The sequence below is a fragment of the Salvelinus alpinus genome, chromosome 1, assembly GCF_045679555.1.
Source record: "Salvelinus alpinus chromosome 1, SLU_Salpinus.1, whole genome shotgun sequence".
Lineage (NCBI taxonomy): Eukaryota > Metazoa > Chordata > Actinopteri > Salmoniformes > Salmonidae > Salvelinus > Salvelinus alpinus.
In genome coordinates, this window is record NC_092086.1 from 89,189,332 (window position 1) to 89,323,683 (window position 134,352).

Genomic DNA, 134,352 nt, shown 5'->3' on the forward strand with positions numbered 1-134,352 from the left:
AATGTATACGAAATGCTTCAGTTTGGTTTTAGACCCCATCATAGCACTGAGACTGCACTTGTGAATGTGGTAAATGACCTTTTAATGGCGTCAGACCGAGGCTCTGCATCTGTCCTCGTGCTACTAGACCTTAGTGCTGCCTTTGATACCATCGATCACCACATTCTTTTGGAGAGATTGGAAACCCAAATTGGTCTACACGGACAAGTTCTGGCCTGGTTTAGATCTTATCGGGTCGGAAAGATATCAGTTTGTCTCTGTGAATAGTTTGTCCTCTGAGAAATCAACTGTACATTTCGGTGTTCCTCAAGGTTCCGTTTTAGGACCACTATTGTTTTCACTATATATTTTACCTCTTGGGGATGTCATTCCTAAAAATAATGTTAACTTTCACTGCTATGCGGATGACACACAGCTGTACATTTCAATGAAACATGGTGAAACCCCAAAATTGCCCTCGCTAGAAGCCTGTGTTTCAGACATAAGGAAGTGGATGGCTGAAAACGTTCTACTTTTAAACTCGGACAAAACAGAGATGCTTGTTCTAGGTCCCAAGAAACAAAGAGATCTTCTGTTGAATCTGACAATTAATCTTGATGGTTGTAAAGTCGTCTCAAATAAAACTGTGAAGGACCTCGGCGTTACTCTGGACCCTGATCTCTCTTTTGACGAATATATCAACACTGTTTCAAGGACAGCTTTTTTCCATCTACGTAACATTGCAAAAATCTGAAATTTTCTGGCCAGAAATTATGCAGAAAAATTTATCCATGTTTTTGTTACTTCTAGGTTAGACTACTGCAATGCTCTACTTTCCGGCTACCCGGATAAAGCACTAAATACACTTCAATTAGTGCTAAATACGGCTGCTAGAATCCTGACTAGAACCCAAAAAATTGATCATATTACTCCAGTGCTAGCTTCCCTACACTGGCTTCCTGTTAAGGCATGGGCTGATTTCAAGGTTTTACTGTTAACCTACAAAGCGTTAGATGGGATTGCTCCTACCTATCTTTCTGAGTTGGTCCTGCCGTACATACCTACACGTACGCTACGGTCACAAGACGCAGGCCTCCTAATTGTCCCTAGAATTTCTAAGCAAACAGCTGGAGGCAGGGCTTTCTCCTATAGATCTCCATTTTATGGAATGGTCTGCCTACCTATGTAAGAGACGCAGACTCGGTCTCAACCTTTAAGTCTTTACTGAAGACGTATCTCTTCAGTAGGTCATATGATTGAGTGTAGTCTGGCCCAGGAGTGTGAAGGTGAACGGAAAGGCTCTGGAGCAACGAACCGCCCTTGCTGTCTCTGCCTGGCCGGTTCCCCTCTCTCCACTGGGATTCTCTGCCTCTAACCCTATTACAGGGGCTGAGTCACTGGCTTACTGGTGCTCTTTCATGCCGTCCCTAGGAGGGGTGCGTCACTTGAGTGGGTTGAGTCACTGACGTGATCTTCCTGTCTGGGTTGGCGCCCCCCCCTTGGGCTGTGCCGTGGCGGAGATCTTTGTGGGCTATACTCGGCCTTGTCTCAGGATTATAAGTTGGTGGTTGAAGATATCCCTCTAGTTGTGTGGGGGCTGTGCTTTGGCAAGTGGGTGGGGTTATATCCTTCCTGTTTGGCCCTGTCCGGGGGTATCATTGGATGGGGCCACAGTGTCTCCTGACCCCTCCTGTCTCAGTCTCCAGTATTTATGCTGCAGTAGTTTATGTGTCGGGGTGCTACGGTCAGTCTGTTTTATCTGGAGTACTTCTCCTGTCTTATCCGGTGTCCTGTGTGAATTTAAGTATGCTCTCTCTAATTCTCTCCTTCTCTCTTTCTTTCTCTCTCTCGGGGGACCTGAGCCCTAGGACCATGCCTCAGGACTACCTGGCATCAAATCTAATTTTATTTGTCACATACACATGGTTAGCAGATGTTAATGCGAGTGTAGCGAAATGCTTGTACTTCTAGTTCCGACAATGCAGTAATAACCAACGAGTAATCTAACCTAACAATTCCCCAACTACTACCTTATACACACAAGTGTAACGGGATAAAGAATATGTACATAAAGATATATGAATGAGTGATGGTACAGAACGGCATAGGCAGATGCAGTAGATGGTATAGAGTACAGTATGATAACTCCTTGCTGTCCCCAGTCCACCTGGCCTTGCTGCTGTTCCAGGTTCAATTGTTCTGCCTGCGGCTATGGAACCCTGACCTGTCCACCGGACGTGCTACCTGTCCCAGACCTGCTGTTTTCAACTCTCTAGAGACCGCAGGAGCGGTAGTGATACTCTTAATGATCGGCTATGAAAATCCAACTGACATTTACTCCTGAGGTGCTGACTTGCTACACTCTCGATAACTACTGTGATTATTATTATTTGACCATGCTGGTCATTTATGAACATTTGAACATCTTGGCCATGTTCTGTTATAATCTCCACCCGGCACAGCCAGAAGAGGACTGGCCACCCCTCATAGCCTGGTTCCTCTCTAGGTTTCTTCCTAGGTTTTGGCCTTTCTAGGGAGTTTTTCCTAGCCACCGTGCTTCTACACCTGCATTGCTTGCTGTTTGGGGTTTTAGGCTGGGTTTCTGTACAGCACTTTGAGATATTAGCTGATGTACGAAGGGTTATATAAATACATTTGATTTGATTTGATATCTTGGCGGGTCGTATAGGCACGGATGACGGCGCTGGCTGGGATGATTGATCTCACAGCCGATGCATTTTTCTCTTATATATTCTCCAATCACCACGTCTAAAAGTGTCGCTACAGAGGCCTTGATGGTGTCCACAAAAACAGTACTGACTACCCCATCAAACACATCCTCAGGCTGTGTAACTGTAGGGGGTGTCGCGGGTCTTGCCAGGGGGGAGTATAATGTCGGGCTTTGAGGCATAGATTCCTTAGTGTCGGTTCCCCATGTCGTATCGACGTCCTGGTATGTTGTATGAATATCGATGGTATATGATGAAATGAAGAACTTGAGGCTTTTTTCCTTTTATTGTGGAACCAGGCCTTTGGGTATCAGGGCGTGGTTAACGCAGCCGCATACTTAGTTTTCTTCGGAGGCTGTCCCTTCTGACGATGTCCCTTCTTGGGGCTCCTTTGAATCGTAATCTTTAGGATTCATATATTATGCACTTCTTTACATGAACAATGCTCTGACGCTGTTGGCTCTGTACAAAGAGAGCGTCCAACAACTGCAACATGTTCAATTCCATTAGATCCCAACTTTTAAAAGGAATAAGCATTCGCAACCTAAAATCCCCAGTCAGGCCCCCATCACGAAGGTTTTGGTTGCGGGTTTCCTCGTTGCAGATATAAAACTCCACGCAGCCACATGGAGTCCATTCTTTCTTTGTATTTTCACCCTGTGAAATATTCTTCCTGAGGAGTCAGGGGCACCTTCCCAACCGGTCTCGTAGCCCGTGAACACGCTATACCCCTTGGTGATAAGGCTCAGTTTAGGACACACAACCTTGCGAAAAACCAACCAGTCTTCAACCCCGTAGTCCACTCCTAAAGTCTGGTCTGTATATTCTTCTCCTTCAGCTACCGTATAGAGGTTCACTCTACAGGCCAGGTAATCAAACCGATACTCCCATTGATGGCCATTAGACATCAGCACTTGATCTTTCAGCGCAGTTGCGGGCGGTATTTGGGTTCTATACACATTTTGAAACCGCTTTTTTGGCGCATCGTATATTGCAGCTTGATACTTTGCCCTTTCTCTATGTTTCACCCGAGGTCCTGCTTCCGTTGTTACAGTCATCACTGCTTTGCCACTGATCACAAAATCCATGCTGATTTAAAAAAATCTTGTTTAGTCTTCGGCATGTATTGTTCTGGGCTTTATTTATAAGGCGTCTGCCAAGCCCAATACCCCAGGACATTTGTGTCTCATAGACAACAACCCTAAGGGCAATAAAACAGGGGGGTGAGGAGGCCATACTCTTTCAAATGTTCATCCCCCACCTCAGTTCAAAGAGGTCCCTAGACATCAATCATCATGACAACTTCAAAGACATTATATACATATTTTCGCACTCGCTCTAAGGCGTGAGAACAGGAACAGGATGCCCATATATGGGCATAACCACATGGTCACTTTCCCGCCACGATCTCCTGACCGGATGCCCAAATATGGGCATGCACACGTCATCATGACATAGGGTCATAAATCAAACGTTTGACATGTGACATCTACTTTATTCTCGTTCTGCTGTCTCATCATTGTCAGTGATCAGTCCTACCACCATTGTGTCATCGGCAAACCTAATGATGGTGTTGGAGTTTCCCCCTGAGGGGCCCCCGTGTTTTATTTATTTTATTTTATTTCACCTTTATTAAACCAGGTAGGCAAGTTGAGAACAAGTTCTCATTTACAAATGCGACCTGGCCAAGATAAAGCAAAGCAGTTCGACACATACAACAACACAGAGTTACACATGGAGTAAAACAAACATACAGTCAATAATACAGTAGAAAAATAAGTTTTTATAACCAAAACTCGCCATTTGGTTTGCGCGTTATGTTCAGAAAACCACAGGCTCGTTCCGGTCCTGAAAGGCAGACGAAAATTCAAAAAAGTATCCGTAATGTTCGTAGAAACATGTCAAACGTTTTTTATAATCAATCCTCAGGTTGTTTTTAACATATACAATGTGAGCAAGTGAGGTGAGATAAGGGAGGTGATGGCAAAAAAAAAGGCCATGGTGGTGAAGTAAATACAATATAGCTATAAATAATTAATAATACTTATTTTCCACCATAATTTGCAAATAAATTCATTAAAAATCCTACAATGTGATTTTCTGGAATTTTTTTTCTCATTTTGTCTGTCATCGTTGAAATGTACCTATGATGAAAATTACAGGCCTCTTTCATCTTTTTAAGTGGGAGAACTTGCACAATTGGTGGCTGACTAAATACTTTTTTGCCCCACTGTAGATGGGCTGTATGTACAGGTGCAGTAATCTGTGAGCTGCTCTGACAGCTGGTGCTTAAAGCTAGTGAGGGAGATAAGTGTCTCCAGTTTCAGAGATTTTTGTAGTTCGTTCCAGTCATTGGCAGCAGAGAACTGGAAGGAGAGGCGTCCAAAGGAAGAATTGGTTTTGGGGGTGACCATAGAGATATACCTGCTGGAGCGTGTGCTACAGGTGGGTGCTGCTATGGTCACCAGCGAGCTGAGATAAGGGGGACTTTACGTAGCAGGGTCTTGTAGATGACCTGGAGCCAGTGAGTTTGGCGACGAGTATGAAGCGAGGGCCAGCCAACGAGAGCGTACAGGTTGCAGTGGTGGGTAGTATATGGGGCTTTGGTGACAAAACGGATGGCACTGTGATAGACTGCATCCAATTTATTGAGTAGGGTATTGGAGGCTATTTTGTAAATGACATCACCGAAGTCGAGGATTGGTAGGATGGTCAGTTTTACAAGGGTATGTTTGGCAGCATGAGTGAAGGATGCTGTGTTGCGGAATAGGAAGCCAATTCTAGATTTAACTTTGGATTGGAGATGTTTGATGTGAGTCTGGAAGTAGAGTTTACAGTCTACCAGACACCTAGGTATTTGTAGTTGTCCACATATTCTAAGCCAGAGCCGTCCAGAGTAGTGATGTTGGACAGGCGAGCAGGTGCAGGCAGCGAAGTCAGAAAAGCAATAAAATGAATCGCTTACCTTTGATAATCTTCGGATGTTTGTACTCACGTGACTCCCAGTTACACAATAAATGTTATTTTTGTTCGATAAAGATTAGTTTTATAACCAAAAACCGCCATTTGGTTTGCGCGTTATGTTCAGAAAACCACAGGCTCGTTCCGGTCCTGAAAGGCAGACAAAAATTCAAAAAAGTATCCGTAATGTTCGTAGAAACATGTCAAACGTTTTTTATAATCAATCCTCAGGTTGTTTTTAACATACGTAATCGATAATATTTCAAACGGACGATAAAATATTCAATACTACAGAGAAAGAAAATGTCGAGCTACAACTGTCCCGCGCATGAACTAATCAAAGGACACCTGATGCGTTTTGATAAATCTCGCTCATTTGTCAAAATAAAAGCCTGAAACTATGTCTAAAGCCTGGTGACAGCCTGAGGAAGCCATTGGAAAAGGAATCTGGTTGATACCACTTTAAATGGAGGAGGGGCAGGCAATGAAACAGGGATTTTTCCTTATAAAAGGCACTTCCGGGTTGGATTTCCTCAGGTTTTCGCCTGCAAAATCAGTTCTCTTATACTCACAGACAATATTTTGACAGTTATGGAAACTTTGGAGTGTTTTCTATCCTAATCTGTAAATAACATGCATATTCTACGATCTGGGCCTGAGAAATAGTCAGTTTACTTTGGGAACGTTATTTTTCCAAACATAAAAATAGTGCCCCCTAGCTGAAAGAGGTTAACTACTTCGGGATCGGTGTCGCTCCCACGAGACGGTTGAGCTAACGTAGCCTAATGCAATTAGCATGAGGTTGTAAGTAACAAGAACATTTCCCAGGACATAGACATATCTGATATTGGCAGAAAGCTTAAATTATTGTTATCTAACTGCACTGTCCAATTTACAGTAGCTATTACAGTGAAAGAATACCATGCAATTGTTTGAGGAGAGTGCGCAATTTTGAACATGAAAAGTTATTAATAAACAAATTAGGCACATTTGGGCAGTCTTGATACAACATTTTTAACAGAAATGCAATGCTTCATTGGACCAGTCTAAAACTTTACATATACACTTATGCCATCTAGTGTCCAAAATCTAAATTGCACCTGGGCTGTAATAATACATTATGGCCTTTTTCTTCCATTTCAAAGATGATGGTACAAATAATTACAAAATAACATTTTTTTTTTCTTTGTATTATCTTTTACCAGATCTATTGTGTTTTATTCTCCTACATTCCTTTCACATTTACACAACCTTCAAAGTGTTTCCTTTCAAATGGTACCAAAGAATATGCATATCCTTGCTTCAGGGCCTGAGCTAGAGGCAGTTAGATTTGGGTATGTCATTTTAGGCCAAAATTTAAATAAAAGGAGCGGATCCTTAAAGGGAAACATTGAAATGTCTTGGAATGGCCTAGTCAAAACCCAGACCTCAATCCAATTGAGAATCTGTGTTACGACTTAAAGATTGCTGTACACCAGCGGAACCCATCCAACGAAGGAGCTAGAGCAGTTTATCCTTGAAGAATGGGCAAAAATCCCAGTGGCTAGATGTGCCAAGCTTTTGAGACATAGCCCAAGAGACATGCAGCTGTAATTGCTGCAAAAGGTGGCTCTAAAAAGTATTGACTTTGGGGGGGGGTGAATAAATATGCACGCTCAAGTGTTCTGTTTTTTTTGACTTATTTCTTGTTTGTTTCACGATAAAAAATATTTTGCATCTTCAAAGTGGTAGGCATGTTGTGTACATCAAATGATACAAACCCCCCAAAAATCAACATTTTTAGAACGTTCTTGGGACATTGTGTCATGGTCCCCTGGAGGTTTTGTCTGGTTCCCGGTTTGTCCCAGGGACATCCCTGAGGACGTTTTTAGGACGTTCTTGGGACGTTGTAACATGGTTCCATGTAGTTTTATTTTAGTACCCAGCTTGTTTCTGGGAATGTCACCAGATGGTCGCAATGAAATATTCTCCCCCACCAAAAAAGGTCTACCGAGGGCATGCACACCCTAGTTTCATTACACATCACCACTTGTTACGGTTGCCAAGCCCATCAACGATATCATAACCGCCATCGATAAGAGACATTACTGTGCAGCCGTATTCATCGACCTGGCTAAGGCTTTCGACTCTGTCAATCACAACATTCTTATTGGCAGACTCAACAGCCTTGGTTTCTCAAATGATTGCCTTGCCTGGTTCACCAACTACTTCTCTGATAGAGTTCAGTGTGTCAAATCGGAGGGCCTGTTGTCTGGACCTCTGGCAGTCTCTATGGGGGTGCCAGAGGGTTCAATTCTCGGGCCGACTCTCTTCTCTGTATACATCAATGATGTCGCTCTTGCTGCTGGTGATTCTTTGATCCACCTCTACGCAAACGACACCATTCTGTATACCTCTGGCCCTTGTTTGGACACTGTGTTAACCAACCTCCAGAAAAGCTTCAATGCCATACAACTCTCCTTCCGTGGCCTCCAACTGCTCTTAAATGTAAGTAAAACTAAATGCATGCTCTTCAACCGATCTCTGCCCACTCCTGCCCGCCCGTCCAGTATCACCACTCTGGAAAGTTCTGACTTAGAATATGTGGACAACTATACATACCTAGGTGTCTGGCTAGACTGTAAACTCTCCTTTCAGACTCAAATTAAACATCTCAAATCCAAAATTCAATCTAGAATTGGCTTCCTATTTCGCAACAAAGCATCCTTCACTCATGCTGCCAAACATGCCCTCGTAAAACTGACCATCCTACCGATCCTCGACTTCGGCGATGTAATTTACAAAATAGCCTCCAACACTCTACTCAGCAAATTGGATGCAGTCTATCACAGTGCCATCCGTTTTGTCACCAAAGCCCCATATACTACCCACCACTGCGACCTGTACACTCTCGTTGGCTGGCCCTCGCTTCATACTCGTCGCCAAACCCACTGGCTCCAGGTCATCTACAAGTCTCTGCTAGGTAAAGCCCCGCCTTATCTCAGCTCGCTGGTGACCATAGCAGTACCCACCCGTAGCACGTGCTCCAGCAGGTATATCTCACTGGTCACCTCCAAAGCCAATTCTTCCTTTGGCCGCCTCTCCTTCCAGTTCTCTGCTGCCAATGACTGGAATGAACTGCAAAAATCACTAAAGCTGGAGAGTCTTATCTCCCTCACTAGCTTTAAGCACCAGCTGTCAGAGCAGCTCACAGATCACTGCACCTGTACATAGCCCATCTGTAAATAGCCCATCCAACTACCTCATCCCCATACTGTATTTATTTATTTATCTTGCTCCTTTGCACCCCAGTATCTCTACTTGCACATTCATCTTCTGCACATCTACCATTCCAGTGTTTAATTGCTATATTATAATTACTTCGCCACAATGGCCTATTTTTTGCCTTACCTCCCTTATCCTACCTCATTTGCACATGCTGTATATATACTTTTTCTACTGTTGTCATGCCCTGACCTTAGAGATACTTTTTATGTCTCTTTTGGTTTGGTCAGGGTGTGATTTGGGGTGGGCATTCTATGTTCTATCTTCTATGTTTTTGTATTTCTTTGTTTTGGCCGGGTATGGTTCTCAATCAGGAACAGCTGTCTATCGTTGTCTCTGATTGGGAACCATACTTAGGTGGACATTTTCCCTCCTTTCTGTGTGGGAAGTTGTCTTTGTTTGTGGCACTTAGCCCTTAAGCTTCACGGTCGTTTTTGTATTGTTTATTGTTTTTGTCGGCGTCATCTTAATAAAAGGAATATGTACGCTCACCACGCTGCGCTTTGGTCTACTTCCTTTGACCGCCGTGACAACTGTATTTGTTGATTGTATGTTTGTTTAGTCCATGTGTAACTCTGTGTTGTTGTATGTGTCGAACTGCTTTGCTTTATCTTCGCCAGGTCACAGTTGCAAATGAGAACTTGTTCTCAACTAGCCTACCTGGTTAAATAAAGGTGAAATAAAAATAAATTAAATCAAGGCTCTGATTGGTAAGCCAATGATCCATTCACAGCTCTTTGTCTTTTGGCAATGTTAAAGACACACCCACACACAAAGAAACAGTGCTTTTAACATCGTGTGTTCAACTTACATACTTGATATACAGTGCCGTGAAAAAGTAAAATAAATAATGGATACTTATTTTATGTATTTAATTAACAAAGTTATGCAACACCCAATTCCCCTGTGTGAAAAAGTAATTGCCCCATTACACTCAATAACTGGTTGTGCCACCTTTAGCTGCAATGACTACAACCAAATGCTTCCTGTAGTTATGGATCAGTATCTTCCATCACCGTGGAGGAATTTTGGCCCACTCTTGCATGCAGAACTGCTTTAACTTAGCAACATTTGTGGGTTTTCAAGGTTCTTAATGTGGAATGTAGTGTTTGTTTTTCCCTAGACATAATGGGACCCATCTCATCCAAAAAGTTGACTCAAGTTTGCCAAAAAACACCTGGAAGCACCTGGGTGACCAACAAGACTCTTGCAGCTGTAGAAGCACGGTGGCTAGGAAAAACTCCCTAGAAAGGCCAAAACCTAGGAAGAAACCTAAAGAGGAACCAGGCTATGAGGGGTGGCCAGTCCTCTTCTGGCTGTGCCGGGTGGAGATTATAACAGAACATGGCCAAGATGTTCAAATGTTCATAAATGACCAGCATGGTCAAATAATAATAATCACAGTAGTTGTCGAGTGTGCAACAAGTCAGCACCTCAGGAGTAAATGTCAGTTGGCTTTTCATAGCCGATCCTTAAGAGTATCTCTACCGCTCCTGCGGTCTCTAGAGAGTTGAAAACAGCAGGTCTGGGACAGGTAGCACGTCCGGTGAACAGGTCAGGGTTCCATAGCCACAGGCAGAACAGTTGAAACTGGAGCAGCAGCACGGCCAGGTGGACTCGGGACAGCAAGGAGTCATCATGCCAGGTCGTCCTGAGGCATGGTCCTAGGGCTCAGGTCCTCTGAGAGAGAGAAAGAAAGAGAGAAAGAGAGAAAGAGAGAATTAGAGAGAGCATACTTAAATTCACACAGGACACCGGATAAGACAGGAGAAGTACTCCAGATATAACAGACTGACCATAGCCCCCCGACACATAAACTACTGCAGCATAAATACTGGAGGATGAGACAGGAGGGGTCAGGAGACACTGTGGCCCCATCCGATGACAGCCCCGGACAGGGCCAAACAGGCAGGATATAACCCCACCCACTTTGCCAAAGCACAGCCCCCACACCACTTGAGGGATATCTTCAACCACCAACTTACCATCCTGAGACAAGGCCGAGTATAGCCCACAAAGATCTCCGCCACGGCACAACCCAAGGGGGGCGCCAACAATGGCATAGGTAACTAAACTCGCCACAACACCGCTATAGAAAATGCTAAGCATTTTGTCACATACATTATAAGATCTAAGCTTCTTAAAAAGTACAGTCTGGATTGGGCCTTGTTGTAGAACATAGTTCTCCTTACAGTTGCGTTTGTTGTCCACTATTACACCCAAGTACTTACAAAAGTCAACAGTACAAATCTCTTCACCATTAATAGAAATGGGATTAAATACATCTTTCTTTTTCCTAAAATCTACCACTAGCTCCTTGGTCTTCTGTACATTTAGGTCCAAGGAATTGACCTCTCACCATTTCACAAAGGACACAGCTGACTATAGCAGACTCATTAGATAATTTCTGGACGTGGCTCAGTTTATTGTTGTGTGTGTTAAGTAATTTGTGTAAAGGGTAAACAGGAAAGGTGACAGGACTGTCCCCTGCATGTCACGCCTTGACCTTAGAGATCCTTTTAATTCTCTATTTGGTTAGGTCAGGGTGTGACTAGGGTGGGCAATCTATGTTTTCTATTTCTTTGTTGGCCTGGTATGGTTCCCAATCAGAGGCAGCTGTCTATCGTTGTCTCTGATTGGTGATCATACTTAGGCAGCCTTTTTCCACCTTAGTTTGTGGGGTCTTGTTTTTGTACTGTTGCTTTCCAGCCCTTCAGAGCTGTGCGTTTCGTTTAGTTTTTTTTTCTTCCGGTGTCATCAATTAAAGAAAGATGTACGCCTACCACGCTGCACCTTGGTCCAATCCTTCCATCAACAACGAGCGTAACACTGCAGCACCCTAGTGTTTGTACATATCGTATCTAATACTGCCTGGTTCAGTATTACGAACTGTGGTTTATTAGTCATGTAGTTCACAATATATTTGATTGTTTGTGGGTTTACATGAATGCCAAAAATAAATGTAGCAACTGCTGATTGTCCCTTTTAAATCAATTCCAATATATTCCTTTTATATACATAATATTTTATTTAACTTTATTTTTTTTACAATAAACTAAAACATACATATACAAAAACAATTAACATCTACATGCATACATTTCCACAAACATTAATGACATCACGCTTGCTCAGACCCACACGTTCCCACTGTGTCCACACCGTATCCACACCCAATGTTGTTTCTAATGCTCTGCTCCATATAACTTCAAATTGTGTTATGTTGTTTATGTCTGTAGCCAGATTTTTTCAATATGTAAATAATAAAGCATTTGATTCTATCATTCTCTTAACGTTGGAGTATCATTTGACTTCCAGTATTTAAAACTTCTTAAGACTAGGGGGCGACATTTTCACTTTTGGATGAATTGATGCCCAAATTAAACGGCCTCGTACTCTGTCCTAGATCATATGATATGCATATTATTATTACTATTGGATAGAAAACACTCTGAAGTTTCTAAAACTGTTTGAATTATATCTGTGAGTAAAACAGAACTCATATGGCAAGCAAACTTCCAAACAGGAAGTGAAAATTCTGAAATGGGTCGCTGTGAAAGGCATCGCCTATTCAATTGCCTTATATTTATGGATCTGTATGCAATTCATACGCCTTCCACTAGATGTCAACAGACAGTAGAACGTGGAATGAAGCGTCTAGCCTGATGTGGGACCGAATGAGAGCCTTTGGAGTGACAGGTCAGGCATATTAACAGTTCTTGGCCACGCGCATTGGGAATGTCATGTCATTGTCTGCAATGCGTTAGATAGACATGAAGAAATCTCCCGGGTGGCGCAGTGGTCTAGGGCACTGCATCGCAGTGCTAGCTGCGCCACCAGAGTCTCTGGGTTCACGCCCAGGCTCTGTCGCAGCCGGCCGCAACCGGGAGGTCCGTGGGGCGACGCACAATTGGCATAGCGTCGTCCGGGTTAGAGGAGGGTTTGGCCGGTAGGGATATCCTTGTCTCAGTATGTCAGAAATTTAATAAAATGTATGCACTCTACTGTAAGTCGCTCTGGATAAGAGCGTCTGCTAAATGACTAAAATGTAAATGTAAATGTAAAAAATGAAATGCTCCGTCTGGGACGTTATTGGAGATATATGAGAAAAACATCCTGAAGATTGATTCTCAACTGAGTTTGACCAGTTTATTCGATTTGTAATATCACTTTTTGAAGTTTTTGTTCATTAGCGTAAAGTTCTCTGGACACGTGAACGACACATGCTAGCCAAAGTTGCTAATTCGACAGAAGTAATGGACATTATAAAACAAAAAAACGATTTATTGTGGAACTAGGATTCCTGGCACTGCATTCTGATGAAAGTTCATCAAAGGTAAGGGAATATTTATGATGTTATTTTGTATTTCTGTTGACTCTGTTGACTCCAACATGGCGGAGAATGGCTGAGCGCTGTCTCAGATTATTGCATGCTGTACTTTTTACTAAAGTTATTTTTAAATCTAACACAGCGGTTGCATTAAGAACCAGTGTATCTTCAATTATATGTTAAACATGTATCTTTCATCAAAGTTTATGATGAGTATTTCTGTATTTCACGTGGCTATCTGTAATTACTTTCGCTATTTTGGAGCCATTTCTGAACATGGCGCCAATGTAAAACCACGATTTGTGGCTATAAATATGCACATAATCGAACAAAACATAAATGTATTGTATAACATGATGTCATATGACTGTCATCTGATGAAGTTGTTCAAAGGTTAGTGATTAATTTTATCTCTCTTTGTGGGTTTTGTGAAAGCTATCTTTTCTGTGAAAAAATGGCGGTGTGTTTTTGGATATTGTGGTGAGCTAACATAAATATATGTTGTGTTTTCGCTGTAAAACATTTTAAAAATCGGACATGTTGGCTGGATTCACAAGATGTTTATCTTTCATTTGCTGTATTGGACTTGTGATTTCATGAAATTATATTATATCCCTGTGGCGCTAGGCTAGGCTATTCTAGTCAGCGTTTCTGATGACAATGATCCCGGATCCGGGATGGGTGGTCCGTAGAGGTTTTAAGTAATAACTTATTCAATATACAGTAAGTGACTAAAATAATATTGTTCAACCCATTGGGTCTCTCACCGTACACCCATATGCCATGTCATGAAATAATATGCAGATAGACAGATTAAAAGTAAACTTACATTATAAGACTTCTGACAGACAGCTTTCTAACTCTGCCCATAACTTTTTGACTTTATAGCACTCCCAGAAGGCATGAATTATTGAGTCATTGTTAGTTTTACACTTAAGACATGAATGTGCCATTCTGCTGTAGAATTTGGGAACGTTATCTCTTGTATAATACATTCTATACATAAGTTTATACCGGATTAAGCACACATTTTTGTTAACTGTAATTGTGTTTGTTATGTTCCAACATTCCCTCCATCTTGTGGCAATATCAGTTATTTTTATGTCTTGGTTCTAATAGTTTATAGTATAGTAATAATATTTTTTTCTAAGAGATTGTCAGGTGGATAAGCTCTCTGCAAGGTTTTGTATATCTTACCTATCATATGAGTATCTTTTTCTGACTCAAATAGGAGTCCCTCAACATTGCTCCGATGTCCAAAAGCTTTCAGGTCTACATTTTGTGATATAAAATGTTTAAGTTTTAAATATATGCATATTTGAAAATGTCTTCACTGGTCAGTCCAAAATTGCCTTTTAATTCTGTCATGGAAATAATGGTATTTCCTAGTACCACATCCTTTACAGTTTCTGTGCCTTTAGTTTTCCATGTGGGCCAATTTATCGGTGAATTCTGAAAAGCTTTCCAAGGATTGCTCCAGAGGGGTATGTTTTTACGGAGTGATGGTATTGTTTCTTATAGAATCCTCTTCATTTTCTTCCATGTTGTTATAGTGTTTTTAACTATGAAGTTGTTAATGTTCTTAGGTCCATCCTTTGAAAATAGACACGTGAAAAGATTCTGGGGAAGTGCATGTGCGTCTTGTATCAAAGGTTTGGGTGGTGAGTTAATACAATATTCAAATATATTCAAAAAGATAACAATCTCTACATAATAAAATGTACATTACAATTAGGGCTGTCCCCAACAATAACGAAAATCTTGGTTGACCGAAAGTCGTGCGTTCTTTCAACTAATCGTTTGGTCGAATTATTTAAATGTGTATTTTTCCATAGCGCTATATAGACACACCCTATGTGTTTTAAGAAAATAATCTATATGTATTGAGCGTGGCTGATGCTTTAAATCAAATCAAAGTTTATTTGTCACGTGCGCCGAATACAACAGGTGTACAATGAAATGCTTACTTACAGGCTCTAACCAATAGTGCAAAAAAGGTATTAGGTGAACAATAGGTAAGTAAAGAAATAAAAACAACAGTAAAAAGAGTGAAAAACAGTAGCGAGGCTATATACAGTAGCGAGGCTATAAAAGTAGTGAGGCTACATACAGACACTGGTTAGTCAGGCTGATTGAGGTAGTATGTACATGTAGATGGTTGGTTAAAGTGACTATGCATATATGATGAAAAGAGAGTAGCAGTAGCGTAAAGAGGGGTTGGTGGTGGTGGGGGTGGGACACAATGCAGATAGCCCGGTTAGCCAATGTGCGGGAACACTGGTTGGTCGAGCCAATTGAGGGTAGTATGTACAAGAATGTATAGTTAAAGTGACTGTGCATATATGATAAATAGAGAGTAGCAGCAGCGTAAAAGAGGGATTGGGGGGGCACACAATGCAAATAGTCCGGGTAGCCATTTGATTACCTGTTCAGGAGTCTTGTGGCTTGGGGGTAAAAACTGTTGAGAAGACTTTTTGTCCTCGACTTGGCACTCCGGTAACGCTTGACATGTGGTAGTAGAGAGAACAGTCTATGACTGGGGTGGCTGGGGTCGTTGATTTTTAGGGCCTTCCTCTGACACCGCCTGGTGTAGAGGACCTGGATGGCAGGCAAGCTTAGCCCAGTGATGTACTGGGCCGTACGCACTACCCTCTGTAGTGCCTTGCGGTCGGAGGCTGAGCAATTGCCGTACCAGGCAGTGATGCAACCAGTCAGGATGATCTCGATGTTGCAGCTGTAGAACCTTTTGTTGATCTCAGGACCCATGCCAAATCTTTTTCGTTTCCAGAGGGGGAATAGGCATTGTCGTGCCCTCTTCACAACTGTCTTGGTGTGTTTTGACCATTCTAGTTTGTTGGTGATGTGGACAGCTCTCAACCTGCTCCACTACAGCCCCGATGATGAGAATGGGGGCGTACTCGGTCATCTTTTCCTGTAGTCCACAATCATCTCCTTTGTCTTGGTTACGTTGAGGGATATGTTGGTATTCTGGCCCCACCCGGCCAGGTCTCTAACCTCCTCCCTATAGGCTGTCTCGTCGTTTTTGGTGATCAGGCCTACCACTGTTGTGTCGTCTGCAAACTTAATGATGGTGTTGTGTCGATGTGGAGTCGTGCCTGCCATGCAGAAGTGGGTGAAGAAGGAGTAAAAGAGGGGACTGAGCATGCACCCCTAGGGGCTCCAGTGTTGAGGATCAGCATGGCAGCTGTGTTGCTACCTACCCTTGGGTTTCTGGAATAATGGTGTTGATGTGAGCCATTACCAACCTTTCAAAGCACTTCATGGCTACGGATGTGAGTGCTACGGTTCGGTAGTCATTTAGGCAGGTTGCCTTTGTGTTCTTGGACACAGGGACTATGGTGGTCTGCTTGAAACATGTTGGTATTACAGACTCAAGACACCTGCCAGTTGGTCAGCACATGCCCGGAGCACACGTCCTGGTAATCTGTCTGGCCCTGCAGCCTTGTGTATGTTGACCTGTTTAAAGGTCTTACTTACATCGGCTACGGAGAGCGTAATCAGACAGTCGTCCGGAACAGCTGATGCTCTCATGCATGCCTCAGTGTTGCTTGCCTCGAAGCGAGCATAGAAGTGATTTAGCTCATCTGGTAGGCTCGTGTCACTGGGCAGCTCGCGGCTATGCTTCCCTTTGTAGTCTGTAATAGTTTGCAAGCACTGCCACATAAGACGAGCGTCGGAGCCGGTGTAGTATGATTCAATCTTAGCCCTGTATTGACACTTTGCCTGTTTGATGGTTTGTCGCAGGGCATAGCAGGATTTCTTGTAAGCTTCCGGGTTAGAGTCCCGCACTTTGAAAGTGGCAGCTCTGCCCTTTAGCTCAGTGCGAATGTTACCTGTTACCATGGCTTCTGGTTTGGGTATGTACGTACAGTCACTGTGGGGACGACGTCCTCGATGCACTAATTGATAAAGCCAGTGACTGATGTGGTATACTCCTCAATGCCATCGGAAGAATCCCGGAGCATGTTCCAGTCTGTGATAGCAAAATAGTCCTGTAGTTTAGCATCTGCTTCATCTGACCACTTTTTTATAGACTGAGTCACTGGTGCCTCCTGCTTTAATTATTGCTTGTAAGCAGGAATCAGGAGGATAGAGTTGTGGTCGGATTTACCAAATGGAGGGCGAGGGAGAGCTTTGTACGCGTCTCTGTGTGTGGAGTACAGGTGATCTAGAAAAGTTTTCCCTCTGGTTGCACATTTAACATGTTGATAGAAATTTGGAAGAACTGATTTAAAGTCTCCGGCCACTAGGAGCGCTGCCGGTGGATGAGTGGTTTCCTGTTTGCTTATTTCCTTATACAGCTGACTGAGTGCGGTCTTACTGCCAGCATCTGTCTGTGGTGGTAAATAAACAGCCACGAAATGTATAGCTGATAACTCTCTAGGCAAGTAGTGTCGCCTGTACTTTAGCACAATATACTCTACTTCAGGCGAGCGAAATCTAGAGACTTCCTCAGATTTCGTGCACCAGCTGTTGTTTACAAATATGCACAGACCCCCCCTCCCCCTCGTCTTACCAGAGTGTGCTGTTCTGTCTTGCCGGTGCAGTGTATATCCTGCTAGCTGAATATCCATGTCGTCATTCAGCCACGATTCCGTGAAACATAGGATATTACAGTTTTTGATGTCCCGTTGGTAGGATATTCATGATCGTACCTCGTGTAATTTATTGTCCATTGACTGCACGTAATATTGACGGTAACGGCAGCTTACCCACTTCTGCGGGTCCTCACGAGGCATCCCGCTCTGTGTCCCCTGTACCTGCGTTTCTTCCTCTTGCAAATAATGGGGATGTTCGCCCTGTCGGGTGTTTGGCGAATGTCCTGTGCGTCTTGCTTGTTGAAGAAAAAATCTTCATCTAATCCGAGGTGAGTGATCGCTGTCCTGATATCCAGAAGCTCTTTTTTGCTGTAAGGTACGGTTGCAGAAACATTATGTACAAGCGCTCTGCTTGATGTTTAAGCGCTCTGTTTGATGAAATAAGATATAAATGACTCAAGAGGGAGCCAGAGACAAACATAACCAGAAAAAAAGTGACCTGACCATTCTCCCGCTCCTGATGGTTTTGCCGATTCTGTCGTTACTCTCTTGAAGTTGCTGGTAACAGGCTACACAAAGACTCTTCGACCTTTGTGGAATGCCAATGTGGAATGCCAATTCATCTCACCATTTCTACCAATCTGTGTGCCAGTTATGGTTTTCATATGCACATTTTCATGGAACAGTTTCATTTAATTTCTAATAATGTCTTCCTATCTCAAAATCATTGTCATGTGTTTAATCAAAATTCTGTCAATCTAAATAACATTTCCAATGGATCAGACCATGACATTTTTCCCTTCACCCTGAGGGGTTATCGAAAGGGGGAGAGCTGAAAAAAAATAATCAAATACTTTGAGGAATGATTGTCCAAAGAAAAGACAATGACTAAATTGACAAAACTCATAAATTGAATGAAATAAACCAAAACTTGTTTCTCACAAGTGTAGCATAGGTTTTGCATTTTGCAGAGGCCAAATCAAGCTCCATACCGCATCACCTTGTGCCTCTCAAATGAGAGCTCCATATAGCTCCTCATTGATATGATTGGTTGACGGTAGGTGAGGGTGAGCGGTCTTGTATAAACACAAACTCACTTCCTTGACAACTTCCTTTACAACAGCTCTGCTCCGCAAAGCGGAAAAAGTTTGTTTACTCTGACTTCCGCAGAGGCCGCGTCGCAGTAAATGCTGATTGACCAAGCTGCACCTTTTAGACACACTCCCCTTCTTCTTGGACTGTGTCATCCCCGCGGCCTCTGCAATGGATTAGTCTTGGACTCCACAATGGATTCGTTCAATGAAATGGGCGCAAATAAGACAGGTATCTTATGTGCCATAATCCTATATATATATATATACAGTGGGGAGAACAAGTATTTGATACACTGCCGATTTTGCAGGTTTTCCTACTTACAAAGCATGTGGAGGTCTGTAATTTTTATCATAGGTACACTTCAACTGTGAGAGACGGAATCTAAAACAAAAATCCAGAAAATCACATTGTATGATTTTTAAGTAATTAATTTGCATTTTATTGCATGACATAAGTATTTGATACATCAGAAAAGCAGACCTTAATATTTGGTACAGAAACCTTTGTTTGCAATTACAGAGATCATACGTTTCCTGTAGTTCTTGACCAGGTTTGCACACACTGCAGCAGGGATTTTGGCCCACTCCTCCATACAGACCTTCTCTAGATCCTTCAGGTTTCGGGGCTGTCGCTGGGCAATACGGACTTTCAGCTCCCTCCAAAGATTTTCTATTGGGTTCAGGTCTGGAGACTGGCTAGGCCACTCCAGGACCTTGAGATGCTTCTTACGGAGCCACTCCTTAGTTGCCCTGGCTGTGTGTTTCGGGTTGTTGTCATGCTGGAAGACTCAGCCACGACCCATCTTCAATGCTCTTACTGAGGGAAGGAGGTTGTTGGCCAAGATCTCGCGATACATGGCCCCATCCATCCTCCCCTCAATACGGTGAAGTCGCCCTGTCCCCTTTGCAGAAAAGCATCCCCAAAGAATGATGTTTCCACCTCCATGCTTCACGGTTGGGATGGTGTTCTTGGTTGTCCTCATCCTTCTTCTTCCTCCAAACACGGCGAGTGGAGTTTAGACCAAAAGGCTCTATTTTTGTCTCATCAGACCACATGACCTTCTCCCATTCCTCCTCTGGATCATCCAGATGGTCATTGGCAAACTTCAGACAGGCCTGGACATGCGCTGGCTTGAGCAGGGGGACCTTGCGTGCGCTGCAGGATTTTAATCTGTGACGGCGTAGTGTGTTACTAATGGTTTTCTTTGAGACTGTGGTCCCAGCTCTCTTCAGGTCATTGACCAGGTCCTGCAGTGTAGTTCTGGGCTGATCCCTCACCTTCCTCATGATCATTGATGCCCCACGAGGTGAGATCTTGCATGGAGCCCCAGACCGAGGGTGATTGACTGTCATCTTCAACTTCTTCCATTTTCTAATAATTGCGCCAACAGTTGTTGCCTTCTCACCAAGCTGCTTGCCTATTGTCCTGTAGCCCATCCCAGCCTTGTGCAGGTCTACAATTTTATCCCTGATGTCCTTACACAGCTCTCTGGTCTTGGCCATTGTGGAGAGGTTGGAGTCTGTTTGATTGAGTGTGTGGACAGGTGTCTTTTATACAGGTAACGAGTTCAAACAGGTGCAGTTAATACAGGTAATGAGTGGAGAACAGGAGGGCTTCTTAAAGAAAAACTAACAGGTCTGTGAGAGCCGGAATTCGTACTGGTTGGTAGGTGATCAAATACTTATGTCATGCAATAAAATGCAAATTAATTACTTAAAAATCATACAATGTGATTTTCTGGATTTTTGTTTTAGATTCCGTCTCTCACAGTTGAAGTGTACCTATGATAAAAATTACAGACCTCTACATGCTTTGTAAGTAGGAAAACCTGCAAAATCGGCAGTGTATCAAATACTTGTTCTCCCCACTGTATATATATACAGTATATATTTGCTACTGCTCAACTAAAAAAAATCTTGTTTGACCAACAGCCTATTGACCAAACAATCGACCAGTCGACGAATTGGGGTCAGCTCTAATTGCAATCAAGGTGAAACTTTCCTGGAGCAGGACATATTGACTACTACTTTGCGTATCTCTTTGGACTGAAGGCCGTATATGATGGGGTTCAGGCTCCCGGGGATGATATGGAAGAGCAGGGCTGCCACCTTCCTGTAGTCTGAGTACTGAGGAAAACGGTGCAGGATGATGATGATGGAACCACTAATCAGCATGATCATGTACACAGTCAGATGTGTGCTGCAGGTCTTCAGGGCCTTACTGTTCATAGCCTTGTTCTTCCTGGTAAGGCACTCGGCTGCGATCTTCATGTAGGTCAGTGCGATGCTGCCAATTGAGGAGACGAAGAGGACAACGGTGAAGGTGAGGCCATACATGTTGTTGATCAACACACTCTCGCAGGAGAGCTTGAATAACGAGGCGTTATCGCAGAAAGGGTTTAATATCATCGACCTGCAGCGTGACAGGCGGATAGTGAGGCCCAGCAGGATCCCCACTAAGACTATGGCCACCCCCCAGGCAGACACAGACAACCTTATAACCATTTTGTTGGTCATGATGGTGGAATATCGCAGGGGGTTGCAGATGGCCACATACCTATCAAAGGCCATGATCATCAGTATTGTATGAGAGGTCGTCCCAAACATTTGTGTGCAGAAGGCCTGGACCACACACTCTGAGTAGGTAATGTAGCGCTCAGAGGCAGGGACGAGGATGTCTGCCAGCAGACGGGGGAACGTGATGGAGTTGCCGATGATGTCGTTGAAGGACAGGTTACAGAAGAGGATGTACATGGGCTGGTGCAGGCTCTTCTCCATGGAGATGAGGACCACTATTCCCACATTGGTAAACATGATGATGACGTAGGAGAAGAAGAGGATGATAAAGACAGGGTACATGGTCTCCTCCGTTACCTTTAACCCCTCCAGCTGGAGCATGTAGCTGTTGTAGGTCAGGTTAAACATCGAATGTCTGAGAGAGGAGGAGAGGAAAGAGAGAAAAGATGTGAAACACATTGTGTCACACCGAGGCCCAGACAAATGTAAAGGTAAAAGGATAGATAGTGTCGTCTGAAAATATTATATAATAGAAGTTCATTGTACAACAATTGCTAGAATTAAAGCCATGATCATAAAATCAAAGACATATGTCGATTTCCTATTGAAAAGGACTCCTCAAATGACAAACCAAATGGGATTGTAGCCTAGGGAGTCTGCTGTTTCTGCATTAAACAATGAGACCTCCCACTGGGCACAAACTGGTTGAATCAACGTCGTTTCCACATCATTTAAACCCCAAAAATCTATTTGATGATGTTGATTCAACCTGGAAAACTGATTGGATTTGAAAAAAGTAATCAACGTAAGGGCATTTCTTCTTTTTTTCACAGACCTTTTAACCTAAATCCAATGACATGGTTAAATGTTTTCTGGATTTCATGTTGAATTTCATGTTAGTTAATCAAAACTAGTCTTGAACTGACATCTGTGCCCAGTGGGATTGGCTTCAATCTAAGGCGCTATAAATCAGCGCTCTATACCAGACTTTTAAAGGTAATTTACGCTTGAGCGTTTACCATGAATCCAAGCTCTGTGAATGTTGGGGAAAATTCCATTAAGGTGCATTGTCGGCTGTCTAGTGAGCTTCTCTATAACGCTCCTTGCATTGAATCCCAGCCAACATTTTCTTTTTATCAAGATAATGCATGATATAATGGCTGAAGAAGAAACAGACTGGCACCTAGGCTGAAGGTATGGGGAGTGGAAGTTCACTGCATATCAATGATCACGATATCAGCCATAATTGTAACTTCAAGGACATATATGAGGATTTTTTCTGAGTCCTCAGATCAGCTTGTTTATAACTGTAAAACCATCCTCTAACAGAGCTTTAGAGTTATACACATACTCTTACTACCTTATTAATTCCTCAAACTCATCTAAAATACATTTGACTTTACATTTAGCATAAATAAACTTGTATCCAGAGTGGCTTATCATAATTGTATTAAACGTAGGATAATGAAACAACATAGCACCATGATAACAAATAAAACATTCAAAATAGGAAAATCTGAAAATACTTTGAAAACCTCTTAATCGGCACCTTGCTTTTTCCCCGATCCTTCAGTTCTCAATCTGTAGATGAACCTGGTGTCGATATCTCACCTACCTTTATGAGTCTATAACTAAGCAGGTTCTGCTACCTTCTATCATTTTATAGGACTCAACCTCTCTTTTTCTGTCAGGGGAGCCACAGTCAGCACCTCAGATAATGTTGCTATGAGGCATCAACAAAAGTGCCATGGTAATGGTCAGGTCCTTACCCCCATGAATTCATACAGTGCTATAAGTTTTTTTTCTTCTCTTAAACTAGCTGTTTATGATTGATTGAACAACACCCAGAGTCATTGTGAACTAATGGACCCATAATTAAGGCGCTTACACAAGAAGTGAATTTGTCAATATAAAGACTCTAAAGCTCTGCCCGCAAACAGGGGACATCCTAAGGACATTCGGCAAAGTTCCCATTAGGTCCCTTTAAGGGTTTCGGCAAAACATTAAAACATGAAGTTAACCTCCGGACCATCCCTGCAAATAAAAATGAGTCGCTAGGACGTCCCCGGAATGTCACAAAATGGTCGCCTAAAGTTTCCAGGGCCTTGTGTCATGGTTGCTTGGAGGTTTTGTCTAGTTCCCGGTTTGTCCCAAGGACATTTTTAGGATGTTCTTGGTACATAGTGTCATGGTCCCCTGGGGGTTTTGTCTAATTCCCGGTTTGTCCTGGGGACGTTTTTAGAACGTTATTGGGACATTGTGTCATGGTCCCCTGGAGGTTTTTGTCTAATACCTGGCTTGTTCCGGGGAGGTCACCTCGCAATAAAATGTTCAGTCCCCCAACAAAGGTCTACCCAGGGTATGCAAACCCTAGATTCATTACACATCATCCCTTGTTACTGTTGCCAAGCCCATCAAGGCCATGATTGGTAAATCACTGATCCAATCACAGCTCTTTTGGCAATGTTAAGGACACCCACAACAGCACTTTTAACATAGTGTTTTCAATGTACATATTTGACGTACATGATTACAATGTGTATGTTTATTCATACAGAAATTATTATTCCACATGTCCCCACCTCACAGCATTCCAAACTTCCTGCTACGTCACCATATCTGTATCAATGACTGATTTCACCTGTATTCCTACACTTTGCACTTCATAGTAAAACTCAGCTCTGTAAAAAATCAAGAAAAACTATATTTATCATAGTGATTCAGGAGTAACATTAAAACAGAATTATATTTCCCACCAACATTTGACAACTATACTAAAAACCCAAACTCAAATTGCTGAAAGTCTATGAAATCAATGATGAGAGAATAGAAAGATTAACTGAGGACTAAAATAGCACAGAGTTTGGGTTTTTGGCACTATTTTGCTAAGTGCAGAGATGTATTATAGGTAATGAATGTGTTTGGGACTTTAGAAATTCAACAGACTTTGGAGCGCAGCAGAAAGATCAGCATTCCCCAAATCCAAAGGTTGTGTGTTCAAATCCCAAGTGGTCTCATATTGAAAAGTAAGTACCAAGTGATCATGTCAAATTGTAATCATATTGTCATTGATTAAAGGCTTTTACACTATTTTAGCTGAACAGTCTACCACTTATAATTACTTTACTTATAATGGTTTATAAGTAAAGGCACAAAGCCGGGAACTAGATAAAACCTCCAGGGAACCATGACACCACACCCAAAGAACATCCTAAAAACGTCCCCGGGGACATCCGCAGGACAAACAGGAAACTAGACAAAACCTCTAAAGGACCATGACACAACGTCCTGACCACTTTAGGTGACCAATACATAACATTCCGGGGGATGTCCTAATGACTAATTTTGTCTTCAGGGACGTTCCCCTGGGAAGATCACATGACATCCTAATGACTAGTAAAATAAAGTCCTGAGAACATCCTAAAAAGGTACTGGCATGGTCCTCAATGACGTACTGATGACTTACAGGGAAATAGACAAAGGTCCCCCAGAGAACGTTCCCTTGGGAGCATCATACAAAATCCCCTTGACCATCATGAAACGTCCCCTTTTGGTCATTGAATGTCCCATGGATAACGTCCTATCAGAACCAAATAGGAACCTTTTCATAATGTTCCCTAATGGACATCAAAATACCTTATTATAACATTATGCTGCGACCAAATAAGGCCGCTCATTAACCTGGAATTACAAGAACGAAACATATATCACAGAGCGATATATTTTAGCGTGAATGCTGCAGCCGACGCAAACTCTGCAGCGCACTCTTACCCACCATCTCGTGTGAAAATACATTGGCTGGGAAACGGCTACACATTGGCCGGTAAACAGTTGCTGGCTCGGCAGGAAACTCGCTATTTGAAGGCTGATATCAAATCAAATCAAATTGTATTAGTCACATTCGCCGAATACAAAAGGTATTCAGTGAAACAGTGAAATGCCTACTTACGAGCCCCTAAACAACAATGCAGTTAAACAAAATACAGGTAAGAATAAGAGATAAAAGTAACAAGTAATTAAAGAGCAGCAGTGAAATAACAATAGCGAGACTATATACAGGGGGGTACCGAAACAGAGTCAATGTGCGGGGGAACCTGTTATTTGAGGTAGTATGTACATGTAGGTAGAGTTATTAAAGTGACTATGCGTAGATGACAACAGAATAGCAGTGGTGTAAAGCGGGGGGGGGGGGGGGCAGTGCAAATAGTGCAAATAGTTTGGGTAGCCATTTGACTAGATGTTCAGGAGTCTTATGGCTTGGGGGTAGAAGCTGTTTAGATGCCTCTTGGACCTAGACTTGGCGCTCCGGTACCGCTTGCCATGTGGTCGGAGGTCGGTCGGAGGTCGGAGGGCGAGCAGTTGCCATAGCAGGTAGTGATGCAACCAGTCAGGATGCTCTCGATGGTGCAGCTGTAGAACCTTTTGAGGATCTGAGGACCCATGACAAATCTTTTCAGTCTCCTGAGGGGGAATAGGTTTTGTCATGCCCTCTTCACGACTGTCTTGGTGTGCTTGGGCCATGTTAGTTTGTTGGTGATGTGGACCAAGGAACTTGAAGCTCTCAACCTGCTCTACTGCAGCCCCGTCAATGAGAATGGGGGCGTGCTCGGTCGTCTTTTTCCTGTGGTCCACCATCATCTCCTTTGTCTTGATCATGTTGAGGGAGAAGATGATGTCCTGGCACCACACGGCCAGGTTTCTGACCTCCTCCCTATAGGCTGTCTCATCGTTGTCTGTGATCAGGCCTACCACTGTTGTGTCATTGGCAAACTTAATGATGCTGTTGGAGTCGTGCCTGGCCGTGCTATCATGAGTGAACAGGAAGAACACGAGGGGACTGAGTACGCACCCCTGAGGGGCCCCCGTGTTGAGGATCAGCGTGGCTGATGTGTTGTTACCTACCCTTACACCAAGGGGATCCAGTTGCAGAGGGAGGTGTTTAGTCCCAGGATCCTTAGCTTAGTGATGAGCTTTGAGGGTGAACTATGGTGTTGAACGCTGATCTGTAGTCAATGAATAGCATTCTCACATAGCTGTTCCTTTTGTACAGGTGGGACAGGGCAGTGTGGAGTGCAATGGAGATTGCATCATCTGTGGATTTGTTTGGGAGGTATGCAAATTGGAGTGGGTCTAGGGTTTCTGGGATGATGGTGTTAATGTGAGCCATGTCCAGCCTTTCAAAGCACTTCATGGCTACAGACGTGAGTGCTACGGGTCGGTAGTCATTTAGGCAAATTACCTTAGTGTTCTTTTTTTCACACCTTTATTTAACCAGGTAGGCTAGTTGAGAACAAGTTCTCATTTACAACTGCGACCTGGCGAAGATAAAACAAAGCAGTGCGACACAAACAACAACACAGAGTTACACATGGAATAAACAAACGTACAGTCAATAAAAAAAGTATATATACAGTGTGCTAATGAGGTAAGATAAGGGAGGTAAGGAAATAAATAGACCATAGTGGCGAAATAATTACAATTTAGCAATTAAACACTGGAGTGATAGATGTGCAGAAGATGAGTGTGCAAGTAGAGATACTGGGGTGCAAAGGAACAAAAAAAGAATAATAACAGTATGGGGATGAGGTAGTTGGATGGGCTATTTACAGATGGGCTATGTACAGGTGCAGTGATCTGTGAACTGCTCTGACAGCTGGTGCTTAAAGCTAGTGAGGGAGATATGAGTCTCCAGCTTCAGTGATTTTTGCAATTTGTTCCAGTCATTTGCAGCAGAGAACCGGAAGGAAAGGCGGCCAAAACAGGAATTTGCTTTGGAGGTGACCAGTGAAATATACCTGCTGGAGCGCATGCTACGGGTGGGTGCTGCTATGGTGACCAGTGAGCTGAGATAAGGCGGGGCTTTACCGAGCAAGACTTATAGATGACCCGGAGCCAGTGGGTTTGGCAACGAATATGAAGCGAGGGCCAGCCAACGAGAGCATACAGGTCGCAGTGGTGGGTAGTATATGGGGCTTTGGTGACAAAACGGATGGCACTGATAGACTGCATCCAATTTGCTGAGTAGAGTGTTGGAGGCTATTAGTCATGACTCATGACCATCGGTGTGGCGGTAATATGTCACTGTAACAGCCCTAGTAGCACCCTACATCGCTCTGGGTTATCCCATTCCAGCAGAACACTACTCCCCTCCGGGCCTAGGCATGCCCTATCCCAATCCAGCAGCGCCATACACTCCTCCGGACCAGACATCACCCTACCATGCGCCTGCTTTGCCACTTTGCATGGACAGCTGATTGCCTCCTCACATGGCATCCCAAAACCGTTGTTGCCCCATTTTGAGAGTGGCAGAGAGAGTGACTTTGCCCTCCTCCAAATGGTCCTAGACAACCCGATGAGCAAGTTCAGATGTTCAGATGTGGATCCCATGTCGACCGACTCTTAAGCAAGATGCCACGGACCTACTGGAATTCCATCGTAGAGTATTGCTTTACTCACAGCATTCTCTAGACAGGCATGGACCAAACGTACACCTTATCTGACCTGGCAGCCTGGTTGCAGAGGAAGTCCCAGGTTAAGTGGGAGAGCTGCGGCCCTCTACAAATATGACATGCCCGTGCCAGCAAAGAAAACCAGCATTCCTCTTCTTGACCAAAAGAGAGATACACTTCGATCTACTTCAACTCTAGCAAAGACCCCAGCTCTTAGGAGCCTGCATCATCCAATCCCCCTTCCAAGCCATACTCTCCTCACTGTGACATCAAACACTACCTCACCATCTGTCCCGAGTTCAAGAAGTTGAACACAGGACAGATCATTGAGTGGATAAAGGATAGACAACAGTGTTGGAAGTGCGGACTATCCCACAAACTAGAGGCTTGCCACCTCAGACGACCCTACAAGAAATGCAACGAGCTGCACCTAACGGTGCTTCAATATTCCATCCACCAAGACCAGAAGAGTGTTCTCATGATGAGTGTACTTACTACAAATGTGTACCAAGATGGACCAATATTATGAAAATACAATCAAATCAAATGCCATTAGCCATGAAAAAGATTTTTGGTGGTGACAGCTGTTCTTCTCCTTCATCAGAAGAAAATTCTAAATTGCAACGGCTGCTCTGTCAGTTGAAGGCGGGCTGGGGCTATTTTTGAAATACACACAGCTAAACTTACTATGTTTCGTAAGTGACAGGTAGGCTATACCTCAAGAGCTGCACAATTTATTTTAAACTACAACTCAATTATTTAACTTTTGCATTCAAACTCCACTTTGGCGACCTAATGCTAAGGTACGAGAGGTAAAGAAAAGCAAAAAGTATATTAAATTAACAGATATTTTTTAATATATGCCATGTTCTATAATGTGCTCAAGTTTTATATTTCATAAATATATTCTGGACAAATTAGATGGGATGGCGTATCGCTGCAGAATGCTGTGGTTGCCATGCTGGTTAAGTGTGCCTTGAATTCTAAATAAATCACCAACAGTGTCACACCATCACACCTACTCCACGCTTCATGGTGGGAACCACACATGCGGAGATCATCCCATTCACCTACTCTGCGTCTATCAAATACATGGCGGTTGGAACCAAAAATCTCACATTTGGACTTCAGACCAAAGGAAAGGTTAACACCGGTCCAATGTCCATTTCTCGTGTTTCTTGGCCCAAGCAAGTCTCTTCTTATTATTGGTGTCCTTTTGTAGTGTTTTCTTTGAAGCAACTCGACTATGAAGGCCTGATTCACGCAGTCTCCTCTGAACAGTTGATGTTGAGATGTGTCTGTTACTTGAACTCTGTGAAGCTTTTTTTTTGGCTGGAATTTCTGAGGCTGGTAACTCTAATGAACTTGTCCTCTGGAGCAGAAGTAACTCTGGGTCTTCCATTCCTGTGGTGGTCCTCATGAGAGCCAGTTTCATCATAGCGATTGTTGGTTTTTGTGACTGCACTTGAAGAAACTTTCAAAGTTCTTGAAATGTCCTGTATTGACTGACCTTCATGTCTTAAAGTAATGATGGACTGTCGTTTCTCTTTGCTTATTTGACATGTTCTTGCCATAATATGGACTTGGTCTTTTACCAAATAGGACTATCTCTGTATACCACCCTTGTCCCAACACAACTGGTTGGCTCAAATGCATTACAGTTTTTTACGATTGCTTACACACTAAAATGTAACTTTTCCCACAATTAGCAAAACCTTACTCTCAAGGACCAAACCACAAGGCTAGATTTGCACAACTGTAAGCACATTGTCAGCTTCACACTATTTGCAAAACACTAAACACACTTGTATACATCAGACACAGAAGTATATCATGATGTCAGTTCCTTTTCAATTCCAAAGCACTGACTGTCAAATTACCACACCTATGAGCCAATCTGTTAAACACAGCCATCAGGTGCACAAACACATGATTTCTAAATTGTAGACACACCAATCAGCACTATAAAAATGCAGCAGGTAGGTTCACCTGCCTTCAACCAAAATGGAAGGAGTCAGAAGAAGAGTGAGGGTGAGAGGAGGAGTACACAGAGGAGGAGTACACAGAGGAGGAGTACACAGAGGAGGAGTACACAGAGGAGGAGAACACAGAGGAGGAGAAGGAGGTAGAGGCAGAGGCCGAGCCAGAGGTCGAGGAAGACCTGAAGCAGGAGGAGAACGTGCACAAAGAAGAAGAGGACCAAACTTATCAAATGAAATTCGTGCAACACTAGTGGACCATGTTGTGAACCACGGATTGACGCTGAGGGAGGCTGGATTGAGAGTTCAGCCAAATCTTAGCAGATATACAGTGTGAACACTTCAAAAGTGTTCCATTTTGCAAATGATCTGAAGTGTTGTGCTACTTTGGTGTAGGGTTGTGCTAATTGTGTGTAGTGTTTTGACAAACCGGGCCCTGTTTTCAAAATTGTGCTTAAACAATTGAAAAAAACTAAGAATAAAAATAAATTCCACACATTAACTTTTAACAAGGTACACCTGTGAATTCAAATGCATTCCAGGTGACTGACTACCTCATGAAACTGGTTGAGAGAATGCCAAGAGTGTGCAAAGCTGTCATCAAGGCAAAGGGTGGCTACTTTGAAGAAATTCAAAACTAAAATATATTTTGATTTGTTTAGCACTTTTTTGGTTACTACATGATTCCATATGTGTTATTTCATAGTTTTGATGTCTTTACTATTATTCTAGAAATTAGTAAAAATAAAGAAAAATCTTTGAATGAGAGCATGCGTCCAAAGTTTATTAACAATATTTTGACCTGTAAGGGTCTTTGTCAGGTTTACATCATCATACAGCATCCCTGACATGAGATCAAAGCCATGGTCTGATGTTAGTCAGTCAGTTCTAAACTCAGAATGTAAAACTTTAGTTGATTAGTCTAATTGGCTGGACAATGAGTGAGTTTCTGCACAGTGCTGAGTCACTAGTAGCTGTATGGAGGAGGTGAGGAGTCTGTGTCCTTAGAGTCCTCATTAACCCCTTGGTGTTTCATGGTGTGATTAGTGGCTCTATGCCAGTGACTGGGGTACTCATTAGTCAGACTGCAGCAACAAGATGCATGTAAGGAACGTCGTCGGGAGAAGGAGAAGAGGACCAAGGTGCAGCGTGGTAAGTGTTCATATTTTAATCAATCAACTGAACACTGAACAAAAACAACAAAAATGACAAACGAACAGTTCTGTAAGGTGACGACACACAAAACAGAAAACAACTACCCACAAACACAGGTGGGAACAGGCTACCTAAGTATGGTTCTCAATCAGAGACAACGATAGACAGCTGCCTCTGATTGGGAACCATACCAGGCCAAACACATAGAAATACAAAAAAAGGACAACATAGAACACCAGACATAGAATGCCCACCCAAACTCACGCCCTGACCAACCAAAATAGAGACATAAAAAGGATCTCTAAAGTCAGGGCGTGACAGTACCCCCCCCCCCCCCCCAAGGTGCGGACTCCGGCTGCAAAACCTGAACCTATAGGGGAGGGTCTGGGTGGGCAGTTCAACGCGGTGGCGGCCCTGGTGCGGGACGTGGACCCCGCTCCACCTTAGTCTTGGCCCACTTAGATGGCGCCTCTGGAGTGGGGACCCTTACCCGCTCCAGTTGGGTTCTCAGTTCATTGCGCAGACAGGAATAAAGATCTATCCGGGAAGAAGAAGGGTAGGGGTGTATGTTTCATGATTAACTACACATTGTGTGATTGTGATAACATACAGAAACTCAAGTCCTTTTGTTCACCCGACCTAGAATACCATATTATCTCCCAAGAGAATTATCTTCGGTTATAGTCACAGCCGTGTATACTCCCCATCAAGCCGATACAGATGTTCTACCAACACATTTAATGTAGCACTCGCTCTGACAAAACATTGGACCACTGCTACTCAGCTTTTTGAAACGCCTACAAGGCCCTTCCCCGCCGTCCCTTCGACAAACCTGATCATGAGTCCATTTTGCTCCTCCCTTCCTGTAGGCAGAAACTCAAACAGGAAGTACTCGTGCTACGGACTATTCAACGCTGGTCTGACCAATAGTAATCCATGCTTCAAGATTTTTTTGATCAGACAGACTGGGATATGTTCCGGGTAGCCTCTGAGAATAATATCGACGAATACCCGGATTCGGTGACTGAGTTTATCAGGAAATGTGTAGGAGATGTTGTACCCACTGTGACTATTAAAGCCTACCCAAACCAGAAACCATGGATAGAGATGTGCTTAACAAGTCACATAATAAGTTGCATGGACTCACTCTGTGTGCAATAATTGTGTTTAACATAAATGTTCCATAACTACCTAATATCTGTACTCCACACATACAATTATCTGTAAGGTCCCTCAGTTGAAATGTGAATTTCAAACACAGATTCAACCACAAAGACCAGGGAGGTTTTTCAAAGGAGGTTTTCCAACGCCTCGCAGAGAAGGGCACCTATTGGTAAATGGTTAAAAATACAGACATTGGATGGTTTATCAATAGACCCAGTCACTGCAAAGATACAGTTGTCCTTCCTAACTCAGTTTCCAGAGAGGAATCAAAGTACTAAGGGATTTCAAAATGAGGCCAAAGGCGACTTTAAAACAGTTACAGAGTTTAATGCTTGTAACTCTGGAGAAAACTGAGGTTGGACCAACAACATTGTATTCTGAACAAAAATATAAACGCAGCATGTAAAGTGTTGGCCTCATGTTTCATGAGCTGAAATAAAAGATCCCAGAAATGTTCCATATGCACAAAAAGCTTATTTCTCTCAGATATTGTGCACAAATTTGTTTACATCCCTGTTAGTGAGCATTTCTCATTTGCCAAGATAATCCATCTACCTGACAGTTGTGACATATCAAAAAGCTGACTAAACAGCATGATCATTACACAGGTGCACCTTGAACTGGGGACAATAAAAAGCGGTTTGCTGATGTCAATGTTGTGAACATGGTGGTGGGGTCATGTTATGGGCAGGCATAAGCTACGGACGACGAACACAATTGCATTTTATCGATGGCAATTTGAATGCAAAGAGATACCGTGACGAAATCCATTAATCCGCCGCCATCACCTCATGTTTCAGCATGATAATACATGCCCCCATGTTGCAAGGATCTGTACACAATTCCTGGAAGCTGAAAATGTTCCTGTTCTTCCATGGCCTGCATACTCACCAGACATGTCACCCATTGAGCATGTTTGGGATGCTCTGGATATACGTGTACGACAGTGTGTTTAAGATCCCGCCAATATCCAACAACTTCGCACAGTCATTGAAGTTGAGTGGGACAACATTTCACAGGCCACAATCAACTACCTGATCAACTCTATGCTAAGGAGTGTCGCTCTGCAAATGTTGGTCACACCAGATACTGACTATTCTATGCTATTCTAACTGCAGGTACAGTATGTGGCGGTTCACCACTGAGGTACCATGCTATCACGACCATGGCCCACATGGTGTTTGTGTTCATGCTGGCCAGGAGCAATCAGCCTTATAGCTGTGCTCTTCACTTTGAATGTGGGTACCTCCCTATGTGGCAACCTCATCAGGCATGTCTACTGCAGCAACCGCTCCATCCTGAACCTGGCCTGCTTACCCACCCCCATCAACAACATCTACGACAAGTAAGTATATTCTTCATGTCATTCCAGGTTTGTGCATGACTTGTCTTGGACTCTCAGCAGCAGCACCTTTCTTTATCATCGGTTTCTGCTACGCCAAGATCCTGTCAGCCTGACTGATGAGGAGGAGTGACAAGGGCCGTCCACGTAAAACCTTACAGACCTACGCCTCTCACCTGGTCATCTATGATCTATGATCGTCATTCTTATGATCATCATCAGCTACTGCTTTCCACTAGCTCCAATAAATGTCAGGAGGTTCTACAGTACCATAACCCTGAGAAAAATGTAGATAAGGAACACACATTTGATGATGATAGTCATGGATGGTGACACAAATTAGTAATGGATTTTTTTTTAAATGGTATTAGTGCCTTCCATCAGGTCCCAAACACTTTAATTGTAAAAAAAATGTAGGCTAAGCATTGGGTGTGTCGCTGGCTAGCAGGGATATTGGTCAGAAACATTTATTGTTTCAAAATAAATGGGACAATCCGGAGTTGAAAAAATAACAAAGCAGCCATCCAGCCTCTGTTTTGGTAAAAAGCTGAGAGATGGGCCTGAATAAATGTAACCACTCTTAAATTCATAGACGTACTGTAGCTATTGATGCAAGGACTGACCATCTAAGTTATCCAATTTAGAGTTTTAAGCATATTATTAGGTTTAAACAGTGTTTGTCTACATTTACAATGTTTTCAAACATTGGAGTAAAACAATCTTATATTTTCAGTTCTGATGGGGTACCAGTTGAACTAAGCTCATTGAGCTTTTATAAGTTATATTCTGAAGGAATCGATGAGTATATATCATTGGTATGATATATCCTTATTTATACGTTTTTAAAATTATGTAGCAATTGAGTTACAAATACATATCAGAAATGTGTCGGAGTGTGCATCTGCATGTATGTGTTTCTTATTTTGCTTGTTGTTTGAAGCAGGGCTAAGGTCAATTCAAATTAAGGTAACTCAATTCAGAAAGTGATTTGAATTTTTAATTACAAATCTTGAAATAAATAGCTTCTCCTTTTCAGTCTATTGAGAAGTCAGTTAAGATAGATGTAGTGCCAACAGTTTACTTCCTGAATTGACTGATTATATCCAAATTGACCCCAACCCTGGTGTGTAGGCATATCTGTGTGTAAGATTGACTCTGCTATTTCATCACACATGCTTGTTTGTTAGTGTTGCAACTTGTTGCTGCAGTATAGAGCCCATGTCTGACTAATGAGTTCCCCAGTCACTGTCATAGAGCCACTAATCACACCATGTAACACCAGGGGGTTAATGAGGTCTCTGTAGGGACAGCCTCCTCACACCCTCCAAACAGCCACTGGTGAGAAAGCACTGTGCAGACTCACTCAATGTCCATTCAACAAACTAAAGTTTTACTTCAGAAGATCAAAGTTGACTGCACTGTACTCCTTTAGGGACTATGGTTGATGTGGTCAGTGTGAGTGTGTGCTTCTGTATGTATGTGTGTGAAGGAGGTGGTGTGTGTGGTCTTGTAGGTAGTGAACGGTCCCTCTGGCCTCATAGGTGTTGCTGATGACCCAGAGATAATTGAATTAGAGGAGGTGAAGTGATGCACCCTGGGATGGCCCTCCAGGGCAGAAGACAGGGAATAGTTGGGCCCCTTCGGATGGACTGTTCAGTTTGGCCTGTCCCTCTACTCATCTCTCATTCTTCCCCCCCTTTCGCTCCCTTTCTCAGCCAGGTTTTCCACTGGACACTGCAGGGTTATAGAGCATACTTTAGTGAGGAGTGAGGACACAGAAAATAGTGTCACACAGACACCTACAGACAGAAAAGGTCAGCATGAAATTTGTGTAGGCCTATTATTGTCTGAAATAGGAGTGGGATTCATTATGAACACAGACTATATAATACTGACTGAGCAAAATTCAAAGTTTGAACTGTTGTCTAAACTATATCACTCTAGTAGGCAATACAGAAAAACCCAAGGCCCAAAGGCCAAACACCAATCAGTCTTGTGATTATGAGGTAGAGGTGGAGCTGTTGGGCCTCAAATACCAGGAGACAACATTATGGACTTATATCATTAGTATTAACGTAGCCGTCTGATAAACACAATCTCTGGCTCCCAAAGCACTAATTACTATCAGACACTTTTAATAGGTGTTTGTTGAAGTCATCCCACAATGGAGCTTGATAATGACAGTGCAACAGTTCCACTCATCCCTATGGGTGTTAGGCAGAGCCATTAGGTTAGCGTTCATTATGGATCCTCTAGTCGCTCAGAGGTCCATGCTATTCTAACGGGGGCATGTTGACTGGGGGCAGGGGTGATGAAACAGCAGACATTAGGGAGCCAACTTTTCCCTTGAGCTCCTTGTTAATAACAGAGTGTTCCATGGTGCTTGGAGGAGAAAGATACAAACATAACTTTAGTTGTCATAGAAACTCAAGGACATGAGAGTAAGAACTGGCCCTAACTCAAGAATTTGACCATATGAAAATAAGTACATAATGTTACCAATCCAGCTGGAAATCTGTGCTGTTCTGTTACTCTCTCACCAAATATGTTCCCTTTCACTAGTAGGCTACCCCTAGTCCTTGACACATTTAATTACAATGAATTGACCATTGAACAGGCGTCCACTACAACAGCGGAGGTGATGATGATGATAATGATGACTTTATTGTATCCATTAGGCATTTCTTTGAACAGGTGTTTCACTTCTGAAACAAGAGTTGGAAACACATCCAAGGCCTTTATTGTATAAGAAAATGACTGCCAAGGTCAGACTCGGAAAACCTATTACTTTGCTCTGGAAAGATTCACACTATTTGAGAGGCTGTAATTGATTTATTTAACTCTGCAAGTCAGTTCAGAACAAATTCTTATTTACAATAACAGCCTAGGAACAGTGGGTTAACTGCCTTGTTCAGGAGCAGAACGACAGACATTTACCTTGTCAGCTCAGGGATTTGATCTAGCAACCTTTCGGTTACTGGCCCAACGCTCTAACCACTAGGCTACTTGCCACCCCGTTAAATCACGGCTGGTTGTGATACAGCCTGGAATTGAACCAGGGTCTGTAGTGACACCTCTAGCACTGAGAAGCAGTGCCTTAGACTGCTGCGCCTCTCAGGTCGTATTACTCTTGCACAATTAAAAAATCAGTCTAAGCAACATTCAATGAAAAGTAATATAATAGATATGGACCCTGTAGTGTTGTGTCCACTGCAGGGACAATAGGAAACGTGTGGCGAGCAGGCATTTGCCTCAGCACTTTTCAATTACCACCACTTTGATTTGGTTTATTAAATTGAAGCAAAAGCATTGAAAACAGGGACAAAGTAGTCCTACTGTTTTTTAGACTGACTAGCCTTGCCTCATAATTCGTCAACTCGCACTCTATGACCTTCTCATCAGAGTGATGCTGGTTTGTGTGTGTGTGTGTGTGTGTGTGTGTGTGTGTGTGTGTGTGTGTGTGTGTGTGTGTGTGTGTGTGTGTGTGTGTGTGTGTGTGTGTGTGTGTGTGTGTGTGTGTGTGTTGACCAATCAGATTCACTGAAATCACAGGTCGCATGTGTCAAGCATCTATAGAAAGCTCACTCCCATCAGACAAAAGCAAAAACACTTTACAGAAATGTTGTAGCAGCCTACACCTACACATTAACGATCTGACATGCTGTATCAGGCTGATCAACTGTATGCCTGGCCTCTATGCACCCTGTCCCATCTGCCCATGAGAAACAAAGCAGAAAACAGGGAGCGCTGCTCGAACCCTCAACATTCTCCATATCCGCGCTTATAAACCAGGATCCCTACAGTTTTTGTAGCCTAAGCAAATGTATTTGTGTTAAAATGTGAAATGTTGTTCATATTTTGTTTAAAATGTTGTTTATATTCAAACTTTAGTTGGCTGGGGTACCTGGGCCTTTTTTAATTAAAATGTTTTATTAAATCAACAAATAGTGATTACATAGGCTAGACTGTGTTAATGCACATGTAACGGAAACCCCCATTAGTTTACTTTTAAAATACAATTCCTTGAACAAGTACAAGGTTGCTACAGTTTGACAGGGTTTTCATCCTCCCTATAGGGCCAGGAGTTTTTCTTGTTTAAAACTATGTGACCTGGTTAGAAAAACTCTGTCATCATAAAACCGTTTTGCAACTGATTAATCATTATGTCATTATGTCTCTTACACAGAGACTAACTTTAAGGTCTGAAAAGCACTTTCCCATTGGCCAAGTCAGCAGTATTTTTTGGTTGCCCGAAGATTATGGTCACTTGCCTTGAAAATGGGAAAACAGTTGTTTACACAAAGAAATGCCATAATGAATTAAACCACAAAATATGTTTTACTGGCCCGCTACATCGGACTTGTTGTCCAGGTAAGTCAGTTAAGAACAAATTCTTATTTACAATGACCGCCTACCCTAGCCAAACCCGGGCGATACTGGGCCAATTGTGCACCGCCTTATGGGACTCCCAATCACAGCCGCATGTGATACAGCCTGGATCCGAACCATTGACTGTAGTGATGCCTCTTGCACTGAAATGCAGTGCCTTAGACTGGGAGCCAAAATCAGGAGTGGGCTGAACGAGAAATGAAACAATTTTGACAAGTTTGGATTTTGCAGTAAGGACATTTATTAAGGAGTTAACTTGGATAGTCCATCTGTAGATGCTCTACAGACTATCAATAACATTTCAACTAACTATCTACTAACCCTAACCCTTAACCTAAACCTAACACTAACCATAACCCTTACACTAACCCTCATTTTAAACCTAACCCTAACTGTAACCTTAGGAAACAGTTGCTTATCAACATACAGTGTTGATAGTATGACCATCTGTAGAGCATCTGCCGATGGACAATCTGGACTATCCAAATAAAGTGTGGCCAGGAGATAAGTACACTAAGGGGATGTAGAGTAACTCACGTACTAAATAGATGGCAATGCAGCCTGGCGAGGGTGTCATTAGAGCAGTAGGCCTGTGATTCAGATCAAGATATCATTGCTTTTCAAAATGTCCAATTACACGTTTGAAGACTGCTGCAAAATGAGTTTTGTCTTGCAGTTGGTTGTATAGTACAGGTTCTCTGTGATTTTCTGTAGCGTGCTCTTTACGGAAATATCCCATACAAAGCACTGTATATACCACCTCCTGGTGATATGATGCCATTGCAGCCTGATCAGAGTCCTGAGGATATCCAATAAAACCACCAGAGGCCAATATCAGAATAGTGTTATTTACACTGAATAAAAATATAAAGGTAACATGTAAAGTGTTGGTCCAATGTTTCATGAGCTGAAAGAAAAGATCCCAGAAATGTTCCATATTCACAAAAATAAATATATAATCCATCCACCTGACGGGTGTGCAATATCAAGAAGATGATCATTACACAGCATGATCATTACACAGGGGCACCTTGTGCTGGGGACAATAAGATGCCACTAATAAAATTTAGGTTTGTCGCAGAACACAATGCAACAGATGTCTCAAGTTGAGGGAGCGTGCAATTGGCATGCTGACTGCAGGAATGTCCACCAGAGCTGTTGCAGGAGAATTTAATGGTAATTTCTCTTCCATAAGCTGCCTCCAATGTCATTTTAGAGAATTTGGCAGTATGTCCAACCGGCTTCACTAGTGCAAACCACGTTTATGGCGTTGGGCGAGCGGTTTGCTGATGTCAACGTTGTGAACAGATTGCCCCATGGTGGCGGTGGGGTTGTGGTAACGAACACAATTGCAGTTTATCGATGACAATTTGACTGCACAGAGATACCTTGACAAAATCCGGATTCCCATTGTCGTGCCATTCATCCGCCGCAATCACCTCATGTTTCAGCATGATAATGCACTGCGCCATGTCGCAAGGATCTGCACACAATTACAGGAAGCTGAAAATGGCCCAGTTCTTCCATGGCCTGCATACTCACCAGACATGTCACCAATTGAGCATGTTTGGGATGCTCTGGATCGACAAGTACAACAGTGAGTTCCAGTTCCCACCAATATCCAACAACTTCGCACAGCCTTTGGAGAGGAGTGGGACAACATTCCACAGGCCACAATCAACAGCCTAATCAACTCTATGCGAAGGAGGTGTCGCGCTGCGTGAGGCAAATGGTGGTCACACCAGATACTGACTGGTTTTCTGATCCATGCCCCTACCTTTTTTTAAGTATCTGTGACCAACAGATGCATATCTGTATTTCCAGTCATGTGAAATCCATAGATTAGGGCCAAATAAATTTATTTCAATCGATTGATTTCCTTATATGAACTGTAACTCAGTAAAATCTTTGAAATTGTTGCATGCTGCGTTTATTTTTGTTCAGTATAGTTTTTTTAGACTGCGCCGTATATGCCACTCCACAGAGGATTATCTAGAAAAAGCAGCGGAGATGCGCATGGGGTATCTAATAAGAGGCTATTCGTCATAATGTGTGGATGAAGCTCATAATTTGGCATTGGAAAAAACACGAGATGAACTGCTACAAAAAAGACCCGCTAAAGCTAAAGAACACTCCGTAATGTTCACAACTACATATACTTTGAATTCGCGAAAAGTGGGAGGTGTCGTCAAGAAACACTGGCATATTTTATCATCAGACCCAGCTTTGCCGGCTGAATTTAAATATCCACCACGTATTGTGTATAGGAGAGGTCGCAATTTACGCGATAAATTGGTTCATGCCAACTGCCAGCCACAAAATAAAACCAGCCAAGCTCTTTTACGCCCTCTACCAAATGGTAGCTATAAATGCAGAGGATGCGCACAGTGCAACAATATGATGAAATGTGAATATTTCTGCCACCCACACACAGGAAAACGGTTGCTAATAAATGACATTATTACGTGTTCCACCACCCATGTTATTTACATTATTAAATGTCCATGTGGGCTCTGTTATGTCGGTAGTAAAACCACCCGCTCTCTCAAACAGAGAATTAGTGAACATAAAAGTTCAATCAGGAGAAACGACAGGGATTATCCAGTCGCTGTACATTTCAATGACCTGAAGCATGACATTTCCACCTTTAGATTTTGTGGCATAGAGAAAGTTAAGATATCAGACAGGGGAAGAGATATTAATAATACTCTGAGTAAAAGAGAATGTTTTGGGATTTTCACCCTCCAGACATTATTTCCTAAAGGACTTAATGATGAAATGCCTATGTATGTTATGTTGTGAATTTGAACATGAAAATATGTGTCTATTGTAGATTATTCTGACGTTTTTCGTACGATGCACCCAATGACTAATGAAAACTTGCTATGTCCTCATTGAGGTTTTATAGACGTGTTCAATACGCCTTATTTATACACTTTTGTAATATTTATGAAATGCATATTGTTATATTTGGTAGCACTTATTTGTTTTTCCTTTGCCTCCAACCCCCTTCGATGTGTAGAACGGATATGGGTGGGGCCAGGTCTACATGAGAGTGCACATTTTTTTTAAATCACAAAAGCTCTGACGAAGGCCGTGAGGCCAATACTTAAGCTTATTAAATATCGGTGATACTATCAAGAGCAGTGTGCGTTTCCTTTTTCCTTTATCTTGTTCAGTATAGTTAAAAGGATTATTAACGCTAATCAAGATAACATACAGTTGAAGTCAGAAGTTTACATACACCTTAGTCAAATACATTTAAACTCAATTTTTCACAATTCCTGACATTTAATCCTAGTAAAATTTCCCTGTCTTAGGTCAGTTAGGATCACCACTTTATTTTAAGAATGTGAAATGTGAGAATAATAGCAGAGAATGATTTATTTCAGCTTTTATTTCTTTCATCACATTCCCAGTGCGTCAGAAGTTTACATACACTCAATTAGTATTTGGTAGCATTGCCTTTAAATTGTTTAACTTGGGTCAAACGTTTCGGGTAGCCTTCCACAAGCTTCCCACAATAAGTTGGGTGCATTTTGGCCCATTCCTCCTAACAGAGCTGGTGTAACTGAGTCAGGTTTGTAGGCCTCCTTGCTCACACACACTTTTTCAGTTCTGCCCACAAATGTTCTATAGGATGGAGGGCAGGGCTTTGTGATGGCCACTCCAAGACCTTGACGTTGTTGTCCTTAAACCATTTTGCCACAACTTTGGAAGTATGCTTGGGGTCATTGTCCATTTGGAAGACCCATTTGCGACCAAGCTTTAACTTCCTGACTGATGTCTTGAGATGTTGCTTCATTATATCCACATAATTTTCCTACCTCATGATGCCATCTATTTTGTGAAGTGCACCAGTACCTCCTGCAGCAAAGCACCCCCACAACATGATGCTGCCACCCCCGTGCTTCACGGCTGGGATGGTGTTTTTCGGCTTGCAAGCCTCCCCCTTTTTCCTCCAAACATAACGATGGTCATTATGGCCAAACAGTTCCATTTTTGTTTCATCAGACCAGAGGAAATTTCTCCAAAAAGTGTGATCGTTGTCCCCATGTGCAGTTGCAAACCGTAGTCTGGCTTTTTTATGGTCGTTTTGGAGCAGTGACTTCTTCCTTGCTGAGCGGCCTTTCAGGTTATGTCGATATAGGACTTGTTTTACTGTTGATATAGATACATTTGTACCTGTTTCCTCCAGGATCTTCACAAGGTCCTTTGCTGTTGTTCTGGGATCAATTTGCACTTTTCGTGCCAAAGTACGTTCATCTCTAGGAGACAGAACGCGTCTCCTTCCTGAGCGGTATGATGGCTGCGTGGTCTCATGGTGTTTATACTTGCGTACTATTGTTTTCACAGATGAACACGGTACCTTCAGGTGTTTGGAAATTGCTCCCAAGGATGAACCAAACTTGTGGAGGTCTACAAATGTTTTTCTGAGGTCTTGGCTGATTTCTTTTGATTTCCCATGATGTCAAGCAAAGAGGCACAGAGTGTGAAGGTAGGCCTTGAAATACATTCACAGGTACACTTCCAATTGACTCAAATGATGTAAATTAGCCTATCAGCAGCTTCTAAAGCCATGACATCATTTTCTGGAATTTTCCAAGCTGTTGAAAGGCACAGTCAACTTAGTGTATGTAAACTTCTGACCCACTGGAATTGTGATACAGTGAATTACAAATGAAATAATCTGTATGTTAACAATTGTTGGAAAAATGACTTGTGTCATGCACAAAGTATTCGTCCTAACCGACTTGCCAAAACTATAGTTTGTTAACAAGACATTCGTGGAGTGGTTGAAAAACGCGTTTTCATGACTTCAACCTAAGTGTATGTAAACTTCCGACTTCAAGTGTATATCACACCAAATTAACCATCCAATTCAGATCTTTTGCGCTCAGTCTTTACTATAAGCCAAATAAACAATGTGCATAGCTGTCTAACAACCAGTACAGTATGTTATGTTCAGGCATTCTACCCACATGATAGCAGAGTTTATCTCCTTTCTCTTATCCTGTATTCTCTTATAATGTTAACTTACCTCCCTTTTCCTCATTCCCACCCACACCCCCACTCCCACTCCCAGCCCCACTCTCCTCCCCCTTTCTGTTCAGTCACTTGCCCATTTCAAGGAATTCATCAAAGTTGAGCACGCCTTATTTCATCGAGTGAAAGCTACCTCCTGGGGTTCCAACTAAGCTCACTTTCTGTGTGAGTCGACATCTGAGGAGTGGATACAGAACACACCACTAAACCTCAGCTTCATCTACAGAGTAAGTGACCAACTGTACTGTTCTGTACTACTGCTTTTAACTGTGATCCACTATCCACTAACTCTACTAGCTGTAATTCAGACACTGTAATCTAATGTACTGTGCAGTGTGTAGAGATTATGTGTGAGAGGACAGGTTGTTGTGTGCAGCATAAAGTTGAAGTTGGAAGTTTACATACTTCGGTTGGAGTCATTAAAACTTGTTTTTCAACCACTCCACAAATGTCTTGTTAACAAACTATAGTTTTGGCATGTCGGTTAGGACATCTACTTTGTGCATGTGACAAGTAATTCTTTCCAGCAATTGTTTACAGACAGATTATTTCACCTAAAATTCACTGTATCACAATTCCAGTGGGTCAGAAGTTTACATACACTAACTTGACTGTGCCTTTAAAAAGCTTGGAAAAATTCCAGAAAATGATGTCATGGCTTTAGAAGCTTCTGATAGGCTAATTGATATCAATTGAGTCAATTGGAGGTGTACCTGTGGATGTATTTCAACGCCTACCTTCAAACTCAGTGCCTCTTTGCTTGACATCATGGAAAAATCTAAAGAAATCAGCCAAGACCTCAGAAAAGCAATTGTAGACCTCCACAAGTCTGGTTCATCCTTGGGAGCAATTTCCAAATGCCTGAAGGTACCACGTTCATCTGTACAAACAATAGTACGCAAGTATATACCCCATGGGATCATGCAGCCGTCATACCGCTCATGAAGGAGACGCGTTCTGTCTCCTAGAGATGAACGTACTTTGGTGCGAAAAGTGCAAATCAATCCCAGAACAACAGCAAAGGACCTTGTGAAGATGCTGGAGGAAACAGGTACAAATGTATCTATATCCACAGAAAAACGAGTCCTATATCGACATAACCTGAAAGGCCGCTGAGCAAGGAAGAAGCCACTGCTCAAAAACCGCAATTAAAAAAGCCAGACTACGGTTTGCAACTGCACATGGGGACAAAGATTGCACTTTTTGGAGAAACGTCCTCTGGTCTGATGAAACAAAAATAGAACTGTTTGGCCATAATGACCATCGTTATGTTTGGAGGAAAAAGGGGGAGGCTTGCAAGCCGAAGAACACCATCCCATCCGTGAAGCACGGGGGTGGCAGCATCATGTTGTGGGGGTGCTTTGCTGCAGAAGGTACTGGTGCACTTCACAAAATAGATGGCATCATGAGGTAGGACAATTATGTGGATATAATGAAGCAACATCTCAAGACATCAGTCAAGAAGTTAAAGCTTGGTGGCAAATGGGTCTTCCAAATGGACAATGACCACAAGCATACTTCCAAAGTTGTGGCAAAATGGCTTAAGGACAACAAAGTCAAGGTAGAGGAGTGGCCATCACAAAGCCCTGACCTCAATCCTATAGAACATTTGTGGGCAGAACTGAAAAAGCGTGTGTGAGCAAGGAGGCCTACAAACCTGACTCAGTTACACCAGCTCTGTCAGGAGGAATGGCCCAAAATGCACCCAACTTATTGTGGGAAGCTTGTGGAAGGCTACCCGAAATGTTTGACCCAAGTTAAACAATTTAAAGGCAATGCTACCAAATACTAATTGAGTGTATGTAAACTTCTGACCCACTGGGAATGTGATGAAAGAAATAAAAGCTGAAATAAATCATTCTCTCTGCTATTATTCTGACATTTCACATTCTTAAAATAAAGTGGTGATCCTAACTGACCTAAAACAGGGAAATTTTACTGGGATTAAATGTCAGGAATTGTGAAAAACTGAGTTTAAATGTATTTGGCTAAGGTGTATGTAAACGTCCGACTTCAACTGTATTTGTGGTTGAAACTGGCCTTTTGGCATTTAGTGCATGTGCCTAACAATGAACACCAAGGTGTTAGCACTAAAATCTAAAATGTATTGCTTTTGTGTGTATACATTTGAGGAGTCTGAAATGGAGTTTGATATTTCTACGACTGCAGTAATGCCAGTCCCACTGGTGTGGTATTTTATGGTGCAGTGTTTGTTTTTGTTGACATTCCACAACTGATTGGTGCTTGTCTCCTGCCCGTCTTATCTCTCTTGACTGCAGCCACACCAACTCCCATGTTACACAAACATGCTTGGGGGGGAAACGTGGAAAAACACCACAAAAACACTACAATGCCTTCAGAAAGTATTCATACCATTTGACTCCACATTTTGTTATGTTACAGCCTCAATTCAAAATTGCAAATGTATTGAAAAGGAAATGGAGAAATATCTCATTTACATACGTATTCACACGTCAGAGTCAATACTTTGTCGAAGCACCTTTGTCGTCATGGGGATTGTGTGTAGGCCAGTGACAAAAATGTTCACTCCGAAATGTTCACAACTACATATACTTTGAATTCGCGAAAAGTGGGAGGTGTCGTCAAGAAACACTGGCATATTTTATCATCAGACCCAGCTTTGCCGGCTGAATTTAAATATCCACCACGTATTGTGTATAGGAGAGGTCGCAATTTACGCGATAAATTGGTTCATGCCAACTGCCAGCCACAAAATAAAATCAGCCAAGCTCTTTTACGCCCTCTACCAAATGGTAGCTATAAATGCAAAGGATGCGCACAGTGCAACAATATGATGAAATGTGAATATTTCTGCCACCCACACACAGGAAAACGGTTGCTAATAAATGACATTATTACGTGTTCCACCACCCATGTTATTTACATTATTAAATGTCCATGTGGGCTCTGTTATGTCGGTAGTAAAACCACCCGCTCTCTCAAACAGAGAATTAGTGAACATAAAAGTTCAATCAGGAGAAACGACAGGGATTATCCAGTCGCTGTACATTTCAATGACCTGAAGCATGACATTTCCACCTTTAGATTTTGTGGCATAGAGAAAGTTAAGATATCAGACAGGGGAAGAGATATTAATAATACTCTGAGTAAAAGAGAATGTTTTTGGATTTTCACCCTCCAGACATTATTTCCTAAAGGACTTAATGATGAAATGCCTATGTATGTTATGTTGTGAATTTGAACATGAAATATGTGTCTATTGTAGATTATTCTGACGTTTTTCGTACGATGCACCCAATGACTAATGAAAACTTGCTATGTCCTCATTGAGGTTTAAAAGACGTGTTCAATACGCCTTATTTATACACTTTTGTAATATTTATGAAATGCATATTGTTATATTTGGTAGCACTTATTTGTTTTTCCTTTGCCTCCAACCCCCTTCGATGTGTAGAACGGATATGGGTGGGGCCAGGTCTACATGAGAGTGCACTTTTTTTTTTTAATTACAAAAGCTCTGACGAAGGCCGTGAGGCCGATACTTAAGCTTATTAAATATCGGTGATACTATCAAGAGCAGTGTGCGTTTCCTTTTTCCTTTATCTTGTTCAGTATAGTTAAAAGGATTATTAACGCTAATCAAGATAACATACAGTTGAAGTCAGAAGTTTACATACACCTTAGTCAAATACATTTAAACTAAATTTTTCACAATTCCTGACATTTAATCCTAGTAACATTTCCCTGTCTTAGGTCAGTTAGGATCACCACTTTATTTTAAGAATGTGAAATGTGAGAATAATAGCAGAGAATGATTTATTTCAGCTTTTATTTCTTTCATCACATTCCCAGTGGGTCAGAAGTTTACATACACTCAATTAGTATTTGGTAGCATTGCCTTTAAATTGTTTAACTTGGGTCAAACGTTTCGGGTAGCCTTCCACAAGCTTCCCACAATAAGTTGGGTGCATTTTGGCCCATTCCTCCTAACAGAGCTGGTGTAACTGAGTCAGGTTTGTAGGCCTCCTTGCTCACACACACTTTTTCAGTTCTGCCCACAAATGTTCTATAGGATGGAGGGCAGGGCTTTGTGATGGCCACTCCAAGACCTTGACGTTGTTGTCCTTAAGCCATTTTGCCACAACTTTGGAAGTATGCTTGGGGTCATTGTCCATGTGGAAGACCCGTTTGTGACCAATCTTTAACTTCCTGACTGATGTCTTGAGATGTTGCTTCATTATATCCACATAATTTTCCTACCTCATGATGCCATCTATTTTGTGAAGTGCACCAGTACCTCCTGCAGCAAAGCACCCCCACAACATGATGCTGCCACCCCCGTGCTTCACGGCTGGGATGGTGTTTTTCGGCTTGCAAGCCTCCCCCGTTTTCCTCCAAACATAATGATGGCCGTTATGGCCAAACAGTTCTATTTTTGTTCCATCAGACCAGAGGACATTTCTCCAAAAAGTGTGATCGTTGTCCCCATGTGCAGTTGCAAACCGTAGTCTGGCTTTTTTATGGTCGTTTTGGAGCAGTGACTTCTTCCTTGCTGAGCGGCCTTTCAGGTTATGTCGATATAGGACTTGTTTTACTGTTGATATAGATACTTTTGTACCTGTTTCCTCCAGGATCTTCACAAGGTCCTTTGCTGTTGTTCTGGGATCAATTTGCACTTTTCGTGCCAAAGTACGTTCATCTCTAGGAGACAGAACGCGTCTCCTTCCTGAGCGGTATGATGGCTGCGTGGTCCCATGGTGTTTATACTTGCGTACTATTGTTTTCACAGATGAACACGGTACCTTCAGGTGTTTGGAAATTGCTCCCAAGGATGAACCAGACTTGTGGAGGTCTACAAATGTTTTTCTGAGGTCTTGGCTGATTTCTTTTGATTTCCCATGATGTCAAGCAAAGAGGCACAGAGTGTGAAGGTAGGCCTTGAAATACATTCACAGGTACACTTCCAATTGACTCAAATGATGTCAATTAGCCTATCAGCAGCTTCTAAAGCCATGACATCATTTTCTGGAATTTTCCAAGCTGTTGAAAGGCACAGTCAATTTAGTGTATGTAAACTTCTGACCCACTGGAATTGTGATACAGTGAATTACAAATGAAATAATCTGTATGTTAACAATTGTTGGAAAAATGACTTGTGTCATGCACAAAGTATTTGTCCTAACCGACTTGCCAAAACTATAGTTTGTTAACAAGACATTCGTGGAGTGGTTGAAAAACGCGTTTTCATGACTCCAACCTAAGTGTATGTAAACTTCCGACTTCAAGTGTATATCACACCAAATTAACCATCCAATTCAGATCTTTTGCGCTCAGTCTTTACTATAAGCCAAATAAACAATGTGCATAGCTGTCTAACAACCAGTACAGTATGTTATGTTCAGGCATTCTACCCACATGATAGCAGAGTTTATCTCCTTTCTCTTATCCTGTATTCTCTTATAATGTTAACTTACCTCCCTTTTCCTCATTCCCACCCACACCCCCACTCCCACTCCCAGCCCCACTCTCCTCCCCCTTTCTGTTCAGTCACTTGCCCATTTCAAGGAATTCATCAAAGTTGAGCACGCCTTATTTCATCGAGTGAAAGCTACCTCCTGGGGTTCCAACTAAGCTCACTTTCTGTGTGAGTCGACATCTGAGGAGTGGATACAGAACACACCACTAAACCTCAGCTTCATCTACAGAGTAAGTGACCAACTGTACTGTTCTGTACTACTGCTTTTAACTGTGATCCACTATCCACTAACTCTACTAGCTGTAATTCAGACACTGTAATCTAATGTACTGTGCAGTGTGTAGAGATTATGTGTGAGAGGACAGGTTGTTGTGTGCAGCATAAAGTTGAAGTTGGAAGTTTACATACTTCGGTTGGAGTCATTAAAACTTGTTTTTCAACCACTCCACAAATGTCTTGTTAACAAACTATAGTTTTGGCATGTCGGTTAGGACATCTACTTTGTGCATGTGACAAGTAATTCTTTCCAGCAATTGTTTACAGACAGATTATTTCACCTAAAATTCACTGTATCACAATTCCAGTGGGTCAGAAGTTTACATACACTAACTTGACTGTGCCTTTAAAAAGCTTGGAAAAATTCCAGAAAATGATGTCATGGCTTTAGAAGCTTCTGATAGGCTAATTGATATCAATTGAGTCAATTGGAGGTGTACCTGTGGATGTATTTCAACGCCTACCTTCAAACTCAGTGCCTCTTTGCTTGACATCATGGAAAAATCTAAAGAAATCAGCCAAGACCTCAGAAAAGCAATTGTAGACCTCCACAAGTCTGGTTCATCCTTGGGAGCAATTTCCAAATGCCTGAAGGTACCACGTTCATCTGTACAAACAATAGTACGCAAGTATATACCCCATGGGATCATGCAGCCGTCATACCGCTCATGAAGGAGACGCGTTCTGTCTCCTAGAGATGAACGTACTTTGGTGCGAAAAGTGCAAATCAATCCCAGAACAACAGCAAAGGACCTTGTGAAGATGCTGGAGGAAACAGGTACAAATGTATCTATATCCACAGAAAAACGAGTCCTATATCGACATAACCTGAAAGGCCGCTGAGCAAGGAAGAAGCCACTGCTCAAAAACCGCAATTAAAAAAGCCAGACTACGGTTTGCAACTGCACATGGGGACAAAGATTGCACTTTTTGGAGAAACGTCCTCTGGTCTGATGAAACAAAAATAGAACTGTTTGGCCATAATGACCATCGTTATGTTTGGAGGAAAAAGGGGGAGGCTTGCAAGCCGAAGAACACCATCCCATCCGTGAAGCACGGGGGTGGCAGCATCATGTTGTGGGGGTGCTTTGCTGCAGAAGGTACTGGTGCACTTCACAAAATAGATGGCATCATGAGGTAGGACAATTATGTGGATATAATGAAGCAACATCTCAAGACATCAGTCAAGAAGTTAAAGCTTGGTGGCAAATGGGTCTTCCAAATGGACAATGACCACAAGCATACTTCCAAAGTTGTGGCAAAATGGCTTAAGGACAACAAAGTCAAGGTAGAGGAGTGGCCATCACAAAGCCCTGACCTCAATCCTATAGAACATTTGTGGGCAGAACTGAAAAAGCGTGTGTGAGCAAGGAGGCCTACAAACCTGACTCAGTTACACCAGCTCTGTCAGGAGGAATGGCCCAAAATGCACCCAACTTATTGTGGGAAGCTTGTGGAAGGCTACCCGAAATGTTTGACCCAAGTTAAACAATTTAAAGGCAATGCTACCAAATACTAATTGAGTGTATGTAAACTTCTGACCCACTGGGAATGTGATGAAAGAAATAAAAGCTGAAATAAATCATTCTCTCTGCTATTATTCTGACATTTCACATTCTTAAAATAAAGTGGTGATCCTAACTGACCTAAAACAGGGAAATTTTACTGGGATTAAATGTCAGGAATTGTGAAAAACTGAGTTTAAATGTATTTGGCTAAGGTGTATGTAAACGTCCGACTTCAACTGTATTTGTGGTTGAAACTGGCCTTTTGGCATTTAGTGCATGTGCCTAACAATGAACACCAAGGTGTTAGCACTAAAATCTAAAATGTATTGCTTTTGTGTGTATACATTTGAGGAGTCTGAAATGGAGTTTGATATTTCTACGACTGCAGTAATGCCAGTCCCACTGGTGTGGTATTTTATGGTGCAGTGTTTGTTTTTGTTGACATTCCACAACTGATTGGTGCTTGTCTCCTGCCCGTCTTATCTCTCTTGACTGCAGCCACACCAACTCCCATGTTACACAAACATGCTTGGGGGGGAAACGTGGAAAAACACCACAAAAACACTACAATGCCTTCAGAAAGTATTCATACCATTTGACTCCACATTTTGTTATGTTACAGCCTCAATTCAAAATTGCAAATGTATTGAAAAGGAAATGGAGAAATATCTCATTTACATACGTATTCACACGTCAGAGTCAATACTTTGTCGAAGCACCTTTGTCGTCATGGGGATTGTGTGTAGGCCAGTGACAAAAATGTTTTTTATACATTTTCAATTCAGGCTGTAGCACAACAAAATGTGGAAAAAGTCAAGGGGTGTGAATACTTTCTGAAGACACTGTATATTGCAGCATTTTACTGCTTTACAGTAAGAACACACAGTAAGTATATACTGCATGTGGAAATGCTTCTCTAAGGTGTGTTCTAGTGGCCAGTGCCATGCAACCTCTCTTCTGTGTGGTCTTCAGATTTATATCTGCTATTAGTGCCTTGTTTAGTGTGATCTAGTGCATAATGTGCACAGTAATTCACCAAACTGAGGTAAAGTTAATCTTAAAGTCATGATCTCTCCAGCATGTCACCACAACTTGGGATTCTTTATGGGAGGTAATGGAGTAATGCTTACTGACTTTCACATTCACTTTGTAATGAGAAATGGTGGACAACTTGAACCCAGGCATATCCCCCTAAATTTTTCTCCCTACATCTGTCTCTGTTGGTCTCAATTTGTCGATCTCTCTGTCCCCACTCTCTGTCTCTTTCTCTCTTAATCTCTCTCTTTCTCTCTCTCTCAACATTATGATGTGAATGAAGATTGTTTCTCTTCAAACTGAATATAAACTCAGAGCACTGCATCTCAATATGATTTAAATGAATAGCACATCTCCTCTACCTGATTTTAACAATGGCAGTAGATACAGAACACCAGCAGAGATAGAAGTATATATAAGTATAAGTGTTATTGGAGTCCAAATTATAGAGAGACAAAGTGAATATAAAGATTGAAGATACAAAGTAACCAGAGTACAAGGAAAAGAACTTGACTGGAAATCTGTGACATTTATAGATTTTCTACTTCCTGGGTTGGATCACTGAGTCTGACAGGTATGATGGCCAGCGACCTCCAGATGAACTCTGAACAATTGAAGTCGAAGCCTCCTGCCAGATGCAGGAGCCCCTTCAACAGCATCAAGGTAGGTTGCATCACCTCAAAACTACATATAACATTTCCACTTGCAACTAGCGCCAAATGTCAATTACATACCAGTAGTAGCAAAGGAATAGAAATCTATGAGAGTAGCATACTTTTTAGAACGCCACACAACACTGCTGATTAGCATAATAGCATTTTACCGTCCGGCTGTTGCTGTTGTGTGTACAATTTCCAAAATTATAGGTTCTCGTTTATTACATTTTACTCCCAGTGGTATAAAGTACCTCTTAAGGATACGCCCCTTTATTTTCAATTTTCACCTAAAATGACATACCCAAATCTAACTGCCTTTAGCTCAGGACCTAAAGCAAGGATATGCATATTCTTGATACCATTTGAAAGGAAAAACTTTGTAGTTCGTGGAAATGTGAAATGAATGTAGGAGAATATAACACATTAGATCTGGTAAAAGATAATACAAAGAAAAAAAACATACATATTATTCCAGCCCAGGCTCAATTTAGATTTTGGCCACTAGATGGCAGCAGTGTATGTGCAACGTTTTAGACTGATCCAATGAACCATTGCATTTCTGTTCAAATGTTGTATCAAGACTGCCCAAATGTGCCTAATTGGTTTATTAATACATTTTCAAGTTCATAACTATGCACTCTCCTCAAACAATAGCATTGTATTATTTCACTGTAAATTGGACAGTGCAGTTAGATTAACAATAATTTAAGCTTTCTACGAATATCAGATATGTCTATGTCCTGTGAAATGTTCTTGTTACTTACAACCTCATGCTAATCGCATTAGCCTACGTTAGCTCCACCGTCCAGCGTGGGACACACACTTTCCTTTAGAAAGGTTAAGTAAAAATACTTTGAAGTAATACTATTTGTATTTGTACTTTGCTATTCATATTTTTGACTACTTTTACTTTTACTCATTCCTAAAGAAAATAATGTACTTTTTACTCCATACATTTTCCCTGACACCCAAAAGTACTCATTATATTTAGATTGCTCAGGCAGGACAGCAATATGATCCCATTGATGCACCAATCAAAATAACACATTGTCATCCGTACTGCCTCTGATTCACTAAACACAGATATTGCATTTGTAAATTATTGATGTGTGGGAATGTGCCCCTGTCTGTCTGTAAATTTAAAAAACAATTAAATTGTGGCGTCTGGTTTGCTGAATATAATGATTTTGATGTATAGCGTTTACTTTTTACTTTTACTCAGGTATGACAACTGAGTACCTTTTCTACCACTGTGCCTAAGTACATTTTAAACCAGATACTTTTAGACTTTTCCTCAAGTAATATTTTACTGGGTGACTTTCACTTTTACTTGAGTCATTTTCTATTAAGGTATCTTTACTTTTGCTCAAGTATGACAATTTAGTATTTTTTCCACAACTGGTTACTCCTGTCTCTCACCTCTCACATCATTACTCCCAACTCTCACTGAGTGTCAGTGTTCGAGAGCATCAAATCTTTGATGCGTTGTGAGTAAATTGACTGATCTACAAATAATAATTAGTAGTTATTTATGATTCAAGCTGATTTGTAGATAACCTGCAATGTCGAAAAAGCCCAATTAATGTATTGGTCTGCTTTGTGTGTTGTGTTGTCGCAGAACTGAGACAATACCGGGAAGTGAGGTCAAAGGGCAAATCTATGTCTACAGACTGCTGTTCAGGAGTCCAGAAGATTTAGACTTGGATTATGTGATGTTAGGGTCACAGAGACTGCTAGCGTGCTAACATTAAGGAGTTTAACCTACATTAATTGACAGGATATCCTCATGTTATGGACTGGAGCCAAAAAATCTAAGGTCCACCGTCAGAGAGGAAAGGGAGCAAATCTTCCTTGTTTTGCAATCTGAAATGTAGTTTATTTCTTAATGTAGTGAAAACGTTGATGTGTGTCCTGTAGTCTACTGTGATTTTCCTCTGTAGCCCCAGGAGGGGTTGTGTTTCCTGGTGTTTTCAGCACAACCTTGTAGTGTTCCCATGAGTTAGAAACACATAAACTTGGCTTCTGTATGTGTCTTTTAACTACATGAGTCTACTTCCTCGTGAATTCACTTGTAAAACTGTATCTTCAGGAGAGTTAAGATAAGAAACTTGGCAAATAAAGAATTACTTAAAAAATATTAGGGTTAGGCAGTTTGTATTACGTGTAACACATTATGTTCTGGGAGTGAAAATCCTCATAAAGTTACCCATAGGCCTACAGTGGCCATTCTAAAGAGAGAAAACCAGACCCTCTTTAGCCCTCCAGGTAACTACAGTAGCATTACGTTTTGTTACATTACATAATTTCTTTACATAAAGGTGTCATACGTGAAACATGACATGGTTCCACATAAAGTTCTCCTGAATATTTGAATCAGACTTTTGAGCTTTCTGTAGACCATTGATCAGATCTGTTATATTAATTTTGAATGATTCCTACTACACGTATCTATAGTCTGTCAACCTCTCTCTCCACTAGTTCTTCGTGCTATGCCATGGTATGCTCCAGCTGGCCCAACTGTTGGTGTCTGGGTATCTGAAGAGCTCCATCTCCACTATAGAGAGACGCTACGGCTTCTCCAGCCAGAAGTCTGGCATCCTGGCCTCATTCAATGAGGTGAGCATGCCATGTACCCCACCACTCTACTGAGCTGGTTCAGATAACAGGCTGGCTAATTTGTTCCAAATTCATCAGGTTAAGATGATTCTTTTCAGAAGATTTTCAGAAGATTAATTTTCACATGTGAGAGGGTGCACGTGAGTGTGTTAAGGTGTGTGTGTGGATCACAGTGCCATCCGTTTTGTCACCAAAGCCCCATATACAGTGGGGAGAACAAGTATTTGATACACTGACAATTTTGCAGGTTTTCCTACTTACAAAGCATGTAGAGGTCTGTAATGTTTATCATAGGTACACTTCAACTGTGAGAGAAGGAATCTAAAACAAAAATCCAGAAAATCACATTGTATGATTTTTAAGTAATTAATTTGCATTTTATTGCATGACATAAGTATTTGATACATCAGAAAAGCAGAACTGAATATTTGGTACAGAAACCTTAGTTTGCAATTACAGAGATCATACGTTTCCTGTAGTTCTTGACCAGGTTTGCACACACTGCAGCAGGGATTTTGGCCCACTCCTCCATACAGACCTTCTCCAGATCCTTCAGGTTTCGGGGCTGTCGCTGGGCAATACGGACTTTCGGCTCCCTCCAAAGATTTTCTATTGGGTTCAGGTCTGGAGACTGGCTAGGCCACTCCAGGACCTTGAGATGCTTCTTACGGAGCCACTCCTTAGTTGCCCTGGCTGTGTGTTTCGGGTCGTTGTCATGCTGGAAGACCCAGCCACGACCCATCTTCAATGCTCTTACTGAGGGAAGGAGGTTGTTGGTCAAGATCTCGCGATACATGGCCCCATCCATCCTCCCCTCAATACGGTGCAGTCGTCCTGTCCCCTTTGCAGAAAAGCATCCCCAAATAATGATGTTTCCACCTCCATGCTTCACGGTTGGGATGGTGTTCTTGGGGTTGTACTCATCCTTCTATTCCTCCAAACACGGCGAGTGGAGTTTAGAGCAAAAAGCTCTATTTTTGTCTCATCAGACCACATGACCTTCTCCCATTCCTCCTCTGGATCATCCAGATGGTCATTGGCAAACTTCAGACGGGCCTGGACATGCGCTGGCTTGAGCAGGGGGACCTTGCGTGCGCTGCAGGATTTTAATCCATGACGGCGTAGTGTGTTACTAATGGTTTTCTTTGAGACTGTGGTCCCAGCTCTCTTCAGGTCATTGACCAGGTCCTTCCGTGTAGTTCTGGGCTGATCCCTCACATTCCTCATGATCATTGATGCCCCACGAGGTGAGATCTTGCATGGAGCCCCAGACCGAGGGTGATTGACCGTCATCTTGAACTTCTTCCATTTTCTAATAATTGTGCCAACAGTTGTTGCCTTCTCACCAAGCTGCTTGGCTATTGTCCTGTAGCCCATCCCAGCCTTGTACAGGTCTACAATTTATCCCTGATGTCCTTACACAGCTCTCTGGTCTTGGCCATTGTGGAGAGGTTGGAGTCTGTTTGATTGAGTGTGTGGACAGGTGTCTTTTATACAGGTAACGAGTTCAAACAGGTGCAGTTAATACAGGTAATGAGTGGAGAACAGGAGGGCTTCTTAAAGAAAAACTAACAAGTCTGTGAGAGCCGGAATTCTTACTGGTTGGTAGGTGATCAAATACTTATGTCATGCAATAAAATGCAAATTAATTACTTAAAAATCATACAATGTGATTTTCTGGATTTTTGTTTTAGATTCCGTCTCTCACAGTTGAAGTGTACCTATGATAAAAATTACAGACCTCTACATGCTTTGTAAGTAGGAAAACCTGCAAAATCGGCAGTGTATCAAATACTTGTTCTCCCCACTGTACTACCCACCATTGCGACCTGTATGCTCTCGTTGGCTGGCCCTCGCTTCATATTTGTCACCAAACCCACTGGCTCCAGGTCATCTATAAGTCTTTGCTAGGTAAAGCCCTGCCTTATCTCAGCTCACTGGTCACCATAGCAGCACCCACTCGTAGCACATGCTCCAGCAGGTATATTTCACTGGTCACCCCCAAAGCCAATTCCTCATTTGGCTGCCTTTCCTTCCAGTTCTCTGCTGCCAATGACTGGAACGAATTGCAAAAATCACTGAAGCTGGAGACTCATATCTCCCTCTCTAACTTTAAGCACAAGCCGTCAGAGCAGCTCACAGATCACTGCACCTGTACATAGCCCATCTGTAAATAGCCCATCCAACTACCTCATCCCCATACTGTTATTATTTTTTGCTCCTTTGCAACCCAGTATCTCTGCTTGCACATTCATCTTCTGCACATCACTCCAGTGTTTAATTGCTAAATTGAAATATATAGAAATATATAGAATGTATATAGAATTTTCTATTGTGTTATTGACTGTTTGTTTGTTCGCATTGCTTTGCTTAATCTTGGCCAGGTCGCAGTTGTAAATGAGAACTTGTTCACAACTGGCCTACCTGGTTAAATAAAGGTGAAATAATACAAATTTAAAAAAGGTTAGGATTTTCGGTTAAGGTTAGGGTTAAGATTAAGGTTAGGGTAAGAGTACGGTTTAGTGTTAGGTTTAAGGTTAGGGGTTAGGAAAAATAGGATTTTGAAAGGGACTGAATTTTGTGTCCCCACATGGTTAACTGTACAAGACTGTGTGTGTGTGTGTGTGTGTGTGTGTATGTGCGCTTGTGTGTGTGTGTAGGTGGGGAACACGGTCCTGATAGTGTTTGTGAGTTTCTTTGGTAGCCGTGTTCACCGGCCGCGGTTCATCGGTGGAGGGGCACTGGTGGCCAGTCTGGCTGCTTTGATGATGGCCCTGCCTCATTTCATCAGTGGCCCCTACGAGTACACAGTCCACATCAGCCGTAAGTCACACACACACAAATGCAGACACGTACACACATTCAAATACACGCACACACAAACACACATTTGTTTGAATCTCAAAACAAAATAGTTGTTATCACCTAACTTCTAACTCCTTCCTACCTCTACCTTTGTTCCATAGAATCCAAGGATGACAACTCTGGTCTCTGCCAATTAGAGAGCTCCTTCCAAACCCCCTTGTCCAATCACAGCTGCACACAGCAGGAGAGTCATGCTCAGCAGGGCGTATTCCCACTCCTGCTCCTAGGACAGCTACTCCTGGGAATCGGCGGAGTTCCCATCCAACCCTTCGGAATCTCCTACATTGATGACTATGCCAGCAAGAGAAACTCTCCCTTCTACCTAGGTGCGATCACTGGGAATGACTGGGAAACACAGAAAATTCTTGGAATACTGGGAATATACATTCTGATGCAGGACTTTTGGGCCAAAACGTCCGTTTTTTTTAACTACAAATCAGTAGATTATTTTTTATTTTTTTGAAGGGAGCGTTCCACCATACTTCTGTAACGTTCCTGCAACTTTTGCCTGCACTTTATAACCTCCAATACTGGGAATACATGCAGGGATGTTAGAGGGAGTGCTAGATGAGACATTTCACACATAACCCTGGTGCAGAAGCTGAAAAAACTGGCAAAGAAACAAAAGTGAATGTATTGTATCCACTCATTGTTTGCAGCTCTCAAGGCTGTGTTGTGTTTAGTCTAAAAACGATAAGCAGACTTTCATTTTCTTTTCATCAACTTAGAAGTATGATCTGGGGTGAAGCAAATCATGAGCAATCACACTTTATTTTCTGTTTAACTGTATTGACCCCACAACAGGAATGTTATGTTTGACTGTGGTTCCCCCCTGCAGGTATTCTCCTGGCTGTCACGTCTATCGGTCCTGCATTTGGTTTCATGATGGGCTCCTTCATGCTGAGATTTTATGTCGACATCGACAAGATGTCCAAAGGTTAGCACACGCACTTGCTCGCTCACTCACGCATGCACGCACGCACACACACACACACACACAGTCCCAGGCACTCCTCAGATGTTCACAGCATGTCAGAAGTGTTTCATCTGGAGTTGATATGGAGAAGGAAAATCCAGGGGTCATGTTTTCTCTTACCACACTACTGACAATGAGTTTCACCAAAGTTTTATGAGGATTAAGGGTTAGTGTTGAACCAGGATGTGGACATAAAGCTAGGGTTAGGTTTGAACTGGGAGGTTTGAACTGGGATGTGGACATAAAGCTAGGGTTACACAGAACCCAAACCGGCTGTGTGCGCCATCGTGCATACATTTATTTTGTCCCCCCACACCAAACGCTTGCACTTGCTAGCTATTTTGTCCTATTTTGTCCTGGATTAATTTGTCCTGGGATAATAACATTAGGTTGTTATTTTACCTGAAATGCACAAGGTCCTTTACTCCGACAATTAATCCACACATAAAACAGTCAACCGAATCGTTTCTTGTCATCTCTCCTCCTTCCAGGCTTTTTCATCCTTGAACTTATATCGTGATTGGCATCTAAACTTTCATAGTATTACCACAACAACCAGCAACACAGTTCGTCTTTCAATCACCCACGTGGGTATAACCAATGAGGAGATGGCACGTGGGTACCTGCTTCTAAAAACCAATAAGGAGATGGGAGAGGCAGGACTTTCAGTGCGATCTGCGTCAGAAATAGAAAGGACTTCTATTTTAGCCCTTGGCAACGCAGATGCTCGTTAACGTGCGCGAGCAGTGCGGGTGCAATAATTGAATTTCAAAATGTATTTTGCACGCGACGCGAGCAGTGTAGTCAGGGTATTAGGGTTGAACTGGGATGTGGACATAAAGCTAGGGTTAGTGTTGAACTGGGATGTGGACATAAAGCTAGGGTTAGTGTTGAACTGGGATGTGGACATAAAGCTAGGGTTAGTGTTGAACCGGGATGTGAACATAAAGCTAGGGTTAGGGTTGAACCGGGATGTGAACATAAAGCTAGGGTTAGGGTTGAACCGGGATGTGAACATAAAGCTAGGGTTAGGGTTGAACCGGGATGTGAACATAAAGCTAGGGTTAGGGTTGAACCGGGATGTGAACATAAAGCTAGGGTTAGGGTTGAACCGGGATGTGAACATAAAGCTAGGGTTAGGGTTGAACCGGGATGTGGACATAAAGCTAGGGTTAGTGTTGAACCAGGATGTGAACATAAAGCTAGGGTTAGGGTTGAACCAGGATGTGAACATTAAGCTAGGGTTAGTGTTGAACCGGAATGTGAACATAAAGCTAGGGTTAGTGTTGAACCGGGATGTGAACATAAAGCTAGGGTTAGGGTTGAACCGGGATGTAAACATAAAGCTAAGGTTAGGGTTGAACTGGGATGTGGACATAAAGCTAGAGTTAGGGTTAGGGTTGAACTGGGATGTGAACATAAAGCTAGGGTTAGTGTTAGGGTTGAACTGGGATGTTAACATAAAGCTAGGGTTAGGGTTGAACCGGGATGTAAACATAAAGCTAAGGTTAGGGTTGAACTGGGATGTGGACATAAAGCTAGAGTTAGGGTTAGGGTTGAACCGGGATGTGAACATAAAGCTAGGGTTAGTGTTAGGGTTGAACCGGGATGTTAACATAAAGCTAGGGTTAGGGTTGAACCGGGATGTAAACATAAAGCTAGGGTTAGGGGTGAACCGGGATGTAAACATAAAGCTAGGGTTAGGGTTGAACCGGGATGTGAGCATAAAGCTAGGGTTAGGGTTGAACCGGGATGTAAACATAAAGCTAGGGTTAGGGTTGAACCGGGTTGTAAACATAAAGCTAGGGTTAGTGTTGAACCAGGATGTGGACAGAAAGCTAGGGTTAGTGTTGAACCAGGATGTGGACATAAAGCTAGGGTTAGTGTTGAACCGGCATGTGGACATAAAGCTAGGGTTAGTGTTGAACCAGGATGTGGACAGAAAGCTAGGGTTAGTGTTGAACCAGGATGTGGACATAAAGCTAGGGTTAGTGTTGAACCGGCATGTGGACATAAAGCTAGGGTTAGTGTTGAACCAGGATGTGGACATAAAGCTAGGGTTAGGGTTGAACCGGGATGTGGACAGAAAGCTAGGGTTAGTGTTGAACCGGCATGTGGACATAAAGCTAGGGTTAGTGTTGAACTGGGAAGTGGACATAAAGCTAGGGTTAGTCTTGAACCAGGATGTGAACATAAAGCTAAGGTTAGGGTTGAACCGGGATGTGGACATAAAGCTAGGGTTAGTGTTGAACTGGGAAGTGGACAGAAAGCTAGGGTTAGTCTTGAACCAGGATGTGAACATAAAGCTAGGGTTAGTGTTGAACCGGCATGTGGACATAAAGCTAGGGTTAGTGTTGAACCAGGATGTGGACATAAAGCTAGGGTTAGGGTTGAACCAGGATGTGGACAGAAAGCTAGGGTTAGTGTTGAACCGGCATGTGGACATAAAGCTAGGGTTAGTGTTGAACTGGGAAGTGGACATAAAGCTAGGGTTAGTCTTGAACCAGGATGTGAACATAAAGCTAGGGTTAGGGTTGAACCAGGATGTGGACATAAAGCTAGGGTTAGTGTTGAACCAGGATGTGAACATAAAGCTAGGGTTAGTGTTGAACCGGCATGTGGACATAAAGCTAGGGTTAGGGTTGAACCGGGATGTGGACAGAAAGCTAGGGTTAGTGTTGAACCGGCATGTGGACATAAAGCTAGGGTTAGTGTTGAACTGGGAAGTGGACATAAAGCTAGGGTTAGTGTTGAACCTGCATGTGGACATAAAGCTAGGGTTAGTGTTGAACTGTGAAGTGGACATAAAGCTAGGGTTAGGGTTAGAATGCAATATAGGGCGGGTTATGTACTAAGGGTCACGTTAGGGTGTTTTCTTTACATGCCTGAGTTTCAAGCCGTGAATAAAATCAGGTGTTAATGAAGACTAGCTGGAATAATGTTCATGATAGCGACGACCTTGTCTTCACTCCACTCCTGTGAATTCTAAGATCGACCTCCTTCTGTGTGAACCAAAGCCACCACTACAGACATGTTCTCACCCTGCAATGCTTCAGATACCTCTAAAACAGGATTTACAACAATCATGGGCCAGTGTCCTGTATTTGCAGTCTGCTCTCATTGATCTCAGCTTTTTAGTTTAATGCATCTCATTTATCAAGGTGTGATAGCATTGTCTATGATTTGACAAATGTTCAAAACTGTTCAAAGGCCAGCTGAATTCAATTTAGGTAATACTAGATTATTCCCCATTGTTTTGAGGTGTGTGTCTGGGTGTGTGCGTGTGCTCGTGTGTGTGTGTTTCCTCAAGCCTGAACTAGCGCCTTCTACAAGGCACACACAGTGCAGCCTAATGGAACGTGACTTCATTCTTGCAAATATTTAGATAGAACTAATATGGAAGTTATATATAGTGCCTTCTCCTTGACTTTTTCCACATTTTGTTACGTTACAGCCTCATTCTAAAATGGATGTAAAAAAAATCTTCATCAATCTACACATAATGATAAAGCGAAAACCGTTTTTTAGACATTTTTGCAAATGTATAAAAAATTTAAAACAGAAATACCTTACTGACATAAGTATTCAGACCCTTTGCTATGAGACTCGAAATTGAGCTCAGGTGCATCCTGTTTCCATTGATCATCCTTGAGATGTTTCTACAACTTGATTGGAGTTCACCTGTCGTAAATTAAATTGATTGGACATGATTTGGAAAGGCCCACACCTATCTATATAAGGTCCCACAGTTGATATGAGGTTGAAGGAATTGTACGTAGAGCTCAGAGAGGATTGTGTTGAGACACAGATCTGGGGAAGGGTACCAAAAAATGTATGAATCATTGAAGGTCCCCAAGAACATAGTGGCCTCCATCATTCTTAAATGGAAGAAGTTTGGAACCAGCAAGACTCTTCCTAGAGCTGGACGCCCGGCCAAACTGAGCAATCAGGGGAGAAGGGCCTTGGTCAGGGAGATGACCAAAAACCAGATGGTCACGCTGACAGAGCTCTAGAGTTCCTCTGTGGAGATGGGACCTTCCAGAAGGCCTTTGTGGTAGAGTGGCCAGACTGAAGCCACTCCTCAGTAAAAGGCACATGACAGCCTGCTTGGAGTTTGCTAAAAGGCACCTAAAGACTCACAGACCATGAGAAACAAGATTATTTGGTCTGATGAAACCAAGATTGAACTCTTTGGCCTGAATGCCAAGCGTCACGTCTGGAGGAAACCTGGCACCATCCTTATGGTGAAGCATGTTGGTGGTAGCATCATGCTGTCGGGATGTTTTTCAGCGGCAGGGACTGGGAGACTAGTCAGGATTGAGGCAAAGATGAAAACAGAAAAGTACAGAGGGATCCTTGATGAAAACCTGCTCCAGAGCACTCAGAACCTCTGACTGGTACGAAGGTTCACCTTCCAATAGGACAACGACCCTAAGAACACAGCCAAGACAACGCAGGACAATTCTCTGAATGTCCTTGAGTGACCCAGCCAGAGGCCAGACTTGAACCCAATCGAACATCTCTGGAGAGACGTGAAAATAGCTCTGCAGCGATGCTCCTCAGAAGAATGGAAGAAACTCCCCAAATACAGGTGTGCCAAGCTTGTAGTGTCATACCCAAGAAGATTTTTTTTTTTTAATATAAATTAGTTTTTGCTTTGTAATTATGGGCTATTGTGTGTAGATTGAAGAAAAAATGAAAAATGTAATCCATTTTAGAGTAAAATAGATTCTTAGCTGGAATTTGGGTTTCTACAGCCAGTGTGACCTCATTCAACAGAACATTGAATCTCCGTCAAACTGATAGCAGTTTCCAGGAAGAAATCAGTCTTTCACTTTCAGTCATTGAAAATGAATGTGGAGCTTCTCCCAGTGAAAGAGAGTGATTTCTTCCTGGAAACTGCTAGCAGTTTGACGGAGATTCAATGTTCTGTTGCATGATACCAAGGGAAAAAACAACTTTCTCTTAACACTGTCTAAAATTGCTCAAAACGTTACAACATGTTGAAACCAGGAACTGTGCTCAGGGTACACTTCTATACATACAGTGCATTTGATTCAATTTATTATTTTATTTAATAGTTTCATCGAATATTTTTATTTTATTATTGATAATGTACTTTGCAACTAGTACAGTAACATGTCTCTCTCCTGTCTGCAGATGAGATAGGTCTGGAGAGAGGGGACCCTCGCTGGGTGGGAGCCTGGTGGTTGGGCTTTGTCGTGGCAGCCTCCTTCCTCTTTCTCACCTCCCTGCCCTACCTCTTCTTCCCCAAACAGATGCCAAAAGAGGTGATTGTATACCAGCTGAGTCACAGTCATGACATATATTTCTAATGAAAGTTGCACAATCTTCTCTCATAGAAAATATGTGGTTCAGAGCAAGTGAGAGTGATGTGGTTTGACCTTGTTGAATAAGGTTTTGGCTCATATCCATCATTCTGAAATAATGTTTTTATCAGATTTTGGTTCATGTTTCTCTAATCAGTCATCGAGCACAAAGAAGAATACTCATGCCAGTTCTTGCTCAATAGTGAAAGTGGCTGTATATCATATTAACATGGCAGAGCATAACTGGGCGTGCACACACACACACAAACACAAACACAGACACAGACACAGACACACAGTCTCTCTCTCTCTGTCTCTTGAATGCTGGAGCTTTAAAAGCTCTAAAGCTTGGCGTGTAACTTGAGTGCACTGCATTGCACCATACTTAGAATATGTGGACAACTACAAATACCTAGGTGTCTGGTTACACTGTAAACTCTCCTTCCAGACTCACAGTAAGCATTTCCAATCCAAAATTAAATCTAGAATCCTATTTCGCAACAAAGCATCCTTCACTCATGCTGCCAAACATACCCTCGTAAAACTGACTATCCTACCGATCCTTGACTTCGGCGATGTCATTTACAAAATAGCCTCCAACACTCTACTCAGCAAATTGGATGCAGTCTATCACAGTGCCATCCGTTTTGTCACCAAAACCCCATATACTACCCACCACTACGACCTGTATGCTCTCGTTGGCTGGCCCTCGCTTCATATTTTTCGCCAAACCCACTGGCTCCAGGTCATCTATAAGTCTTTGCTAGGTAAAGCCCCACCTTATCTCAGCTCACTGGTCACCATAGCAGCACCCACTCCAGCAGGTATATTTCACTGGTCACCCCCAAAGCCAATTCCTCCTTCGGCCGCCTTTCCTTCCAGTTCTCTGCTGCCAATGACTGGAACGAACTGCAAAATCACTGAAGCTGGAGACTCATATCTCCCCCACTAGCTTTAAGCACCAGTTGTCAGAGCAGCTCACAGATCACTGCACCTGTACATAGCCAATCTGTAAATAGCCCATCCAACTACCTCATCCCCATACTGTTATTTTTTTGCTCCTTTGCACCCCAGTATCTCTACTTGCACACTCATCTTCTGCACATCTATCACTCCAGTGTTCAATTGCTATATTGTAATTATTTCGCCACTATGGCCTATTTATTGCCTTACCTCCGTTATCCTACCTCATTTGCACACACTGTGTATATACTTTTTCTATTGTATTATTGACTGTATGTTTGTTGATTCCATGTGTAACTCTGTGTTGTTGTTTGTGTTGCACTGCTTGCTTTATCTCAGCCAGGTCGCAGTTGTAAATGAAAACTTGTTCTCAACTAGCCTACCTGGTTAAATAAAGGTGGAATAAAATAAAAAATACACTTTACATTTGATCATTTCGCTATCAGACAAACTATCTCTTTGCCACATCGTGTGACCCAGGTCTCTTCAAAGGCTATTAGAGAGAGTTAATGCAATACAGGCAGGATTACATGTTTACTGTACCGTATTCACACTCAAATCTGTTTTAACACGAGTAAAGAGCATCATTGTGGTTCTTCCTCTCCCCTGGTTAGGAAGCTGCAGGCGATGCCAAAAAACCCAGAGCCGAGGAGAAAAAGAAACCGCTGCCAGACCCCGTCCAGGAGCTCACCCTCACACAGTTCCTCAAAAGTTAGACTCTTTTATAAGACCACATCCGTCTGTTTCCTTTCCATTTCCCTTCATTGTGTCTGTGGGTGACTACATGGCGTTGAGGGTGACGGTCACTGATGTCATGATACTGATAGTATATGAAAAGTAGTTGTGGTGGTCTCTCTCTTCCTCTATTGTTGCTTCTCATCCCTTGTTAAATATGGTCTGAAGCAGTTAGGTCATCGGCTTCGTTCGCCTATTTCTTCTCCCTCTCTTCCCCCCCCTTCTCTCTCCCAGGTTTCCCCCGTATCACCCTGCGGACCTTGCAGAACCCCATCTACCTGTTGGTGGTGCTGGCACAGGTCCACCTGGCAGCTATGATAGCCGGCCTTGCCACCTTCATGGCCAAGTTCATAGAGCGCCAGTTTACCCAGACCGCCTCCTTCTCCAACATGATGATCGGTGAGAGACACCATTCGTTATCTCTGTGGAACATCCTGGTTTAGATTAAGGTTAAGGTTAGGGTTTGTCTAAAAAATTTGAATAGAAATAGAACCAATGGACCAAATGAAAATTCCACTCCATGGAGAGTGATTGCTTCAGTCAAATCTGCACACCTCCAGTATTTGACACCTGTGTTTGACATATACACAGTATTAGCTGAGAATAATTATGCTTCAACTTTCCAATGGTCTATGGAAAGCACAGGGCGCATAGAAAACGACCACAAACACTTTTGTGGAAATCTAATTAGCCTAGTAAAAAAATCCCCATAACAATCTGTCAGATTAATGATCAACTGGAGGTAATCATTCACAGATGCTGTCCAGACGATAAAGACTCCATTGTATGTGCAGAGCACAGCCAATCAAACCCCTGCCACCCATGCTTATAGCCTTGGAATACAGTGTGTTCTCTTTGATGAACAGGGTCAAATCTGGATGGGATTTACTTGCCCTTTACCCCAGTGTTGTAGCCAGTTCTTTGGCGGGGTGCAGAATCTCCAGTGTTAGCACCTGAAGCTGCCAATATATCACCATTTTCCATGACAACCAAATAAGGCGGACCATTTTTAGGAGGGTGTTAACAGAGCGAGGCAGAGGGGAACCACCCTGCCTAAGTAATGGGAAACACTGGTTGTGTTCCAGGTTGTCTTTCTCAAAGTCGGGATGCGCACATCTCACAGTGTTTAATGTCTCCGGAACCATAGTAACATAGCTATCGTCTGAGATGTGCAGGGCGACTGCAATTAACATTATCTGGAATGTGCCAACTGCTTTATTCTGAGTAACCTTTAATCTTTGTGTGCCTGAAGGTGGGGTGAACATCCCTCTGGCGGTGCTGGGCATCGTGCTGGGCGGGGCTCTGATGAGGAGGCTGAATATCTCTACTAGAGGCTCCGCCCTCATCTGCACGTCAGCCATCTTGATGTGTATACTCACCGCACTGCCTCTCCTCCTCCTCGGCTGCTCCACACAGAGGGTCACTGGCATCTACCCCACCAAGTAGGTTGCCGTCTCAAAAGGTTACCCTCACCTCTCCACCCTCCTTAAAACAACACTTAAGCCATAAGTTGCCATATTGTACCAGGCACCATTTCTCTTACATCTTCTTCTGTTCTCAGACAGAACAGGTCTTTGGAGTGTAGCTCTGGGTGCTCCTGTCCGACTGAGGACTTTAACCCAGTGTGTGGCTCAGACGGGGTGGAGTTCAGATCACCCTGTCATGCAGGCTGCTTGACCAAAGTACTGGATGACAACACCAGCAAAATCCTGGTAAACCACTACACCTGCCTATCCATAAATGGGCTGAATCCTAACTTCTCCTGGCATTCAATGAATGTTCCATGTATTATATTTGCACATGAGCTTAAAAAAGAAAGCAGAGAGAAAATGAAATCATATAAGATGCAGAATGACTGAAGAAACCCTAGATGATGGGTTTCAAGGTAGTAGACGTGTCAGACAGACTCTAAAGGGGCCTCACTTCTGCTTTACTGTCACAGCCCGGTGCCTACTGCATGGAAAACAGAGTTTAAAGCCAGACTCAGCATTCTTGAACCAACACACACACACTTACACACATGCACGCACACATGCTACCACCACACAAAGCCTGGGAGAAGAATATTCGTTTTGCTTGAAGCCAGAGAGACTGTTTCTTGATAATGTCTTTTCAATGTCTTTGTGAGATTCTCATTCATACCTAATAATGCCAACAGTTACTGCCAGATGCAATGGTGTGAGTCTGATTGGCCAGTCAGTGGTTAACGTCATGTGACTCTCTCTGTCTCTCTGACAGAAATACACCGACTGTGGCTGCATAGGGGTCAGCGGATCCTATGGTTATGCGTTGCCAGGGACATGCGGTAGTGACTGCAAACACCTCCTCCTGCCCTTCATGGTTCTCTCTGCTCTCACCTGCTTCATTGCATCATTCTCACAGACCCCATCCTATATGATGATACTGAGGTAGAACATACACACACGCCTTTCACACACAGGCCTAACATGATACTAACATACTGAACACACACACCAATGAAAGAGAGGGAGAGAGAGAGCATCTGCAAATCAAAGTCACGTACACAGATTTGAAGATGTTATTGCAGATGCAGCGAAATGTTTGTTTCAAGCTCCAATGCCTAGAAAACAATACCCACATAATCCAAAAGTGAAAAGAAATTAAGAATTATCAGAACGAGCAATGTCAGAGTTCAGGAAGATAAATATATATAATGGTGTGTATAGACAGAATATAAGTAGAAAAGTTGTGTACAGCAGTAGTTATAGGTTGAGTCATGACTAAAATACAGTATATACATATAAAGTCGGTAAAACAGTGTGTAAACATTATTAAAGTGACCAGTGTTCAATGATTATATGTACATAGGGCAAAGCAGTCTCTAAGGTGCATGCAACAACAAAGATTTCAAGATAAAGAGGATGGGGGTAGTGTGGCATGTTGATATTTGAGGTGTGTGTGTGTGTGTGTGTGTGTGTGTGTGTGTGTGTGTGTGTGTGTGTGTGTGTGTGTGTGTGTGTGTGTGTGTGTGTGTGTGTGTGTGTGTGTGTGTGTGTGTGTGTGTGTGTGTGTGTGTGTGTGTGTGTGTGTGTGTGAAAAAAGTCTGACATGGTTTACTGCATCCGTTCAGCTGTTGTGATTCACTCTGATTTAAACGCTGTTCTATCCAGCTCTCCATCCCCTCTACCCTCTCCATAATTTTTTCCTTATCTCTCCCACTCTCCTCTGCAGGACAGTGAGACCAGAGGATAAGTCTTTTGCTGTGGGTGTTCAGTACATGCTCTTCAGAGTGCTGGGTGAGTTACAGTCTGAATTAAAAATGGATTAAATTTAGATTTTGTGTCACTGGCCTACACACAGTACCCCATAATGTCAAAGTAGAATTATGATTTTAGAAATTGTTACACATGAATAAAAATGAAAAGCTGAAAATGTTTTGAATCAATAAGTATTCAACCCATTTGTTATGGCAAGCCTAAATAAGTTCAGGAGTAACAAGTCACATAATGCTTAATAAGAAGTCATAAAATAAGTTGCATGGGCTCACACTGTGTGCATTAATAGTGTTTAAAATTATTTATATTTTTGAATGACTCCCTAATCTCTGTACCTCACACATAGTATTATCTGTAAGGCTCCTCAGTTGAGAAGTGAATTTCAAACACTGATTCAACTGCAAAGACCAGGGAGGTCTGGAAAATGGCTGTCTAGCAATAATCAACAACCAACTTGACAGAGCTTGAAGAATTAAAACATTTATAATGTGCAAATATTGTACAATCCAAGTGTGCAAAGCTCTTCGACTTACCCAGAAAGACTCACAGCTGTAATCACTGCCAAATGTGATACTAATGTGTACGTATTGGCTCAGGGGTTTGAATACTTATGTAATCAAGACATTTTAGTGTTTATTTTCATACTTGATTTTTTACAAATGTTCATATTTTTCTTCTACTTTGACATTAGAGTATTTTGTGTAGATCTATTACAATTAAATCCATTTTAATCCCACCTTTTAAAATAACAAAATGTGGAAAAGTCAAGGGGTGTGAATACTATCTGAAGACACTGTATATCAGCATTACACAGCCAGCCACACTCACCTCTTTGCCTTGGATCCCAAGAAATGTAGATAAATGACCTACAGTGATCGACTTTTCTGCTCGAGCAGACATCCATCATTTTAACAGCAAATGTCTGGGAAACTGCCTTTTAAATATTTAACCCTGAATTTGACTCTGTTTGTCCTGTTAGGTGACATTAAAGGTACAGTAGAGTCAGCAATATGACGTAGATGCACAAATCAAACAGCATAGTGGGTCAATTTCCACAACAACTAAAAGCATTGGAGCGCGATGCCAAACGTCTCTGCTGTTTTGGTCCCATGGCTACCACGTTATAAAAGTGTGACGCAAACTTGTGAGCATGCGCAGATACTGTGTGAGAGCGAAGTCTTGCATCTCACTCATCACAATATCTGCATTACTGCTGATGCAATGTAATTTAGCTGACTCTACCTTTAAGCTGGACCATGTACACTATGGAAATAAGACTCGACAGGGATAATTAACACAAAAACACTGCCACTCATAAAGAATCACCTCACAGGCGCTCATCCAAATGTCTGTTTACACAGTGTGTTTATAATTCTGTGTATGTGTGTCTCCAGCGTTCCTGCCAGCCCCAGTCCTGTATGGCACTGCCATAGACACCACCTGTATCATCTGGGGGAAGAAGTGTGGGAGGAACACGTCCTGTCACTACTACAACATGGACCTCTTCAGACAGAGGCAAGCGCCAACATATATGTCAGCCATGTCAGTCATTCTAGAAAGTATTTGAGATGTGCTTGATTTAGCATAGAGCAGTTATGGACCATTTTACCAGGCAAACTAAATCAAACACAGTTCAAGTATTTAAAAGTATGTCCAATACTGTATTTCTTAGACCCAGGCCTGTTATAGAGTAGTGGAATGTCTGATATTCTCCTTTCTCTTCTGTGTGCAGGTTCCTGGGTCTGCAGGCATTCTTTGTCACCGGAGCATTTGTCTGCTTCCTGCTCTCCCTCCTGGTCCTGAGACATAGAGCAGGAAAACAAGGCCAGCAGGCAGGACAGGGATACACTATGATTGACAGAGAGCAGAGTCCAGACAAGAACACTGCCTCCAATGAATTGCAGAGTATGGCAGCATAAGAGAGGCCTGATAGAGAAGGAGAAAAAGGAAGAAAGAAAGAACTGAATTGCGAACTGAGTAGAAAGTCTATTTCTATCCCCCAGAGGGTCATGATGAAAACTACAGAAATGAGAGGTGCTCCTTAGAATTCTCTCTCATTGAGAGTCCATCTCTTACTGTGTGTGTCCTCCATTTTGTCCATGGGAGGACTTGTTACTTTCTCTTCCTGACCCGTTGGCCAATGAGCAGTGCTTCGAAAGTGTTGGTGAAGCTACTCTGAAAATATAGGTTACCAAGCAGGCAATTACTTCACACTGGAAGAAGTTAAGCTACACTAAAGCTACCCTTTAAAAAAATATATAGTTTTATTAAACTAAAGTTACTTTGAAAAAGGAGTTCACTATATCCAAACTACTTGGTGAAAATGTATAAAAATAAAAATTATATCTGAAATGTCATAGACTACCAATTGCAATAACGCATCACTTTGGGGTATCAACAGAATGTGTAATTTTGCCTATTAATCACAAAACCTATGTATCAAGTGAGAATTAAGTAATGTGTGGCTCAATTGGCAGAGCATGGTGCTTGCAATGCCAGGGTTGGGGGTCTGATTCCCATGGGGGACCAGTACAAAAATGAATCCATTCTGAATAAGCGCGTCTGCTAAATGAAAAAAATGAATTAGGCAGGTGTGATGCAGAAAAAATGAAATGATTGACTACACTATGCAAAAAAGTAGGGTGGAGTTCCAGTAGTTAACTACACCCCTACATGGCAAAAAGTAATTAAGTGTGCAACTCTAGATTTCTTACATACTCATATTATTATTATTTGATTTCTTTAGCCCGCTCGAGCTTAAACGATTTAACACGAAACCAACTTCCAAATGCCCAGACTGCCCCAACTGGGGTTGCTTGAGAAAAAGATTTTTGATAACATTTGAACCATATCAATATTTAAATGAGCTCCCAATGCATTTCAATGGAAAAAAGGGTCACAGACTTCAATTGTAAAAAAATTAAAAAAATAAAAAAATAAAAAAGAGATTCTAGAGCAATCTCTATTAAGCTATTAACACCAAACCAACTTAGATTTCTTGTCAAAGGATTTTCTTATACTATGTATACTTTTTTTAACTATAACGATCTTAAATGTGCATAAATTAACATAAGTTTAAATGAGAACCATAGGAATATAAGGGTAGCTTATCAAAATGGACCAGTTCCTTGGCCAGTTAAGCTAAGCTACAAGACCAACTTTAAAACATTCAGGCTATACCTACTTCAAATTCTTTAAAATCTGTATTAACTATAACTACATGAATGTGTCCCACATTTGCATAAATTAAATCACCAACAGCAACTCATAGACCATTCAAACTACAGACACCAAACCAACTTTCACATGTTCAGGCTATCATAACTTCCAATTCTTAAAAACACGTATTAACTAGAACTATTCAAATTTGCATAAAATACCTCACCAACAGTAACTCTTGAACCATTCAAGCTAGAGACACCAAACCAACTGCCACATGTTCAGGCTAGCCTATACCTTTCTAGTTACCTACTAAAAATACTACCATATTTTAATTTAGTTCAAGTAACACCAAGCTACTGCAAAATGTATTTAAATTACTGCTTGAACTACATAGTTCCCTACTCCCAAAACTGTGCTTAGAGAAAGTACACTATTACTGCGCCCAAACTGACTGTAATAATGTGTACAGCAAGTGCTGTATCTGAGCCATGGCACTTTTACTATAGCATGTCATTCTCTGGGACCAGTCTGAGTGGTTCCCTATCCACTGAAACAGGGTCAGATCTTTTTCTATACCTCTTATGGTTAAGGTTAGGACTTGGGGAGTATAAGCTGATCCTAGACCTCTAGAGGATAATCTCTACCTATAGTGAGTATTGCAGGAGACACCTGATCTATGAACTGTAGATCAGCGTTATCAGACCAAAGAGAGCATTAGATAACCACACTTACCAAGCCAATGGTCTTCAGATGTTGGTTGTTTTTATACCATTTTTATATACCATATATTTTTCTACAGATTTAAAAAAAATCTTTTTGTCCTTTGTAAACAATATAAAGTGGTGAACGTATACTTTCAAAGAAAAGTATCATTATAGATTGAGGAAGTGCCTTACATATAAACAACTCCAATAATATATCATGCTTATAATCTTATCCTGTGAAGAAAAAAATGTAAATATTTTCACTACATTATATAAAGTGGAATTTATATTTGATGGACAATTCCACACAAGGCATCTGTTTCTCCATTGCTCTTGTCATGTAATGAGTTATGGTAGGCAAGCATTGTGAGTTCAAATGCCCTTTCCAAACAGGGAAGAAATCATGCACGTAATGAACTAATGTGAACCCATGTGACATGGAAGAGGGCATTGCTCTCCAAGGGGAGCGAGAGGCGGGAGTTGTTGTGAAACCTGAGCCAAGCATTTATAACTGCCATCCTGAGTGATGATACACAAGGTTAATAAACTCTATCAGCAGACATGTTCAGTCCTCATCCTTTCACTGCAGAAAAGGTTGTGTCAAGGAGTCATGCCAGGAGATGGCATGTTTTTACTTCATAGAGCAACTGTGTCTTGCTGACTTACTGTCTTAAACAGGTATGGGGTGACACAAGCTGGTGCATGAACGATTGTGAGTGTGGACCTGCCAAGACCTCCCTAACATTGATATATCTGATATCTGAATCTCAGAATATCAGAGTTAACATCTGGGAGTCCTGCCATGTCCCGCAGAGTCAAAAGGCAAAGAGGCCCAATTCCTGTTGTCATTCCAGAGAGACACATCATTCTTGAATTGTGAGCGTATCTGCTGGCTGGCTCTAACACTGCTGCTTCCAGAACACTATGTTGGGGTATAGGGGAGTGTGAGTGAGTGAGTGAGTGAGTAACTAGGCAGTTAAGTCAGTTAAGAACAAATTCTTATTTACAATGACGGCCTACCCTGGCCAAACCCGGACAACGCTGGGCCAATTGTGCACCGTCCTATGGGACTCCCAATCACGGGCCGGATGTGATACAGCCTGGATTCGAACCAGGGACTGTAATGACCTGATGAAGGCAATTCAATCTCCCGGTTAGTCACCAGTTAAAGTATCCTAGGGTAAGGATTTTTTGGGGATAGGTTCAATTAAATTTGTATACATTTATTACTTCTGCATAAGTAATTGAACATATACAAATTGTATTTTATTTATCTCTGACCCCTTAATGACCAGTCAGCTAGTCACAGAGGTGTGCTGGCGAGCGCGTCTGTCAACTGTCTTCAAATAATTTGTCAGAATTCTCCTCTCTAGTCTATGTACACAGACTAATCTTTACCTCAGCCACATCTCCCCTTATTTTATTCCATTGTGAAACTGCATCCCATGTCTGCACCCTGCTTCCTCTGTCTGTGTGTGTGTGTGTGCGTGCGTGCGCGACTTCCTCTTACAGAAAATCTGACCCATAGTGCTATGAAAACATGAAGTTGTGAAATGCTGAATAGTTTAAAGCCAAAGGTTAACCATGTTCACTGACAGGGATATGAATTAAAGTGCATAGTGACATTAAATAAGGTTGCCACCAATCAGAAATCACACTAGCCAACTGCTGACCTCCATATCTTCACAATGCAGCAGAATGCCAAACATGGCATTTCATGTGGAAAAACACATTGAAGTGTGCTACATGACCTCAGCTCTCCTCTCGGTAAATTAATGTCTCAATCTCAATAGTCTCACCTTGACTCCTCATGTTCTCTCCTCCTGTCTTCTCTCTGCCTCCTCAGTGCCTCCTCAGCGCTATCCCTGATAAAGGGCTCCCTCTAGTGGTCACAATGGGGGCCTGAGAGGGATGGCGTGGAGAGAGAGAGAGTGAGTCATGATTCACGCCTTCAAACTCAACTCTGGATCTCAAAGCCAGTCCCACTGCATTTTTTAATTGTTCCCCTCTAATCAGCGACTGATTTCTTCCAGGCATGGCTTTGGTTGTGTTTGTTCTGGGAAGGGTTACCGTGGCCACAGGAATCTCTTCCCAAACATGGAAAATGTATTTCGAATCAGCTCGTACAAGAAACATGACTTCATGCAAACACACCACACACACACACACTACACATACTCTTCATCTATGTTTAATTTGAAAGATACTCTGATGTACAGAGAAGAATGAGAAGAGTATATGTGACCCGTTCCAGGAAGCTAGGCGTATGTTCCACGTCACTACTTCACAGGAGAGGCATTTGAACGTACATTTCCTTTTATCAAAATGCATTTTTTGGTAGAAATGCCTTCTGGAACATGTGAACTTCCATGTGCCTTAATAACAGACTTGTATGCCATCTGTGAATATGAATACAATTGTTAAATTACGAGCCTAGTTGGTTTAGCCACAGAAAAAGACAGCAACCTCCCGCTATCCATGATTGGTTGAGATAATGAGTGGGCTGGACATGCCGAGAGAGGCGTTTGGATTGGTTTGCCATATAGCTCGCTTCTGTCTATTTGAGCTGGTCAGTATGTGTAGGTAATCCTGTCCAACGTGGATTTTTTTTAATGTATCACGTAGTACAGGTATTCCCAAACTGGGGTACGCGCAATGCCGTCAGGGGTATGCCAAATAAAAAAATTATCTTCACATTTTCAAACAGTACATTTATAATGTCAAATGGGGCTATACATTTGGGTGAGTTTTTTTTCCCGCACCTAAGTTGCCTCGTTTCACTGCCAAAAATAAAAATTAAGCCATCTAGGTGTTCAGCGAAATAACACAATGTCAAATACAGGTAGCCTAGTCAAATAATTAACATCCAATCACATTAACCGATCGCGGGAATTCCACTAACGGTCCGTATGTAGCCAAACGTAGCTGCTGCCATTGTTGGTATCTGTACTGATGGTGCAAAAGCCATGACAGGGAGACATAGTGGCGTGCAAGCAGTTGCTCCCGATCCCACTTGGGTACACTGCAGTATCCACCGAGAGGCTCTTGCTGCCAAGGGAATGCCTGACAGCTGTTTTTTCTCACCTGAATGATCTGAATCTAGGATTACAGGGACTCTCCGCAACAATATTCAATGTGCGGGACAAAATTGAGGCTATGATTAAAAAGTTGGAGCTCTTCTCTGTCTGCATTAACAAGGACAACACACAGGTCTTTCCATCATTGTATGATTTGTGCGCAAAAGTACTCAAGCTTGCGGACAATGTCAAATGTGATATAGCGAAGCACCTGAGTGAGTTGCACAATTATGCAGGTACTTTCCCGAAACGGATGACACAAACAACTGGATTCATTATCCCTTTCATGCACTGCCTCCAGTCCACTTACCGATATCTTAACAAGAGAGCTTCATCAAAATTGTAACAATGGGTTCTATGAAAATTATATTTAATCAGAAGCCACTGCCAGATTTCTGGATTGGGCTGCGCTCAGAGTATCCTGCCTTGGCAAATCGCGCTGTTAAGACACTGATGCCTTTTGCAAACATGTACCTACACTACCGTTCAAAAGTTTGGGATCACTTAGAAATGTCCTTGTTTTCCATGAAAACATACATGAAATGAGTTGCAAAATGAATAGGAAATATAGTCAAGGTTATAAATAATGATTTTTAATTGTGTCCTTCAAACTTTACTTTTGTCAAAGAATCCTCCATTTGCAGCAATTACAGCCTTGCAGACCTTTGGCATTCAAGTTGTCAATTTGTTGAGGTAATCTGAAGAGATTTCACCCCATGCTTCCTGAAGCACCTCCCACATGTTGGATTGGCTTGATGAGCTCTTCTTACGTACCATATGATCAAGCTGCTGCCACAACAGCTCAATAGGGTTAAAATCCGGTGACTGTGCTGGCCACTCCATTATAGACAGAATACCGGCTGACTGCTTCTTCCCTACATAGTTATTACATATTGTGGAGCTGTGAGACACAGTGGAGGAGGAAATTGGCTCCAATTAAGCTCCGTCCACAGTGTATGGCATGGCGTTGCAAAAAAGAGTGATAGCCTTTCTTCTTCAAGATCCCTTTTACAAATCTCCCATTTTATCACCACCAAAGCACCCCCAGATCAACACATTAACTCCACCATGCTTGACTGATGGCGTCAAGCACTCCTACAGCATCTTTTCATTTTTCTGCGTCTCACAAATGTTCTTCTTTGTGATCTGAACACCTCAAACTTAGATTTGTCTGTCCACTTTTTTCCAATCTTCCTCTGTCCAGTGTCTGTGCTCTTTTGAACATCTTAATCTTTTATTTTTATTGGCCAGTCTGAGAGTTGCAAAGAAACAGACATCTCTGCCTAGAAGGCTAGCATCCCGGAGTGTTTTGTGGGTACTATTTAATGAAGCTGCCAGTTGAGGACTTGTGAGGCATCTGTTTCTCAAACTAAACACTCCAATGTACTTGTCCTCTTGCTCAGTTGTGCACCGGAGCCTCCCACTCCTCTTTCTATTCTGGTTAGCGTCAGTTTGCGCTGTTCTGTGAAGGGAGTAGTACACCGCGTTGTACAAGATCTTCCGTTTCTTGGCAATTTCTCGCATGGAATAGCCTTCATTTCTCAGAACAAGAATAGACTGATGAGTTGCAGAAGAAAGGTCTTTGTTTCTGGCCATTTTGAGCCTGTAATCGAACCCACAAATGCTAACGCTCCAGATACTCAACTAGTCTAAAGAAGGCCAGTTTTATTGCTTCTTTAATGAGCACAACAGTTTTCAGCTATGCTAACATAATTGCAAAAGGGTTTTCTAATGATCAATTTGCCTTTTAAAATGATAAACTTGGATTAGCTAACACAACGTGCCATTGGAACACAGGAGTGATGGTTGCTGATAAATGGGCCTCTGTACGCCTACGTAGATATTCCATTTAAAAAATCAGCCGTTTCCAGCTACAATAGTCATTTACAACATTAACAATGTCTACACTGTATTTCTGATCAATATGTTATTTTAATGGACAATTGTTTTTCATTTTTTTCATAAACAAGGACATTTCTAAGTGACTCCAAACTTTTGAACGGTACTGTATGTGAGTGTGGATTCTTGTGCCTCAATAGCATGAAAACTAAATACAGGCACAGACTGTGTGTGGAAAATTATTTAAGACTGAGTCTCTCCGATACAACCCAACATTGCAGAGTTATGTGCATCCTTCAAGCACACCCTTCTCATTAACCTGTGGTGAGTTATTCACAATTTTCGATTAACAAAAAGGCTTTATATGTAAGATGGTTAAATAAAGAGCAAAATGATTGATTATTATTATTTGTGCCCTGGTCTTATAAGAGCTCTTTGTCACGTCCCACGAGCCGGGTTGTGACAAAAACTCACACTCATTCTTATGTTTAAGAAATGTATCGTATAGTGTGTGTGTGTGTGTGTTTGTGTGTGTGTGGCAGGCTTACAATGATGGCAAAAACAACATTTGAGAGTTCGCTGACCCTGGTGCTAGAGGAGGTACGCAGCTGGAGGTTGAATGTTTGAAGAGGTACGGGACTATAAAAAGTTTGGGAACCACTGGCACAGTAGAAGGGCAACCTTGGCATCCATGACAGGGAGAGGCGTCCATCCATCTAGCTAGCTTCATACTGTTAGCTAGCTAGCTAAAGTTAGCTGGCTGGCTCACTCGCTAATGTTATGTGTATGATCTTATTATTTGTATCTCAGAGCCATTTGCTTTGCTAGTTATAGCCCAATGTTAGCTAGCTAACATTGAACCTGGTTGGTTAGCTACCTGCAGATTAATGCTGGGTAATAACATCATGAGTTGGGATTATGGTTCATTGTTTACCTAGCTAACTAGATGTCTTAACAAAAGACTCCACTATGCAAGTATCCATTTCAATAGAAATTCACTGCCACAACCGTTGATAGACATAGGTGGTAAATTCGCTCTGGCTATCTACTTCGAGTGTGCCAGAGTTCAGAATAACTGCTCAACACCCGTTGAATATAGCCGTTGTCAGTAAACGTTGACAAAAAAAGTGTAAATTGTTGCCAACAGCACAGTTGCAGTCACCAACGCTCTGGATAACATGAAAACAGCCTAACCAGCTCTGCAAGGGTGAGAAAATGGTCAGTGAGCTGTTCTCTCATTTGTGTCTGGAAGTAGCTAGCCAACGTTAGCTTGGGTGCCTGACTGTTGTTGTTGTTAGGACAGAACGCTCGGCTAAAGCTTAAGAGTGTGTGAACGATGCTGAATGGGTGTAGACAATGTGCAGCTCTCCAGTAGGTACCAAATATTCAAAGGCCATTTTCTCAAAAGTGAGGTTAAGTTAATCAACTTTCAAAGCAGAATTACTTTCCCATTGTTCCTCAAATGCAGTGCATGATATACAATTTTGTCGCTCTGTGTCTCTGCTTTTATCCAATGTAAAAAACACAATTTCAAATTTTGCTACATAAGACCGAATCAAGGCGGTCGGTCACATATGTTTGTGTTAGTCCTTTAAATTTTGTTTACCAGCACAATAGCTAAGGAAAGAGCATCCAAGAGTCCAATTTCTTTCCAACATAACCCAACCCTTTACTGGAAGCAGCTATAGTATGTCAACTGGATAAAGTTATACAACTCCCTCTATGGAGTCAGACAGACAAACAGAAAGACTTAACTTCAATGTTTATTTCTTGCATCGCAATTGACAATATTATGAAGAGTATGTTTTGGGTTAAAGTATGTGCCTCTATTTAAAAATTATGAGAGGTGTAATTTTCAATCACAAATTATTTTCCCTGAAAACAACTTGAGACTATCAGTTGTGAGTGTTCAGACTTTTGGTCTGAACTTTTAGTCTGAATGGTATGCATGGTTTTCATACATGATTAAGAAACTGTATTATATGATCAATGGTTAAATCTAGCTGCTTATCCACCCTCTCATATTGTGCATTTATGACACAAAGAAGCTTAAGCTTAACGATGGCTGATACCCTCCTAGGACCTGCTTAGGATCCAGTGTGTGTCTGTGTTAATATCCTCAGATTGCGTGGGTTGACCACCTTGCCAATAAAGAGCAGTGCCCCCGAGGCCTCATCCCTCACCAGGAACAGGAAGGGATGGTCCACGCAGTACGAAAGGGGTGTGGAGGCGGGGTGGGAGCTGGCATACTGGGTGCCCTCTGGGGCCATCTCCATGACAACCTTATGATTGAGGCTGCCGAGCTTCGCCGCCTGAGACGTGATCTTAGTCAGGTCCGTGTCTGCCAGAAATTCGTCGAGACCTGGAGAAAGAGGATATGAGAGATGTGAAGGCAGAAGAACAAAATGAAGGCCGAGAGGAAGAGAGAAGGAGGGAGGTGAAGAAACTCACCCAGGTCAGTGAGGAGTGACAGGAGGTCAGTGGAGTAGCTGAATTGTAGGACAGGCAGTGTGAGGGCCGTCTGCATGGGGTGAAGGGTCATGGAGAGGTCCTGAACAAACTCAGCTGTCAGGCTCTCCTCCACCAAGGTCATGTTCTGAGTGACATCATCAGGAAGGAACACAAACATGCTGACGTCATAATGCATCTGAATCTGAGCAATCTGGAGAGAAAGGGAGGGGGGGGGGGGTCATCAATAAATGTTTTCCCTGAGGCAAACTTGATAACTGGCTAGTTAAGAAAGTAATGACCACTGGAAAAAGCATAACTGCTGAATATACTGCATCTGTACTCACTGTACAGCCCAGGTCTGGGTCTACACCCATCTTCACCGGGTAATTGTTCTGCTGCATCATGGAAATGCGGGTGGGAGCCTCTCCAACAAGCTGGAAGTCCTCCATCCCTCCACTCTGACTGAACCGAGTCATCCGCTTCACTACACACACACACAAACAGCATGTTACAAACAGCACCCCATAAACAACTGCACACTTTGGGGAGAAGGGTAGAGAATTGGACTGCAGACAGACTGTCCTTACCTTTGAAATAGGCGGCGCCCAGAGGAACCACACCAGAGTTCCGTCCCAGGGGCTTGGACATGAAGCGGTTGACCTTGCCGCCCGTCTGCTGTTTGACCCAATCATTGATCTCATTCACATCTTTAGCCCCGCCCATCAGAGTCTTGGGCCGCACACCATACTGCTTCTCCACCACGCCGAAGTATTACTGCTTCAGACGCAGTCCTAGAGAGATACACACAGCTCAACAAATAAACACACAATCAAAACACACACAGACTGATCAAAATTATCTGAGACACATGCATGCTTACACACACACACACACACACATTCACTCACTGCGGGCCAGGTAGACACGTGCAGCAATGCTGAGGCCTTAGCCAGGTGCTCTGAGTGAGGCAAGTAGGTCTCTGAGAGTGTCATGGAGCTGAGGGTCCTGCAGTGTGTGATACCTCAGAGCTCTGTATAACCACCTCTCTGAACGATCCGGAGACGCTCCTGAGAGAGAGATCAATATGTAATTACAATTTTGCCAATTAAATACCAGATAAATAGCAGACAGTGATATAAAGTATAACAGTGTTGAGGCTTACTAACCCATGGATAGCTGAGTGAGCACTGCAGAGATGCTGATGGGGGCCAGGAACACGTTAGTCTTGGGGTCGCGACCCGCCAAGGTCCGAAACAGGTTGTAGCATAAGTCAGAGGTGGCAGCGGTCATCTTTGCTCTGGGCGTGGTAAAGAGCTCCACAGCTTCCTCAACCCCTCCCGCCTCCTCTGTCTCCAACTGCATGGGATTGGTCAATCGAAAGACACAGGAAGAGAGAGAGGAGGGTTATTGACATGGCTTGTTCATGGAGAATGAGAAAAATAAGGAGATAGAGAAGTGATGTGACAAAAGGTGATGCTGTTCGGGATTGGCAAGCCAGAATGAAAATTGAGGGACGTAGAGATGGAGAGACTGTGGTGAATCTAGAGGAAGATGAGAGAGATGAAGTGTAGAATAGGAAAGCCAAAGGGACGGAGTGAATAAAAGACATGAGAGCATAAGAAAGAATTGAGAGTGAAAACAGCGATGTTGGTGTATCACCAACTGAGCATAAGAGGGAGAGGAGGAACCCCAAACACAGCAACAGGGTCGTCCGCATCATCCTGCAACACAAACATTATTATTATTATTCAAACATACACTCTCTCCATTGAGAATGCTTTTTAGTCCAGGGCCTAGGCTTAATCTGTGTCAGGGAAACTGGCCCATTGTGTGTGAGTCAGATTTTTTGACTGTGAGTGTGAGGGAGAACGTAGTTTTAACTTATGATAAACCCTGTCAGCATCTCTTCTTTTCGAAAAGAATTAAACATTTATGGCAATTTAGCTAGCTAGCTTGCAGTTGCTAGCTAACTTGTCCTATTTAGCTATTAGCTAGCTTGCAGTTGCTAGCTAATTTGTCCTATTTAGCTAGCTTGCAGTTGCTAGCTAACTTGTCCTATTTAGCTATTAGCTAGCTTGCTGTTGCTAGCTAATTTGTCCTGGGTTGTTATTTTACCTGAAATGCACAAGGTTCACTACTCAGACAATTAATCCACACATAAAAATGTCAACCGAATCGTTTCTAGTCAACTCTCCTCCTTCCAGGCTTTTTCTTCTTTGGACTTTATATGGCATCTAACTTTCATAATAAGGTGTATTACCACAACCGACCATCCGACCTCAGTTCATCTTTCAATCACCCACGTGGGTATAACCAATGAGGAGATGGCATGTGGGTCTATGCTTTTAAAAGACAATGAGGAAATGGGAGAGGCAGGACTTGCATCGCGTTCGACGTCACAAATAGAAGTAAGTTCTAGTTTAGCGCTTGCCAACGCAGACGCTCGTTGGTGCATGCGAGCATTGTGGGTGCATTGATTGAATAACATGTGTGTAAATTTATTTGGAACGCTCGCGCACGCGACGGGTCCGGTTTGGGTAGCGTGTAAACCATGTAATATATCCCAAACTTCTGGCTCTCCACACACACAGTGTGCGAGCATTGTGGGTGCAATGATTGAATAACATGTGTAAATTCATTTTGCAACGCTCGCGCACGCGACGGGTCCGGTTTGGGTAGCGTGTAAACCATGTAATATATCCCAAACTTCTGGCTCTCCACACACACAGTGTAGCTAACGCACAACAGAAGCAGAGGCAGACTGTTCACACCTGTTTACTAGCTAGTAACACAGCTAGTAATGTTAATGAGCTTTGTGGATAGGGTCATACAGAGTCCAGAGAGGTGAGCAGACTCATTGACACAGACAGAGAAGTGACAAAGTGAAAGGTCACAGGAGGTGGAGATCAGAGATTATGGAGAGTTTGAGGATGCTTTTTCAGACCACACACAAACACATAATAGTAGTATAACTCTGCCAGTTCTCATTCAACACCCCCGCTCATTCTTTCCTTCTCCCTCTCACATTCTCTTTTACCCACACACACATACTCTCTTGTTCCCTCAGCACATCTGGTTGTCATTGAGCTTCTCCTGGTTTCCCTGATTAAAAAAAACATCCATCACTGAACCTCAGACCACACACTTCTCTCAATTCCTTTCTTCTTCTCCACCTCTCTCTGCAGGCCTGATGGTTAACCCAGGCACTTCATCTCTTTCCAACATGAAGTAGCCAGCCAAACCCACAGAGAGACCTCTCTGTACCGAGGCTGCCCTCTACCACACAACCGTACACAATCACAAGCATGGTAAATTACCACAATGTTTGGCTAATGGTACTATAGGTCATCTTGTTTTTCCGGGTTTTTTTATGGGGGGGGGGGGCAGTGCACAAAAAGTTTTGTTTGGACACCAAACCACTGCTCTCCTACACATCTATTGACTCCCATACTTTCAGGCCATGAACAATGAATCTCCTGCCATGAGTGTCTATATCTTGCAGGTCCTGAGGTACGGACCACTATGGACACAGCATTCTTCACATCACCTTGCATATGGAGTCTAGACATGTCTTTTCTCTATTAGACAAGTTTGCAGTTGATTCAAACAATCTTGAGTGGTTACTGTGATATAGAACTGACTAAAAACAGGGACAATTAAACAAGTTGTTTGGGCTCTGGGGAAGGTTGGTCTTGGCGTGTTTCCCTTGGCGCCCAGCTCAGCAGCTTGAATGGAAATTCTGAACCAGTGAAAAGTAGCCTACTGGAAATGGGACCAGTGGACCAAATTCACCATAACATTGTGCACGTGTTTAAGTCAAAAGCATGGATTATTCACTCCTGATATGGAAATTAAGTTATCCCATAAAATGAAGGCTTCAAACCACTACAAAGCCTGAATAAAAAGCTTTACAGAAAATCCTGATTACTAATAGGTGTTATTAGGTCTACTCCGTTCTGTAAAGGTTGTTGCACAGGAGGTTCTGACTGGAGAAAAGAAAAATAACGTTAAGGTTTAGTGCCCGAGTCTTTCATACCGTGCAATCGACCTTCATAAAACATCCCATATGATGCGTAAAGGTGACTAACCTTTAAGCGCGATTATGGGCCACGTCGCCCGCCCGTGTGTCTCCAGCAGCCGTCTCTCGGGTGGAGTGCTGAATATTTCCGGGCGATGCACACAGCTGTGTATAGCAGCCGTGGAGCCAACTTTCCCCCGCCCAGCTCTGACGTAGCAGAGGATACAGCCGGTTGGGTTTGCCAAGAAGTGGGATGGCTGTTTTGAGCGCAAGGCACATTAATGGTCCCTTCTCTCCACCGCCCTAACATGACAAATTTGACGCGCAATCAATTGACCTAAAAAGTAAATTATTTGTTGAATTGCAATAATGTGCTGGAGAAGAGTTAATGCTGCAATATGTAACTTTTTGGGCGACCCAACCAAAATCAATTATAGATCTCACTCATTGAATGCAAGTCTAAGCAGTAGAAGCATTTTATGTCTATGCTATTAGTTCTGTCTTACTTTTGTACACCAGCGACAAACAGCCGATATATATTTTCTAGAACCAAAAATATTGATTTCACACTGGTTTAGATGGTACAATGATTATCTGCACTATACTTGCTTGTTTTGTCAAACTGAAATCAAGCGAACTATTAGATTTTTAGCAACCAGGAAATTGCAATTCCTGAATATTTAAATGATAATTTGAGGTATAAGGCCTAGCATAAACCCATTTAAAATAAAATAATCAGTTCTTATACCAAAACTCCAGTAACATGATCACATCCACTACTAAGACATTGATTTCATCCCTTTTCTTTAATCAATACCAGAAGTGGGAATAATCAGAATGAGAAAGTATGACAAAGCACAAATAGTGTAAGACAGTGCACAACCAAGTGTAAAAAAAAAAAAAAAGTGTTCATCCACACAGTAGTATGGGACAGGTCCATGGTCTCTCCTAAATCAGGGGGCATACACTTGGGAGGGACTGAGAAGTCAGGTGTCTAGGCATAGGGGCTGGGGTTGATTTTGGTCTGGGAACTGTGCCAATGGATTTGCTATATGTGACCCGCTGGTTGGGTTGTATTGTTCAGGGCAGAAAAGTGAGAGATGGGTTGGGGCAGGCTGGGCATCAAAGTTGGTTTAGGAAGGAACTGTATGAGAGTGGGTGGCACAAGTACTAGATCTTTGCCCTGCCATTTGGGTGTTGGAGTTTCCCCTCCACTTCATTCAGGGGGTGCTGATGCACCTCCCTCCAGCAGGGGCGCCACACTGCATTCTCTCACTATGGCTGGTCAAAGTACATTGTTGCTGCTATGGGGACCGTCGCTCTGTATGTTGTTACTATTAGTGCTGTCACTTTGGGTATTGTTGCCATGGGGATCATCACCGAGAAGACCGTCAATGTGCATTGGGCTGGTGTCAGGGGCAGGGTTAGTGACAGTGCCCAGGAAGAGGGGAGCAAGGGAGGCGTGGTCTACCAGGGCGAACAGAAAGGGGGAGTTTACGAAGAAGATGGGAACGGAGCGCATTATGGTAACAGAGGTGGCTGCAGATGCGTCGGCCCCTTCCTCACTGAGCTCCACCCCGCAAGCGTGACGCACACTGGACACCTGCAGAGGAACCGCCGAGATACCGGACAGATCAGGACCAGAGAACAGAGATCCCAAACCTGAGAGAGAAGAGAGTTTGATTGAGCATTCTTCCATCCTATACTGTTATTGACTGCTGTAAAACACCTGTCTGTTTCTAGCTCACTTAACTCATGGAATAGTTTCAGACCTGAGAAGAAACTCCTGGCCAAAACTATTACCTTTCTCTGCTAGTCTCTAGAGACTGGATGCCTCCCACAAATTACCAATGTTCCAGATTGCACGTCTGTACTAAGACCAATGTCAGTTTGGCAGAGAGGAAAGAGCAGAGTAGGGCACCGGATAATCCATCAAGAGCCCCACCGCAAACATTTTGGCAGTTAGCTAGGAACTTGCAGAGAATCAACTGAGTAGTTTGCATGCGCCATGACATTAGCGTTACAAGCTTACAACCACTGACCGGCTGTGGCAAAAATGACCGCATTGTGTGTACACCTCATGTTTGAGGGGATTATTCATTTATTTTTTGCCCCACCTACCCAAACTTGTGATTTGTTGGGAGTGTCATCTGTCTGAATAGCACCCGAATTGGCGAAGAAAATCCAACATGACTCCCAGACCTAGTGCGATGGTCCTAGGTCTGGAATTTCCTAGATCACTTCTGTGCTCACCCATGCTGGACAGCGCCTCCTGTAGCTCTTGACGGTACTGCAGGGTGAACTTTGGCAGTTGGACCTGCATGGTGCTCTCCTGAGGTAGACGCCTGTACAGGTCCGAGATGTTCAGCTTTGCCACCAGCGATGACACATTTCCTCTTCCTGGCAACGGCATCACTACTAGGAAGCTGGTGTTTCCCTTAAACAGAAAACGTGCAACCTGCAAACACAGGAGAAAGGGGGGTCGGAGATAGATTTTAGAATGGGAGAATGCACAAACCGCACTGTAGATATTAAGAGAAAGGTGGACAAGGACGTTATTTATTATCAATGTTTCAGGAGCAAAACTCCAGTAGGATGTCAAAATATAGAGATGATTAAGACAGCAACAGTGCAGAACAGCCAGCCCAGCTTACCTGAGCTCCAAGCTCCCCATCTTCTAACAGGCTCAGTGGGTACTTGGCTGAGCGCATCATGTCCACATGGACAAAGTTCTTGTTGTCCAGGTAGAATTCCCCCTTCTGTGTGAGCTGAGGGTCGAAGCGAGCCTCCCACTCACCTACCAGAGACAACAAGCCACAGTTGTAATGGGTAGACACTTTTGTATGGTATACAGTTTCCAAACCTTTATTTTAAGACAGGGAGTGAAAGGGTGTACCTTTGAAATGCACAGCATTGATAAGCATTAGCACCATGTCGTGCGGCATACTGGGCAGGAAATTGGTCATGTGACCTTTGGTGGCCTCCTCCACCCATTGGTTGACCTCCTCCACTGAGATCAGGGGGGCAGGCTCTGATCTGTACCTACGCAGGGATTCTGCAATAAAGGACTGGTACACCTCAAACTCTGAGAGAGAGGTGAACACAACATATACCAAGTGTCAAAAAAATGGTAAGACCTTAACAGCAGTTACAATGGATGTGCTTTATATTTATGTTAGTAGATTGCCATTTTCTGGCACAGAGCTGCAGCGCTGACATCTACTCATCCTGGAAGCACACACACCTGGGCGCAGGTACATGCGTGTGGCCACCTGTAGGGAAGTGTTGGTGAGGTGTTGGAGCAGGCTGCCCAAGGTGTGATGGTAGCAGGGTACGGTGTGGGCATGTAGAGAACTGAGCAGCAACTTCTGGGTCTCGTTGTGAGCTCCTGATAGGGGCAACAACCATGTTGAGCACATTAAGTCTTGGAGATAAAAGCTAACAAACACACACATACAATCTCAAGTACTCTTAACATTATACATGAACTCTCACATGCCTCACCCAATGAGAGCTGTGCCAGTGCGAGGGCCACACTTAAGGGTGATATGATGACGTTGGGCTGCTCCGGCCCTGCCTGCAGGCTGTCCAGTAGCTTCCGGCCCAGTCTCTCAATAGTACCTCCTACAGACCGCCAGGCCTCCTGGCTGAACACCTGCTCTCCACAGGAGTGGTCCTTGGGAGCTACCATACCAGTTTCATCCTGAGAGAGCAAGAGAGAGGGTCTAGAGGTTAGACTATAAAGACCAGGGTAGGGTTAGGGTGCTAAAAGGTTAGATATTTAAGAAAGGTTGATGTGTTTCAGGGTAGGGTTATGGTTTGCCCTCTTACAGTTAGTCCCTGCCGACAGAGGCAGAGCAGCAAGAACACAGCCAGATACAGCACCATATCCCAACAGATAGCCTGCAAAACAGAACAAACCTGTACAATAATGTAAGGTTACAGGTTCAAGGCCCATTTAGGGGAAAGTCTGAGGCAGATATAAAAAAAACATTTTTTTTAAAGTTTAGGTTTGCTTGTATAGAAATAGATAAGTACGCATACTAAACAGCATGGATACCCAAAGGTTTTCTTGGGCCTTAGTTCCTTTCTAAAGTGCAACAGTGCTTTCACATGACTAGATTGACCAAGTTAAGATACAGTGACCAAAAACAGTGACAACCAATACTTCCCTTAAGGGAGGACACGATCAACACTGCTTGGACCCAAAACCAACAAAGCCTCTCCCAACACAAATCAACTGGAAACAACTTTTCAGAACAATGGCCACACCCCAAACATTTCTTCCCAGACAGCATGAGCATGTTCACAAAAATGGTTGCTCACAGAATTCACACTTGGTTGCTCACAGAATTCACACTTGACGTCACACCGCCTTCACAAACAATGGCTGTTCCCGTACCAAGCTCTAACATGAAATTGACTCTACGGTGCTTTTATACATTTACATGTTCAACACCAATTATAGTCCCCTGAGAAACATGGACCGAAACGATGGTTCCTACCCTGTCACAGTAACTTTGATATTTAAGATTCAATAACAGTGATTATCAATGCATAGCAATTATTGAACCACTCACTTTTACAGAACAATAACAAAGTACCTATTGCTGCTGGACATGGGACCACTGATTGGCTGAGAGGAAAAGAGAGACAATCAAAATCAGGACTGCTTGGCTAGTGGTCAGTGTGGCGCAGCATAAGCCTGGTTCTACAGTGCAGAGATGGGTGGTGTTTTGCTCTGGGACCGCAAGTGTTTGTCAGAGGGCCAAAGGTTTCTGTTTTACTTCTGAAGTCCACAAACACCAAACAGTGGTCTCACTACTGCAACGGTATCTCTACGGATGCATGGTAGTACTAGTGTTTATATATATATATATATGACTCTGCATAGAATCATTAGCATTCATAGACGTAGTAGAAATAGTGGTAGTGGGGATATTTATTGATTGGTGATTTTAGTGTACATTTACATTTACAACGGGCTCTGTAGTCTTATTTACAAAAAAACTGTTTGTGCTATTATTATATCACTAGTAAACTAATAGCTACAGCCGTACATCTAAATCATGGTCCAAATAGCTTTAAATAAAAAGCACTTACTATAGTAGAATTATATGGTTTCATGCACTGTGCCAAAAAACCTACCAACTACCCAACACCACAATCCCTTCCAAGCCTCTATCAAAGTGAATCGATATGGTAAAAACTTACCCAGCCGATGTTTGGTCAGGGGATAGGTAATATAGGCAAATAGGATTAGGATATAGACAGACAGACAGACAGGCACGGTGAGTGTTCCCTTAGCTGGATCCTGTAGTGCACAGTACTCTACATTGTCAGCCATCCCATTGGCCAGTTAATGTTCAACCCTGCATTGATTCAGCAGAGCGACTACTCTACCAGAAAATGTAAATAGTAACATTTGTGACCCACAGGTCAAACCTACCTTTATAAGAGCTTTGGCTCCACAACCCAGACAGAGAGCACTGAGCAGCATCATTCCTTCCCTCTCTCATTCCTTCTCTCTTTCCTTCCTTCCCTCATTTCACAGACATATCACTGATCTGAAACATTTAGCAGGTGTAATTCATGTAAAAGTTCCCAGTAGCACAATATTTTTCACCTTTCTGCTCTCATCAGATCAGTGGTATCCCTGAGGGAGGAGGACAGATGCATTTTGAAATGTCCAAATAAGAGGGACCCTTACAATGAGAATCTTAATATCTACCAGTCTAGTAAGGACGTCTGTGGCAGCATTTACACAGGCAGCACAATGCTGATCTTATTGTCAGTAGTAGTTTTTTTGACCAATCAGATCAGCTCCAAATAAGATCAAATGTGAAAAGATCTGATGTCAAAAGACCAATTAGTGGGGGAAATATCAGAATTGGGCTGCCTGTGTAAACACAGCCTCAGTTTCTCTATTTATCTCAGCGAAAGATGCGGGGTGTGGTTAGAATTGTGATATTAATCTCTCTGACCTACAAACACATTTTCCTAGAAAGAGTTTGCAAACCCTCACAGATAGCTCTACAATAGTGGCACATGTCAAATGTCCGCCTACTGAAGTGTCTGTGACCATGAGAGTTGATATGTTCCAATATTATTAACACATGCATGTACTTTATTTACAGCACTGTGTCTCCCTCTATCAGCCCTAATGGAGGAAACCCAACATAAGCACTGTAGAATGTTTCTATATGAATCAGAGTTGCTATTATATCATTTTGGGTCTAATCCTAATCCTCTGTCTCTAGCGAGCCCTTCAGGTAAAATAGAGTAAACACAGAGGGTGTAGTTTGGGGAGGGGGTGGGGGATATTGTTTTTCTTGCACAGACCGCCCCATTCCAGCCCTATGCCCACACAAGACCTTGGCACAACCGTTGCCACCCCACAATGCACCTGTGAATCAGGCCATCACCTGCTCAGCCCCCTTGGGGTGGTTTGGGGTGACTGTCTGTTTACTGCCTTCCATTAGGGTAGCATAAAGGACACCAACTCACAGCCTCCACATGTTAACTCACAAGCCAATTGATTGTGTTATGTATACAGGCAGGACTCTGTCAGCAAAACTGATTTAGACCTTTACCTGCTACAAATAGCTGACTGCAGAGAACAAGTAGCCTTCTGCACATGGAAATCCTGGCCCTGAAATGCGGGAAAGGAGGTTTTCACTGATTGGATTACACTGACAATGAAGTAGATGATTGGCCATATTGTATGAAGGATGACCTGCAAGGGGTTCTCCATGTTCAAATAAAATTGAAGAAAATGATCTCTGTTTCAACTCTAATTTCTCAGACCATCTTGGCTATTTCAAGTGACATATCGTGATAAGGACTGAGTGTATGTACAAAAATGGCCATAGGGTGGCAGTGTAGGATCTGAAGTCATGTGTGTGTGTGTGTGTGTGTGTGTGTGTGTGTGTGTGTGTGTGTGTGTGTGTGTGTGTGTGTGTGTGTGTGTGTGTGTGTGTGTGTGTGTGTGTGTGTGTGTGTGTGTGTGTGTGTGTGTGTGTGTGTGTGTGTGTGTGTGTGTGTGTGTGTGTGTGTGTTTGTGTTTTTGTTTAACTATCCTTGTGGGGACAAGAAGTCCTCACAAGGATAGTAAAACAAGAAAAGTTGTGCTGGTCCCCACGAGGAAAAATTATATTTTAGGCTTAGGTTTACATTTAGGGTTACAGTTAGGGTTAGGGTTAGAATTAAGGTTATGGTTACGGTTTACAGTTATGAGTTAGGGTTAGGTATTATTTTTGCAGTTAGGGTAAGGTGTTTGGAGTTAAGGTTAGACTTAGGGTTAAGTTCTGGTTATGGTTATGGTTGGGTGCCCATTTCAAACGGCCTCGTACTCAATTCTTGCTCGTACAATATGCATATTATTATTACTATTGTATAGAAAACACTCTCTAGTTTCTAAAACCGTTTGAATTATATCTGTGAGTAAAACAGAACTCATTTGGCAGCAGACTTCCTGACCAGGAAGTGGAAAGTCTGAAAACGATGCTCTGTTCTAGGGCCTGCCTATAAATGGGCATGACACGTATTAGTATACATGCACGTCATACACCTTCCACTAGATGTCAAGAGGCAGTGAGAGAAGAAATGGGGTGATTATCTTGGTCTGAGGTGGAACAAATCCTCTTGGAATGACGTGTCACCCATTTCCTGTTTTCTGGAAAGCGCGAGGATGGACCTGGAATTGCCTTCTGGAAAGCTGTCGTTATAGGCGACTACTATCTCCGGCTTTGATTTTATTTGATACATGTCACAATATCATCGTAAAGTATGTTTTTTCAATATAGTTTTATTAGATTATTGAAATTTATTCAGGACGTTAGGCGTGTTGCTTTGTCTGCTATGTTCAGGAAGGAGAGCTTCGCGCCACTTTGCTAGCTTTCTGTGCTAATTGACTGGAGAAGAGGACGTTCTAAATCCAAACAACGATTGTTCTGGACAAAGGACCCCTTGTACAACATTCTGATGGAAGCTCATCAAAAGTAGGACCCATTTTATGATGCTATTTCATATATCTGTCGAACTGTGTACTATTAGTTTTGCGCCCAGGTTTTGGGCACTATCTCGCCATAACGTAAGCCTTATGTCTATATGAAGTTATTTTTAGAATTCTAACACTGCGATTGCATTAAGAACTAGTGTATCTATCATTTCCTATACAACATGTATTTTTTAGTCATGTTTATAAATAGTTATTTGGTCAGAATATGTGAGTGTCAGATAAATATCCGGACGTTGTGGGAAAAAGCTGCTACGTTAGCACAATGTATAACCACTGATTTCAGCTCTAAATATGCACATTTTCGAACAAAACATAAGTGTATGTAAAACCTGATGTTATAGGACTGTCATCTGATGAAGCTTATCAGGGTTAGTCAAAAATTATATATCTTTTGCTGGTTTGTTACGATCGCTAACTTTTGCTGCTGGGAAATGGCTTGTGTTTCTGGCTATTGTGGTAAGCTAATATAATGCTATATTGTGTTTTCGCTGTAAAACACTTAATAAATCGAAAATATTGGCTGGAATCACAAGATGCCTGTCTTTCATTTGCTGTACACCATGTATTTTTCAGAAATGTTTTATGATGAGTATTTAGGTATTTGACGTTGGTGTCTGTAATTACTCTGGCTGCTTCGGTGCTATTTCTGACGGTAGCTGTGATGGTAGCAGCAATGTAAAACTGATTTATACCTCAAATATGCACATTTTTCGAACAAAACATAGATTTATTGTGTAACATGTTATAGGACTGTCATCTGATGAAGTTGTTTCTTGGTTAGTTTGGTTGGATCTTGGTTAGTTATGTTGGCTTTGTGCATGCTACCTGTGCTGTGAAAAATGTCTGTCCTTTTTTGTATTTGGTGGTGAGCTAACGTAAATATACGTGGTGTTTTCGCTGTAAAACATTTTAAAAATCGGACATGTTGGCTGATACAAGATGTTTATCTTTCAAATGCTGTATTGGACTTGTTAATGTGTGAAAGTTAAATATTTCTAAAAAATATATTTTGAATTTCGCGCCCTGCACTTGAAGTGGCTGTTGTCATATTGTGCCCGGCGTCGGGCTTGCAGCCTGAAGAAGTTTTAAGGTTAGGGTTATTTTTATTTGGTCCCCACAAGGATAGCAATACTAAACTGTGTGTGTGTGTGTGTGCGTGTGTCAATTACTTTCACATATAGTACCAGTCAAAAGTTTGGACAAACCTACTCATTCAAGGGTTTTTCTTTATTTTGACTATTTTCTACATTGTAAAATAATAGTGAAGGCTTCATTCCTCATGAAGCCGGTTGAGAGAATGCCAAGAGTGTGCAAAGCTGTCATCAAGGCAAAGAGTGGCTATTTGAAGAATCTCAAATATAAAATATAATTTGATTTGTTTAACACTTTTTTGATTACTACATGATTCCATATGTGTTATTTCATAGATTTGATGTCTTCACTATTATTCTACAATGTAGAAAATAGTAAAACATTTATGAGTAGTTGTGTCCAAACTTTTTGACTGGTTCTGTACATTTCGAAGTAAGTATTCAAATATGTTTTATTTGGAAAGACAAGTAGTTGAATATTGGAATGTATTTGGAAATACACTTGGAAAGTATTGGCATATATTTGAAAATACACAAATGCATTGACTCAAATACACTCCCATGCATTAAATCTAGGTATTTGAAAATATTATTTGAAATAAGTAATTTTTATAGGAAATTATTTTAAAATACTTTAAAATACTTCCAATAGGTAGTTTATTCGGGCCACATTATTTGAAAATACTCAAATATACAGAAAATAAGTATTTAAACAACAAATCATCAAATATACATGTATTTGAACCCAGGTCGTGTGTGTGTGTGTGTGTGTGTGTGTGTGTGTGTGTGTGTGTGTGTGTGTGTGTGTGTGTGTGTGTGTGTGTGTGTGTGTGTGTGTGTGTGTGTGTGTGTGTGTGTGTGTGTGTGTGTGTGTGTGTGTGTGTGTGTGTGTGTGTGTGTGTGTGTGTGTGTGTGTGTGTGTGTGTCTGTGGTGTTTTGGGGAGTGTAACTTTACAAAGAAAGTTTGGAGTTTCCCAGCACCCACTGCTGTTCCAAGGAAACCCTATCTATCCGTCTCCTCCCCCTTATGTCTCTCTCAGAATACAGTACATTCTAGTTTCAGAGAGTCGTGTTTATTTTCCTATCTAAGATTTTTTTCTAAGTTAATATTTAAGTAAGTAACATTTTTTCTCTCTCTAGCTCTCACACACTCACTCACACACACACAAGAATACCACTCAAAAGTGTTGCCACCCCTTTGTACACACACACACATACACACAGAGAGAGAGACTAAAAAAAACAGAGAGAGAGAGTAGAGAGAGAGACAGCGAGATGTCATGTGCAGTCGTGTCCCAACTGTAAAGCCGGAGGTATCTGAGTTCTCTCACGCTCTCCCTCATAATTTTAGCTTTCTTCCCTGGGACGGGACGCGTGCAACTCTAATTAATGTCAGTATTCTCTGATCGAGCGAAGATGGTGTCTTCGCTCCAGATTATGTGGATGTTCAAGGATGGGGTGATTCTGTTCTGTACACCGTTCCTGCTCCTCCCGCTGCCTCTACTGATCGGAACCACGGTATGCACCAAATTTCTAGAACGGACTTATTCCAGGGGTCCCTATCTCCTCTTCACCCCATCTAGGCCTAGTCTTTCTGCTTTCTGCACCAGAGTATGTTATCTGTATAATGATTTAAAATATTTCAATAAGAGCCTGCTAGTATTCTATCGTTTTGTTAGATATTTCATGAATTATTCATTTGTACACCTGACGCATGCTGATTTACCTTAAACATTTATTCCTTTAGACCTCTCCCACACACGCACGCATGCACAGACACACAAACACGCACGCATGCACACACACACAGATGTATTATGTTCATTTATTTTTCAGAAAAGCGCACTTATTCTGCCAATTCAGAAAATGGAAATTCCTACAAATGTACAGAGGTTAACAGGGTCAGGACCTGGTGTGACAAGGGGGTGACACATTCCTTCAGCTTGCGCCAGGGGTGAACTTGTCGCAGAGCTCTCGTGTTGTCTTTAACCCTTTGTTGTCCTAGAACTGCCCCACTAAGCAGCCTGGTCTCAAAGACTACACGTAATATAGTAAACGGAAATCCGTGACAACTCAAATTAGTATGATATGTTAAATTTGGTATGGTTACATAAGACAGAAAGTTTTAGCCATGGGAAGTAGGGGTGCTGAAGTAATAAGGATTCCAAAACTGTATAATTACTCCTGTCTGAACACTGATTGAATTTGCGTAGCACATACACTACCATTAAAAAGTTTTGGGTCATTTACATTTTTCCTTGTTTTTGAAAGAAAAGCAAAAAAATTTGTCCATTAAAATAACAACAAATTGATCAGAAATACAGTGTAGACATTGTTAATGTTGTAAATGACTATTGTTGCTGGAAACGGCAGATTTTTTATGGAATATCTACATAGGCGTACAGAGGCCCATTATCAGCAACCATCACTCCTGTGTTCCAATGGCACGTTGTGTTAACTAAGCAATAAAACCGGCCTCCTTTAGACTAGTTGAGTATCTGGAGCATCAGCATTTGTGGGTTCGATTACAGGCTCAAAATGGCCAGAAACAAAGACCTTTCTTCTGAAACTCGTCGGTCTATTCTTGTTCTGAGAAATGAAGGTTATTCCATGTGAGAAATTGCCAAGAAACTGAAGATCTCGTGCAATGCTGTGTACCACTCCCTTCACAGAACAGCGCAAACTGGTGCTAACCAGAATAGAAAGAGGAGTGGGAGTCGCCTCTTCACTGTTGACGTTGAGACTGGCGTTTTGCGGGTACTATTTACTGAAACTGCCAGTTGAGGACTTGTGAGGCGTCTGTTTCTCAAACAAGACACTCTAATGTACTTGTCCTCTTGCTCAGTTTTGCACCGGGGCCTCCCACTCCTGGCGTAGAAGAGGGAGGAAACATTTCCTCGTCACACCATAGGGTGTTGAAGTTCAAGTTTACATTACTTGAGCTCGACGAATTCACATCGCAGATCAATGTTTATACAATGGCACCACCAGACACAGAGAACATTATGTGTTCATGTGCTTCAGTTATTTTGTGTGTGTGTGTTTGTGTCCTTTTGATCCCAAGAATATTTGGGTTCTCTGTACTTCTATATGGCTCTAAATAAAGTATTGTAACTGTGTGTGTTGCAGGAGGCAAGATGTGCCTATGTGATTGCTCTGATGGCAGTGTACTGGTGTACTGAGGTATTGCCACTAGCGGTGACTGCTCTCCTGCCCGCTGTCCTTTTCCCTCTGTTTGGCATCATGGAGTCCAAGCAGGTACGCTTCCCTCACACACACACACACGCGCGCGCAAACACACAAAGACAGTCTCTCACGTACGTGCGAAAAGATGCAGGATCTTAATTTGAGCACCCTGCTGCAGGAGAACTTTCCTGCAATGCAGGAAATGTAAAACTTGTAGAGTATTTGAGATATAAAAAGGCTTTTGAAGTTTGTAATTTCCACTTTGACTTGATTTTCCCTTACTGAAAATGTACACTACATGACCAAAAGTATGTGGACACCTGCTCGTCGAACATCTCATTCCAAAATCATGGGCATTAATATGGAGTTGGTCCCAGCTTTGCTGCTATAACAGCCTCCACTCTTCTGGGAAGGCTTTCCACTAGATGTTGAAACATTACTGCGGGGACTTACTTCCATTCAGCCACAAGAGCATTAGTAAGGTTGGGCACTGATGTTGAGCGATTTGGCCTGGCTCGCAGTCGGCATTCCAATCCATCCCAAAGGAGTTCGATAGTGTTGAAGTCAGGGCTCTGTGCAAGCCAGTCAAGTTCTTCCACACCAATCTCGCCGAGTGGCGCAGCGGTCTAAGGCACTGCATCTCAGTGATAGAGGCATCACTACAGACCCTGGTTTGATTCAAGGCTGTATCACAACCGGCTGTGATTGGGAGTCCCATAGGGCGGTGCACAATTTGCCCAGCGTCGTCCGGGTTAGGGTTTGGCCGGGATAGGCCGTCATTGTAAATTAAGAATTTACAATTTGTTCTTAACTGACTTGCCTACGTAAATAAATAATCGCTTTAAAAAATTATGGGCGGGGGCATTGTCATGTGGAAACAGGAATGGGCCTTCCCCAAACTGTTGCCACAAAGTTGGAAGGACAGTATCGTCTAGAATGTCAATGTATGCTGTAGCATTAAGACTTCTCTTCACTGGTACAAAGTGGCCCGAACCATGAAAAACAGCCCCAGACTATTATTCCTCCTCCACCAAACTTTACAGTTGGCACTATGCATTGGGGCAGGTAGCGTTCTCCTGGCATCCGCCAAACCCAGATTTGTCCGTCGGACTGCCAGATGGTGAGGCGTGATTCATCACTCCAGAGAACGCGTGTCCACTGCTCCAATGTCCAATGGCAGCGAGCTTTACACCACTCCAGCCAACGCTTGGCATTGCGCATGGTGATCTTAGGCTTCTCTGCAGCTGCTTGGCCATGGAAACCCATTTCATGAAGCTCCCGACAAACAGTTATTGTGCTGATGTTGCTTCCAGAGGCAGTTTGGAACTCGGTAGTGAGTGTTGCAACTGAGGAGAGACGATTTTTACGCGCTTCAGCACTCGGCAGTCCCAGCTGAGCCGTTGTTGCTCCTAGACATTTCCACTTCACAATAACAGCACTTACAGTTGACCGGGGCAGCTCTAGCAGGAGAGAAATTTGACGAACTGACTTGTTTGAAAGGTGTTATCCCATGACGGCACCACGTTGAAAGTCACTGAGCTCTGCCGTAAATCTATTCTATTGCCAATATTTGTCTATGGAGATTGCATGGCTGTCTGCTCGATTTTATACATCTGTCAGCAAAGGGTGTGGCTGAAATAGCCAAATCCACTAATTTGAAGGGGTGTCCACATACTTGTGTATATATTGTATCAACCCCTACAAAAATGTCCATTAATTATAATCCACATAATAATAGACATTTCCTGTTGAGAGATTATTTTCCTGCTGTAGCAAACTGGCTCAAAGTAAGATCCTACATCTGTATCAGGTGTGTATGCAGTACCTGAAGGACACCAACATGCTGTTTGTAGGCGGTCTGATGATGGCTGTTGCCGTGGAGACATGGAACCTTCACAAGCGCATCGCCCTCAGGGTTCTACTTGTTGTGGGGGTGCGTCCTGCCCTGTGAGTAGCTAATCACAGGTGTCTATCTTTATCAGTTTTTCAGGTATCAAATCAGGATTGTCTGCAAAATTCAAGACCATGTTAACCCACTGAGCTAAAGCCTAGCATTCTTTCCTCCTTCTCCACTTCCTCTTTTCTCTTTCTGATACACTGTCCCCCTTTTGCTGTCCACGCCAGTCTGATGCTAGGGTTCATGGGTGTGACAGCGTTCCTGTCCATGTGGATCAGTAACACAGCCACCACAGCTATGATGGTCCCCATTGTCCAGGCTGTCCTGGAGCAGCTCAACAGCCCACAGAATGGAAAGAACCCCTTGCCCATCCCCCAGAGCCAGGAGAATGGTATGACTCCTGAGGAAAAACTGGATAACAGTTCAAACCCACAGGACAAACTTATCATCCAGGACAATCACATTCCACTGGAGAAACCAGCCACAGAGGATAAACTGGACTCCCCAGACAAACCAGTTAACCAGGACAACTCTCTGACTGATGGGAAGCCAGGTGAGGGGCACTGGGCTGGGGGCAGAGGTCAGAGCAGGGGGCTAGGTGAGACTGGAGTACTGTCACCAACACACCATAATACAGTTACATGTACATGGCGATTTCAGACAAATATAGACTTAGGCTGTATGTCTACAGGCAACAGGCACACTATAGCCTGCCTAGCTAACAACTTTGGCTGTGACCTCTTGGTAGTCCTGATTCCCAAACTTCTCTAATATATAGTGGTATTGTCTCCCCTTTCCTCTCTGTATAAAGTGGTAGTGTCCATGGTCTTGAAGGAGGGGACTGAAGCAGAGCAGGTTGGGGAGGAAGAGGAGGAGAAGGAGAGGATGAAAATGTGTAAAGGCTTGACGTTGTGTGTGTGTTACGCTGCCAGCATCGGAGGCACTGCCACTCTCACTGGTACCGGACCCAACCTCGTCCTCACAGGGCAGATGAGCCAGTATGTAACACACACACACACACGGAGGCACGCACGCACACACACATAGCGTATGTACCTCTCACAGACACACACCTCGCAAATGTTAGTGTATATACCATATATGAATATAGATATGGGAGTCCGAACATATCGTATTGATCAACTGACATTTAACATTTTTGAGAAGTGAAGTTCTTAACAGAAACCCACTGTCAGACTCTTCCCTCAGAACGGTGACGTGGTTAACTTTGCCTCGTGGTTCGCCTTTGCCTTCCCCACAATGCTGCTAATGCTGACGCTGGCCTGGCTCTGGCTCCAGCTCGTCTTCATCGGCTTCGAGTGAGTGACCTGGCCAGAGCATCACAGTGCATTATTTTAACTCTACTCTCTCCTCTCTCTCAGTTCAACCATGACATGATATTTGTAAAGGTTTGCATATGCCAAATAGGGGCAATGTCTCTCTCACTCACTCTGCTTCTTATCTGACCTATTAGTTTAAATAATCTCTCTCTCTCACTCAGTCTGTCTTTCTCTCACCCCCTTCTCTTTTGCTCCCCCACTCATTTCTCTTGTCCCTTTCTCCCCCTCTTCCTCTCTAGTCTGAAGCGTACGTGGGGCTGTGGTGCTGTGCAGTCAGAGAAAGAACATGCAGCGTATGATTTGATCCGTGAGGAGCATCGTCTTCTGGGGCCAGTGTCCTATGGAGAGTGGAGTGTCCTGGGGCTCTTCATTCTGCTGGTGGTGCTGTGGTTCACACGAAGCCCAGGCTTCATCAACGGATGGGCAACCCACATCTTCAACACAAAGGCAGAGTATGTAACACACACCACACAGTGAAATACTTTACACACCATATATACTCAACCACACAGACTCACACACAAAACACTAGCAGGTGGAAATATACAGACACATGCACAGTAGCACAAGCTTGATCTGAAGGATAGGTTACCTGAGTTGTCTTTAGACCCAGAACCTTCTGTTAGAACAAGTGTCAGGACACGGGGAACAGGAGAAAACAAACACAAATGGGCAAAATGTGTCGTTCACAGAGTAAACCGTCTGTGTTGCATCAATAAACATGTTCTGAACTTTGACACACCAAAACACAAACTTGTGCACGTATACACGCTCTGACCAGCACACACAAAGACTTGCATAGGCACATGCACACACAGAGTCTGGGAAACATGATCTCACTAGAGTGAATGAGAGAGAAAGCACACTTCTTTATGACAAACAGATCGATGGGCAGGAGAGGCACACACTGCGTTCTCTCTTATCTGGTCATGTGACCTCCCTATCACAGAGGGCATATGTGACGTCTGTCAATCTATGAATGGGCACATCACCATGGAAACAGGTGTTGATTATAACAGAATCCTGGATCAAACTGGGGCTAAGGTCATCAAACATACTCTGTCCATTACGTCAATCCACTCTTTATTTGTATTTGTAGTTATTAAGGATCCCCATTACCTGATGTCAAGGTAGCAGCTACTCTTCCTGGTGACCAGCAACATTAAGGCAGTTATATACAATTACAAATATTACATGACATTACATTTCATAGCACTTTTCATAACACATTACGTGTGTGCCCTCAGTCCACTACTGTACTCTACTACCACATATCTACAATACAAAATCTATATGTACGTGTGTTTAGAGTGTGCGTGTTGTGGATATGTACATGTGGATATGTATGAGTGTGTCTGTGCCTGTGTGTCTCTTCACAGTCCCCGCTGTTCCATAAGGTGTATTTGTACCTTTTTAAAAATCTGATTGTACTGCTTGCATCAGTTACCTGATGTGGAATAGAGCTCCATGTAGCCATGGCTCTATAAAGTACTGTGCACCTCCCATAGTCTGTTTAGGGGATTGTGAAGAGACCTCTGATGGCATGTCTTGTGGGGTATGCATGGATGTCTGGTATGCTAGTACTTTAAACAGACAGCTCGGGGCATTCAGCATGTCAATACTTCTTACAAAAACAAATAGTGATGAAGTCAATCTCTTCTGTACTTTGAGCCATGCGAGATTGACATGCATATTATTAATGTTAGCTCTCCGTGTACAGTTGAAATTGTACATTTCCATACACCTTAGCCAAATACATTTAAACTAAGTGTTTCACAATTCCTGACATTTAATTACAGTAAAAGTTCCCTGTCTTAGGTCAGTAAAGATCACCACTTTATTTTAAGAATGTGAAATGTCAAAATAAGAGTGGAGAAAATGATGTGTTTCAGCTTTTATTTCTGTCATCACATACCCAGTGGGTCAGAAGTTTACATACAATGGTAGCATTGCCTTTAAGTTGTTTAACTTGGGTCAAACATTTCGGGTAGCCTTCCACAAGCTTCCCACAACAAGTTGGGTGAATTTTGGCACATTCCCACTGACAGAGCTGGTGTAACTGAGTCAAGTTTGTAGGCCTCGTTGCTCACACACGCTTTTTCAGTTCTGCCCACAAATTTTCTATAGGATTGAGGTCAGGGCTTTGTCATGGCCACTCCAATACCTTGACTTTGTTGTCCTTAAGCCATTTTGCCACAACTTTGGAAGTATGCTTGGGTTCATTGTCCATTTGGAAGTCCCATTGCGACCAAGCTTTAACTTCCTGACTGAAGTCTTGAGATGTTGCTTCAATATATCCACATAATTTTCATTCCTCATGATGCCATCTATTTTGTGAAGTGCACCAGTACCTTCTGCAGCAACGCACCCCCACAACATGATGCTGCCACCCCCGTGCTTCACGGTTGGGATGGTGTTCTTCGGCTTGCAAGCCTCCCCCTTTTTCCTCCAAACATAACGATGGTCATTATGGCCAAACAGTTCCATTTTTGTTTCATCAGACCAGAGGAAATTTCTCCAAAAAGTGCGATCTTTGTCCCCATGTGCAGTTGCAAACCGTAGTCTGGCTTTTTTATGGTGGTTTTGGAGCAGTGACTTCTTCCTTGCTGAGCGGCCTTTCAGGTTATGTCGATATAGGACTCGTTTTACTGTGGATAAAGATGCTGTTGTACCTGTTTCCTCCAGCATCTTCACAAGGTCCATCGCTGTTGTTCTGGCATTGATTTGCATTTTTCGCACCAAAGTACGTTCATCTCTAGGAAACAGAATGCGTCTCCTTCCTGAGCGGTATGATGGCTGCGTGATCCCATGGTGTTTATACTTGCGTACTATTGTTTGTATAGATGAACGTGGTACCTTCACGTTGTGAGGTCTTGGCTGATTTCTTTTGATTTTTCCATGATGTCAAGCAAAGAGGCACTGAGTTTGAAGGTAAGCCTTGAAATACATCCAAAGGTACACCTCCAATTGACTCAAATTATGTAAATTAGCCTATCAGAAGCTTCTAAAGCCATGACATCATTTTCTGGAATTTTCCAAGCTGTTTAAAGGTACATTCAACTTTGTGTATGTAAACTTCTGACCCACTGGAATTGTGATACAGTGAATTTTAGGTGAAATAATCTGTCTGTAAACAATTGTTGGAAAAATGACTTGTGTCATGCACAAAGTAGGTGTCCTAACCAACTTGCCAAAACTATAGTTTGTTAACAAGAAATTTGTGGAGTGGTTGAAAAACGAGTTTTAATGACTCCAACCTAAGTGTATGTAAACTTCCGACGTCAACTGTACATTTAAGGTCCTGTTTGGAGCCAATTGTAAAGTCGCTCATCACATTGTCATTGGGTTATAATTAGTCAGTGTTCAGAAAAGGATTGGAAGGCCTCTCCCTCTCCTAATCCCTGTATACCCCTACCCTAATCCCTGCTGCCTCCTAACCCCACACAGTCTAACCCCCGTAGTAAAAATATCCTATAGGATTCAAATAGAAAAAATCCAATTACAATCCAATAGCAAATCTTATCAGATTCTGGAACCTATCCTGTAGGATAGAATTTTATAGGAGTCCAATAGGACTGGTTCCAAAATCTGATAGGATTGTTCAATTGGATTCTTATACTGAAATCCTATAGGATCCTATAAAATAAAATTCTATCAACCTAAATATCCCCGACACTTGAATTACAGCCACTTGTCACCTAGCCTAGGGATTATAAAAGTGCCTATTAAAATCCTATAGGAGACCAATAGGACTGGTTCCAAAATCTGATTTTTCTATAAGTTATACTACAAATTAACTTGCAGCCTTGAGCTTGAACTTGAGCCATTACCGAATCCCTGGTAATGGCTCACATCAACACCATTATCCCAGAAACCCTAGACCCACTCCAATTTGCATACCGCTCAAACAGATCCACAGATGATGCAATCTCTATTGCACTCCACACTGCCCTTTCCCACCTGGACAAATGGAACACTTATGTGAGAATGCTATTCATTGACTACAGCTCAGCGTTCAACACCATAGTACCCTCAAAGCTCATCACTAAGCTAAGGATCCTGGGACTAAACACCTCCCTCTGCAACTAGATCCTGGACTTCCTGACGGGCCGCCCCCAGGTGAGGAGGGTAGGTAGCAACACATCTGCCACGCGTTCCTCAACACCGGAGCCCCCCAGGGGTGCGTGCTCAGTCCCCTCCTGTACTCCCTGTTCACCCACGACTGCATGGCCAGGCACAACTCCAACACCATCATTAAGTTTGCAGATGACACAACAGTAGGCCTGATCACCGACAATGACGAGACAGCCTATAGGGAGGAGGTCAGAGACCTGGCCGGGTGGTGCCAGAATAACAACCTATTACGTAACGTAACCAAGACTAAGGAGATGATTGTGGACTACAGGAAAAGGAGGACCGAGTACGCCCCCATTCTCATTGACGGGGCTGTAGTGGAGCAGGTTGAGAGCTTCCTTGGTGTCCACATCAACAACAAACTAGAATGGTCCAAACACACCAAGCCAGTCGTGAAGAGGGCACGACAAAGCCTATTTCCCCTCAGGAAACTAAAAAGATTTGGCATGGGTCCTGAGATCCTCAAAAGGTTCTACAGCTGCAACATCGAGAGCATCCTGACTGGTTGCATCACTAGCTGGAACAGCAATTGCTTGCATTGTGTGCCCCCCCCAACCCCTTTTTTACGCTGCTGCGACTCTCTGTTAATCATATATGCACAGTCACTTTAACTATACATTCATGTACATATGTACATACTACCTCAATTGGCCCGACCAACCAGTGCTCCCCCACATTGGCTAACCTGGCTATCTGCATTGTGATCCGCCACCCACCACCCGCCAACCCCTCTTTACTCTACTGTAACTCTCTGTTCATCATATATGCATAGTCACCTTAACCATATCTACATGTACATACTACCTCAATCAGCCTGACTAACAGGTGTCTGTATGTAGCCTCGCTACTTTTATAGCCTCACTACTGTATATAGCCTCGCTACTGTTTTTCACTGTCTTTTTACTGTTATTTTTTATTTCTTTACTTACCTATTGTTCACCTAATACCTTTTTTTGCACTATTGCTTAGTAAGCATTTCACTGTAAGGTCTACCTGTTGTATTCGGCGCACGTAACAAATAAACTTTGATTTGATATTGTGGTGGTGTGTTGAAGAGGTTGAGAACCTGGATCATTCTACCAATTGCTGGGTCATTCTACCAATTTGGTCCCTTTTGAGAAGTGTAACGTGGTCAAAAAAATTCACCTAATTTTAACATTCTGTCATAAAGAGCACATGTTCAACTTCATAAAAAACAAGTTTTCCCATCTCAAGAGGATTTGTTTTTGGTAAATTACTATAGTAAGTGCTTATTAAGTGCCAAATAAATTAAAAGGGTTGACCATAACAAGGTTTATGATTTCTTCTAAAATCAGCCATAAATCCCCTTGTTACAGGGGGAATGAAAGCTTCCCACTGGGCACACACTGGTTGAGTCAACGTTCTTTCCACATAATTTCAATGAAATTACATTGAACCAACGTGGAATAGACATTGAATTGATGTCTGTACCCAGTGGGCTGTTGTGTGCAAACAGGGAGTGGCAATTGAATGCAAGCTTCACATTTATTGATATTTTTTTGTGCCTGTCTATCTATGGGTAACAGGGTTGATGTGTTATGCTCAAGCCACTCAGTTTTCCACCAAAAACACCAGAAAATGGCCAAAAAGAGTAGAACCAGCTTTCCTGCTTTTGACTGATGATTTGACTATTAGATGTTCAATGTTTCTTTAAAATATTTTTTTACCATATAAAAATGAGAGTTCAGTTCACGTAACATGGTTGACAAAATGAGGGACAAATGCAAATTAATCACTAATCACATAGAATAAATAATGATCTTCAAAAATGACTGTCAAAGAAACAAAATAACTAGGGCTTTACAATGATGGTGAAACTTGGACACATTTGGGGATTAAGTGTGTTAAAATCTTCCTAGAAGTGACACAGGTTTGACGGAGGGACAAGTCAAAATGCTGAATTTGGGCACTTTAGATCGAAGGGCCCGGAGCTGAGTTTCTACTAAGCTAACATATGGGAAATGGTGCCGACGGATAGGGCTGTCGTGCTCTTAGGAAACTTTGCAGTATTTCATTTTTTATGTGTTATTTCTTACATTATTAGCCCAGGAAATTTTTGTGTTATTACATACTGCCAGGAAGAACTTTTGGATATCAGAGCGGCGGTAACTCACCAGCATTAGGACCAGGAACACGACTTTCCCGAACTGGATCTTTTGTTCCCCAGGGCAATTGAACTGATTCCAGAGGCTGTTCCAAAACACAGCCGAAGGAAAATTGGTACTCAGAGTGGACTTTTAGTCCGACTCAGTAGGCGCGCACACCACCCACCGCTTCCGAGTATATTACTCGCTAATGTTCAGTATCTGGATAATAAAGTTGACGAGCTCAGGGCAAGGATATCCTTCCAGAGAGACATCAAGGATTGTAACATACTCTGTTTCACGGAAACATGGCTCTCTCAGGATATACTGTGTCCGTTCAGCCAGTTCGGTTCTCAGTTCATCACGCAGACAGGAAAATATCTCTCTGGGAAGAAGAAGGACGGGGGTGTATGTTTCATGATTAACTACTCATGGTGTGATTGTGATAACATACAGGAACTCAAGTCCTTTTGTTCACCCAACCTAGAATACCGTACAATCAAATGCTGACCGTATTACCTCCCAAGAGAATTCACTTCGGTTATAGTCACAGCCGAGTATATTCCCCCTCAAGCCGATACCACGACGGCCCTCAAGGAACTACACTGGACTTTGTGCAAACTGGAAACCACATATCCTGAGGATGCATTTATTGTAGCTGGGGATTTTAACAAAGCAAATTTGAGAAAAAACGTTACCGAAGTTCTATCAACAGATTGACTGTAGTACTCGCGCTGCTAAAACACTCAACCACTGCTACTCTAACTTCCGGGATGCCTACAAGGCCCTCCCCCATCCAATCTTTGGCAAATCTGATCACGACTCGATTTTGCTTCTCCCTTCCTATAGGCAGAAACTCAAACAGGAAGTGCCCGTGCTAAGGACTATTCAACGCTGGTCTGATCAATCGGAATCCACGCTTCAAGATTGTTTTGATCACGCGGACTGGGATATGTTTTGGGTAGCCTCCATGGAACAACATAGACGAATACACTGATATGGTGACTGAGTTTATCAGGAAGTGTATAGGAGATGTTGTACCCATTGTGACTATTAAAACCTACCCTAACCAGAAACCGTGGACAGATGGCAGCATTCGTGCAAAACTGAAAGTGCGAACCATGACATTTAGCCATGGCAAGGTGACTGGGAATATGGCATAATACAAACAGTGTAGTTATTTCCTCCGTAAGGCAATCAAACAGGCAAAATGTCAGTATAGAGACAAAGTGGAGTCACAATTCAACGGCTCATACACGAGACATATGTGGCAGGGTCTACAGACAATCATGGACTACAAAGAGAGAACCAGCTATGTGGCAGGCACCAACGTCTTGCTTCTGGACAAGATAAACACCTTCTTCGCCCACTTTGAGGATAACACAGTGCCACCGACGTGGCCCGCTACCAAGAACTGTGGGCTCTCCTTCTCTGTGGCCAACGTGAGTAAAACTTTTAAGCGTGTTAACCCTCGCAAGGTTTCCGTCCCAGACGGCATCCCTAGCCGCATTCCTCAGAGCATACGCAGACCAGCTGGCTGGAGTGTTTATGGACATATTCAATCTCTCCCTATCCCAGTCTGTTGTCCCCCCCATGCCTCAAGATGACCATCATTTTTCCTGTACCCAAGAAAGCAAAATTAACTGAACTAAATGACTATCGCCCCGTAGCACTCACATCTGTCATCATGAAGTGCTTTAAGAGACTAGTTAAGGATCATATCACCTCTACCTTACCTGACACCCTAGACCCACTTCAATTTGATTACCGCCCCAATAGATCCACAGACAATGCAATCACCATCGCACTGCACACTGCCCTATCCCATCTGGAAAAGAGGAATACCTATGTAAGAATGCTGTTCACAGCTCAGAATTCAACACCATAGTACCCTCCAAGATCTTAAGCTTGAGGCCCTGGGTCTGAACCCCGCCCTGTGCAACTGGGTCCTGGACTTCTTGACGGGCCGCCCCTAGGTGGTGAAGGTAGGCAACAACACCTCCACTTCGCTGATCCTCAACACTGGGGCCCCACAAGGGTGCGTGCTCAGCCCCCTCCTATACTCCCTGTTCACCCATGACTGCGTGGCCCCGCACGCCTCCAACTCAATCATCAAGTTTGCAGATGACACAACAGTAGCAGGCCTGATTACCAACAATGACGAGACAGCCTACAGGGAGGAGGTGAGGGCCCTGTGAATGTGGTGCCAGGAAAATAACCTCTCACCCAACGTCAACAAAACAAAGGAGCTGATCGTCGACTTCAGGAAACAGCAGAGGGAGCACCCCCCTATCCACATCGACGGGACCGCAGTGGAGAAGATGGAAAGCTTCAAGTTCCTTGGCATACAGATCATTGAAATGATCCACCCGCACAGACAGTGTGGTGAAGAAGGTGCAAAAGTGCCTCTTCAACCTCAGGAGGCTGTCAAAATTTGGTTTGGCACCTAAAACCCTCACCAACTTTTACAGATGCACAATTGAGAGCATCTTGTCGGGCTGTATCACCTACTGGTACGACAACTGCACCACCCGCAACCGCAGGGCTCTCCAGAGGGTGGTGCGGTCTGCCCAACGCATCACCGGGGGCAAACTACCTGCCCTCCAGGACACCTACAGCACCCGATGTCATAGGAAGGCCAAAAAGATAATCAAGGACAACAACCACCGGAGCCACTGCCTGTTCACCCCGCTATCATTCAGAAGGCGAGGTCAGTACAGGTGCATCAAAACTGGGGCCGAGAGACTGAAAAATAGCTTCTATCTCAAGGCCATCTCAAGACTGTTAAATAGCCATCACTAGCACATTAAAGGCTGCTGCATAATATACATAGACTTGAAATCAATTGAAACACTAGTCACTTCAATAATGTTTACATATTTTGCATTACTCATATGTATTTACTGTATTCTTTATTATTTGTATATTTTTGTTCAAGCTTTATAGAATGTACATAAATGTAAGTACTAAGATTTTACCGTATCCCAACCACCCTCCTTCCCTCCCTCCATACAACACATCCACCCAACCCCCAGTCCCTTCCCTACCTCTCCACCCTACCTCAGTCCACCCACCTTGATTCCCTCCCTCCCTCCCTCACATCCCATACCCTCCCTCAATTCTGTTCTCGAAAACAAAAATTCTACAGCAATATCGCAACAAATAAACATTCAACAATACAGGGGGGTGGGAATATACAAACAACTCAATACAGATTCAATATACAAAAACATAAATAAATAAATGATCAGTAAACCTTAGACAAACTTGCTTGGACTGGATCAAATCAAATCAAATTGTATTAGTCACACGCGTCGAATACAACAGGTGTAGACCTTACTGTGAAATGTTTACTTACGAGCCCCTAACCAGCAATGCGGTTGAAAAAAAATATTGATATGAATAAGAGATTTTTAAAAACAGCATTATAGCATTATATTGATGATTGTACCTATACCTATTATGTAATGACTTCTGGTAATGCCTACTGGGAAACCTTAAAGCATCTCATCAGAGGGGAGCCTCTGCAGGCCATTAAAATATTATATAAATGGTTGCCATTTTCTAACAAATGTATCATTGGAACCCCTAAGAGAATACTTCATTTTCTCAAGCTTTAGGAAGAACATTACATCGTTGAGCCATTGAGAAGTAGAGGGTGGCTGAGCAGACTTCCACTGGAGATGAATTCTATGTCAAGCTAATAAGGATGTAAAAGCAACAATATCGGCATTTTTGGGGTTCAAGGAGAACAAGTCTTCGGGAATACCAAAAACAGCTTTCAAGGGACAAGGTTGCAGGTTAATTTCAAGCACCTCAGATAAAGTTTTAAAAATAGAATCCCAGTAATTTTGTAATTTAGAGCATTGAATGAACATGTGACTAAGGTCACATGGTGAGACATGACATCTATCACACTCATCATTTACATTTGGATATATGTCAGACAATCTGGATTTGGAAAAATGCACCCTATGTAAAACCTTAAATTGTATGAGACCAAGACGCGCACAATATGTAGTGGATCGTACTCTATCAATCGCCTCATCCCACCACTCCTGTGTAAATTCAACACCCATTTCCCGTTGCCAAGCAGATTTCATTTTGTTGGTGGAGTGTTTGTCCAATGACAAAATACACAAATAGATCTGAGAAATTACTGCTTTCTGTCGAGGTAAAAGAGTCAATATGCCATCCCAGGGTTGGCAAGGTGGAGCAGGGAAGCCAGAAAATTGGGAGGAGACACAATGCCTAATTTGAAGGTAATGGAAAAAGTTAGATGGAGAGAGAGTATTTAGAGGCCAGGTTGGGAAAGCTATAAAAAAATTAGAAGGACTTAATACCTTTCCTTGTCCAGTAAGAGAAAGCATGATCTATTAGAGAAGCGGGGATAAGTGATTCTTATCAATAGGACCCATAGTAGATGCAGCAGAGAATTTAAAATGTTGTCGAAACTGGTACCAAATCTTAAGTGTGGAAAGCACTACAGGATTCCGAGTATAGCGAGAGGGGGATGTTGGGAGAGAAGAGCAGAGTAAAGCAGGAAGAGAAGCAGAAATACAAGAAGGTGCCTCTAGGTGGCACCATGGGGTATCTGGAGCATGTAACCAGAATGGCAATTTCTGAAAGTTGGCTGCCCAGTAATAGTATAAAAAGTTGGGTAGGGCCAACCCTCCACTAAACTTGCAGCTCTGAAGTAAAGATCTACTGACTCTGGGTACCTTTTCTCCCCAGATAAATGTTGCAACAGCCTGATTGATTGACTTTTAAAAAACACTTTGGTAAAAACAACGGGACAGATTGAAATAGATAAAGGAATTTGTGTAAACTGTTCATTTTTACAGAATCCTTACTATAAGTGATAGTGATAAGCTACCCCATCTCTGAAAATCAGTTTTCATTTGCGCAAGAAGGGGAGCAAAGTTTGCAGAAAAAAGAGCATGTAATGAACGAGTTACGTTCACGCCAAGGTATTTGAAACCAGAGCGGCTAAGCTGAAATGGAAAGTCTGTCTGCTGGAGCTGTAGCGCTGCTGGATTGATTGGGAAGCACTCACTTTTCTGGAGATTCAGCTTGTAACTGGAGAAGGAGCCAAAGTTCACCATATTGAAAAGGATAGAATTTAAACAGGTTACAGGGTTATTTACATAGAGTAGCAAATCATCTGCATATAATGATAACCTATGTTCAACTCCTTCCCGTGTTACACCTTGGAAAGAGAAGTATGCCCGTAAAGCTACTGAAAGGGGCTCAATGGCGCCGGAAAATAATAAAGGGGACAGTGAGCAGCCTTGGCGTGTCCCACGTTCCAGGGCAAAATAATCCGAATGAGTGTCATTGGTACAAATACTGGGGAGATGTATGCAAGTAATGGAGCCATGAGCTAAATTTGTCCCCTAATCCAAATTTTTTAAGAACAGCAAATAGGTACTCCCACTCAATTCTGTTGAATGCCTTCTCTGCGTCTAGGGAGATTACCACCTCAGGGGAGTTGGAGAACTGTTTAGAATAAATAATATTAAACAGCGTCCGATTGTAAATAAATTAATATCTGTCCTTTATAAAGCCGGTTTGTTCCTGCGATGTGAGTCCTGGTAAGACTACTTTCAAGCGCCTCGCTATCACCTTCGCCAGCACCTTTACATCCACATTAAGGAGTCTTAGGGGCCTAAATTAAGAACAGGAAGTGAAGGAGAAGCGCTATTGAAGCCTGTGTTGAACGAGCCTTGTTCAAGTGATGCGTTATACATAGATAAAAGTAAAGGGGCTAACTTGGTATAGAAAAGAACTCAGTTGGAAACCCATCAGGCCCTGGAGCCTTGCTGCTCTGCACTGACTTGTTAGACTGAATAACTTCTTCAAGGTTGAGAGGTGAATCAAGGTCATCTGCAGTTTGAGCCTCAACTGTGGGATCCTCCAGTTCACCCAAAAACGTTGTCATATTGGCAGTATCTGATGGAAGTTCAGACGTATACACGGAGGAATAGAAGGATTTGAAGGTGTCATTGATCCCCATAGGGTCAGACATCAAGCTATGAGAGGAATCTTTAATTTGGGGAATCAGACGGGTAGCAACACTGCGTTTTAATTGGTGTGCGAGCAGACGACTTGCCCTGTCACGATGTTCATAGTAGGTACCATGTGAATGCAATAGTAACCGTTCTGCATCTGTAGTGGACAAGAGATTGAATTCAGATTGTAAATTCAAGCGTTGCTTATATAGCTCTGGAGATGGCGTCAGGGCATATTGATTTTCTAAGTCAAGGATGGCTTTAGAGTTCTTCTAGTTTAGCTTTCCGAGTTTTGTTTAAATGAGAAGAATAAGAAATAATGTATCCTCTAAGATAAGCCTTAAGTGATTCTCCAAGATCAATAGAAGTGGAGATAACGTTACAGAAGTCTGCATCAGACAGGAGAAGAGAGGAGTACGAGTTTGTCCTGATAGGACTATGTCGAGGGCTAAAGGTCCATGGTCAGAAATTACAATGGTTAAATATTCAGAAGAGTTGACATTTGGAAGTAACTTATGATCAATAAAGAAATAGTCAATATGAGAAAAAGAATGGTGTACATGTGAAAAGAAAGAATACTCTCTTGCCTGGGGTTTCTGAAATCTCCAGGGATCTGTACACCCATTCTGAACTATAAAACCTCAGAAGGACTTTGACATAGCAGAAGGAGACATAGCTCTGGGGTTGGAGCGGTCTAAAGCCGGGCTAATAACACAATTCAGATCCCCGCCAAATATCAAAAGATGGGTGTTCAGAGAAGGGATTTTCCCTAGCAACCCATTGGCAAATTCAACATCATCAAAATTGGGAGCATATACATTGACCAATACTACCGGTGTGTGCCAAATGGTGCCAGTTATGATTAAATATCTCCCATGACTGTCTGAAATAACATTAGTAGTAGAGAAATGTATTATTTTACTAACCTATATTGCAACCCCTCTGGCTTTGGTGTTAAAGTCTGAATGGAAAACCTGACTAAACCTGGAGTTTTGTAGCCTTGAGTGATATGTAATGTGTAAATGGGTCTCTTGTAAAACATACCACATCTGCTTTTAGCTTTTTCAAATGAGAGAAGACCCTAGACCTCTTGACAGGATTGTTCATTGCCTTAGTATTCCAAGATACAAACTTTATAGGATTAGGCCTACCTATTCCCATAATACTATTATTAGTGTTGTTAGCCATCTAAAATATTGAAATGAAAAAGGTGTGAAAACATATCAAGCATTTGCAAAGGTAACAGAGAAAACTGATGAAAAAATCAAAGCAAAAAAAAAGAAACGAAAAAGGCACAACTTCGGTGTAACGGAATTCTTCGTCCTCCTCTGACGAGGAGTAAGAAACGTCGGGCCAAGATGCAGCGTGGTGAGTATCCATTTTAATATGAATACTTGAAACAAACAAAATAACGAATAAACGAACGAAGACGAAACAGTCCCGTAAAGTGACAACACAAACACAGGAACACAGTAACAGGAACAATCACCCACAACCCACAATACAAAACAGGCTACCTAAATATGGCTCACAATCAGAGACAACGAAAAACACCTGCCTCTGATTGAGAACCATATCAGGCCAAACACATAGAAATAGACAAACTAGACAAACAACATAGAATGCCCACTCAGATCACACCCTGACCAAACAAAACATAGAAACATACAAAGCAAACTATGGTCAGGGCGTGACATTCGGTGCATATAAACAAAAAACCTTACTATCCTAACGCCGAGACTCCATAGCACCAGTAGTGAAATACATTCGAAAAGGCATTCACAAAACGGTAAAGCAGGTCAACAGATAACCAAAACAAACACCCCATAACAGTGAAACGGAACTGTCCTGACTCAGGGAGTCTTCAATCAGTGCAACACGTACAATGTGTCTGAAGGATGGCCAAATAAGTGTCCCACAGTATGTTACCCTGTTACAAAAAAGAAAAGGGGCAGAGTGTGTTTACATGTACGAATGATCAATGGGGCGAAATAAAGTGGTGAAAAGTCCTTCAGTAAGTGTCTAGATGAAGAAAAAAAAAATGAAAGAAAGCTCGGCAAAGGCTTGGAATTGTAGCCATGCATTACTATGCTAGCCATCTAGCCAAATAAAAAGGACCTCCCAAATGTGTAGCTTAAATGACAACCACACAAGACAGTATTAGTCATTTTTATCAGAGTTCAATAACGTTAGTGTTCAATGTGCAGACGAGCAGGGAAGCGGAGTGAGAATTTCACTTTCTTCTGATGAATTTTATGTTTCACATCGAGGAATTTAGCTCTTTTCTTGGCGACATTTGAGCTGAGGTCAAGAAAGATGAACACCTTGCGTCCGCAGAAGTGTAGCTGGTCTTTGCCCTGCCTCTGGAGGATGCGCTCCTTGTCACAGTAGTAGTGAAAACAGACAATAAACACTCTGGAGTTGTCGTCTCCACCCACAGGGGAGGGGCCAATGCGGTGGGCTCTATCCAGCTTCGGGGGTGATGGATCGATGGCCGGACACCAGCACATCCGTGAAGAATTCTGACATGAACTTAAATAAGTTCCCTCCTTCACGTTTCTCTGGTATACCAACAACACGAAGATTGCAACCGCGAGAACGGGATTACAGGTCATCGGTTTTGTCAATCAGCTTTCGGTTTTCGGAGCTCAGACGGGCGACCGTTTTCTCCAGTGCTACTATGCGGTCACTGTAGTCACACAGGTCATATTCAAAGCCGTCAATTTGGTGGCCTTGTTCATCCGCAGTGGCTCGGACACCATCCAGGACAGCGGAGAAGGGGGCCAGAGCAGCATCGATGGCAGTTTTGAGCTGAGTGGACAGGGTAGCTGTAATTTCCGAGACCAGAACCGTACGGAGGTTCTGAAGATCTGTGGGGAGTGTGACCGCATGAGGCTCTGTAACAGTTGGATTGGAGTTGCCGCCATTACCATTCACGTTTGCCATCGCGGTTGAAACGTTAGTTACAGGTCTTCTGCTCCTCAGTCGTGTGACATTTGAATCAAAAAGGTAACTTACGAACTCACCAATGAAATATGATATGTAAGAAAGTGGAATGCAAAGTGCAAATTTGGAAAACTTAACCAATGCGTAGGAACCTCTTCCACGAGCTTCTTCTCTATACACATGCTAAACCAAAACTCCGTATTTACTGTACTCTATCCTATTTTACTGTATCTTATTCTATGCCGCTCTGACATTGCTCATCCAAATATTTATATATTCTAAATTCCCTTCCTTTACTTTCGATTGTGTGTATTGTTAGAAATTACTTGTTAGATATCACTGCACTGTTGGAGCTAGAAACACAAACATTTTGCCACACACGCAATAACATCTGCTAAACACGTGTATGTGACAAATAACATTTGATTTGATTTGAAATTCTGTACAATGACGGAAATATGACTAAAACATTGAAAACTTCATAAGGAAACAAATACTGTACTCACAGTTCTTGCATTCACACACAGTAAAGGATACAACTGTTAGAATAGCTAATGTTAGAAAACCGGAGATTCTCTGCAGAGCCACAAACTATAATTTAATGACGCTAGGGGTCAGATTTTTATTTTATTTAAATAACGTTCCCAAGGTAAACGGACTATTTCTCAGGTCCAGATCGTAGAATATGCATATAATTTACAGATTAGGATAGAAAACACTCCAAAGTTTCCAAAACTGTCAACATATTGTCTGTGAGTATAACAAAACTGATTCTGCAGGCGAAAACCTGAGGAAATCTAACCCAGAAGTGATTTTTTTATTTTTTATCTGTGTTTCCTTGCCCGTCTTTCTTCCATTTAAAGGGGTATCAACCAGATTCCTTTTCCAATGGCTTCCTCAGGCTGTGACCAGGCTTTAGACATAGTTTCAGGCTTTTATTTTGAAAAATTAGCGAGATTTTTCAAAACTAGTCAGGTGTCCTTTGATTAGTTCCTGCGCGCGAGAGGGGTAGCTCTCAATTTTCTTTCTCTCTTTTATTGAATAGGTTACGGTCCGGTTGAAATATTATCGATTATGTTTGTTAAAAACAACCTGAGGATTGATTATAAAAAACATTTGAACAAAAATAACATTTATTGTGTAACTGGGAGTCTCGTGAGTGCAAACATCCGAAGATTATCAAAGGTAAGCGATTAATTTTATTGCTTTTCTGACTTTCGTGACCATGCTAATTTGGGGCTAGCTGTTCTAGCATTGATTGATACACTCACAAAAGCTTGGATTGCTTTCGCTGCAAAGCATATTTTCAAAATCGAACACGATAGGTGGATTAACAACAAGCTAAGCTGTGTTTTAGTATATTTCACTTGTGATTTCATGATTATAAATATTTTTAGTAATATTTTTGAATTTTATACGTTTGGGAATTTTCTTCTGCCTTTCAGGACCGGAACGAGGCTGTAGTTTTCTGAACATAACGCGCAACCCAAATGGCGTTTTTTTGTTATAAAAGTAATATTTATCGAACAAAAAGAACATTTATTGTGTAACTGGGAGTCTCGTGAGTGCAAACATCCGAAGATTATCAAAGGTAAGCAATTCATTTTATTGCTTTTCTGACTTTCGTGACCATGCTAACTTGGGGCTAGCTGTTCTAGCATTGATTGATACACTCACAAAAGCTTGGATTGCTTTCGCTCCAAAGCATATTTTCAAAATCTGACACGATAGGTGGATTAACAACAAGCTAAGCTGTGTTTTGGTACATTTCACTTGTGATTGCATGATTATAAATATTTTTAGTAATATTTTGCGCCCTGCAATTCAGCGGTTGTTTAGGAAAATGATCCCGCTAAAGGGATCCGTAGCGCAGAGAAGTTAATTAAGAAAACAGTTATAATAGGATACTAATACAATAGGGTTGCCAATAGGAAAAAAGTAGTCCAATAGCATTCCAATAGGATTCCGATAGAGGTGACACAAAATCCTATAGGATCTAATAGGATTACTTTTGATTTCCAATAGGAAAAAAGTAGTCCAACGGGATTCCAATATGATTCTGATAGAGGTGAAACAAAATATTATAGGATTGTGAGAATCCTACACGATTCCGTTGGAAAAATCACAAATCCTATAGGATTGTTTTACTAGGGCCTTACCTTCCAACCATCCAACCTCTCCAGGTTTGTGACTGATGCAACAGTGGCAGTGTTTGTTGCCGTGCTGTTGTTCGTCTTGCCCTCTGAGCCCCCCCGCTACCTCTGCTTCTGGAGAACACAGAGCTTTGACACAGGTGAAACACACACACATACACACACACACACACACACTGTAGACATTGCTTGACATGTGTGTGCCCCTCTCCCCTCAGAGCCCCCCCGCGGCCCCACCCCTGCCCTGCTGACCTGGCAGGTGACCCAGAGGAAGATGCCCTGGAGCATTGTACTGCTGCTAGGAGGAGGCTTCGCTCTGGCTAAGGGCAGCGAGGTGTGTTTGTGTGTGTAACCTTGAGTGTGTATGTGCATGTGTGCATGCTTGCGTGCGTGCATGGGTCTGTGCATGTGTATAAGCTTGAATGTGTGTGTACCCATCCAGGTGTCTGGTCTGTCGCGGTGGCTGGGTGATCAAATGATACCTCTCTGCTCCATCCCTCCCTGGGCCATCGCAGTCATCCTCTGTCTCCTCACCGCCATCTTCACTGAGTGTGCCAGCAACGTGGCTACCGCTACACTCTTCCTGCCCATCCTAGCCTCCATGGTACACCCACCCACACTCAACCAACCACACACACACACACACTCTCTCCCCCTCTCGCTCGCTCGCTCACACACACAAACACACTCGATTGCTCTCTCATTCTGGGATCAAGTTTCCTTTTGATAAAATTGGATTGTACTGAATAGAGCTGGTCAATAGGGGATCTGAGCCAGGCCTACTACTGAAGAGTCTCTCAGAGAGCGAAAGAGAGAATGTACGAAGGAAAGAGATAAGCAAATAGCGAGAGAAGACAGAGGGAAAGAGATGAATGAGTGAAAAAGTCAACTCAGAGGGCCTCCCGGGTGGCGCAGTGGTCTAGGGCACTGCATCGCAGTGCTAGCTGCGCCACCAGAGTCTCTGGGTTCGCGCCCAGGCTCTGTCGCAGCCGGCCGCGACCGGGGGGTCCGTGGGGCGATGCACAATTGGCCTAGCGTCGCCCGGGTTAGGGAGGGTTTGGCCGGTAGGGATATCCTTGTCTCATCGCGCTCCAGCGACTCCTGTGGCGGGCCGAGCGCAGTGCACGCTAACTAAGGGGGCCAGGTGCACGGTGTTTCCTCCGACACATTGGTGTGGCTGGCTTCCGGGTTGGAGGCGCGCTGTGTTAAAAAGCAGTGCGGCTTGGTTGGGTTGTGCTTCGGAGGACGCACGGCTTTCGACCTTCGTCTCTCCCGAGCCCGTACGGGAGTTGTAGCGATGAGACAAGATTGTAATTTCTAGCGATTGGATACCACGAAAATTGGGGAGAAATTCAAGAAAGAGAAAAAAAAGAAACAAAAAGTCAACTCAGAGAGAGAGAGAGAAAACAAGACAGGTTATTTACACTAATAGGTCACATTAGAGGCCAGACATTGAGACTGTAGCAGCACTGTGTGTAGAGCTCTCAGCTCTGTTCATTCAGTGACGAGAATCTTTGATAACTGAGCCAACACAGAGCCACACACACGTTCATTCATCCTATTCACATCCACATCACAGGATAATAGGCTACTAATTGTGCATGTACTCATATGTGTGCATGCATGTGCTTGCTAATATGTGTGTGTTCTATTGCAGTCCCAGTCCATAGGAGTGAACCCACTGTATGTGATGGTACCCTGTACCCTCAGTGCCTCCTTTGCCTTCATGCTGCCTGTCGCCACGCCTCCTAACGCCATCGTGTTCTCTTATGGATACCTGAAGGTGTCGGATATGGTGAGAGCCCAACTTTTGACCTCTGCTTCTATAGGTACCTACTATACAGTAGGAAGTATGAATAATAAGTGAATGTACTGTATGTTGGCATATATTTCACCCTACCACCCCACCGCAAATCTGAACCTCCTCCTCGCACCGTATTCTTCATCCACCTTCACCACCATCCCCTCAACCTACCACCACCTCAGCTTTAACCCCTCTCTCTCCTCTAGGTTAAGACAGGTATAGTGATGAACATCCTTGGGATCCTGTGTATCACTCTGGCCATTAACAGCTGGGGTAGAGCCATTTTCAACCTGGACACCTTCCCCTCCTGGGCCAACTCCACCGCTAACATCACTACAGGAGGATGAGGTGGGGGACATGACAGCATCATATGCCCCTGTACTGCATTACCACTGCTACTGATGCCAAAAAGGGGATGAGGGAGGAGGAGGAACGGGGAGTATTATCAAGAGACCACTGACAACCCTCACTGGGGCAACATGGGAACACTGGTTTACTGGTTTATTATCAGTGTATTATATACTTATTTTGTACAGATAATATTATTATACTATATAGTAATGAGGGAGCCTTAGAGAACTCGGATGATAAATAACTTGTAAAAGCCAAGACACGCTGTAATACTGTAACTTATATTTGTATTAATGGCAATATTGTGATATCAATTGATATTAAATAAATATATTATATTACATAAAATTACAGTGCCTTTGGAAAGTATTCAGAACCCTTGACTTTTTCCACATTTTGTTATTACAGCCTTATTCCTCATCAATCTACCCACAATAACCCATAATGACAAAGCAAAAACAGGCTCAGAAAATGTTGCTAATATATTAAAATAAAAAACGGAAATATCACATTTACATAAGTATTCAGACCCTTTACTCAGTACTTTGTTGAAGCACCTTTGGCAGCGATTACAGCCTCGAGTCTTCTTGGGTATGATGCTAAAAGCTTGGCACATCTGTATTTGGGGAGTTTCTCCCATTCTTCTCTGCAGATCCTCTCAAGCTCTGTCAGGTTGGATGGGGAGCGTCGCTGCACAGCTATTTTCAGGTCTCTCCAGAGATGTTCGATCGGGTTTAAGGTCGAGCTCTGGCTGGGCCACTCAAGGACATTCAGAGACTTGTCCCGAAGGATCTCATCAAGGATCTCTCTGTACTTTGCTCCATTCATCTTTGCCTCGATCCTGACTAGTCTCCCAGTCCCTACCGCTGAAAAACATCCCCATAGCATGATGCTGCCGCCACCATGTTTCACCGTAGGGATGGTGCCAGGTTTCCTCCAGATGTGACGCTTGGCATTCAGGCAAAAGAGTTCCATCTTGGTTTCATCATACCAGAGATTCTTATTTCTCATGGTCTGAGAGTCTTTAGGTGCCTTTTGGCAAACTCAATGTGGGCTGTCATGTGCCATTTACTGATTAGTGGCTTCCGTCTGGCCATAAAGGCCTGATTGGTGGAGTGCTGCAGAGATTGTTGTCCTTCTGGAAGGTTCTCCCATCTCCATAGGGGAACTCTAAAGCTCTGTCAAAGTGACCATCAGGTTCTTGGTTATCTCCCTGACCAAGGCCCTTCTCCCCCGATTGCTCAGTTTGGCCGGGCGGACAGCTCTAGGAAGAGTCTTGGTGGTTCCGAACTTCTTCCATTTAAGAATGATGGAGGCCACTGTGTTCTTGATATGTTTTGGTACCCTTCCCCAGATCTGTGCCTCGACACAAACCTGTCTCGGAGCTCTACGGACAATTCCTTCGACCTTATGTCTTGGTTTTTGCTCTGACATGCACTGTCAACTGTGGGACCTTATATAGTCAGGTGTGTGCCTTTCCAAATCATGTCCAATCAATTGAATTTACCAAAGATGGACTCCAGTCATGTTGTAGAAACATCTCAAGGATGATCAATGGAAACAGGATGCACCTGAGCTCAATATCGAGTCTCAAAGCAAAGGGTCTGAATAATTATGTTAATAAGGTTTTTCTGTTTTTGTATTTATTACATTTGCAAACATTAATTAAAACCTGTTTTTGCTTTGTCATTACGGGGTTTTGTGTGTGGATTGCTGAGGATTAAATTTGTTTTATCCATTTTGGAATAAGGCTGTAACTTAACAAAATGTGGAAGAAGTCAAGGGGTCTGAGTACTTTCCTTAGGCACTATGATAAATGCTTTTCAGTAAGTGTAATAACCAATTTAGCTAAAAACCTGGTTGCCTCTGCCAGGAAGCTGACAATCTTCCAGAAAGACAATAACCCCAAGCACATATCAAAATCAACAAGGAAATTGTTAATTGACAACTAAATCTACAATTTGCAATGGCCATTTCAGTCTCCAGACTTTGAAGAGGGCAGTCCATAAGCGCAGACGGAGGACATCAAGGATCTGAAAAGATTCTGTATGGAGTAATGGTCTAAGATCCCTCCCAATGTGTTCTCTAATCTCATAAAACATTTTAGAAAAAGGTTGTGTCATTATCCTTGCAAGGGTAGGGTGCTGCAGTACTGAAAACAGAGCCAATAATATATTTATTACTTGTTAAAATAAATCTGAGCAATTGTATTAGTATAAAATAAGTCAAAATGTGAGCATACAATATAGCTCAGTATTTGTATAATATATTGTATAGTCTATTTTGCTAATCTTTATCAAGGTAGAAAATAATTGTGGACCCCGCTGTACAGTATATGCCATGCATTACAACAGGTCTTCAAACACACATATGGTGGGTAGTGACAGGGAGCGTATTCCTCCACACACGAAATCCTGCTGGACAGGATGAAGTCCACCAACACCAAAAGATAACAGTTCTGAGAACATGACTGACTACACAAAAAAACCTGTATCAATCTCATACTGACAGTCTTCATTCAACAATTATCAAGTGTATTTCATCTTTCCCCTCCCAGTTAAGTTATTGGATGCTTTGGTTGAATGATTTAAAATATGTTTTGTAATTCAGAGGATTGTGAGAACAGGAGGGTGCATTGAACTATGGCCCTCTGTCTGGGGCAGGTTGAGTTGTGGGAACAGTGACATTTCTGCTCAGCAGGGGGCCAGAGACATGCGCATTATAGCCCTTATAGTATCAATCAAGCTAAATCAACATATAACCAGGACCCCAGGATGATAAATGCTGCCTTATTTCCATGATACCCATGTCTACACGCGGAGGCATCATGCCCATAGTGCCCACCATGCCCCCTCAGATTTCATCTGTTCAAAAAACACATGCAAAAGATTTGTTTCTCTATAATACTACTAGCCACCTAGCAATTTTATGAAGTTGGCTTTCGCTAGCCCAGATAGGTTTGCAATCTCCCAACTAGCTACCAATTAAACATTTCACGCTATTAATCAAGAGAGTAGCTAGCTAGTCTAACTGATTTAGCTAGCATGCCTGCTGGCAAGGTTGGTAGACATTAGAAAATTAAGCAATAACTAAATAAAAGACTCCTTTCAAACTGTGTTTTTAAAGAAATGACTTTCCAGCCAGTGATCCCAGTTGATTGGTGTTTATTTTGACAATAAGACAAGGAAGCACATTAGATGTGCAGGACAACAGTATGTTGATGGCTGTAGATTCTTGATTTGTCATTTGCATGTCAATATCAGACTGGGTATTTTGTAAACATAACCATGACCAAAATACAATACATGTAAGTACCTGACGATAAGACACAAGGAAGCACATTAGATGTGCAGTATAAACAGTGTTGATGTTTGTAGATTTGCATTTCATCTGTTAGCATGGAAATAACTGAATTAGCAGGTAGCTAATGTGACCATTAAAATTATAACATTCTAGCTAACTCATTCTTACTATCACGCTGGTATAAAGGATTTGGAGACAGGCGCAGGAATACATAATTGTTTTTTTTTAATACACCAAAAACAAACACGTATACAAAACACTGGGACGTATACAAAACACTGGGACATACCCAAACAAAAGAGCGAGGGTAAACCTCATAGAATGACACAGGACAAGACCCGTAATGCAAAAAAATACACGGCACAGAAGCTGAAACAACGCATAGGTACTCACACAACCAACGGACATGGGAACAATAACCGACAAGGACAATGGGGAACAGAAGGCACATATATAACATACTAATCAGAGGAAATGGGAACCAGGTGTGTGTAATCGGGGTTGATGATAATGAATCCAGTTCAGTGAAGCCTAGAAAGCCGGTGACGTCGACCTCCAGAACTGGTGGACAGAATGAGCAGCAGTACCGGGGAGATCCGTGACACTTACAGCAATAACAAAAGCGCATCCCGGGATGCCCCCAATATCTAACAAGTACCGTACACATATTTATACACATCAGGACATGTACATAGAGAACTCGTACACATTGTAAATATGAAAATAGAATACAGTATTTCAGGACGTGACATCCCACTTGCATGTCAATATCAGACTGGGAAGAACTGAAGTTCGCAATCTCCCCCCATCTGTAAGCATGACCTATGGCATAACACCTTACTCATATGTAAATTCAACCAACCAATAGGAATACATAAATATCAAATACATATCTCTGCAGTGGCAATTGGAAACATAACATTAGGTTACGGGTGTAGAGTAACGGGTCACCAAATGTCCTACGGTAACTGGATCCCCTCCATGCAATGTAATTGAGATGTTTAATATCAAAGATGTTTACAGTCACGCCACACCCTTATTTTACCCACGTGACCTGTCACTATAAAAAGCACTGTGGCATGACATACTGTCTGTTACTTCACTCAAACCCCACGGAGGTGGAGGAATGACATGAAAGCGTGGCGACCCGTTACTCTACTCAGAGAACCATGGTTACACCCGTAACTCAACGTTTTCTATCGTTTTCATAACGGGTCGCCAAACAACCTACGGGAGAGGCTGTACCAGAGAGGTAATTCGGACAACAGAGTGGGATAACTCACCATTTAACTTAGTCCAGATGAGACCCTGGGACGTCCTTGTATCCACCACAGGATGCAACAGATTACAATTACCCAACAGGGTAACACAGAATCTCAACTGTGGTACACAACCATATACACAAGCGAACTGAAAGCTAGAACTTACAACATGAGGCTTCAATTGGGTGCAGCACCACCAAGAGTGGAAGGCCTCTGTATAGAACATCCATCTCACTGATGGTTGATAAGTAAGTATGTACAAGGTTCACGGGTTGAGAGAGCTTGCCTTGTCCAGAACCACAGAGCCCACTGACTTGTTGACATAAACTTTAGTCTGTAGCCCAACTTGCAACAGAACAGATAGAGTCCAGGGAGGCCCTTCATAACATGGCCCATGAAGTGTCCATAACCCTGGTGGAGTGTGCTACTATGCTGTCTGGAGTTGGTCTACCTGCTGCAGCATACGATTTTGACACTGCATTGGTAATACAATGTGCCAGTCTCTGCTTCGAGACATCACGACCGGTACACTTCAACTGTGAGAGACGGAATCTAAAACAAAAATCCAGAAAATCACATTGTATGATTTTTAAGTAATTAATTTGCATTTTATTCCGTATCTCACAGTTGAAGTGTACCTATGATAAAAACTACAGACCTCTACATGCTTTGTAAGTAGGAAAACCTGCAAAATCGGCAGTGTATCAAATACTTGTTCTCCCCATTGTAAATGGAATAATGTGTCCCTGAACAAAGAGTGGGTCAAAATCAAAAGTAACAGTGAGTATCTGGTGTGGCCACCAGCTGCAATAAGTACTGCAGTGCATCTCCTCCTCATGGACTGCACCAGATTTGCCCGTTCTTGCTGTGAGATGTTACCCCACTCTTCCACCAAGGCACCTGCAAGTTCCCGGACATTTCTGGGGGGAATGTCTCTACCCCTCATCCTCCGATCCAACCGGTCCCAGACGTGCTCAATGGGATTGAGAACCGGTCTCTTCGCTGGCCATGGCAGAACACTGACATTCCTGTCTTGCAGGAAATCACGTACAGAACGAGCAGTATGGCTGGTGGCATTGTCATGCTGGAGGGTCATGTCAGGATGAGCCTGCAGGAAGGGTACCACATGAGGGAGGAGGATGTCTTCCCTGTAACGCACAGCGTTGAGATTGCCTGCAATGACAACAAGCTCAGTCCGATGATGCTGTGACACACCGCTCCAGACCATGACGGACCCTCCACCTCCAAATCAATCCCGCTCCAGAGTACAGGCCTCGGTGTAACTCTCATTCCTTCGACAATAAACGCGAATCCGACCATCACCCCTGGTGAGACAAAACCGTGACTCGTCAATGAAGAGCACTTTTTGCCAGTCCTGTCTGGTCCAGCGACGGTGGGTTTGTTCCCATAGGCGACGTTGTTGCCGGTGATGTCTGGTGAGGACCTGCCTTACAACAGGCCTACAAGCCCTCAGTCCAGCCTCTCTCAGCCTATTGCGGACAGTCTGAGCACTGATGGAGGGATTGTGTGTTCCTGGTGTATCTCGGGCAGTTGTTGTTGTTGACATCCGGTACCTGTCCCGCAGGTGTGATGTTCAGATGTACCGATCCTGTGCAGGTGTTGTTACACTTAGTCTGCCACTGCGAGAACAATCAGCTGTCCGTCCTGTCTCCCTGTAGCGCTGTCTTAGGCTTCTCATAGTATGGACATTGCAATTTATTGCCCTGGCCACATCTGCAGTCCTCATGCCTCCTTGCAGCATGCCTAACGCAGATGAGCAGGGACCCTGGGCATCTTTCTTTTGGTGTTTTTCAGGGTCAGTAGAAAGGCCTCTTTAGTGTCCTAAGTTTTCATAACTGTGACCTTAATTGCCTACCGTCTGTAAGCGGTTAATGTCTTAACGACCATACCACAGGTGCATGTTCATTAATTATTTATGGTTCATTGAACAAGCATGGGAAACAGTGTTTAAACCCTTCACAATGAAGATCGGGGAAGTTATTTGGATTTTTACGAATTATCTTTGAAAGACAGGGTCCTAAAAAAGTGACGGTTCTTTTTTTGCTGAGTTTATGTATACGGGTAATGTGACTAGGCATCAGGATATAAGATAAACAAAGTAGCAGCAGCTTGTATGTGAGTGGGTGTGCGTGTGTGTAGAGTCGGTATAAAAGTATGTGCATGTCATGTGTGAGTGAGCAGATGATGGAGTGAGTGTGTGAGTGTGTAGGGCCCTGTGAGTGTGCATAGAGACAAAAATAAAAAGGTCAATGAGGATACAAGGTTGACTCAGATAGTCCATGCAGCTATTTTGTTAGCTATATATCAGTCTTATTGCTTGGGGATAGAAGCTGTTCAAGAGCCTTTTGGTGCCAGACTTGATGCACCGGCAGGGGCATATAGGGGGGGGGGGGGGGGGGGGGTTAGGAGGATTCTAAGGGCCTATGACTGACAGGGGCCCGAAACGATTATTAGAACATTAGGTTAAAAAAAAAATCAATATTAAATTATTAGCCTATCATCATTAATATAATGTTATATTTACAATGTACTAATAAAACTAACAATGTACTAACTAAAACTAACTAACTCTTGTTTTTTGCAAAAAGTAAACATCCAGAGAGCCTCTGTATTGCCCCCCTCTATTTACATGAAATGCCCCCAAACCAGGCCCAATAAGTTGTAAAAGTTTAAGTTTGTGAGGGTTTTAGGTGCCAAGACAAATTTCTTCAGCCTCCTGAGGCTCTTTACCACACTGTCTGTGTGGGTGGACCATTTCAGATAGTCAGTGATGTGTACACCAAGGAACTTAAAGCTTTCCACCTGCTCCACTGCGGTCCCATCGATGTGAATAGGTGTGGATGGAATTTATATGTTTAAATGAATGATTAGAATATTCCACCCCGAAACTATATAATAGTATGTAATTGATTAGAATCATCAGTGAAATACATTAGAGTCATCAAATTATTATTAATGATGTGTGTAGTCTTAGTCAGTAAAATTATAATAAATTATGTGTGTAGTTTTAGTCAGAATTAGGGTAAAACAATATATCTGTACAGATTCGGTGCCGACCTTGGCTAGGGGCCACTGAGAGATTTGGGAAAGGACAGGGAGTGCTTCTCACGGTCCCTAATCTTTGTCGGCTGGGTAGTGGGACAGTGTGTGCGTAGGATACCTAATGGATACCTTCCTGGCACCACACTCCCAGGGGCCTCACCTCCTCTCTGTAGGCTGTCTCGTCGTTGTTGCTAATCAGGCCTACTACTGTTGTGTCGTCTGCAAACTTGATCATTGAGTTGAGTGAACAGGGGGTACAGGAGGGTGCTGAGCACGCACCCTTGTGGGGCCCCTGTGTTGAGGATCAGCGAAGTGGAGGTGTTGTTTCCTACCTTCACCACCTGGGGGCAGCCCGTCAGGAAGTCCAGGACCCAGTTGCAAGGGCTGGGTTCAGACCCAGGGCCTCAAGCTTAATTATGAGCTTGGAGGGTACTATAGTGTTGAATGCTGAGCTATAGTCAATGAACAGCATTCTTACATAGGTATTCCTCTTGTCCAGATAGGATAGGGTAGTGTGTGGCGGATGAATCAGAATTAGTTGGGTAACATAGATAAATAAGATGTTTTATATATGTGTTTTATTTATATAATATGCTTATGTGAGATACTTGTCATTAGAATGTATCCTTTGGACTATAGTGTTGGCAGTTGCACTTTTCCCTCAGCTAGGGCTCAGTCACTTGGGGCCCAGAGAGGGGAGAGGTCAGGCTTGTCTTTCACATGTCCCTGGTGCTATGCAGAATATCAGAAAGGGAAGAGGACAGAATGGAACATTGTCTTCATATGTGAATGTGTCTTTACCTATTCTTAAACCATGTGAAGGGATGGTGTGATTAATGGGGAACCAATTACTTGTCTCCACAATGTCTGTGCGCCAGTCACTCCCTCCTTTTCCCATTGGGGGGAGGTGTATGGCAGTGTCTGTAGGTCCTCTCTCATCTTACACTTATCCTGGGATAGTGTATGACCTAAAGGCTCACTCCCCTCAGTGAGCTTGTCCAGGAGTGGGGTCAAGAGGGGGATTACATGAGATGGGAGGTTCTAGAGTTGACAATTGAGTTATGCCTTGGATTAGGTAATGTTTTTGTACTATGAAGTACCAGGAACGAGATTAGAACCTCGTTTTAGAGACCAAACTGAGCGACAATTTATAGCGAATGCTATCTGGCTAAGGGATACTCCTTTCTCAGGTAAAAGTCTCTTTGTGAAGAGTTCCTAAGATCTGTGGTTCGTCATGTAAGTTGAGAGGGGTGTTTCCTGGCTATAAAAGATCTTTGTATTTTTCTGTAGTGACTCTCAAAATGCATTATAGATAGTGAATTGTTGAAAGTCAAAGGCTAAAGCATAAAACTCATTAAAGATGTAGTTTAAGTATAACTCTGACTGTGTGTGAAGTTTGTCTCTCTCTCTCTTCATTTGGTAATACAGAAAAATGCCACCACAAGTGCGATGGCGATTGTATCGTCTGTGGATCTATTGGGCCAGTAGTCTGTTGTCTGTTGTCATAGTCTGTTGTCTTAGTCTGTTGTCATAAGAGTGGGAGGCTCTTGTGGACAATATGTCAGTGTCATCCGATTCAACAAATCAAATCAAATTTATTTATATAGCCCTTCTTACATCAGCTGTTATCTCAAAGTGCTGTACAGAAACCCAGCCTAAAACCCCAAACAGCAAGCAATCCAGGTATAGAAGCACGGTGGCTAGGAAAAACTCCCTAGAAAGGCCAAAACCTAGGAGGAAACCTAGAGAGGAACCAGGCTATGAGGGGTGGCCAGTCCTCTTCTGGCTGTGCCAGTTGGAGATTATAACAGAACATGGCCAAGATGTTCAAATGTTCATAAATGACCAGCATGGTCAAATAATAATAATCACAGTAGTTGTCGAGGGTGCAACAAGTCAGCACTTCAGGAGTAAGTGTCAGTTGGGTTTTCATAGCCGATCATTGAGAGTATGTCTACCGCTCCTGCTGTCTCTAGAGAGTTGAAAACAGCAGGTCTGGGACATCCGGTGAACAGGTCAAGGTTCCATAGCCGCAGCAGAACAGTTGAAACTGGAGCAGCAGCACGGCCAGGTGGACTGGGGACAGCAAGGAGTCATCATGCCAGGTAGTCCTGAGGCATGGTCCTAGGGCTCAGGTCTTCCGAGAGAGAGAGAGAAAGAAAGAAAGAAAGAAAGAAAGAAAGAAAGAAAGAAAGAAAGAAAGAAAGAAAGAAAGAAAGAAAGAAAGAAAGAAAGAATTAGGGAGAGCATACTTAAATTCACACAGGACACCGGATAAGACAGGAGAAATACTCCAGATATAACAGACTGACCCTAGCCCCCGACACATAAACTACTGCAGCATAAATACTGGAGGCTGAGACAGGAGGGGTCAGGAGACACTGTGGCCCCATCCGATGATACCCCCGGACAGGGCCAAACAGACAGGATATAGCCCCACCCACTTTGCCAAAGCACAGCCCCCACACCACTAGGGGGATATCTTCAACCAACAACTTTCCATCGAAAGACAAGGCCGAGTATAGCCCACAAAGATCTCCGCCACGGCACAACCCAAGGTGGGGCGCCAACCCAGACAGGAAGACCACGTCAGTGACTCAACCCACTCAAGTGAGGCACCCCTCCTAGGGATGCATGGAAGAGCACCAGTAAGCCAGTGACTCAGCCCCTGTAATAGGGTTAGAGGCAGAGAATCCCAGTGGAGAGAGGGGAACCGGCCAGGCAGAGACAGCAAGGGCGGTTCGTTGCTCCAGAGCCTTTCCGTTCACCTTCACACTCCTGGGCCAGACTACACTCAATCATATGACCTACTGAAGAGATGAGTCTTCAGTAAAGACTTAAAGGTTGAGACCGAGTCTGCGTCTCTCACATGGGTAGGCAGACCATTCCATAAAAATGGAGCTCTATAGGAGAAAGCCCTGCCTCCAGCTGTTTGCTTAGAAATTCTAGGGACAATTAGGAGGCCTGCGTCTTGTGACCGTAGCGTACGTGTAGGTATGTACTGCAGGACCAAATCGGAAAGATAGGTAGCAGCAAGCCCATGTAATGCTTTGTAGGTTAGCAGTAAAACCTTGAAATCATTCCTTGCCTTTACAGGAAGCCAGTGTAGGGAGGCTAGCACTGGAGTAATATGATCAAATTTTGGGGTTCTAGTCAGGATTCTAGCAGCCGTATTTAGCACTAACTGAAGTTTATTTAGTGCTTTATCCGGGTAGCCGGAAAGTAGAGCATTGCAGTAGTCTAACCTAGAAGTAACAAAAGCATGGATACATTTTTCTGCATCATTTTTGGACAGAAAGTTTCTGAGTTTTGCATAGATGGAAAAAAGCTGTCCTTGAAACAGTATTGATATGTTCGTCAAAAGAGAGATCAGGGTCCAGAGTAACGCTGAGGTCCTTCACAGTTTTATTTGAGACAACTGTACAACCATCAAGATTAATTGTCAGATTCAACAGAAGATCTCTTTGTTTCTTGGGACCTAGAACAAGCATCTCTGTTTTGTCCGAGTTTAAAAGTAGAACGTTTGCAGCCATCCACTTCCTTATGTTTCCATAGGTCGTTTGGCGAACCATAACGAAAGAGAACCAACCCTGTTACACTTAGATGAGTTCGGATTGGTCTGCCATGTAGCTCACTTCTATAACATGAGCGGCTCATTATGTGTAAGTAATCCTTTCTAACTCAGCTTTTTTGAAAGATATCACAAAGAACTGCAAAAGTGTTGTTAATGCTCTCCACTTTCTGGAGGACGGAGTTTGGAAATCAGTGGAATGCCCAGTGGAAGCAGAGTATGATAGCTAAAGAGATGGAGAAAATTCAGGCGTTTTGATTTCAAATATGCTGAGGGAGTCGAAAAGAGAACATGCATAAGGCTGTTGTATAAAACACCTATCTCCAGATTACATCTTCAAACTAAGGGCATCCGTGACAGAGATGGAGAAGCATTCATCCATGTATACGGGTAAGAGAGTCTAGTTAGCTACATTTTCAGATATACATTTCTAAGTTTGTCAGAATGTCATTTTCATTGCAAGTTAAAGCGTACTGTTAGCTAACGTTAGCTGGCTGGCTTGCTAGCTAACGTTACGAGTATGATCTGTGTAGTAATATTCGTATCTCAAAGCCATTTGCATTGCTAGTTATAGCCTAATGTTAGCTAGCTAACATTGAACCTAGTTGGTTATCTTTAGCTACTTGTAGATTCATGCAGGGCAGTAATGTTATGAGTTGAGATTATGGGTAATTGTTTAGCTAGCTAGCTACATGTCTAAACAGAAGACTCCACTATGCAAGTAACCATTTCACTGTACCATTTATACTTTCTGTATCCTGTGCATGTGACAAATAAACCTTCACACTTGCTCTACATTAATCCCTGGGAAACATATATTTGGAAAATATAACCAAATTGCCTAACTGGATTCTCTGAACATTATCTCACCAAGTTACCACATCAGGCAAACCATTTACAGTATTAAATTGTCTATTGTTATATAATAAAGATAACCTTTCACATTGAACAGCTGCAGTGCTCTTCTTTGTTTATGCCCATTTAGTATCATTCGCACCCTCTAAAGCCCTTAGACACACTCATCATTTTTCAGGTATTTTGTGCTTAACTGACTTGCCTAGTTAAATAAATAAAATACATTTTTTTTTATTTTTATTAAAAGCAGAATGCAACTGGCCAGCTCAGTTAGCTGTCTTAACGTTGCTTCATCCCGCAACGAGTCATCTGTAAACAATGGCTCATTGCAGGACGAAGCAAGTTATAACAGTACCTGTATGCAACTGTCTAGCTAGCTAGCTATATAGCTAGCAATGAAAATGAAAATGACTTTGATACAGTTGAGACAACGTATGTACATGTATCTATCTTGGCATGTTATCTATAGATGCTTACTGGTGTATGAATTATGATGATTCACGGCAGACTGAAACACTTAAAAAAATAATCCTTTCCACTTTGCTTCAACCAGTCCAGACTGCTTTAGCCACAGAAGACAGAGCTGTGTCGATACCAGCAGTTGTATACAGTACAACACTTTTATTGAAAGCTGTAGCTACACTTTGCATGTGGTCCATGATGAAAGTATTAGTAAATCCAATGGATCTGTCAAATTTTAGTTTTAAGTTTAGGAAATATGTTAAAGGCTTAGGGGGTTAGCTAACATGCAAAGTAGTGGCTAATTAGCTAAAATGCTAAAGTTGTCCATGATGAGATTTGAACTTGCGACCCTTAGGTTGCTAGACATTCGTGTTATACGTCCACCCTGACCAAACACCTTCCTTTTGTTTTTGCCTGAAGTAATCATCTGTCTTATGTAACCATACCAAACGTAACATATCATACCAATTTGAGTTGTCCGGTTTCATGTTTACTATGTTACGTCTAGCCTATGAGACTAGGCTTGGCCACCTGTGCTAATTAGCCATCTAGCGTTCTCCAAATACCTACAGTGGGGAGAACAAGTATTTGATACACTGCCGATTTTGCAGGTTTTCCTACTTACAAAGCATGTAGAGGTCTGTAATTTTTATCATAGGTACACTTCAACTATGAGAGACGGAATCTAAAACAAAAATCCAGAAAATCACATTGTATGATTTTTAAGTAATTAATTTGCATTTTATTGCATGACATAAGTATTTGATACATCAGAAAAGCAGAACTTAATATTTGGTACAGAAACCTTTGTTTGCAATTACAGAGATCATACGTTTCCTGTAGTTCTTGACTAGGTTTGCACACACTGCAGCAGGGATTTTGGCCCACTCCTCCCTACAGATCTTCTCCAGATCCTTCAGGTTTCGGGGCTGTCGCTGGGCAATACGGACTTTCAGCTCCCTCCAAAAATTTTCTATTGGGTTCAGGTCTGGAGACTGGCTAGGCCACTCCAGGACCTTGAGATGCTTCTTACGGAGCCACTCCTTAGTTGCCATGGCTGTGTGCTTCGTGTCGTTGTCATGCTGGAAGACCCAGCCACGACCCATCTTCAATGCTCTTACTGAGGGAAGGAGGTTGTTGGCCAAGATCTCGCGATACATGGCCCCATCCATCCTCCCCTCAATACGGTGCAGTCGTCCTGTCCCCTTTGCAGAAAAGCATCCCCAAAGAATGATGTTTCCACCTCCATGCTTCACGGTTGGGATGGTGTTCTTGGGGTTGTACTCATACTTCTTCTTCCTCCAAACACGGCGAGTGGAGTTAGACCAAAAAGCTCTATTTTTGTCTCATCAGACCACATGACCTTCTCCCATTCCTCCTCTGGATCATCCAGATGGTCATTGGCAAACTTCAGACGGGCCTGGACATGCACTGGCTTAAGCAGGGGGACCTTGCGTGCGCTGCAGGATTTTAATCCATGACGGCGTAGTGTGTTACTAATGGTTTTCTTTGAGACTGTGGTCCCAGCTCTCTTCAGGTCATTGACCAGGTCCTGCCGTGTAGTTCTGGGCTGATCCCTCACCTTCCTCATGATCATTGATGCCCCACGAGGTGAAATCTTGCATGGAGCCCCAGACCGAGGGTGATTGACCGTCATCTTGAACTTCTTCCATTTTCTAATAATTGCGCCAACAGTTGTTTCCTTCTCACCAAGCTGCTTGCCTATTGTCCTGTAGCCCATCCCAGCCTTGTGCAGGTCTACAATTTTATCCCTGATGTCCTTACACAGCTCTCTGGTCTTGGCCATTGTGGAGAGGTTGGAATCTGTTTGATTGAGTGTGTGGACAGGTGTCTTTTATACAGGTAACGAGTTCAAACAGGTGCAGTTAATACAGGTAATGAGTGGAGAACAGGAGGGCTTCTTAAAGAAAAACTAACAGGTCTGTGAGAGCCGGAATTCTTACTGGTTGGTAGGTGATCAAATACTTATGTCATGCAATAAAATGCAAATTAATTATTTAAAAATCATACAATGTGATTTTCTGGATTTTTGTTTTAGATTCCGTCTCTCACAGTTGAAGTGTACCTATGATAAAAATGACAGACCTCTACATGCTTTGTAAGTAGGAAAACCTGCAAAATCGGCAGTGTATCAAATACTTGTTCTCCCCACTGTATGTGTGATCTTAACTGGGGAGGAAGTGTAGTTTGTTAACTGGAGGCACACACAGCTATTGAATGTGTAAAAATGCTACAGTAAGTATATATTTTTATTTTAAATATTATTTCTCTATGATGTGAAAGATAAGGGGTATATCAGCATATGTTTCGAAAACCGGTTTGGAAGAGATGAATATTGACTTTCTAAATGTTAAAACACAGTGTCATAATTGTAGTTCACATGAACGCAAAAGTGGGTGAATTTATCGCCTTAAAACCCTACTTACGGAGAACGGTTTTCGAGAGTGTAGGGTTTTCAAGAGCAATGATTATGGTGGCCCAAAGGGCAATTGATTGTATGGTGTGCTGCCTGAGTAGGTGCTTTTAGCAACGCAAGTTTATTTAAATGCTCTAGTGTTGCTTTCAATTGTACTGGGTTGCACAGAAACAGTCCATGGGAAGCCAGAAGTTAAATACAATTCCATTTCAAACTACTGTGCCAGTGGGCAGGACGGTTGGTCATTATGACGGGGGAATTTGGAACAAAATATAGAAAGGATCGTATTATTAAACAGACTTTTCAAATGTGCGTCTGTTGTAGACCCACTTCCTCTAACCCTTCTCCTTTCTCATGTCAAAATAAAAGTTCCCCACAAGTTATTCCTTTTTTGTCCACATATGGCGCACGTGCAGGACTTTTATTTTGACAGACCCACATTTGGAAAGTCTGTGTGTGTGTGTGTGTGTGTGTGTGTGTGTGTGTGTGTGTGTGTGTG

The 134,352-nt window shown here is 42.7% G+C and overlaps 4 protein-coding genes and 1 pseudogene across 13 annotated transcripts; 2 read left to right on the forward strand and 3 right to left on the reverse strand.

Moving 5' to 3' along the window:
- Window positions 1-20,902: 20,902 nt before the first annotated feature.
- LOC139568305 (olfactory receptor 8G17-like) lies at window positions 20,903-21,928 on the reverse strand. Its single transcript, XM_071390059.1, has one exon. It carries the CDS (start codon window positions 21,890-21,892, stop codon window positions 20,903-20,905), a length of 990 nt encoding a protein of 329 aa, XP_071246160.1. The 5' UTR covers window positions 21,893-21,928.
- A 26,577-nt stretch (window positions 21,929-48,505) lies between these two features.
- LOC139533226 (solute carrier organic anion transporter family member 2B1-like) lies at window positions 48,506-70,968 on the forward strand. Its single transcript, XM_071331335.1, has 15 exons — window positions 48,506-48,645; window positions 51,771-51,897; window positions 54,369-54,506; window positions 57,167-57,329; window positions 57,473-57,697; window positions 58,210-58,308; window positions 63,508-63,638; window positions 65,255-65,351; window positions 65,610-65,774; window positions 66,628-66,817; window positions 66,937-67,087; window positions 67,614-67,783; window positions 68,568-68,632; window positions 70,006-70,126; window positions 70,344-70,968. The coding sequence occupies exons 2-15, from the start codon at window positions 51,811-51,813 to the stop codon at window positions 70,528-70,530; spliced, it is 1,989 nt and encodes a 662-aa protein (XP_071187436.1). The 5' UTR covers window positions 48,506-48,645; window positions 51,771-51,810; the 3' UTR covers window positions 70,531-70,968.
- An 8,170-nt stretch (window positions 70,969-79,138) lies between these two features.
- Window positions 79,139-81,681, reverse strand: LOC139533242 (pigment epithelium-derived factor-like; annotated as a pseudogene).
- A 2,968-nt stretch (window positions 81,682-84,649) lies between these two features.
- LOC139533258 (alpha-2-antiplasmin-like) lies at window positions 84,650-89,218 on the reverse strand. 7 transcript variants are annotated; one of them, XM_071331366.1, is made up of 8 exons: window positions 89,077-89,218; window positions 87,694-87,783; window positions 87,367-87,565; window positions 87,107-87,250; window positions 86,759-86,947; window positions 86,517-86,659; window positions 86,116-86,320; window positions 84,650-85,524 (listed from the first exon to the last, which is right to left on the reverse strand). In XM_071331366.1, exons 2-8 carry the CDS (start codon window positions 87,748-87,750, stop codon window positions 85,148-85,150), a joined length of 1,314 nt encoding a protein of 437 aa, XP_071187467.1. In that variant the 5' UTR covers window positions 87,751-87,783; window positions 89,077-89,218; the 3' UTR covers window positions 84,650-85,147. The 7 variants fall into 7 exon arrangements, with proteins under 7 accessions (XP_071187467.1, XP_071187449.1, XP_071187471.1 ...); XM_071331348.1 differs by having other exon boundaries at window positions 87,694-87,765; window positions 89,077-89,204; XM_071331370.1 differs by lacking the exon at window positions 89,077-89,218 and adding an exon at window positions 88,443-88,486 and having other exon boundaries at window positions 87,694-87,765.
- Window positions 89,219-94,221: 5,003 nt separating this feature from the next.
- Window positions 94,222-121,012, forward strand: LOC139533312 (Na(+)/citrate cotransporter-like). 4 transcript variants are annotated; one of them, XM_071331376.1, is made up of 13 exons: window positions 94,223-94,491; window positions 96,103-96,231; window positions 97,970-98,106; window positions 98,284-98,609; window positions 98,868-99,054; window positions 99,253-99,375; window positions 99,636-99,848; window positions 116,776-116,885; window positions 116,964-117,079; window positions 117,188-117,349; window positions 118,403-118,540; window positions 118,756-118,897; window positions 120,880-121,012. In XM_071331376.1, the coding sequence occupies exons 1-12, from the start codon at window positions 94,363-94,365 to the stop codon at window positions 118,894-118,896; spliced, it is 1,911 nt and encodes a 636-aa protein (XP_071187477.1). In that variant the 5' UTR covers window positions 94,223-94,362; the 3' UTR covers window position 118,897; window positions 120,880-121,012. The 4 variants fall into 4 exon arrangements, 3 of the variants coding, with proteins under 3 accessions (XP_071187481.1, XP_071187477.1, XP_071187475.1); XR_011666725.1 differs by having other exon boundaries at window positions 94,260-94,491; window positions 118,732-118,897; XM_071331380.1 differs by lacking the exon at window positions 120,880-121,012 and having other exon boundaries at window positions 94,222-94,491; window positions 98,284-98,654; window positions 118,732-118,871.
- The last annotated feature ends 13,340 nt before the right edge of the window (window positions 121,013-134,352 follow it).

What these genes read in the sequence shown, in the direction of transcription:
- LOC139533258 (XM_071331336.1), bottom strand. Translation starts at nt 88,277, where the DNA reads ATGTTAGAGCTTGGTACGGGAACAGCCATTGTTTGTGAAGGCGGTGTG. An exon ending in ACTGGCACAGCTCTCATTGG is followed by an intron (nt 87,251 to 87,366) that starts GTGAGGCATGTG and finishes TGCCCCTATCAG; the next exon opens with GAGCTCACAACGAGACCCAG. An exon ending in CAATGCTGTGCATTTCAAAG is followed by an intron (nt 86,660 to 86,758) that starts GTACACCCTTTC and finishes TGTCTCTGGTAG; the next exon opens with GTGAGTGGGAGGCTCGCTTC.
- LOC139568305 (XM_071390059.1), bottom strand. Translation starts at nt 21,892, where the DNA reads ATGTGTTTCACATCTTTTCTCTCTTTCCTCTCCTCCTCTCTCAGACAT.
- LOC139533312 (XM_071331374.1), top strand. Translation starts at nt 94,363, where the DNA reads ATGTCAGTATTCTCTGATCGAGCGAAGATGGTGTCTTCGCTCCAGATT. An exon ending in GCATCATGGAGTCCAAGCAG is followed by an intron (nt 96,232 to 97,969) that starts GTACGCTTCCCT and finishes CATCTGTATCAG; the next exon opens with GTGTGTATGCAGTACCTGAA. An exon ending in ATCTTCAACACAAAGGCAGA is followed by an intron (nt 99,849 to 116,775) that starts GTATGTAACACA and finishes CAACCTCTCCAG; the next exon opens with GTTTGTGACTGATGCAACAG.
- LOC139533226 (XM_071331335.1), top strand. Translation starts at nt 51,811, where the DNA reads ATGATGGCCAGCGACCTCCAGATGAACTCTGAACAATTGAAGTCGAAG. An exon ending in CCAAACAGATGCCAAAAGAG is followed by an intron (nt 63,639 to 65,254) that starts GTGATTGTATAC and finishes TCCCCTGGTTAG; the next exon opens with GAAGCTGCAGGCGATGCCAA. An exon ending in ACTGGCATCTACCCCACCAA is followed by an intron (nt 66,818 to 66,936) that starts GTAGGTTGCCGT and finishes TTCTGTTCTCAG; the next exon opens with ACAGAACAGGTCTTTGGAGT.